At 44.4% G+C, this 117943-nt stretch overlaps 4 protein-coding genes and 1 long non-coding RNA gene across 40 annotated transcripts; 3 read left to right on the top strand and 2 right to left on the bottom strand.

The window, feature by feature from the left end:
- Positions 1–5099: 5099 nt before the first annotated feature.
- On the top strand, positions 5100–8321 carry IL25 (interleukin 25). Its single transcript, XM_072623923.1, has 3 exons — positions 5100–5108; positions 5554–5813; positions 7420–8321. Exons 1-3 carry the CDS (start codon positions 5100–5102, stop codon positions 7679–7681), a joined length of 531 nt encoding a protein of 176 aa, XP_072480024.1. The 3' UTR covers positions 7682–8321.
- Positions 8322–8961: 640 nt separating this feature from the next.
- CMTM5 (CKLF like MARVEL transmembrane domain containing 5) lies at positions 8962–14906 on the top strand. 4 transcript variants are annotated; one of them, XM_072624134.1, is made up of 5 exons: positions 8962–9706; positions 12805–12957; positions 13874–13966; positions 14360–14396; positions 14541–14906. In XM_072624134.1, the coding sequence occupies exons 1-5, from the start codon at positions 9590–9592 to the stop codon at positions 14552–14554; spliced, it is 414 nt and encodes a 137-aa protein (XP_072480235.1). In that variant the 5' UTR covers positions 8962–9589; the 3' UTR covers positions 14555–14906. The 4 variants fall into 4 exon arrangements, with proteins under 4 accessions (XP_072480235.1, XP_072480234.1, XP_072480237.1 ...); XM_072624133.1 differs by having other exon boundaries at positions 14312–14396; XM_072624136.1 differs by lacking the exon at positions 13874–13966 and having other exon boundaries at positions 14312–14396.
- A 3874-nt stretch (positions 14907–18780) lies between these two features.
- Positions 18781–65088, bottom strand: LOC140514109 (myosin-6). Its single transcript, XM_072624132.1, has 39 exons — positions 65025–65088; positions 64170–64208; positions 63399–63611; positions 62590–62733; positions 61545–61701; positions 61422–61449; positions 61038–61149; positions 60587–60679; positions 58376–58439; positions 57603–57701; positions 57137–57240; positions 56884–57022; positions 54354–54622; positions 52809–52979; positions 51091–51400; positions 48657–48724; positions 48292–48379; positions 48068–48185; positions 47783–47906; positions 47218–47354; positions 45929–46184; positions 44772–45014; positions 44344–44520; positions 43678–43823; positions 43263–43353; positions 36790–37179; positions 34734–34860; positions 34464–34582; positions 33332–33528; positions 32304–32487; positions 31275–31440; positions 31039–31163; positions 29850–30158; positions 28386–28589; positions 25748–25873; positions 24868–25143; positions 22067–22162; positions 21050–21184; positions 18781–18896 (listed from the first exon to the last, which is right to left on the bottom strand). The coding sequence occupies exons 3-39, from the start codon at positions 63597–63599 to the stop codon at positions 18876–18878; spliced, it is 5814 nt and encodes a 1937-aa protein (XP_072480233.1). The 5' UTR covers positions 63600–63611; positions 64170–64208; positions 65025–65088; the 3' UTR covers positions 18781–18875.
- A 2106-nt stretch (positions 65089–67194) lies between these two features.
- Positions 67195–105118, top strand: LOC140514249 (uncharacterized). 28 transcript variants are annotated; one of them, XR_011970502.1, is made up of 17 exons: positions 75761–75845; positions 76673–76822; positions 85339–85514; positions 87967–88050; positions 88555–88658; positions 89553–89842; positions 93283–93391; positions 93625–93845; positions 95853–95986; positions 96426–96506; positions 96700–97776; positions 97917–98470; positions 99045–99104; positions 100453–100647; positions 101976–102087; positions 102558–102612; positions 104780–105118. It is a non-coding gene; the product is annotated as an uncharacterized lncRNA (long non-coding RNA). The 28 variants fall into 28 exon arrangements; XR_011970490.1 differs by having other exon boundaries at positions 87862–88050; positions 89240–89842; positions 93283–93836; XR_011970499.1 differs by lacking the exon at positions 75761–75845 and having other exon boundaries at positions 76737–76822; positions 87862–88050; positions 89240–89842; positions 93625–93836.
- Positions 70281–103617, bottom strand: LOC140514248 (myosin-7). Of its 6 annotated transcripts, none has more exons than XM_072624395.1 (40): positions 103557–103617; positions 100849–100901; positions 100191–100399; positions 99654–99797; positions 97837–97993; positions 97579–97606; positions 97045–97153; positions 96863–96955; positions 96698–96761; positions 96398–96496; positions 96095–96198; positions 94822–94960; positions 93962–94080; positions 93655–93804; positions 93190–93360; positions 91843–92152; positions 91480–91547; positions 90952–91039; positions 90602–90719; positions 90295–90418; positions 89695–89831; positions 89201–89456; positions 87820–88062; positions 86025–86201; positions 85298–85443; positions 83952–84042; positions 81449–81838; positions 80734–80860; positions 80331–80449; positions 79094–79290; positions 78117–78300; positions 77000–77165; positions 76658–76782; positions 75509–75817; positions 74299–74502; positions 73128–73253; positions 72750–73025; positions 71439–71534; positions 71107–71241; positions 70281–70420 (listed from the first exon to the last, which is right to left on the bottom strand). In XM_072624395.1, the coding sequence occupies exons 3-40, from the start codon at positions 100389–100391 to the stop codon at positions 70400–70402; spliced, it is 5811 nt and encodes a 1936-aa protein (XP_072480496.1). In that variant the 5' UTR covers positions 100392–100399; positions 100849–100901; positions 103557–103617; the 3' UTR covers positions 70281–70399. The 6 variants fall into 6 exon arrangements, with proteins under 6 accessions (XP_072480496.1, XP_072480497.1, XP_072480500.1 ...); XM_072624396.1 differs by having other exon boundaries at positions 100849–100898; positions 103557–103614; XM_072624399.1 differs by lacking the exon at positions 103557–103617 and having other exon boundaries at positions 70281–70525; positions 100849–101505.
- Positions 105119–117943: the final 12825 nt, after the last annotated feature.

Raw genomic sequence — 117943 nt, 5'->3', positions numbered from 1 at the left:
AAAGGTGGCTTGGAGTAAGACAGTGGATAGCTTTGAAAGTGTGGTATGATGTAAAGAAGAACTGGATTGGAGCCTTGGATCTGATCCTTACTAGTTGTGGGACTTTGGACAAGACATCCATATTTCTGAACCTCAGTTTCTCTATCTGTAAAATGGAGAAAATCCTTATGTGAACCTTATCCTGGGTTTGCTTCAAGTGGAATACTTTGTAAGCTGTGAAATACTGTTTAAACATGAACTATTATATTATGTGACCGTGGTCAAGTCTTGAAGTCTTAGTTTCCTCATCTGAAAAATTAAGGTCTTAGACTAGGTCAGCAGTTCTCAGAGTGTGGTTTGAAGATGCCTGGGGGTCCTGGAGACCCTTTCCCAGGGGTCTGTGAGGTCAAAACAATTTTCATAATAATAATAGTAAGGCATTATTTGCCTCATAAGATATTCTGTCTTTTCCAACTATCTATCTGTATGAAGCCAGATTTTTTTCATATACTTCAACCAAAATGTTCAACAGATTGAATACAGAAACAGGTATGAGAATTCAGGTGTCTTTTATTAAGCCAGACATTAAAGAGCTTTGTAAGAATATATAAAATGGTGCCACTTTTCTCACTATTTTTTTTGGAAAATAGTTATTTCCATAAAAACGAATTAACATTCAATAGGTTTATTATTACTTTTAGTGAATTAAAAATATTTTAAAAGTTAGTTTTAATTTTCAATGTGGTGGATAATGATAGATTTAACTCACATAAACAAAAGCCCTTTGGCACCCTCAAAAGATTTTATGAATGTAAAGCCGTCTCAGGACCAAAAAGCTGGAGAACCACTGGATTAAATCATCTCAAAGGTGCCTATCAGCCCTGACATTCTGTGATTAGGCAGCTGGGAGGTGCAGGGGATAAAGGAAAGGACATGGAGTCAGGAAGACCTGAGTTCAAATGCACTTGCTATATGACCCTGGCCAAGTCATTTAATCTCTGTCTCTCTGTTTCCTCCACAGTAAACTAAAGATAGCACTTACCTCAGAGGGTTGCTGTGGCGATCAAATGAAATAATATTGATAATGTGCTTCGTATAATGCCTTGCACATAGTAGGTGCTCAATAAATGCTTAAGCCCTTCCCTTTCATCTGGAGACACTCTAATTGGACCCTGGTGGTCAGCAACATATCCACAAACTTCTGGAATCAGATTAAAATGGAATTGGAAAATATTTAACACAATAGATAAAAATACAATCGAGCTTAAACAATGCTAATGTGTGGTTTTCTAAGTCAATATTTTGCCTACAGGCATCATTGTATATGGTTTAATGACCCCCTTTCTATGTGTAGTGTAAAGTCAAGTCTCTTCCCCAAGTGCTGGTTCAGGTTGAAGACAGGTTTTCTGTTGCCTGGAAAGAGAACAGGTATTAGGGTGTTCAAGTGTCCGCCCCCTCAGGTGTTGCTCTGTATGCACCTCACCCACCCACACTCTAGGGTTCCCTGGAAGTTGGAATGACTCAGGGATTCCAAGGTAGGCCAACCTCATAGGAAAACCCTTTGGAAAATGTTTCTCATGGCAGGCAGGGTGCCGACCAGGGAGTCCCTGTCGAGATAAAGGAAGAGGACAAAGATAGAGCAAGAGCCTCAGGTTCCCCCATAGAAAGATGGAGACCCCTGCTTTAGCCATAGTGTGTGTGTGTGTGTGTGTGTGTGTGTGTGTGTGTGTAGGTGCTCCTTCAAATAGGTCATGGATTACTGGGCACTCCCATGGTCTTCAGAATGATTTTTTTTTTCAGGAAGAGGCCTGGACAGACGCCTCCAAAGTATAATGGCATACTGGAAAATATTGTCAGATCTGAGGTCAGAGAATCTGGATTCAGATCCAAGCCCTGTGAAGTTTCCTACCTGTATGATTTTGGAAGCTAGGTGGCAAAGTAGGTAGAGTACTGGGTCTGGAGTCAGGAACTCCAAAAGTGCTTTGAGAAAAATGAGACTAGGAGAAGTCAAATGATTCGCTAGAGATAACAAGAGTTAAAACAGGATTTGAACTCAGATCTTCCTGATTCCAAGTCAGGGATGATGTCCACTGTGATGTCTTGCTGCACCATGTGGCTACTTCTAGGATCTTGGGGACCTGCTAAGATAGAGGAAGAGGCAGATAGATGTTTTACTGAGGACAGTGGTAATAGTTCACATTCGATCCTTATAACATTCCAGTGAGGTAAGTGTTATTATCCCCATTTTACAGATAGAAAAACTGAGGCTCGGAGCAGTTGTGTGTGTGTGTGTGTGTGTGTGTGTGTGTGTGTGTGTGTGTGTGTGTAGAGGGGATGATAATTTTATCAACCACACCGAATTCTTCCCAAGTCCTATTCTCTCAGCCTCCCCTCCCCATTTTGATTCCCACCCCATAATCCCTGTGTCCCCTACATCTCACTCCTCCATAGCATCCTGCTAAGCAGCTGCAGCTGCTTTTCCTTTGTCTCAGAACCACTGTTTTCCTAGCCTGTCCTTCTGCTTGATGGTCACTCTGCCCACAGTTTGGGGGAAACACTGTTGCCCCAGACCAACCCACTCAGCAATTTGGGGTAACTTTCTGAGCCAAATGTTTATTTTCCAAGATCCATGGTAACACACTTAAAGTAAAATGGAACACATGCAAATCTATCCCCGAAGAGGCTAAGCCACAAGATTATAAACACTTTCCTGGTCACTATGAGTACGCAGTTTTTTCTTTTTTTTAAATTTCAGGAAGAGAGGGTACAAGGGCAGGAAAGGACTCAGAGACCCCTCATTCTCTGTCCTACTCCTAATAGGACCTTTCTTAGGTGGTCCTGGATGACTGACCTCCCAGGATCAGGTAGAGTCCTGAGTTCCCACTTATTATAAAGCTCCTTGCTGCAAAGTAGTATCAGGGGGTGGAGTGAAGGTGTTTACATGGAAGGGAGAAGAATGAGAAAGCAACAGGGGATAGACCAGACCTACCCCAGGCAGGGACTCCCAAGGTTTTCCACTGGTGAGTCATGGAACCCTTATCACCAGGGTTTTCTCTTTCCTATCCCTACACCCACAGACTCTCCACTCCCAAAAGTGGAAGTGGAGGTGGTGGGGGAGACAGGCAAATCCCAGGTGGCTGGTATCCATCTTTCTCTTCCTCAGGGTGGGGCTACGCAGCCAGGAATCCAGGGTTCCATGACCTATCTCTTACCCCATTTCAATTTCCTTACTTGTGCAATGGGAAAAGTCACCCACAGGTGCATTAGATTAGGGGCTGTGTGATAGAAATGGTGAATAGGGGAAGAGGGTCAGAGAGGGCAGAGGATGATGGAGGTGAGAACTTTGGACACTGAATGGGGAGAGGAGGTAGCATGATTTCCCAAAGACTGGAGATAAGAAACCTCCAATCAGAGAATCTGAGAGTTGGAAGAGATTTCAGCAGCATCTGGTCTGCCCTAAACACTAAAGGCTATATATCATATCCCTGCTATATATCATATCTGACAAGGTGGACTAAGGGATTACAGAATTATCTAACAGGATGCTTCTCTTAAAAGAGACCTTTCCCAGAATAGACACCAGGACTTCAGAGGAAGATCTTTACTGCGGTGGGAGATCATGGTTCAGGCTTTTCTGAGGCCATGGAGGTTAGGGAGATGGAGATGGGAGACAAAAGTCCCCTCCCCTCCCCCCACTGCTACTAGTGCCCTCTCTCCCCAAACTCTCTTGTATACACTTTCTCTAATTTATGGATATACTAATGTTCATGTCACCTCCCCCATGAGAATGCTTGTTTCTTAAGGAGTGAGTTCCCCTAAGGGAAGACCAGGGTCCTGGGCTAGAGTTTCCAGAAGGTGACTTGCCAGGTAGAGGAAATCCCCAGATGACCCCACTCTAAAGGTCATTTCCAGGGTTGCTCCCTCCTCCCTCTTGGAAAAGTTAAAAAAAGTGACTACTTAAGCCCCAGAGCAGCCAATGAGCAGAGACTTACTCCTCCCTTTGCCACCTTGGCCAAAGCTTTCACATGTATGTTCTCATTTGTTGCATGCAATACCCCTGAAGATAAGAAAGGTATGGAATCATCGAAGGGCCCTCGGATGGTATCTGGTCCAACAGGTACTGGAACAGGAATTCTCTGGGCCAAAAGTTCTTAACCTTTTTGGTGTCATGAACTGCTTTGGCTGTCTGCCCATGGGCCCCGTCTTAAAATAATGTTCCTAAATGCACAAAATAAGATACATGGGATTATGAAGGAAACCAATCATATTGAAATACAATTATCAAAATTTTAATAAAAACAATCAATCCAAGTTCAGAGCCCCCAGGTTAAGGACCCCTGCTGGCAAATTATTTCATCCCTGACAAGCAGTCATCCGGTATCTGTTATTGGGGAACACATTCCCCACCAGCCCCCTACAAGGCAGCCCACTGCACTTTGGGATTGTTTTAATTGTTAGGAGGTTTTTCATTATATTGAACTTAAATTTACCTCTTTTTAACTTCTACTCACTATTCTTTATCCTGCTCTCTGAGGCCAAATAGAATGGTTACTGCTATGAGACAAGGGTCCGCTCTAAGTCCTGCTGCGTAAATATGAGCTCTTTTAGTTATTAATGTTGTGAATATTCGAAGACAGAAATTAAATGCACCATAAATCTTCTCCAGGCTATACATGTTACATTTCCTTTAACCACTCCTAATGTGACATTGTTTCAGATCTTTCTACTTTCCTGGAGACTCTCCACTTCCTATTTTACAGATAAGGAAACTGAGGCATAGATAAATTCACTCATGTCTTCATTCAGAAGCATTGCTTTTGTTTTACGTAATATATTTGCAGCTTCATGGGCAATCATTTAAAAAAATTATACTATGTTATGGAAATGCTTGTTTTACCCCATAAATCAAAGGCTAATAAAGAAAAAGAAAAAAAGCAGACTCTAGAAGAGATGAAAAATAATTTAAGGCCTTCAGCAACTTAATGAGCATTACCACTCCCTGGAAATATCGTATTTGCATGTCAAATGAAGGAGAGGTTAATAAAACCAGGAGTCCCTGGGTAGCAGCTTCATTCTGATCAACTCTTCCCGACATCTCTGTCCAGTACCTTGTATCCAGCATGCACTGGGTGAGTAAGTGGGATAGTAAGAAGAGGGTAAGGCCTCCCATTTGAGGTCAGGAGGCTTAGGAAGATAGAGGGAGGCTGGGGTGGAGCTGATAAGGTCCAGGATGGGTTGCATTGAAGAGTTCTCAGCTGTGGGAAGAGCATGGTTTAGTGGAAAGAATTCTGGAGCTGGAGTCAGGAATCTGGGTCTGACAACTCGACTGTAACCTTTCTGAGTCTTAAGGACCTTATTTATAAAAGAAGGGGATTGGATTAGATGATCTCCAAAGTCCCTTCCAACTTTAATATTCTAGGATTCTAGACTGGGGAAGTGGTCTTGGGGGCCCTGGAGGAGTTAGAGGTCAGACTCTAAAAAGGAGGGCCTCTTGGGGGATTGAGAACTAGAGTGGAGGAATGGTCCTGGGGTCCCCTCCTCTCACTTATCCTTCCTCTTTTTTAATTTCTGCAGTTGATTGGAATTCTGGTAATGGCCACAGGGACCCAGGTTCTGAGCTTGAGGTTTCGGAGGGACTCTAATCATCACCACAGGTGCTGTTGTGGTAAGGATCGGGACCTTTCTGAGGAGCTGCTGAACTGGAATAGTATGCCTTCGGTACCCTTCGAAGTCTCCAGAAACTTGGAGCTCCCAAAAGCCCCTGCATCCTCCCAGTGCCGGGCTAGCCGGGATGGGCCCCTCAATTCAAGGGCCATCTCTCCCTGGAGCTATGAGTAAGTCCACTGACTTTCCTTGTCCTCCTCTCTGCCCTCCTTTCCCCCATGGGTCCCTGCTGAACCCCACTCTCTGTTTCACACACATACACATATGTATGTTCGTGTTCATGCGGGTCCATGTTTATATGTAGGTTGTAGTGGAGGCACTATCTGAGGCAGCCTCCGCTTGCCTTTTTTTGTAATTGTAAAGAACTGTATATATCTGAGGTATTATTTTGCCTCCACTAAAGTCCTGGAGCTATGCTAGTGGCTTGTCCACTCTGGTAGATAGATCTAACTAAGCAATAAATCTTTCAAATGCTTGATCTCTTACCTGAAGACCAGTTTAGCTATTTGAAAAGTCTTATTACCAAAGATGGTCACAGGGTGACAAATTTTCACACCCAGAGACTCTCAATGACCATCTGGTAAGTTGTGATCTGCATTGGCGGTAGTGACACATTGGATGAAATCATGAGTCTTTGAAATACTAGTATTATTTCTCCCTATATCTTTATTGACATATAATATTATATCCATGCTATTGATATGTTTGTCTCATTCTTTCACTAAACCAGGGGTGCTTAACCAAGGGTTATGAATTTGATTTTAAAAAACATTTTGGTAATGTTTTCAACGTAATTGATTTCCTTTATAATTCTATGCATTTTTTTGCATTTGCATCTCACTTTATACATTTGAACAAGAAGGGGTTCATTGGCTTCATCAGACTGCTAAAGGGTTAAGAACCCCAGTACTAGATTGTTAAACGTCATAGTGGGCATCTCCCACCCCTATATGGTAAAAGTTTGTTGTATGGATAGATGAATGAATGAATGAATCTCTTCCTATTCTCCATGCCAATTCCTCAAACTCCAGAGGGAGCTCTGACTTAGCCCTAAAGGTTTGGGGAAAGTAAAAAAGGAGCATGAAACTAAGAGCTGGGTCAAAATCACCCATGGGTCCCTCAATCATTCACATTTTTATAAAATAATAAGTCTAATTTCCATAGCACTTTGTGATTTATATTGCCTTACACCAACCTTGTGAAGTAGGTAATACAGACATTATCCTTCCCTTTCTACAGATGAGGAAAATAAGGTTCAGTGACATGCCCTAGACACATAGTTATGACCGAGTTAGGACTCAACACTAGGTCTTCTGACTCTAAGTCCAGAGTTCTTTAAGTCACAACATGCTGCCTGTCCATTATTGTTACAAAACTATTTTGAGAGCTCATTTAATACAAAATTCCAAACCCTGCATAAGATAAGCCATGAAGTGGAGGCCCCTTAGTAGGCTAAATTTGGGGCCCTTTTTAGGGGATGCCTGGTAGGGTAGACCCAACTGGAAGCCAGAGCCCTCTGTAGCAGGGCTGAAAGTCAGGGTGACAGCTAGGGTCTCTCCTTTCACTACCTTATAACCGCCTTTCTGTGGTATCCAGAATACCTTGAATCTCCTCATAATAGAGAATAGCCTAGGGTCCAACTAGAGCATTATGGAGTTGTTTTGTTCTCCTCCATCACCCTCTCATCCTTTATGTCCCTCCCTCCATCTCTATCTTCTAAATGTGAATTCCTGGGCCTCTTTCCACCTGGGTTCATGGAACCAACTATCCCAACAGGTTGGACCGGGATGAAAACCGGCTTCCCCAGGACTTGTATCATGCCCGCTGCCTGTGCCCTCATTGCGTCAGCCTGAATTCAGGCTACAACATGGACCCCCGTGGGAACTCTGAGCTACTCTGGCACAACCAGACTGTCTTTTACCGGCGCCGGTGTCATGGTCATGGCGAGCGTGCAGGAAGTGACTGTTATTACCTAGAGCGGAAGGTCTACCCCGTCTCCTTTGCCTGTGTCTGCGTCTTGCCTCGGATCAGGGCCTAGCCCAAGATTTGGGTGCCTGGAGACCCAGCTCCATACCTGGGGAAGTGCTGGATGAGCACCAGTTTCTGGGTGTCAGGGTTTTCACCTGGAAACTTGGAGCACAGGCAAAGATGATTGTGGTCATTGGCACAATCACCTTGTTCGAGGGCTAGAAGCCTGGTACTTCTGCACCTTTCCTTTGCCAAATCCACCTACTCACTAAACTCTGGCAGGAAGGTAACAGAAAAAAACTCAGTTGAGGTACTGAGCATTTGGCTTGGAAGGAGGGTGGGAGCACTCTGGGCTAATCTCCATTTTTCTGGGTGGGTCGCTGTGTAGATGTTTTCTGCAGCCCCAGTCATGGAAACCCTGCCCAGTGATCTGACAGACATCCTGGAGATGGAGCTACCAGCTTGGGGGGGTGGGGTGGGGTTGGCCTGTGGGAGACAAGCTCCACCCATTTTCATCTTTGTTCCCCTACCTCTACAAACTCCCTTCCCTTTCCACCTCTCCCTACCATCCCAAAGTATCCTGGTCCCTTCTCCAAATCAATAAGCATCCATTAAGTGCTTAACCATTGTACTAAGCAATTTGACAGCTGACTTGTTATACTATAGAGTAATGAATCTGCTGATTTCTGGAGACAAAGTTCTGGTAGAACATTTGGGGTCTCGTTGAAATAAATATTTTTGGAAATGAAAGTAGCATGTGTTGTTGTTGGCTTTTCCCAGTAGCCCTATCCCCATCCTCTGCTCCCCAGCCAAGCTTAGGTCTCTCCCCCCATCCTCACCCCACATCCCACATCCCACAGTACAGTTTCCCTTTTCTGTTCCCAATTTTCTCTCCAGTCTTGTTTTCTCTTTCCCCTTGTACTCCATCTCCATTTCTGGGACCTGCAGAATTCCCCCTCCTAAGATTCCTCCTTTTCCTTTTGTCTTTCCCCCCCTCCCCGGCCTCCCGCTCCCCACATACCCAGGGTGGGGGTCAGGCTGGCCTCGGCCAGGCAGGGAGAAGAGACAGAGGCGCATTGAGGCCGCCAGCCCTGAACACAGCTGGCTCCTTGTTCCCCAGTGCGGCTCCCCTACTCCCCAACAATCTCTCTTTGTGCTCGGGTCCCACCGGCAGGCCACAACCCGGGCCTGGGGGATAGCCTGGGCTGGGGTCCAGCTTCCTTCCCCCATGGAGGGGAAGGAGAGAGATGGAGGAGAGGAAGAGTGAAGGGGTTAGGGGAGGAGAAGGAGAGGAGATGGGGGTGATGGGTGGAGGAGCAGGAAAGTCTTCCGATTCATCAATGACATAAAAGTCTTCAGGGTTCAGAGCCTTTGGAGCGCTCCAACCCTTTCCTCTGATTCCACTTGCCTGTCTCTGTTTCCCTGCCTGTCTCTATGCTTCTTTCTTTGAGTCTGACTTTTCTTTGGGGCGGGGGTTGGCTGAGGGAAAGGGGAAGGCTTAAGCTTTTCTCTCCACCCCAATCTTTAACCACCTGGCCCTCCTCCTTCTCCCATCTCCCTGGCACTGTTGGGGACATCTTCCCGGCACAGTCCAGGGGACAGAGAGCAGCACTGTGGCCTGGAACAATTTTTTTCCTTACCCACCCAGAACGTCTCTACTTGGCCCACCATTCCCATTCAGGCCCCCTCCCTGTGCTACTCTTCCTGGCCAATCCTGCACACCCCCTTCTCTTTCCAGGACCTCTGCCCCTCCTCAGCTTTTCTCTTTCTCCCATTTTTTTTGTGATCTTTTCCCCTCAGTTTTTCCTTTTCCCTTTTCTCTCTCCCTCCTCCCCTCACCCTCTCACTCTTTTCTTTCCCCTCCCCATTCCAGATTTCCGGTTCCCTTCTTGGGGCCAGGAGGGAAGACTCTTCGCCCTTTCCATCTGCTGTCCCGAGTCTATCACTCTTCTGCCTAGCCCCCAGCCCCTCTGCAGAGATGCTGAGTGCCAGGGACAAGCCTCCAGAAGAGAGGGGAGCTTTGGGACTTCGGGGCTTCGCCATCGACAAGAGCTTTCTCACCAACCCCAAGGGCATCCTTCTGGAAGTTGAGCTGGTAACCCTCAGCCCCACCCTGTCCCATCCCTCTCCCCCTTTCTTCACTTTGCTTCCCTCACTACCCCTGTGCCCTCTTCCCTGGGTTCTGCTTACTTTCCCTAGGGGGCTTTTTCTTCCAGTTGTACCTCTTCTCTCCCCTTCCTGAACTCACTCAAACTCCACTTAACTCCTTTCTCTCTGCCTCCTGCCCCCACCTTGTGTATCCCTCACCTTGGTCTCTCAAGTTCCTTCTCAGCCAGGGGCCCCTTATCAGTCAACTTCTCTCTCTCTCCCCCCACCCCCTTTCCTTCTCTCTCTTTTCCTCTCTCCTTTCCTTCTCTCTCTCTCTCTCTCTCTCTCTCTCTCTCTCTCTCTCTCTCTCTCTCTCCCTCCTTCTCCTCTCTGTCTCTCTCGTCTTGTCTCTGTCTCTCTCTGGGTTTTATCTGCAGCAAGAAGGATTGAAGTTAGACATAAGTTTTTTTGTTTTGTTTTGTTTTGTTTTTTTAATACAAGGAGAGAATGGGAGAAACTGAGAGTAAGGTAGGGGATCTAATTCCAGGCAAAGCTGTGAAGCAAGGAACGGCTTTGATCCTGCCAGCCTTCTTTCCTTTGACTTCCCCCCTTTTCTTCAGATATTTGTCATCCTCACACTTTCTTTCCTCACCCTAATCAAAGTCTACTTACAGACTCACAGCTCTTTTCATTTTAGTAAAACATCAATCCCCCTTTAAAGGTCATTTGCACCTGAAATTTTATTGATTGTTGTGAGTTTAGAGACTTTATTTGCCATCTGGTGAAGGGAGAACTTCTAACCAGATTTTTTTTTTTTATGCAACAAAACACACCCAGGTGCCCTTAAGTTAAATGTGTGTGTATGTGTGGAGAGAATAACAACTGTGGAAACCTGGGACACCTTGAAGCTGTTGTTGGGGGCGAGGTTGGGGGATGGGGAGGATGGAAAGAGTGGAAAGGAAGGAAAAGGAACTTATCTGAAGTCTAGCTGGTGGGAAGAGAAAATTGACATCTGGTAGCTTTCAATTTTATAGAATTTTTCTCAACTTGGTGCAAAATTCACGGCTGTTGTGTTTGTTTTTGCTGATACTGAATAACTAAAAGTGATGCTGCAATCTCTTTCAATGTTGGCACCCCGTGTAAGATTTTTAGCATCAACAACCTAGTTGTGGATCTGGATAAAAGAATATCTATAGATATCATAGCTTACAGAAAAGTCCCTTCGGTCGAAGGCTCCGCTGGTAGAAGCCAAATTTTGACCCACTGGTAGACTGTATCTTGGTCATCTGAGGGCCAAGTTAGCTCATCTTCTTACCAGAAGGTTGGTTGTCAGGTGATGACTTTTTTTTTTTTTTTTTTGCCACACCAACCTCATGGAATTATCTACAAACACATAGAGAGTTTTGATCTGATTTGGTGGAGATGATAATCAGAAATTTTTGAAGTGTAGATTAGGCATTAGTGAGTAGGCACAACAGTTGTTTTAGGGCAGGGAAAGGCAGTAGTTCATAGATTTAAAGCTCTAAGGGACGTTTGGGGTGATTTAGTTCTGGCAGAATCAGGATTTGATCCCATGTCCTGACTTCAAGTTCAAGGCTCTTTTTGTTTATATCATATGAGTGTCTCTCCCCAAACCCTTGGAATCATCCTTAGAAACATCAGCCTTACCCAGTCTGACCTGGCTCACCTGTCTGGTTTGTGTACCCACTGTTCACCGGAGGCACCAGAATGTCTCAGTGGGAGGGGTAGAAGGGGAAGACAAAGATTTTTTATATCACTTGGTTTCTGTTTCACCTTCTTGGAATTGGTGGATAGTGACAGAGAGAGGAGAGACATCCTCATTACAAAAAAAAAAGTTTTATTGATGTGTTTTGTGTTCACATTATTATTTGTTCACCACAAATGGTCATTTACGGATATACTCCCCGCAGCCCCCCATTAACCTTCTTGAAAATTTTTTTTATTATTGTAAGTTTGACAAACACCAACAAAGACTATTTTCCAATGCAAAGAACAGAAGAGGACTGTATATGGCACTTTAAATTTCTCTTATGTGTAGCTTAAAAAAAAGTTTGTATTGAATTTGACATGGTAGTTCCAGCACCATCCTGACTGTTTATATATTTTTCTGAAGAGCCTTCTTTTGTAACAAAGAGAAATAAACAAACAAAATTAATAGAATAATCGTATCTGGCTGTGTATGCAACATTCTGTATTCACAGTACCCTTTTTTCTCCAAGGAAAGCAAAAAGGAGCATTTTTTTGTCTTTTCTCAGGGCCAACATCAGTCATTATAATTACACAGAATTTGGCTTTTTTTTTTTTTTTAAATCAAACCTTTAATTTTATTCGATCTGTCATTAACATTTCCTTAACTACTAAGATCTTTTTTATATAACTGTTTTTTTTTCAGTTTTCAACAATCACTTCCATAAGTCTTACATTTTCTCCCCCTCCCTCCTCAAGATGGCATGCAACCTTACATGGGTTCTATACATACGTTCTTATTAAACACATTTTCACATTAGTTCTATCTCATAGAAGAATTAAAATGAATGGGAAAAACCATGAGAAAATCCAAAACAAACCAAAACATAACAAAAGAGAAAATAGTCTGTTTCATTCTGCATTCTAACTCTACAGTTCTTCCTCTGGATGTGGATGGCATTTGCATCATGAGGCCTTTGGAAATGTTTTAAATTCTTGCATTGCTGTGAAGGGCTAAGTCTATCAAAAACAGTCCTTGCACACTGTGGCTCTTACAGTCTTTCCTGGTTCTGCTCCTTTCACTCCGCATCAGCTCATATAAATCTTTCCAGGTTTTTCTGAAGTCTGCCTGTTCGTCATTTCTTACAGTACAACAGTATTCCGTTACAGTCATATACCACAACTTGTTCAGCTATTGCCCCAATTGATGGGCAACTCCTCGATTTTTTTTAAACTATCCTTTTCACCTGTATCATTGGACTGACAATTCTTGCCAAGCTGAGTCTTTCCCCTGGGATGGAGAAAGCCAGGCTGAAGCCTAGTTTGGGATGGCTGTGAGGATGGGTGGTAGGAGATTCTGGATGCTTGCAAGGCACTCAGGATGGTTCTGCCCTACAGGCTCTGACCTTCATCATGACCATATGCTTTGCTGCCTCCATCTCAGCCTACATGGCAGCCCCACTGCTTGAGTTCCTCATCACGTTGGCCTTCATCTTCCTCTATGCTACCCAGTCCTACCAGCGTTTCGAGCGCCTCAACTGGCCCTGTTTGGTGAGAAGGCAGTTCTTTCCAGCCCTCTGGTCCCCATCCCTTTTTCCTTCTACTCCTCTGAACCATCTTCCCTTGGTATTCCTGCCCAGGTCAGTCTCTGCTGTAGCCACCCTCCCTATCTCGGCACCCAGACTCAGCCTCCCTTCTTTAACTTCCCAATTTGGGGTCGTGTGGATGCCATCTTTCTTGTAAAAGAAAGAAAAAGTGCTCAGACAGTTGACTCAAAAATAACAGAGTTCATTTACATATGATATCACAGCGAATATGCATGTGAGGCATTCGATCAAAGAATCTTAGTACTTAAAGGAACTATAGGTTTTATAGATAAGGAAACAGACCGAGAGGGGAAAGTGATCCGTTCAAGGCAACATAGCAAAGTAGTGGGCAGATTTGGAAGGCAATCTGAGGTTAGAAGTCCTTAAAACTCTACTTCTCCTTCTCCCAATGTTCCCATCCTTTGGCTTTGTTTTTTCACCATCCCCACCCCCCACCCCAGGTGCTCACTTCCTGAAGACAGACTCATGGAGGTAGAGTTCAGGAAGGAGTCTGAGGTTCAGTAACATAGGGTCTAAAGCTTAATTTGGAGTAGAATTACCCCTGCCTCCCTTCTTGCTCCATCCTGCCAACTGAGGGATCAGCTGTGTAAGGTAACTCTGTGTTTCTTTTCAGTAATCAAGCCCTATTGCAAACCAGGGCAGCCCAGGAGACCATGAGCTGGGGGAAAGGAGATGCAATAGGTCTCTTCCATCAGCATCTTCACCCTCCCCTCCAACCCTAGTTAGGGCGAGTTGGTTCATTGATGCAACAGCAGATTGGGTGCTACCTCAGGGTCCCCAGCTTCCTCAGCGTTGACCCTGCCATTGTCCCCCATCTTGGACCTTTTGTCTTCTCTGTTTGTATTCTTCTCCACTCTCAGGACTTCCTTCGATGTGTCAGTGCTGTTGTCATCCTCCTTGTGGTGTCTTTTGCTGCTGTGGTCTCTCGGGAGGGACCTGCCATTGCTGCTTTTGTGAGTGACCTTTCGCTTCATAGACCCCCTAGTCCACCTGCTCTTCTCCTGCTCCTCTTTTCTACCAAGCACTGTTTGCCATTGTCCCCCAAAGAGTGCCCCCTGGTTGAGACCCCAAACCTTGCTTGTCCCTGGGGGAAGGAAGCTGGGTAAAGTTTGGGTAAGGTGCCCCAGTGTCTTCTGGATCTTCTTCCTCTTCCCCCTAGAGGCATACTGCCTCTTACCCTGTTACAAGGCCTCTTTCCACCCTACCCCTCTCCCTACACTATCCTCTTCCATTTTCTAGTCTTACAACTTCTACTGTTTTACCCCCAAATCTCCATACCTTCCTCCCCCTTACCCTAGGTTTTCGGTATTATAGTTGTCTTTGTCTTTGTCTATGATGCCTTCAAGATCTACCAGGCAGAGATGGCACCCAACCCCACCCAGGGTGAGTAGGCATACTCTCCTACAGCCCATGACCAATGCATTCTCCTCTACCCCTCTACTGGCCCCTTTCAACAGAGGAGAGGTAATGTGAGGGGAGAGCTTTAGTCTGTATCCTCATGTCCTCTCTCTGGTTATATTTCTCCAGGGGACCAACAGTGAGTGAATCCCAGAAGTTCTGGTTTCTATTATGAATCCTGTAGTTCCTAAAAGCCTCAGAAACCTGATGAATCTTCAGGGATCCACCCAGCCTGAGGAGAAATGAGCAGGGGAACAACTCTCCTGCTCCTTGAGGCTCCCCCCAAGGCCAGGAAGCACACGGAATCTCGAATGTGTATGCAGTCAGCTCTCCAGCAGCAAGACCCAGGCTGCCACTGGACCAAAGAGACAGATTGATACTGGAGGTTGGGTGGGAAGGGAAGGAAGAGAGCAGACAAGTTGCGGAAGGCGTTTTGGGTCTGGCTAAGCCCTTAGGTCCCAAACACTGTTCACAAATTAAAGGTGTTAAATCCTGGGTCTGAGTCTGTCTCTTTCCCAGTAAGTTAGGTAAGTTCTGAATGTACAGGTGGCTTTTTTTCTTTGAAGAAAAAATGTGTGTGTGTGTGTGTGTGTGTGTGTGTGTATGTGTGTGTATGATGGTAAAAGTGGAGAGGGGATTGTTAACAAGGACCAGGGAGAATATACTTGTCTAAAGATATGCAGATTTGATCAAGAGAGAAAAAATTATTTATACAGATGTGTAATGCTAGATACTACAGAGAGAAGCAGATATGGAAAGAAGAACCAATTGCATGGGGGTGTCTAGGAGACAGAGAAAGAGACAGACAGACAGTAAGAGGACAGACACAGAGAGAAGGCTTTGTTCACTTTGGATAGCGAATTGCAAGTTGAGAAAATGTTTCAGAGAAAACAATTTGGGTTTCTGGACCAATAAAATATGAGAATAAAGGGCTCTTCTCCCAAAATGCAGTGTTTCTAACAAGGGATGGTAAAAATGTAGATAGATGGTATACTCAATATATCTCATGAAAAGCACACTCCTTTTCTTTCTTGTATGTGGAAAATATGTGAATTTTCTAGAAAAAAATGTGATTCATTTCCCCTGAGTCCTTATCGCACCATATCTCTTTTTTCTAGCACTCATGACAATTAGGAATAATGAGTTGACATCCCTTTGCTGACAAAGCTCATGTCTTTAGGTTTTACTGTTAAATGAGAGGGCTATCCTGAGGAAGGGGTGTGTGTGTGTGTGTGTGTGTGTGTGTGTGTGTGTGTGTGTGTGTGTGTGTGTGTGTGTGTGTGTAGAAACAAAGGGAGAGAGAGGTTACATACGGACATGAACTAGGTTCTTTGGAGAATGGCTGGCACAACCAAGTAGTCTAGTCCTTTTATGGACCCAACATGTTCATAGTACGAACAATGGTACCAGATTGAGACACAGAAAAAACTGACTGGAGTTCTGGAGAGGGGAGGGAGTATTCTTCTGAAGGATAAGTCAGAGAGAAAAAGAACTTTCAGCAGACGGAGATATGAAAGGAGAGAAGGAGCTGACAAAGTACTGGATCAACCTAGATGTATTTCTTCACTGGTACTGAGCCATGAGGACTGTACTGGTCTCAGGGAAAAGCAAGATCCAGCAAAAGAGGGGATTTCTGGACTTCCTAGTAGCTCCAAGTTCCTCTTGTTGAGAGCATCACAGCTGCTCTCTCTCCCAGGTTAGCACTATAAGGACTGTACACCTTCGGAGAGAGGTGGAGGTTCACAAAAAGGAAGGGTTGCTGGATTCTCCAAGTGCTAGAAAACAATAAGTACTTTCAAAACCCTTAGGGTGGGAACAAGGCATCAAAGAGTACCGAAGTTTAAAGTACTGTGTAGGTCCTCAGGAAAGATGTCTTCCCATTGGAGGGGAAGGGAAGTTGTACTGACTATTTAAATGCTTCGGTATGAGTGCTTTGTGTTCTGTCAATTTAAATAAAATTCATCTTATATTCAATGTCTGGTTACCCTGAGTTCTTGTATGAGAGACCTGAAGGGATTTGGAGCAAGAGTTATTAACCTTTTTCTTTTTTTTTTCATGGACCTCTCTGGCAGTTTGGTGAAACTGATGGACCTCTCCTAAGAATAATTTTTTTAGATGTATAAGATAAAGGAAGTCATTCCTATTAAAATACAGTTATCAATACATATATATACGCACATACATATGTATATATACACATATGCATATAGAATATATACACACACATATACACATACATACATACATATACATATACATATACATATATAAAACAAGTTCATAGATGGCAGACTAAGAACCATTAGCCTTAGACAAAAACCAAATCCCAGTGTTCACAGGGGAATCCTGAATGGGCAGAAAATTGAGTCAAATTATGATGTTCCCAGGAAAAACTTGGTTAGGAATGTGAGCCACAGATTTAGATGCTGAGAGCTCTAAGAATTGAACTGGGTTCATGAGAACTGGACCTCACGTGAACCCAGAGATTCAGTAAAGGGTCATAAATTACAAGCCTAAAGGTCGTAAATTTCAACTTTGAACCTGAAAAGGAAGGAAGAAGGATAAAAATGGCAGGTATATTCTCCAAGTTAAGCCACGAAAGAGTGCCTACAAGAGTAGGAAACAGAATAGCCCTAAAGATGTCTAGAAATTCTCAGGAGACAAAGATTCAAGAAAGGAACTAGTGATGATATGACTGACAAGAAAGGCAACCCAGAAATCTCAAGGCAAAGAAACTCATCTGACCCCAGAGGGTGGGATCCATAACTGGATATAGCTTTAGAAATCAGATACCTTATTTAAAAGGAACACACTAAGCAAAAGCATGGGGAAGCATGTGTGGGAAGGATGTGAGGGAGAACATGTGGGTAGGAAGAAATGTGAAGAATTCAGGGAATTCAATGAAGGTAGAAATAGAAATAATAGTCATTTCCCCCAAACTCCCCCCCCTTCCAAACTTTCTTATTTCTTTGGAAGGCACCACCAATCTTCCAGTGTCCGAGGTTCATAAGCCCAGTGTTATCTTTGTCTCCTCACTCTCCCTCACCCATATCTATATGACTAGTTGGTAGTCCTGTTCTACCTCCCCAACGTCTCTTGAACCTTACCTGTTCTCTCTACTGATACATTCACTCTCTTAGCCCTGGCCCTCATCATCTCTCACCCAGATTATCACAATGCCCTCTGTAGGAAAAATGATTTATTATATTGTTTGGAAAAATCATTATATTGCTTAAATCCAACCCTATTCAATTAAAGGCTGTTAACATTCATAACATCGCCTGGCCCCAGTAACTCTAGGAATACTGGAAATGGCTACAAAGCATTTTGCATTCTCCCCAGTCCTGGATCCACCCAAAGCATTCTTGTTTGGACTTACAACACCCAGGACTTATGATGGATTCACCCAAGCTTGTGTTTTAGGTTCACCTAAATTTCATTGAAAAGTTACTTACTCATATCTATTTCAGTCTCCCTTGCTTTCAGGTTGTCTTCTCAGAAACTTTGCTTAACCATGTGTATGTGGTTCATGTACCCTTTTGTCTAGATTCTATATAACATAACCATTCCAGAGCCTGGATGAGAGGGACCCACATCTTTCTGGTTTGGTCTCCTTTACTGAATGACCTAATAAATATCTTTGTAAAACTATTTCAGATTTTGGGGGCTGTCCTCACAAATAATACCTCTTAATTTAGTCTCCTTGCCTCCAATCTCTTTCCTCTCTAGTTCATCTTCCACACAGCTGTCAAAGTGATTTTCTTTAAGTCCAGATCTGACCATGTCTTTCCCAATCTGAATAAACTTCAGTGACTCCTAATGACCTCTTAGATAAGGTATAAAGTCCTCAGTTTAGCTTTTCCAGTCTGTTACCACCTGGCCCTAACCTCTTCCCATCCTTCCAGTATATGATTTCCCCTCCTTCACTCTATGATCAAGCCAAACTGGATTTGTCTTTTTTCTTCACATAGAACAATCCATTTTCCACTTCTGAGCCTTGGTACTATCTATTTTCCATGCCTGGATCACATTCCTTCCTCCTCTCAAACTCAAAGAATCCCCCTCTTCCTTCAAGATGTAGTCCAAGTACCATCTTCTACATGAAGCCCTTCCTGAGTGTTCTCTGAACCAGACTAAAATGGAATTGGGACATATTTAACAAAATCAATAAAATGCCATAAAATATAGATAACATGACATTTAAAACTAAGTCAATATGCAGCCTTATGTATGGTTTAGTGGCCCACATTTCTATGAGAGTTTGATCCCACTGCCCCAGTGGATGGGTCTTCCCCACCTGCAGGATGGGGCACCCTTGGTTTCTTGTAATAGGAGAGAAGGCAGAGAGTAGGCAGAAAGGACAAAGGCATTGGATCTAAAGTATAGATTTATTGTGTGTGGGTCATTCTGGACCCCTGGGATGGAGGAGAACAAAGGGTCTTGCTTGAGCTGAAGGGAGGAGGTCTATTCCTCATCATGCATCTTCTGCAGAAGAGAATAGGAGAAGTCAGAGAGATATTACAGCAGAAAGGAGAATAACAACCCAAGGCTGGAGGATGGGCTTAGGGATGTGGTGTATCAGAATTCAGTAAGTATCAAGGTGACTAGGTGGTGCAGTTCAAAGTATGCTGAGCTTGGAGTCAGGCAGGCCTTGGGTCTGAATCCTGCCTCCGTGGGACCCTTGGCAAGTCATTTAATCTCTTTCATTTTCCTCATCCATTAAATGGGGAGGATAACAGCCCCTAAATCACAGGACTGATGTAAGGATCAAATAAGATAACACTTGTAAAATGCTTTGCAAACCCCAAGTGCTAAATAAATGCTTTGTTTTGCTGTTTAGTTGTTTTTCAGTGGATTCTTCGTGGCCCCTTTGGCGGTTTTCTTGGCAAAGACATTAGAGAAAGACATTTGCTCTTTCCCTCTCCGGCTCATTTTACAGATGAAGAAACTGAGGCAAACAGGGTTAAGTGACTTGCTCAGGGTCACACAGCTAATAAGGATCTGAAGCTAGATTTGAACTCAGGAAGATGAGTCTTCCTGACTTCAGGCCTGGCCTCTAACACTGTGCTGCCTAGCGGCTCTTATTAATTATTAATTTGGAGAGTGTGCGACTCACCAGGTTTGTGAGGGGTCTGTGTGTGTGTGTGTGTGTGTGTGTGTGTGTGTGTGTGTGCCTGTGTGTGTGGTGGGGGCTTCACTCTCCCAGTGAGAGGTGACAGCTTTGTTGGCTTGTGTGTGTAAGGAAGTCTCTGTGGGAGTGGTCAAGGAACCTTTTGTTCTTTTTTCTTCCTTCCTTCCTTCCTCCCTCTTTTTTTTTCTTTTTTTCTTTCTTTCTCTCTTTCTCTCTCTCTCTTTCTTTTTTCCTCTCTTTCTCTCTTTCTTTCTTTCTTGTTTTGTGGGAGGAGGAGAAGCTCCCTGGGAGAGTCCAGGATCTCCTGGGATGTCCCTAAGAGAAGTCACAGGGTGTTAGGGATTTAAAGGATTCTCTCTGGAAGTAAAAGGTCAGGGCCCCAAGTTTACAAGTTCTATATTTTGGTGGGGATCACTCTACTATCAGTTTTAAATATCTTGTGCCTGTAGCTTCATAAATCTGCATGAGTTACCCTGTTATGAGCATTAGTCACTTGGGCACGACTATGCTAATATGAGGCTGCGACTTCAGAATTAACATGGATTTTGAGGACAGGAGGTGAAGACTATGCATGGGCCACTGGAAAAGATCTGGGGGCGTGGGGTGGATGGGAAGCTAGTGGGGGCAGATATGCATGAGGCTACGGACAGAGCCTGTTCCCCAGAGTGGGGGAGGCCTGGAGTAATTTAGTCTAGAAATCACAGATTTGGTCAATTCCTCCAGTTTGCTAAAGAATGGGGACCTGGAGAAGACTGTGGTTGTGAATGTGCTGGTTTAAAATTCCGAAGCATAGGGTCAAAGATGTGGAGCTGAAAGGGACCTTAGAGGTCATCTAGTTGACCCCCTTCATTATGCAGATGAGGAAACTGACTCTGAGAGGTTAAGTCACTTGACCAAGTCATGCAGCTGGCAAGTAGTAGAGCAAAGGATTGAACGCAGTTCCTCTAATTCTAAATCCTGTGCTTTATCATGGCTACTATTTGTGAAGTTGAGTATATGCTCTTGTCATTAATCACACCTTGGCTAAAGAACAATGATAGGTACTGAAGAATGGAAAAAGAGGAGAAAAAAGGTGCCAGTAGACAGAAGGGCATGTATAGTGGCTGTGGGCATTTTGGAATATATAACCCTGGTTTAACAGTTCCCCAGTGAAGCTGGTTCCTTGGCTGGCAAGATGGTATAATTAGAAATGTAGGAGAGATAGTCTATGATGGATGGGAATTGTATGTAACTTCTGAGACCAACTCTGTTGGGTAGTTGTCATGGTCCCCATGTTTCTTCATAGGATGAGTTGAGAAGAACTCAGGGAATATATCTTGGGGAATCACAAATTGGGGTCTCATAGCCTAAGCTTAAGGCTTCTAAGAGTCAAACTTTAAGCACCTTGGGCTTCTGATTCATGAATGGGGGTTGGGATACTGCTTAGGGTGGGAGGAAAGAAGCACTTGTTACATTATTTCATGAAGTATGAGGGTGTTTGACAGGGCTGTCCATGAAGTCAGCTTACCTTGGCACCGATGTCACGGCTCTTGGCCCGAAGCTTGTTGACTTGGGACTCAGCAATGTCAGCCCGCTCCTCGGCCTCATCCAGCTCATGTTGTACCTTCCGGAACTTGGACAGGTTGCTATTGGCCTGTTCCTCCTGTGACGGATGAGAGAAGATAATAGGAGTGGGGAGAAAGATCAGAGAGGAGCTGAAACCATCTCCATCTTCCCATTCTGAAGACTTGGGTCCGTTGCCCAGACTGAAGGCCTCTAACCCTAGTCTAGACATCTTTAATCACATTATTTTCATGCATCAAATGTTCAGTAGTCCCCTTTTACCCATAAAATAAAGTTCAAACTCCTTAATCTTGCCTGTCAACCTCACCTCCTACCTTTTATGTGCACAACTAGTCTCTTGACAATCCCCTGGATACAACATTTCCTCTCTTGCTCTATTACTGATGACGCTTTCATTTGGGATGCCAACCCTAATCCTTTCAGTCTGAATTCTATCCCATCCTTTGATGCTCAGTTTAGATTTTTCCTCCTCAGCTTAGAAGCCTTCCCTGATCAGCCACCCACATGCTGATCTCTCTCTGCCTACGCTACCCACAATGCTTACACATTTTTGTCATTCAATCATATGCTGCCTTGTATTATCCTGGGGTTGCTTTGCATGTTCAAATCCCAGTTCCTCCACTTTTTGTCATATATACTTTATGTCATACCTGTACTTAGAGAGGAACAGCATTGACTTGGTCTCTGGAGACCTGGGTTTAAACCCTGGTTCTGCCTCTAACTAGTGGTGTGACCTTCGGCAAGTCACTTAAATAGTCTGAGCCTTAGAGTTTGATAAATGGTACCTGTACTGCTTTCTTAACAAGGCAGCTGCAAAGAGTGTTTTATAAATTGTAAACCCTGTAGAATCTGAGCTATTGTTACTCCTTTTGTTCAACACAGCAGACGTTTGGTAAATGTGTGAGTTGGATTGAATTGAACCTGTTGTGTCCAAGTCCCGTCGTGGGCAGCCCTTGCTTACCGCCTCCTCAGCCTGCCTCTTGTAGGCCTTGACCTTCAGCTGCAGTTTGTCCACCAGGTCCTGGAGGCGGAGCAAGTTCTTCCTGTCTTCCTCTGTCTGCAGAGGGAAAAAGAAGCCGCTCAGGGGATGGGGAGTGTGTGCATGACTGAAGGGGTGAGGACAGAGATTCATGGCAGAGAATGAAGGGAGGGGGCTTTGAAGGGAAGGAAATAAACATTTCCATAGCACCTACTATGTGCTAGGCATGGGCCAGCTAGGTTTCGTACAGGATAAAGTGCCAGGCCTGGAGTAAGGAAGACTCTTCTTCCTGAGTTCAAATCTGGCTTCAGACACTTACTAGCTGTGTGACCCTGGGCAAGTCACTTAACTCTGTTTGCCTCAGTTTCCTCATCTGTAAAATGAGTTGGAGAAGGGAAATAGCAATCCACTCCAGTATCCTTGCCAAGAAAACTCCAAAAGGGATCAGGAAGAGTTGGACACGACTGGAAAATGACTCAGCAGCAACAACAAAGGTGCCAGGCATTGTGTGAAGTGCTTTACAGATATTATCACATGAAAATTCCCTTTCATCTATACTTCCATCCCCTCTCCCAGGCACCAAGCATATGAATAGGTTCTAAGCTGGGGTGGAGAATCTTTGGCCTCGAGGTCCTCTAGGTCGTCAAGTGTGGTCCTTTGACTGAATCCAAACTTCACAGAACAGATCCCCTTAATATAAAAGGATTTGTTCTGTAAAGCTTGCACTCAGACAAAAGGCTGCACCCAAGGACCTAGAAGGCCATAGGTTCCCCACCCCTGTAAGCAGTAGCAAAAAGTACCACAGTAATGTCCTTTAATTCTAGAGCGGAATTGTCTCAAGGAAGGCAACTAGGTCTGGTTCTAGAACCAATGCAAAAGAGTTCAACAATATGAGGTTATTAGCTTACTCCAAATCGGGAGATGAAAGCACCAACTTAAATACTGTTGGGGTGTAGGAGGAAGTTGGGAAGAGTTTCCAGGTAATTCTAGGTTCTAGGACAACTAGAATAGTTTTGATGTGAGCAGACTTGAGGTTAGGGTTAGAATTGCTAATTTTTTTAAATGGGTATTTCTGGAAAAAAATTTTTGAACAGAAAATATGGTGAGGAGATTAATAAAAATAATGTAGAGCAGGGGTTCTTAAACTCTTTTGTATCTGATCCCTTTGGCAGTTTGGTAAAGCTTATGGATTACTTTCTTGGAATAATGTTGCAAAATGCATAACAAAATAGGATCATAGAAGAAACGTTGAAATACTGACCTCAATATATTAAAAAAAATAAATTCATATGCCTCCTCCCTTTGCAAATCTGTCCATGGACCTTTTGAGGGTCTATGGACCCCTGGTTAAAAACCCGTGGTCTAGAGTCTAACGGAGGTAACACAATTTCCAAGTATCTCCTTTTTCTAGACAGATGATCTGTCTTCTGTAGCCCCTAAGAACCACAATGGACACTATCATAATGTATTTTGCTTTTGGCTGATCAGAAGAATCTCAAGCTATTTCCCTCCCTCTGCTTTTTCTGTTTTGTTGTCCCCTTCCATCCCCCAATCTACTGCCTCTTCACAGCAGGATCTGAAGATTTGAGCTGAGATTGTGGAGACTGTATTTTCCTTGATCTGCATATCTGTCCTTGGGCAAGTACCATTTCTTTTCCGTGCTTTCTAATCAAGTGGGATAATAAGCCTTGTCTTTGCCTCCAGGGCATGAGGTGAGACTACGTGAGACAAAGGTGAGGGTCTTTGAATTTCACAGAAAAAGGCCTAGAGAGAGTCTAGATCTTATTTCTCTAAGCTCTTCCTCTGACAAAATAACTTTTTGGGTTGTCTCAGAATTTTCTGTAACTGCTGTCTTTCATTGAATTATTGTTCAACCTGGCAAAGCCCCTCCCTTCCCCCTGAGAAGCAAGTGCAAAGTGGGATGTGTTACTCAACCAGATGTGGCATTAAGGCATTCGTGGTAACCATGAGAATCATGCATAAACCTGGTGTGATACTAATTAATAGGACTCTCAGGAAAATAGGTCTAGGAAAGAGAAATACATGTAGTAAAACATTTGTGGAATTCTAGGCTTTAGAGTACTTCCAGAACATCTCTGGCCAGGTACGTTGTGCTTGACCGCTTGTGTCATCATCTGCAAACTGGTCATCCTCCCTACATGTGAAAGGGATTCTACCACTGGAGTCACCCTGGGTTTTGAGAAGCCAATGTTGGTCTTATCTTTCTCAGTTCTGGGTCTCTATCACACTTCTAAGACATATCATGTCTTCTCCACCTCCAGCTTTCTAGCTACCTATTTCTCTTTTGAGTGTTTGTCTTCTGGTATTAGAATATGAACTCCTTAAGAGCAGGGATTATATGGCTTTCTTTTGTTTGTACTCCTAGAGCTTAGTACTGTGCCTGGGACATAGTAAGTACTTAATAAATGCTCTATCCCTCCATCCATCTATCTATCCATGCATCTACACATCCACCCATGCACCATGCACCCATCCATCCATCCATCCATCCATTCATCCTCCATCTATCCATCCATCCATCCGTGCATCTGTCTATCTATTGTAATTATATATGTAGCTTCTCTATGAAGGAGTAGATTCTAGAGACAGTGAAGGTGAGTGACATTCCTGAAAGACTAGCTCTAGCTTTAGCCTCTTGGGTCATAGTGACCTGTATGTGGCTCTAACTGGGTGTTAACTGGGTCTTGTGTTCTATAGGGAGATGCTCTGATGGGTTTCTACAGTTGCCATCTTGAGAATTAGAGCTCCCTGTGTGTTCTCACCTGGTAGGTGAGCTCCTTGATGCGCCTCTCACATTTCCTCATGCCCTTGACCGATTCCACATTTCTCTTCTGCTCTGACTCGAGCTCATTTTCCAGCTCCCGCACTCGGGCCTCAAGCTTCTGCACCTGCTTCTTGCCCCCCTTGAGGGCGATCTGCTCGGCCTCATCCAGCCGGTGCTGCAGGTCCTTGATAGTCTGCTCCATGTTCTTCTTCATCCTCTCCAGGTGGGCACTGGTGTCCTGTTCCTTCTTCAGCTCCTCTGCCATCATGGCAGCCTAATATGTGGGAAGAGCAAAATGATTGACTAAGACCCTCCCTCAAGGATCACCAACATTTCATGTTCTATCCTCTGCCTCCCCAAAACATTTGGTCTCACCCTGGAGTTAAGGTAGAGGCCTGGACCTATTGGATGACAGAGCTATCATTTGGCAGTGGGGTTAGACTTGCTTTTGCATGACCCTACTGGAAAAAACTGTTTAACAGTGGGTGAAAGTTTTAGAAAGTCAGATGTCAGCTTAGCTTAAGGGAAAATTTCCCAACAACTAAGAGATATGTCCAAAAATGAAATATAGGTTGACACTGGAGATATGGTGGTTACTTCAAGGTCATGAAGTAGAGAATGGATGACTACTTCTTGGGGAGATAGCACAAAACATCCCAACTTAATAAAAGGTAGAACTAGGTGACCTCTGAGGTCTTTCCAAACTATGAGATCCTTGATCCATAATTATTTGACTGACCTGGATTCCGCTCTCCTCAGTCCCTCTAGTCATTTGAATTAGGGTTATGGTAATTTGGGTTCAGTCTTGCCATTTTTGCCTCTTTACCCCAGAACCAGGAGGAAATATAGGAGGCAAGAGGACAAAGCTGGTAACTCACATCTGTGATGGCTTTCTTGGCCTTTTCCTCAGCATTCCTGCACTCTTGCAATGATTCCTCCACTTCTGATTGAAGTTGAGACAGGTCTGTTTCCATCTTCTTTTTCTGGTTGATTAGGCTGGTGTTCTAGAACAGGGGAGGCAAAAAGAAGGAAGAGGATTTAAAGCTTTCTGACCAAGTCATGGTTTCAGGCCGTTTTTTTTTTCTGTGTATAGGTGTCTTTCTTCATTTCTCCTGTGAAAAGTCTTTGAGGACATTTGAATGTTTTCTAGGTCAGAATTATTGAACTGGAGAGTGTGGCTTAACTCAGCACTACTGAGTGCACCTAAGTGAAATTAAAATGTAATTAGGGAATACTTAACAAAATAAATTAAAGTACTTTAAAACATAGATAATGTTAATATGTGGTTTTCCAAGTCAACATGTGGCCTTCAGGGATCCATTTTCATGGTTTGGTGGTCCCATTTCTGTTTGAGTTTGGCACCACGATTCTAGATTGCTCTTTCAGTTGACTCATCACTGGAGAAAGACCTTACATAGAAGAGAGCCTGGAGTTTTAAATTCTAGTTTCGATATGAACATGTTGATACTGTTAGAGGGATAGACAGGAATGAACAGTAAAGTTTGAAGGGAGATGGGCTAGTCTTCAGTTGCATGGAAGCAACTTTATGGAAATGTCCTGTGTTACAGGGACAGAAAGAATAAATGAATGAGTAGTGGATGCTTTGGTACTAAGAGGAAGGACTGTCTTTACTAGTAGTTAGAAAGGGACTAAGCCATTGATTAAACGGTATTATTTTTCAGATTATTAGACTGGTGAACTCCTCATGACAACAGGATTTCAAAGTTTACAAAGTACTTTCCTAACAACAAACCTTCGAGGTAGAGATTGTGAGCACTCTTATCCTTCTTTTGTAGGTGAGGAAATTAAGATTCAGAGACATTAGTTGACTTTTTCATTGTCATAAAGCAGTGGTAAGGGGTGGTGTTAGAATAGGAAGTCAGGTCCCTTGGGTCCAACTCCAACGCTCTTTCCACTATATCGTATTGTTTTCTAGGACCCAAGTCTAAGATGATCATCTTAAGTGGAATGCTACATTATTGTCAAATCATAGATGTATTTGATTTAAATGAATCCAACTCCATTGGCTTGTGGCCCTGCTGCTCCCTCCTGATCTCTTTCCCTAGGGTCTCCTATACTTAGCCCAGCCAAACCAAGTGGTCATGGTGCAGTTCATATCACAGCTAGGCTGTGAAAGTTCCTGGGGCTTTCTAAACCTTGCCTCCCTTAACAGCCTTGCTTTAATCAACCACCTTCTCCCCTAATTGTGCTGTCTAGGGAGTGTGTAAATCCCAGGTCACACCCAGGCCTGAGAAGAGACTTGCAGCACAAGCACTTGGCAGGTACCTCCTATTATCTGGGAGCCTGAGGATGTGGGAAATGCTCTCAGGGAGTCCAGATTATCCTTGTGGGGAAAGAACTAGCCTGGAGTAGAGGATGGAATGCTGGAATTGGAATCAAAAAAACCTGGATTCACGTGTCATCTCAAATACTAACTGTGGCCCTGGCCAAGTCCCTCACCTTCAAAGATACAGAGGTACTGAGGTATCTCAGTTTCCTTATCTATAACATTAGGGTATTGGATTCAATGGCCTCTAACTTTCCTTCTAAATCTATGATCCTCTGGAACTGGTAGAGGAAAGTGCTGCTGCTGTTTGTTTAGAACTGTTACACTGGAAAAAAAGCATCTTTCCTATAGTTTAACCCCTTTCACATAGTAAATACATTCCTGATGCCAGGTGGATTGTGGTCATTGGGTTTTGTGGGAGGTATTCCCCTATTAAGTTAGGTTCTATCTGAATAAGAAAGTTAAAACAGTTCTGGCTAATTGAAAGGGCATGAGGGAAGACTGAAAAGGCATTCAATGCTTACCTGGAAGATCCAAACAGTAAATATGTACCTCTGCATGACAATGTTTTGTGAGATAGCCCTTGCTCAAATCTTAGCTCTAGCTCCCCCCTCTTGCCAAAGCTGTATAGCCTTCTGATAAGGTAAAATTCAGAATCAGCTAATTGAAGGGAGCTCTGTTTTCTTTATATATAATTTTCATCTTACATGTTGACTTTTAGATCTTAAATTCTGCACAAGATGCTATTCCGCTGTATATTATGAAAACAAAAACATTAGGCCTGAAGTCAAGTGGTTTGGGTTTGAATCTCAGTTCAAAGCATGAGCTCCCCCATCTATAAAATGGGGATAATGATTCTGGTTCGGATACCACCTACTTCACAAAATGATTGTGAAGGAAGTGCTTTGTAAACCAAAAAGAACTATGAGTTCTAACTTTTAGATGATGACATTATAAAAACTGGACCAAAAGAACTATCCTAGAGTACATCTCTAAATTAGACGCTTTCCCTAAAAGAGCAGCACCATGACATTCGCTTTACCTGGACTCTGGTTTGGCAGGAGGTATAACAACACTTTAAACTTCCATCTTTCCATAGCAGGTAACCTGCTGGGTACTAGATAAATGTTCAGTAAAAAAAAAAAAACCCGCAAAAAACCAAAACTGTGTCGTGGTTGCTCTGGGTGCAGATACCCAGCAGGTTTTCACCTGCATAGTGAGCCTCTGACCTGGGAGTGGAGCAGCTGCACCCGCTCACTGGTCTCAATGAGCTCCTGCTCAGCCAGCTTCCGGGCCCTCTCCGTCTGCTCCACTACCTCTCGAAGTTCCTCCAGCTCTGCCTGCAGCAGGGTGTTTCTTCGATCCACGATGGCAATGTTCTCCTTCAGGTCATCGTTGGCCCGGATGGAGTCATCCAGCTGGATCTGGGTGTCCTGTAGGGGAGAGGGCACTTAAATCCAATTCACACAGAAGTTATTATCCGTGACATCATTGGTCCTCTTTGGAAAATGAAGGATGAATGAACCACAATGGAGCAGGCTGTCCCAAACCTCTCTCTGTTACTGACCACTCCCACCACTCTCTTCTGCTGTGAGAGAGAAGCCTGTGGCTTGATAATGGAAAACAATATTTCCTGGAGAGATAGGAATCATGGTTCATCAGAAAGGATGTTGGATTTTGAGGCAGAGATCCAGGCTCTATTACTTACTACTTCTGTGACCATGGGTAAGACACTTAACCTCTCTAGGCCTCGGTTTAATATCTGTGAAGAGGTGTTTGGCTCAAATAACCTCTAGGACATACATGCATTTGTGAACATTTGTTTTGCTTGATCATTTTTATTTCTTACAAGAGCTTTCCCCCTCCCCCCATGGGGGTAGGGAGGTAGGAGGAAGAGAAAAGAAATACTTATTAATTAATTAATTCATTCATTGAAATTCTAAATGACTTCTAAGTTTTCCTCCAAATCTAAATCTTGCCCCTCTCTAAGTGCTGGCCCTCCTGTCATACATTCCCATCTTTGCTGAGCTGATTCTATAACGCAGCGTGGTCAGTTCATATCCCTTCATCTGTCAGTGAGCCTGAAGACCAATTAGTCAGCCTGCAAAATGGATAGAACCAGAATATATTCCGAATGGACCTGAGACATTGTCATCCAACTCTTTCATATTATAGATGAGAAAACAGATGCCCAGAGACCCAGGATTCAAGCCTGGATCCCTTTTTTCCCCTAGCTCTCTACTGACGTTGTCTAGATCCAATTTGGATAGTATCCAGTCACCTATATGTTAATCTTGTTAGCCTTTATTTCTCTTTTCCCTTCTGCTGTCTTCCTCAATCTGCTATCCTACTGTGTAGGTAACAAATGCAGTCAGATGGTAAAGGGGAAAGAATATTGGTCTTAGAGTAGAGGAGACCCCAGTTTGAAGTCCGCCTCCACCAATTACGATTCTAAATGTGATTCTATCTGTGAGACATCAGTAAATTATGTAACCTCCTGGCCTCAATTTCCTCATTTGTAAAATGGGGATACTAATAGCGCCTACCTCCCTTGGTTATAGTGATAATCAGATGAGATAATACACTTAAAGTACTTTGAAAACCCTAAAGCACTCAGTAATACCAGCTATTATCATTCCTCACTCGCCCAGAGGCCTCAGTTTCATTTTCTGCTAAGCCTTTCATTCAGTTACCTTTAGATGCCCCTGGGTTATCTTTAAGTGCTTCTGGGCCTCAGAGGACATCCGGTTGGCCTGGCTGAGCTGGATCTCCATCTCGTTGAGGTCTCCCTCCATCTTCTTCTTCACCCGGAGGGCCTCATTCCGGCTGCGGGTCTCAGCATCCAGGGAGGTCTGCAGGGACTCCACCACCCGGAGGTGGTTGCGCTTGGCCTGTTCCATTTCCTCATCCTTCTCTGTCAACTTCCGTTCAATCTCTGCCTTGATCTGGTTGAACTCCAGCTGTGCCCGGAGGATCTTCCCCTCCTCATGCTCCAAGGAGGCCTGGGAGGATGGAGAGGAGAAAGGAGCTAAAAACCCCCCTTTTGATGTGAAAGGGGCATGTTAAGAGAGAGAGGGATAGACAGCAATGGTACACATAAGGAATTACAGGTTGATGGAAACAGCAAGAGGGACATAAAGAGGTAAGGAGATGTGGATTGTAGAGCAGAGGAATATGCTGCCTAGAAAAAGCGATGTGGTAGAAGCAGCCCTCGTAGAGAAGGAACCCCGGATTCTAGTGCCATTTCTTCCATTAACTTTACGAGCCTCACTTTTCACATTTGTAAAGCAAGGATTAAAAAAAACCCAGCCCAATTTACTTCCCAGAGGATGTCACGATTGTCAAATGAGAATATGGCTGTGCAGTGTGTTGTAACCACTCATCGTTATATAAAGTGCACTACTCTTCATTGCCTCTGATAGAATTTGTTTTAAAAATCATCCCCTGGACCCAGCTCACGGTGTTTTCCTTAGTGCAAGTCTCTATCACCTTTTCCTTAGAGGCAACCATGTAGAATATGGGACCTCGACATAGCTGTTCTGGGGCATCCCTGAGGAAGGTGAGACATGGGAGAAACATGCAGGGAGATGCTTTTTCTTAAAGTATAAGGAAGTGGAATCTGAGAGGAAGGGAGAGAACATTACCATGATGGGGCCAAAGGAGGAGACAGATCTTAACAAATGGATCGAGCAGTTAGCCTGAAATGGTTTCCCTTCCATCCTGCGGGTGGGGGTGAGGTGAGATAGAGAGGTTGTGTTTGCCCTGTGTTCTCGAAGAGGACCATGACATCAAGATGATGACATGACTTTGATTTGAGTGAGGGAGGGCTGAATAGAGAGATAGGAGAAAGGGAGAGAAAGCAGAAATCATCCCCTCTCTCACCTCTGCTTCCTCCAGAGCTGACTGAAGCTCCAATTTCTCAACTTCCAGTTGCTTCCGGATCTTCTCCAGCTCATGAATGTTCTTTCCCGCTTCTCCCAGTTGTTCTGTTAGGTCTGAGATTTCCTCTGAGGGAGGGGAGAAATGGGAGAGCCTCAGGGACTGTGATCTCACTTTCACACGGTTGCTGCCCTTTTCCAACACTTTCCCCAGCTACTGCTACCTCCTCCTTGACTCACCTTGGAGGTTCTTGTTTTCTCTCTTGAAGGTCTCCAGATGCTCTAGGGATTCCTCATAGGCATTCTTTAACTTGAAGAGCTCTGTGCTGAGGGAACGAGCCTCCTTCTGGGATGATTCTAGCTCTGACTGAGACTCCTCATATTTCTGCTTCCACTCGGCAAGGATCTAGACAAAGATGGACCAGGTCACTCGACAGGTTCCCAGGGCTGGCTCCTGCTGTTCTGTCAGCTCCACCCCAAGGGTTCTGGGCTGGAGGCTCCATGATCTGTCTCCTTCATCCCCAGGAGAGTCTGGCCCTTTTACTACAAATGGCTCTCTTCCATTTGCCCCTCTAATGCTATCTTTCTTTCTTTCTCACCTTCTTCCTGTACCATGTCCCTTCTCCTTCTTGCCTTTTCCTCTTTCTTCCTCTCCCTCATCTCTCTACTTGGATTCCCCCATCTTAATCTTCCTCCTCATCTTTCTCTCCTAGTCCCCTTTCCCCCTCCTTTTCTTCCACACCTTGTCCAAGTTTCTCTGAATCTTATCAAGGGCCAAGGATGGGGAATAAGTCACTCAACAAGTTCTCTAGGTTCCACTCCCCTCAGCCCTATTTCTGGGGCCTCCTTCTATATCCACTCCCTGACCCATTTCTCTTCTACATCCTCACCTTCCTTGCCTTCATCTTCCTGGCATTCCTAGCCTCCCATCTCCCCATCCCCTTGGCTTCCTCTCCCCAAATCTCTCTCTTTGCCTCCTCCATGCTTTTGCCTCTGGGAATCACTCAGCTTCTCTATGGTCTTCTTTGGCCCTTCTGACTCTTATCTAGCTTTCTCTTCCTTTTCTACACCAGCCTCTTGTTCTAGCACCTGGAACTGAACCTGGGTTTGCAACCTGCTACCTGCATGACGCTGGGCAAGTTAATTTCTTCCTTTGTAAGATGAAGAAGTTGTTATAAATGTCCTTCAACTTCCCTTCAGGCTCTAAGGCTTGTACTGGATGAGTCCTCTGACCCTCTGGCAATCCTTCCTCATTCTGCCTGTCCTCACCTTGTCAAAGTTCCTCTGTTTCTTGTCCAGAGCAGCAGCAGCAGCATTGGACCGTTCCACATCCACCATCAGGTCCTCAATTTCATTCTGCAATCGGTGCTTGGTCTTCTCCAGGGATGAGCACTTGGCATTCACAGCCTCCACAGCCTCCTCTGCATCCTGCAGCCTCTGGGCCAGCTTCTTCCTGGGGGAGGCAGAGGGGAAAAGAGTGGAAATAAATCTATGAAGGAGCAGTGTGAGCCCCTGATGAAAAGACTAGGGCTACAAGGCCATCTAAAGGAACTAAGCCAGTTTTCTACAATAACCTAGAACACACAACAGAGATATGGAGAACTAGTATTCCAGAATCAAAGTTACCGAGATTTCCATTCTAGAGGGATCCAGTGCCTAGGACCAATACTAGGACTGGAGGTACCTTGATTCCAGCCCCTCCCCCAGGGTACTTACCTAGGCCGAAGAAGGGTCCTCCGACCAACAAGCTTTTTGCTCGTCTTATACACGTGCATCAGGTATAATCCGGGCCAAAAGCTCGCCTGTCACAGGAAGTGGGCTAGGGCCAGCCAAAAGGGAGGGGCAGGTGGTTGGGGATACGTTGCCTGATTGGGATGGTTCCAGAGGACCTCCCTTTCCCTTCTTTGGAGGATTCCATTATTGTTTCCCCTTACTTCGTCTTCTCCTTCATCCTGTAATCACCCTCCTATCTTGTACCCTTTCTTCCCAGTCAGACACTCTCCCTATTGTTTTAAATTGAGATGTTTGTGCCTTTTCTGGCAGGTGAGTTCTCCTGGAGGACTGGGAGGGACTTAGTCTATGAGCCATGGCAGAACCACAAGTGACACATCCAGCTTGGAGTCGGGACCTCCCAGCCTTGACCTCCTGTCTCTTCCCAGAATCCCCCATCTGTAGTTTTCCTTCTTCCTCCACATCACTCACTGCATTTCCATTTGCTAGGAATCCTAGGCTCGATCCAGAGCTGAGAGGAATTTGGTGACCAGTGTGGTGGCGTTAGGAGAGACTAAAGAACTCACTTGGCCTCCTCCAGCTCCTCAGTCCTCTGGATGGCATCCGTCTCATACTTGGTCCTCCACTGTGCCACCTCCGAGTTGGCCTTGGACAGGACACGTTGGAGCTCAGCCTTGGCCTCGGTCTCCTCCTCATACTGCTCCCTCAAGAGGTCACAGTCATGCCGGGAGGATTGCAGGGCATGTGCCAGGGCATTCTTTGCCTATGGGAAAGCAGAGGTGGGGAGAAATGTACCAAAGTGTACTAAGAATACCTTTTCTAGTGGGGAGGTACATGCAAATCCTCCAAGTTCTGTCCCAATTTGTAATCTCTACTCCTGACCTGAAACTCAGAGAACCAGAGAATTTTAGAACTGGCAGAGACATTGAAAGTCGTTATTCTAACTCCTACATTTTATATATAAGGAAACAGAGGTTAAATGATTTATTCAAGATGATACGGTGGTGAGGCAGCTAGGTGGATGGAGCACTGGCTCTGGAAGTCAGAAGAACTCCAGTTCAAATTCAGGCTCAGACACTTACTCAGCCATTGTGACTCTGGGCACTTAACCCGACTGCCTCCAAAAAAACAAATTTAGTGAAGGCCATACAGTTGGTAAGTAGAAGAGCAGGGAATAAACCCAGGGCTTTTAACCCCAAGTTAGGTACTTTTCTATTACATCATCTTCCTACCTAGAGTGTAAAGAGACTTGGGTTCTAATCCTGGTTCTGGGGATTATTGGCTGTCTAATTCTGAATAAGTCACTTTACCCCTCTCAGCCTTCATTGCCTCATCTGTCAGCTGTGGATAACTCATTACCTGTGTCTCAGACTTTTGGTGAGGGTTAAATGAGACAAAGTATATGAAAGTGCTTCATGAGCTGTAACAGCCTTACATACATAAGGCATTATTATTGTAGATGGGGAAACTGGGGTGAGAGAGGTCCAATTTGCCCAAGGTCACACAGCTAACAGCCACTAGGTCTGGAACTAGAATACAAGGTCTCCTGACCTTGTGTGTTTGTAGTTTTTCTTGTTATTTTTAACCACTTAGTGTATTCTTGTAGCCTCAAGAGTCTACCCCTAATCTTCTAGGGTCAGTCTCTCTTGGCTAACACCAGTTATGCGTCTCCAAATCCTCTTCCCACCCTGGACTTACCTTGGCCTCCTCTTCTAGCTGTCTCTTTAGGTCCTCCATCTGCTGGGTATAGGAGAGTTTTCCCCTGGTTAGCTGAGAGATCAGTGCTTCTTTCTCCTCCAGCTGACGAATCAGCTCACCTAGAGCAGAAGGAGCGAAGATTCTTGTATGTGAGGTAAGGAGTAAGCCTTAGCCAATAACCATAGCACAGGGAAGGCTAGGGTCAGAGAGCGGTACGAAATAATCTGAAAAGAGTGGCAGCAGAGAAGGACCTAAGGGAAGGACACTCACCATTCTCTGTCTGTAATTTGGCTCTCTGCGTGGTAAAGTCATTGAGGGAACGCTGTGCCTCTTCCAGTTTTGTCCGGTACTCACTCACTTGGTCCTCCAGAGTCCGAGACACTTTCTCCAGGTTCGTCTGTGAGTAATAGGGAGAAATGAAGGCTCCATGAACATATGTGACAGGGATTAAGGATGTGGGGAACCAAGTAGAGTAATCTAGCTACTGAGAAAGAACTGAAAGAAGAGAGAGAATGAGTTATAGTTAAAAATGAGAGAAGTGGGGAAATAAGTTCAGTTGAATTCATTTCATCCGTCATTTAATAAGTACCTACTAGGTAGGTACAAGAGGAGAGGTCCCAGGGCATCGTGAATACAGTACAGTCCTTGGAGTTAGGAAGACTTGGGTTTAAGTCCCACCCCATCTACATAGGATGAGTGATCCAGGGCAAGCTATTTAACCTCTCAATGCTTCAGGGCAACTCTGTAAATTGAAGAACAACTGACAATCTGCTTTGGTCGAGGGAGGTCCTAAAATGGATTAAAATCTCAGGTCTGGGCCAAAAAAATTGGACAAGATACTATGATAAGTGCTGAAGTTAGAAAGCCAAAAAACAAACAAAAATAAAATTGTCCCTGCTATCTGAGGGTTCCCATTCTCCTAGGATAAAATAATGTTAGCACCTCCTTTGAGCCGGAATCAAACCATCAACCTAAGGATGCTCCACAGAATCAGGGTGTATAGTTACTCTACCAGCTGAGCTGTTCCAGAGAAAAAAAGGGAAATGAAAATGGATTCATTCTGTAAATAGCTGGAAAGAAAGGAATGGCAGGAGAGATTGAGGGAAATATATACAGAAGGAAAAGGATGAGATGTCCTCGCAGAAAGAGGTATTAAGGGAAAAAAAGAGAAGGATGTATGTAAAAAAGGAAGCAGAGAGAAAGGGAGATGCAGGAAGGAGACTGAAAGGGCTTTTAGAAGTGATTCAACTTCCTCATTTTGCAGATGAACAAACACAGTAGATGATGTGCCCAAGGTCACACAGGTAGTAAGACTTCAGACCGAGTCCAACTCTGACTCCCAAGCTAGTAATTTTTGTGGCATCACTCTTCACTAACGCCAGGTGCCAAGGAAGGGACCTTGGGGATCATTTAGTCTGACTCCCACATTAGTAGGCCAATGCTAAAAGACAACGAGGGACAAGGTAATCTCTCATAGAATTCTCTTACAACATTTTGTCTAGATCACATTCTACTTTTTAGGATACTTATTAGAGCTACGCCTATCCCTTCTGTAAGATTATAAGCTCCTTGAGGGCAGGAAGTACTTTTTAAAAAATCTTTGTTTCCTCAGCAACTAGCTACTGTGCCTCATAGGCACTTACGAAACGTTTATTGCATTGTTGAAAGACTGACAAAAGAAAAGAGAGGACAAGAGAAGAAAACAACCAGAGGTGATGAAACAGAGAAACCAAACCAGAAACCGGCTCCTTCCCCCTCTCTCTTCCTTCATTCATCTCTCTCTCTCTCTTTCTGTCTGTCTCTCCGTCTCTATCTCTCTCTTTTGCTTTCTCTGTCTGCCTCTCTTTTTCTCTCTCTGTTTGTCTCTGTCTCCTTCTCTCTGTCTGTCTCTGCCTGTCTGCCTCTGTCTGTCTATCTCTTTGTCGCTCTCTCTCTTTTTGTCTGTCTTTCTCTGCTCTTTCTTTCTCTGTCTGTCTGTCTCTGTCTTTCTCTGTCTCTCTCACTGTCTCTCAGTCTGTCTGTCTCTCTGTCTGTTTCTCTCTGTCTCTCCTCTGGCTCTCTCGGTCTGTCTGTCTCAGTCTATCTATCTCTCTCTGTCTGTCTCTATCTCTGTCTTTCTCTCTCTGTCTCTGTGTCTGTTTATCTCTCTGTCTTCCTCTCCTTGTCTCTCCTTCTCTGTCTCTGTCTCTGTCTCTCTCTCTTTCTCTCTCTCTCTCTCTCTCTCAGTCTGCCTCTTTTCTCTCTGTCTGTGTCTCTTTTCTCTCTCAGACAGCCTGTCTCTGTCTCTCAGTCTGTCTGTCTGTCTGTCTCTTCTTCCTCCTCTTACCTTGGCCTTGATGATCTGATCCATGTTGGAGGTGACATCGTCCAGCTCCAGCTTGAACTCACTCTTCTCCTTCTCCAGCTTCTGCTTGACCCTTTGCAGGTTGTCAATCTGCTCTCCCAGCTCAGCCACGCTGTCAGCGTGCTTCTTGCGCAGGGCGGCTGCCGTGGCCTCGTGCTGCAGTGTTGCCTCTTCCAGGTCCCTCCGTATCTTCTGGAACTCAGCCTCCCTCTTCTTGTTCATCTCAATCTGGACAGAAGTGGCCCCTCCAGCCTCTTCCAGCCTCTCACTGATTTCCTCCAGTTCCCTGGATAAGTCTGAGCGCAGCTTCTCCACCTTGGCCCGGGCTGTCCTCTCTGCTTCCAGTTCTTCTTCTAGCTCCTCAATTCGAGCCTGGGGACAGAGAGAAGAGAATTTGAATAAAGAAGACCTGGGTTGTGTCTTCAAAAGGAGATGTCTGGAATCGAGCTGAGAAGAGAGGAAAGGGGATGACTTTGGTCAAAAGGCAACTCAAGGACCTCAAGGCTCACTGACTTAGGAGGGGGCCAGAAAAAAGTGGACCTGTCATATTGGAAAAGAGGGTCCTGGAAAAAACAAAACCAAAAAGAAAAGAAAAGAAAAAAAGGCTGAAAGAAATCCGGACACATGATTGTTACCAACCATGACACTAACTCTAGAACAGAAGGGACACAATGAAGCCCGATCTCATCTAGATAACATTGGCAATCCTCTATCAATGCTAGAACCTGGAAAAACCAAACACACATACACACACACACACGCACACGCATTTATATAGCACTTTTGGGTTTACAAAGTTTTTTTTTTTTTTTTTCCCTCTCCCAACCATACTGGGAAGTAGATGGTACAGGCAGGATTGTTCCCATTTTATAGATAATAAAACTGAGGCTCATAGAGGTAAAGTGGCTTGCCCATGGTTGCACAGCATCAGAGCTGACCTATGAATCCAAGACTCCTGAGAGATGAACTTTTTGCTCCACCATGACCTAGAATCTAAATCATTGGATGATGGCATCCCTTCTATCTGGAATTCAGATTACTTTGGTGGCTCTCATTTTAACGCCCAATATCAATGATTGATTCTCCCCTCTTTGCCCTCCATTTTTAGGGGAAGTGCTCAAACAATGACAAAAATAGCAAAGACTTGGTTAAAAATAAAGTAATACTTTCAGGCTGCGCCCTTGGCTTAGGACAGCTTCAGTCAGTTTCTTGGACCTTCTACAACTATAGTACAGGATGATGAGAATTTGTGTTTAGAGAGATGAGTCTAAGGTACTGTAATATCTGGGTCACCAGAGAAAATTTCCATGAGGTTCATTATGCTTTGCTTCCTAGGGTAAGACAATGGATATTCTACACAGATTTGCATGGAAAAGACCTGAAAAAAAAAAGTGTCTTCTGTTTATTCTCAGGTAACCAGAAAATTCAATTAGCCATTGATTCTCCACCCCCATCCCCACTCTGTAATTCCTTGATCTGATTAATTTGGGGGGTTTTATTGTATTTGTTTCCTAATGCTGAATCCCAGGAGCATCGTCAATTTTATGGGTATTTTAGTGGGGCACCGTCTTCACCTGCATCTCTTATTTGCCTATCCACCATCCGTGTATCTGATGGAAAGGCTGCTTCACTCTCACTTTGAGGTTCACAAAGCACTTTCCCCAAAGCAATTCCACGAGGCAGAGAGTACTAATATCGTTAGTATTGTCCGTTTTACAGATGAAGAAGTTTATAACTTGCCTAAGGTCATGAAACTAGTAAGTTCTAGAACCTGGACTCAAATTCAGGTCTTCTGACTCTAAAAACTGTGTTTTTTGTTCTACTTAGGACTTCTTGCTCCTCTCGCTACTTTAGTCTTGGGCTGCAGCAGGGGCCAGGCAGAGGGTGGGATGGGATCCTTTCCTTTAGGACAGTGTCTGAACTCTAGGACCCTTTGTGTCAGCAAGGTGTAGGTTTCCAGTGGGTACGTACTTATTTATTTTCAGTGCTGTGGAAACCAGGAGCAGGAGAGGAGAGCCATTTTTCTTACTTCCCAGCAGAGGGGAGCATCTCAATTGAAATGAGAAGACAATGCTTTTGTTCTGTAGCACCGGCAAATAACGGAAACTATTTCTTCGAAGGGGAGATGCAAAGCAAAACAGAAAAACTGTTAATGGCTTTTGAAGATAGATGATGATCTGGGATCAAGTTCAGGCTCTTATACTCACTTGGTTTTGTGAGTCTGGGCAAGTCACTTAAGTTCTCTGAGCTGTCATTTTTTTCATCTATACAAAGGGGATAATGACAACAATACTTGACCAAACGACCTCAGAGTTGTGAGGACAGGGTTTTGTAAACTTAAAAGCGCTAAAGACATTCAAGCTGTTATAACAAAGGGAGGAGACATAAACAAAGCTCTTTCTCCTGTTCCAAAAAAAAAAAAAAAAATCCAGCCCATGAATCACAGTGAATCCACACCTGGAGGATGCAAAGGAGACAGGGGCCCAAAGACCTCGATTTAAGTACTAGTTTTACTATTTAGGGCCATATGACTGGGTCAGTCATTTCCCTTGTCAGTTTTCTCATCTGTAATATGGGATGGTGGTAGAAGGAGGAGATTGGATTAGATAGATGATTAATAGAATGAAGCTTCTTAATGGCTTGTTTCATTTTTGTATTTATATCCTCAGCACTTAGCATCATGCCTGGCACATTAATACATTAAAAAAATAAACTTTTTAATAAAACATAAAAATTTATATAAGTTTTAAATTTAAATTTTAAATAAAAAAAAATCAGGTACCTAGGTAGCACAGTGGATCAAGTGCTGGGACTGGAGTGGGTAAGAACTGAGTTAAAATCTTGCCTCAGATACTTCTTAGCTGGGTGACCCTGAGCAAGTCACTTAACCTATGTCTGTCTCAGTTTACAAATGGGGATAATATTGGCGCCTATCTTAGGATTGTTGTGAGATTAAAAAAATGAGATTATATTTGTAAAGTGCTTTGCAAACCTTAAAAGTACCATATAAATGTTAGCTATTCTTATTTTTGTTTAATGGAATGGATCTCTAAGGTCCCTTCCAGCTTTATGTCCTATGATCTTATGTCATTTAAAATAGAACTAGATTTCCCAGGAGAGAGATCTCTGAACTTGATCAAATGCCTGAGACATTTGTTTTTACTGCACTGGCACTCAGTGGAAATGCTAGTACTTAGTCCTGAAGGATTGTTGGCAGTATACCCTCCTTGGTAGCCAGTTGTGGTAGTGCAGTGGATAGAGTCCTTGTTCTTGAGTCAGTAAGACCTGAATTCAGGTTCCAAGTCTGACACTTACTGGTTTTTCACCATGGGCAAGTCACTTTACCTCAGTTTCCCCAACCATAAAATATGGATACTAAGCACTTAATTCTCAGGGTTGTTCTGAGAATCAAATAAGATAAGATTTGTAAAGCACTTAGGTGCCTGACACATAGTAGGTATTATATTAATGCTTCTTTCCTTCTTCCTTGGGTAAAAGAGGAGAACAGACTCTCTATGTCCCCTTTCAAAATCTCCCTTCAGCTTACACCATCATCATTCAACACTACTCCAAAAAATCTGGAGTTTCATTTGTGTCCTGATTTTCTTCCTAGATGCAGATCAGAAGCCCCTTCAACCTCCTGTCCCCAAACATGCTTCAGTAAATGAGCTACGGTTGCTATGGTCAGAAGCAACCAGGACAGGCCAATCTGCTGATGATGGATGAGTCTGTCTGTCTGTCTGTCTCTCTCTCTCTCAGCTTAGCTATCCTGGTCCTTGAATGACAGATACAGCTTGCTGCTGAGCCAAGACTCAAAGCCTCTCTTGCTTGACTGGATGGACCCACTGGAGCCCGTGTTCTGCTGGCGTAGTCTCCCCGTACCTTAAGGTCACCTCCGTACTGTGATGGGGTGTCCCATAGGACTTGAGTGAAAGATAATAATAGCTGACCTTTATACGCTATTGTCTGGCTACTAACTGTTTTGCTCACATTATCCCACTGAATAAATTAACAGCCTACGAGGGTGGTAGGACGAACACAGCATCCAAAAAGTCTTAGTGAAGTTTAAAGTTGTTTTTAAAAACCCAGCAACAACTAAACACGAAACTATACTAAATCCTTTGGGACACCTCATGTTAACACGCATATATTACAGAAATTAGAGTTCAGGAAGGTTATATAACTTGCCCAAGGATATCTAGTCAGTAAATGACAGCTGGGGCTGGAGGCAACTAGGTGCTAGAGTGGATAACATGACCTTGGGTAAGTAACTTCCCCTTTCTCAGCCTCAGTTTCCTGATCTAAAAAAATGGGAATAATAAAAACATCTACCTTAGAGGCTTGTTGTGAGGACCAGATGAGACCAGATGAGATAATGTTTGGTGGCTCAATGGATAGAGCCTTGGGCCTGATGTCAGCAAGCCCTGAGTTCAAATCTAGCCTCAGATATTTACTAGCTGTGTGGCCCTGGACAAGTCACTTAACTTCTGTCTGCCTCAGTTTCCTCAACTGTACAATGGAAATAATAATAGAATAGAATAATAGAAATAGAATAATAATAGAATAAAGGGGCAAATGAGGAAATAATTGTAAAACAACTTAGGACAGTGCCTGGCACCTAGTAAGCACCATATAAATGTTAGCTATTATTATTGTATATTTTGCAAATATTTGGTACTATACAAATATTTAAATATAGAAATACATATATAAAATTTATATGTACATTTATGTATAAATATATAATATAATATATAATATAAATTTTTATATAAGGATATAAATGCATATATAAAATTTTATATATAAATATATTTCTATAGCAATATATACTATATAAAAATGTACAATATAATGAATATAAATATATTTATATGTAAACATATAAATGCAAAGATGATTATTACTGTTATTGCTTAATCTGTTTTGCCTTAGTGCTCTAATTGCCAGCCCTTTCCCCACTATCCCAGGCTACCTCCTGCCAGATTTGTACTCAAGTAAGGCTAAGATGAGCTTCTCACCACAAGGAATCAATGTACTTGCTAGCAGGTGACTGTCATTTTGTCCACATCTGGCACATATTTAGCCCTACTATGAGTAGGGTATGCCCTACATGATGATATGCACACAGTAGGTGCTTAGTGAATATTTGCCAAACTGAATTGAATCCTGGTCCAATGAACAGAGTCCACAACAGGTGGATGGCAGAGAGTGTCTTTGGAAAAATGAGTGCTCTGGAGGGAGGATTCAACTCATGGAGGAGGGAAAATTGTGCATGAGATGTCAGTAGTAGTCGTCAGATATATTCCTTATACAAAGCTAATGCTGCACATAAAGAAATATGGAAAGACAAAATGAAGCAATGTTACAACACCTGAACTGCAAATACATTGGCTACAGCTATACATATTTTTAAAAAGAGAAGAAAACAAAGCCAGAGGAAACAAGATTTTAGGTAGACCTGGAAAGGGACACAATGAACATATGTTTATTTTTTCATGTTTGTCAATACCTTTGGTTCTACTTTGTTAAATACTAAGATTTTACTTGTAAGATTTTATTGATTGTTTTGACTCTTTGTTCTTGTTAAAGGTTATGACGTCTTTTTTTTAAAGAGGGATCCCAAGGCTTCCCACCTGTCTTTGTGATCGTCTGCTCCTTTGTATAGGAGGAAAGAGGAGAGATGGGGAGGAGGCTTTTCCCATCGTTTGCTTTAGAATGAAGGGACCAGGAAAAAGAAAGCAGCTCAACTTTTTATCCCAGAGAAAAGTGGCTGTTAAGAGATATCCTCCCATCCCTGCTTCCAGAATAGCCCAATTTGAGGCTGTTCTGGAGTGAAAGTGAATTATTCTCTTCTGAGAAATAATTAGCATTCTAGAGAGTCACTAGATTCTCAGGGGAAAGTGATTGAGTCTCATTGTTAATTAACTTTGAGGTTGCTCGAGGAGAGGAGGCCCTGTGGTATCATAGAAGGAGTCCTAGAACCTGACTTTAAATCCTCCCTCTGACGCTTACTACCTGTATGACCTTGGTTAAGTCACTTAAACTCCATGGGTTTCATCTGTAACACTGAACTGCCCTCTGAGGGCTTTCTGTCTTTAGATGAGAAGTTTTATCATACTTCTGACCCCCATTTGGGGTTTTCTTGGCAAAGATGCCATTTCCTTCTCCAACTCATTTTACAGAAAAGGAAACTGAGGTAAACAGAGTTAAGTGACTTGCCCAGGGTCACACAGATAGTAAATGTCCCAGGCTGGATTTGAACTCAGATCTTCTTGCCTCTAGGCTCAGACCTCTATCCACTGAGCTACCCAGCTGCCCTGTTATATGATATATGATATGATATGATACTACTACATGATTCTATATTCTAGAATGTCCCAGGTGTCTTCTCTGAGGTATCCAAACCCTTCAGTTCCCTCCAGGGGCCTCTACCTAGTTGTCTGGGCAATTACCTGGTTTTCCTTTAGTTTCTTCTGTAGCTGGAGAGCCACTGCCTGCTCATCCTCGATTTTGCTGTTCAGCTGACTGATGTCAAACTCCTTCCTGAAATGGAGGTAGTTGGTGGATGTTGGGCATTCCCCCTCCTTCATTTCTACTTTTTCTCTTCCCCTTTTCTAGGCCACTCAGAGTATTCAGTTTACCCCCAGAGACAAATGGTCAATGTTGACTTTTCCAGGGAGTATGAATGGGGAGAAGGGCAACGATTGGGATAAATCTGACCTGTGGAAGGGGCTACATTAGTCATTCCCTGAAACCCCTAAGAGACTAGCAGTACAATGGAGGTTGGGTGGTCTGTCTGTCTGATGTGCCCTCTGACTCATGCACAGATCTCATATGCCCTGTCTCCTCCCCACCATGGGCTCATACTTCTTGAGTTTCTCCTCTAGCTGCAGCTTGTCATTCTCTAGGTCCATGATACTCTCCTGGGTCAGCTTGAGGTCTCCTTCCAGCTTCCTCTTTGCCCGCTCCAGGTCCATCCGGACCTTTTTCTCCTGTTCCAGGGATCCTTCCAGCTGATAGAGAGATAGAGAGACAGAGACAGAAAGAAAGACAAAGGGATAGAGACATTTGCATAGTCAGAGAGATACTATTCCAGGCAAGACCAAGAATCTACTATACAGAATCCTCTCTGCTCAACCTTAACCCTAGACCTAAAGTTCATGGGGCTCCTGTCCTTAAGTACATGGGACCTGAGGTCAAGTTGCCAAAGGAAACAAGGATAAAGTCTGAAGAAGGATCTCAGATAATATAGAAGTTCCAGTGGACTCAGGAATAAGACCAGTGGATTTTATTTAATCCAGTTCAACTAACGCTTACTAGGATTCTGCTACGTGCATCTTAGCGTACAAGGTGTTGGAGATCATAGGATCCTGTAGATCTCAAAGTGGAAGGGAGTTTAAGGACCAAGGAGATTGGATGACATAACCCAAGGTCATATAGAGAGTGAAAGAGGTCCCCTGCCCTTTTAGATCACTGGAGTCTCCTGGAAGAGCTAGTTCATCGAAATAAGGGGAAGGGGTCAAAGCTACTCACATCATCCACTTGCTGTTCCAGCTTGACCTTGGATTTGGTCAGTGTGTTGACCTTGTCTTCCTCAACCTGTAGGTCATCTAGTGCTTGCTGATGGGCCTCTTGCAGGGCTTTCTTCTCTTTAGTCAGCTTGGCAATGATTTCATCCAGCCCAGCCATCTCCTCTGTCAGGTTTTTCACCTGTGGGATAAGAACCCCATTTCCCATCCACCATTGTGGTCAAAAGTTGGCAGGCCCAAACCAGTTAACTTATCCATAAGAGGCATTGCCAGGAGAGATATCAGGGCTTAAGTTAACCTCATAGACCACTGGGGGTAAGGCAGATTTGGTTATGGGTGTTACTAGTGACCTGACCCTATGGCAGAAGCTGGTATGACCTGGGAGTCCCATGGAGGTCTGGAGATGGAGAGGGAAGGGATCCCTTTGCTCACCTTGTTCTCCGTTGCATGTTTCTCCTTCTCCACCTTGGCCAGGGTCAGCTCCAGATCATCAATGTCCTTCTTCAGCTCTGAGCACTCATCCTCCAGCTTTCGCTTCTTGGCTGTGAGCTCAGCATTCATCTCCTCCTCATCCTCCAGGCGCTCTGTCTGCTCCTTGACCTTGGCCTCCAGCTGGATCTTGTTTTTGATGAGCTGGTCACAGCGCTCTTCTGCATCCGCCAGGTTGTCTTGTTCCTGAGAGCAAAGCATGGAGAAAATGAGAGATGGAAGAGAGATTCTACCAATTAAGCAACGGCCAAACAAATTAAGGCATGTGAATGTAACGAAATGTTACAGTGCCATGAGAAAAGCCAACCCGGACAGCTTCAGAAAAGCCTGGAAAGGCCCGACTGAACTGATGCACAGTGAAGTGACCAGAGCCAGGAGAACAATTTGTGCAACAATCACGAGATTATAAAGAACAAGACTTGAAAACTCTGATCAACTCTATGACCAGCTGGGATTCCAGAGGACTGATGGTGAAGGACGTTACATGCTTAACATGGATTCAAGGTATAAAATAAGGCAAACTTTTTTAGATATAGCCAAAGTGGGAATTTCTTTTGCTTGACTATACATGTTTGCTTCAAGGGCTTTTTTTTCTTTTTTCTTTTTTTCCAATGTAAGAGGGTAGTAAGAGGACAAGGCAGAAAAGAAAAGGATAGGGATAAGGTTAGCAAAAAAAAAAAAAATGAAATGAAAGAAAAGAGGATTAACAAAGCATCTTTTTTTTTTAAATGAAGCAAACAGAAAAAAAGTAAAAAAGAAGCACAAATAAACAAAGCAGCTTTGAAAAAAACATGTTGAAACTATATGCTTTAAAAGATAAGCAAACTATACATAACATATACCTGCCATTTCATGAGTAATTTTATTTTTGTTTTTTAGCACATATAGAAAAATATCTATTTTATTGGGTGCTTGGTAAGTTCAGAACAAAAATAAATAAAACAAGAGATTGGAAGGAGAAGAAAGCAGGAGAATTAGAAAAAGACTTTGGACTCAGAGACTGCTCTAGGGGGTTTCCTGGGGTAGGAAGATGGGTTGTTTCCTAAGAAAGGGCAGGGTAAGGAGTGTGGGGAAGACTTAGGAAGAGCAAGTGGTCTTACTGCTTGAACTTGGAGCTGCAGGTCATTCTTCTCCTGAAGCAAGGACACCATCTTTTCCTCCAATTCCTTCCGTCGAGCATCTGACTTCTCCAGGGCATCTTTGATGCGCCCAAATTCTTCCTTCATGTTGGCCATTTCCTTCTCTGTCTCTGCACTCTTCAGCAGAGGCTTAATCTTGAAGTAGAGCTTCATCCAGGGCCAATTCTTGACCCCCATGAAGGCCCGGATGTTCCATTGAATCACCAGGAGGGCATCCCTGAGACGGAAAAGTCAATGTAAGGAGAACAGGTGCCATGAACCCATTTATTTTGTCCTTTCATCCCATGAACCAGGCTCCACCTTCCACTAAGACTCCTTAGTTTCAAGAGACTTCCTACCACTGAGAGGGGAGGACTTAAGATTATAAATTCCCCAGGGGCTGGAGCACATTCTCTCCCTCCCCTTGTATCCCATAGAGGACCCAGAATCGTGCTATGCTCGAAGAAGTTGCTTAATACACGTTATCTGTCGATAATAACTGACATTTACATAGAGCTACAAATTAGCAAATTACTTTCCATATGCTTTCTCATTTGATCCTCACAACACCTCTATAAAGCAGGTATCTCAGGTGTCATTATCCTCATCTTAGAGAGAAGGAAACTGAGTCTCAGAGAGGGTAAGTGATTCACCCTGGGTCACAGAGCTAATAAATGTTAGTGATGAGATTTGAAGGCAGCTTTCTCCTGACTCAAAGTCTAGCACTTTCCCCACAATAGTGTACCTCCTCTCAGCTCGACAGGCTATCACTACCTCCTTGCCCTGCAGATTTTGTACTGAAATGTCTCATATCTCAGTAGCAGTTTGCCTCCTGGATAACTGCTCTGACAGAGAGGGGCATCAGGATGGGACCATAAAAGGGCCAGGTGTTTATCACTTCCTAATAACTATGATTCCCAATGTCCTTGGTAGTTCTAGGGTCCATGACTAACCCATAGTATCCCAAGACTATCCAGTAATAATGGCCAGCATTTATATGGTGCATTAATACTTATGAAGCATTTTATGTTATCTCATTAAGAACCCTAGAGGTAGATGCTGGCATTAGCCCCATTTTACAGATAAAAACACTAAGTTGTGAGAGGACTACTGAATATCTGAGGCATATTAGATCCCAGTTCTTCCTGATTCTAAGTCTAGCACTCTATGCGTTGCACTGTCTAGCATTTGTAATAACTTCAGTTCTATTTAGACAACTTATTAGGTCCCTGGTTCAGTGGTTCCCCAGTGCCTCCCTCTCAACCCCTCACCTTCGTTCCACAATTTTCTTGAACTCGATCCTCATCAGCAGGCCCCGGGCCTGAGCCTGAATCCGGGTGAGGATGCGGGACAGTCTCTCATCTCTCATCTCTTCCAGCAGCCCCAGCAGCCCAGCCTTGAAGAATACCTGGAGAGAAGATTCACATGTTGTGGATGAGGAAGGGAGAGAAAGGGTTATCCTCACGGGAAGTTATTGCAGTCCTCCCAGGAGAGAATTGTGGAAGGATAATAAGTGGCACTGAGAGATTTCATTACAGAGATTCCAGAATCATGGGATGGAACCTAAATCTCCCCTTTCCTAGGATTCCCCTGTTGATCCCTAACAATAAAGCATGGACTAGGAGCCATCCTCCCAGAGAGGGAGGACTCGGACTGGGGATGAAGAAAAGAGAGAAAAAGAAGTTGGGGATGAAACTAGTGGTGGTTGTTATAGGACAAGATGCATCTCTCTCTCCCTCTGCCCTTCTCCCAGCTGTGACCTCAGACCGCCTCCCCTTGGGGAAGTCCCTACACATTCCCAGTGAGTCCTCTCCTCTGTGGCCCTGCCTCCCTCACCTTGGTGTGGCCAAACTTGTACTGGTTGTGGTCAATGTCCAGGGAGCCAAGCAGCTTCTCTGCCCCCTTCCTGCTGTCGATGAACTGGCCCTCAGGGATGGCTGCTGGGTTCAGAATCCTATACCTGATGAGAGAGGTGGAGATGGTCATCTCACTCTCCATGTGATTCTCGATTAAATGGAGAATGATTCGACTTGAGAACAAGATCTTCTACCGCCAGCCTTCCCCACCTCTGACCTCCCCTGCCCTCAGATCCAAATGTCTTCCCTGGGGACCCTCACCCACCTCTGTCTGAAATCCCCATAGAGGATTCGGTTGGGGAATCCCTTCCTGCAGATTCGGATCCCCTCAAGCACTCCATTACAGCGTAGTTGGTGCATTACCAGAGGGTTGTCCATCACCCCTGCGGGCATTAAAGGACCAGATAAAAGATAAGTTTCTGAGTAAATATTGGCAGAGCATTCCCTACCTCCCACCTTTTTTAACTGCCTTCCCTGCCCACTACTCACCAGGAGCTTTCCTCTCATTGGGAATGATACATCGAACAAAGTGGGGATGGGTGGTCTTTAGATTGGCCATTAGCTTGTTGAGGTTCTCCTGGGGATGGATGGCAGTGGTCAAGGAGGATTCAAGTTGACAGGAGCCATCTTTTCAGCACCACCTTTTCAGCCTAGCCTAAGCAACACTGAAACTCTAACAGTGTTGACTCAAGTCTAAAAGCCCTGACTTTGCATATGACCTGTGCAGAATTTGCATGTCTAAGGTAATACATCCCTCTGGCCCCTTTCCTCTCAGTTCCATCCCACCCTGCTCTGCTAGGCCAAGTTTGCCCTCAGGACTCCCATTTCTACCCACAGTGGCTAGCCCTTCTTACCCGGTGGAGAGCTGACACTGTCTGGAAGGAAGACCCTTTTTTCTTGCCTCCTTTGCTTTTGGTATCAGCTATTGGAGAGAGGAAAGAATCAGTCAGGGAGGGAAGGCATACTTTCTTCCTCTACCCCCTACAGTCCCCTCACTCCCTATATTTCTTTTCTTATTACCTTTCCCCCTCAAGCTTTCCCTTCTTTCTAACTTCTCTTAGTCTTAAGGATACCCCCCATCTTCTGTCACTCTCTCTCTGACTCTCTCTTAACCCCCATACCTTCTAAACATCTCTCCTATATGCTCGCTTCTCTCCTCTGACACTATAATCACCTTGCTACAGCTCCTCATTACCTTACACTTGGGCAAGTACAAAATAGCCTGCTGCTTGGTGTCTATCTCATGTCTCCCCACTCCAATCCATCCTCCTCTCAGTTGCCAAATAAGTCTTCCTAAAGTGCAAGTCTGACCCTATCACCTCCTCTACTCAATAAACTCCTCTTTGCCTCCAGGATCAGATATAAAATCCTCTGTTTGACTCTCAAAGCCCTTTGTAACCTGGTTGTTTCCTATTTTTCAGTCTTCTTACACCTCGTTCCCTCCATGTTATCTTTAATCCAGTAACATTCCTTACTGCTCCTCTCACACATCGTATTTTTTAAAAAAAAATAATTTCCCTCTCAATTACATGTTAAAACAATTAAGAACCTTTTTTAAAAAAGTTTTGACTGCCCAATTCTAGCCTTCCCTCCTTCCCTGCTCTGCCCTCACCACCCTCCCTCCCCCAGAAGGCAATCTCATGTACTTTATTTGTGTCCCACATCTCTTGATCTTCCAGTTCTGAGCTGTCTCCAGTGACTGGAATGCTCTCCCTCCTCCTCTCTGCCTCCTGCTTCCCTGGCTTCCTTTAAGTCTCAGTTAAAACCCCGCCTTCTACAAAATTTCCTTCCCAATCATCCTTAAAGTTTGTGTCTTTCCTCTGAGACTCTGCCCAGTTGATCCTGTGTAGATCTTAATTGTTTTGCAGAAGACCATGCTGTCACAGAAATGATGACATGACTTGCACTGGACTTTGTTTTGAGTGAGGGAGGGCTGTGCAGGTCACCAGCCTCACTTCTCCTCCTGAGCCATCTGTATCCAGTGACCAGATATTCATCAGGATGACTGGAGATGGCCCAGGATGCACTGGGAGACCTTGGCCCCTTTAGGGCAAGGTCTGTGCAGGTACTCACTTAGGATGAGGCAACGCCCATTCATTGAATAGGCCTGTTTAAGAAGTAGCCAGGGCATGGCCCCTTTAATGAGGTCAAGAAAATGAAAGACAATCAGGCTAGAAGGAAAACAGCAACAGTTACTATGGACAATCACTCTCAAGGCAGGAGGGTCCAGAGGAGCCCTTAGACAGGGCCCCAGTGGAGTCCCAGTTGCAGAGGGCAATAGGTTTAAGGTTTTGGGACAGGACGGGAGAGAAGAGAGGAGAGGAAGGGAAATAAGAAAGGAACCAGTAAAACCCAAGTCTACTGGGCATCTTTTGGCCATCCAAGTTTACTTTCCTTTGGAGAGGAGAAGGAAGAGGAGGGGGAGGCAGCTTGCCTGCTACGAGCTCCTGGAAGGCAGGGGCTGGGTGGTTTGTTTGTTTGGGTTTTTTTGCCTTTCTTTCTATCTCCAGTACTTAGAGTGGTGCCTGGCACAGAGTAGGTGCTTAATAAATCCTAGTTGATTGCTTGATTGATAGGGCTCAGAGACCACCCTTTGCCCTGAGCTTCACGTTGCCGCTGGTGGCCATTGGGAAAGTTAGAAGGTAAGACTAGCCTCACTTGGCCAGCCAGCCATAAAACATGAATATGCTCATAATAAACTGAGTAGTACAAATTGTATTGAACTCTGTGGGGAACTAGGACTCTCTGTTCTCCCAGTTTGGAACTCCTCCACCCAAATCCCAGATCATGTCTCTTCACTTGCTTTCCATACATACTCTCTAGATCTCTGGCACTGCCCTAATACTTTTAACCTGGACCCTAACCTTTGCCTTGGGCACCTTGGGAAAGGCACCATTCATCTCTATTAACTCACTCCAGTCAATGCCCAAATAGCATGACACTCCTGACCCTTTCCTAAGTAGGAATCTTCAGGTAGTGACCTTCCCAGTTACCTGGCATAAGAGGCATTAGTCTGTATCATGAGAGATCTTTAGCTCTAGTCTATGGCTGGAGTTCCCAACCCAAGTACATTCACCACCCTCTTCCCATATCTTTCCCTCCCTAATTTATTTTATCTTTTTTCCCTTCCCTCTTTGGAGTTAGAGGCTTCTTTTCTATAGCTCATCATCACCCCCCAAGCAATAGGTTCCCTCTGATCTGGGAACTCTTCATTTCCTGGCAGCCAGATGCTGAATTCCACAAGGTTTCCTAAGGTGCCATTAACAGATCTCAGAGTTAGGTACTCACCACTATCAGCAGAAGCGTAGGAAGCAAAGAGGGTTGCCATCAGTTTGAGGGAGGACTTCTGATAGAGGCCCACCACAGTCTCATTGAGTGGATCCTTGTTCTTCTCCAGCCAGCCTATGATATTATAATCCACGGTGCCTGCATAGTGTATCAGGGAGAAGTGGGCCTCTGGCTTCCCCTTGATATTTCGGGGCTTTTGGAAGTTGTTGGATTTGCCCAGGTGGTTGTCGTAGAGTTTGGCCTTGAAGGTCATATCAGTGGCTTTGGGGAACATGCATTCCTCCTCCAGAATGGACATTATGCCCATGGGCTGTGGGGAAGGAAAGAGGGAATGTAGCTGAATTTCCTCCCAAGGGTTCACAGAGCCATAGACTCCCCAGACAGGAAGGAACCTCTAGAAGTTAACTTGTTCATGCCTGTATTTGAGTACCTGATCTATTACTGACCCACAGGAGCTTTTCATAGTCTCTTTCAGTCACCTGTGCCACTAGCTCATGAGCTGAGGGTGAGGTAGCAAATAAAGTGGGAGTGAATGGTCATTAGGTCAATGAGGTCGAATTCAGGAAGTGATTTCTAACATCTAACCTAAATATAAATAATTTCAGGTCAAATCTATTTCATGACACAATGGAGAGAATGTTAGATTTAGAAATTAAAGGATCTGGGTGCAAATCCTAGTTACTGCCTGTGTGATGTTGGGAAGGGAAAGAAAGCCAGGCTCTGTGCTAAGTGCTTTATGAATATTATTTCATTTGGTTGATGTTGGGCTGTGACTTCTCTGGGCCTCAGTGTTCTCATCATTTAAATGAAGGGGGTTCGACTTGATGATCTCTAAGATCTCTTCCACCTCTAAATCCATGATCCTGTGAGATCCATTCCATACTCTAGTGTTAGAGAAAAGTAATTTTCCTTCTATAGCCCTGTGCTTCCTTGAAGATTTTCCTTCCTTCCTTCCTTCCTTCCTTCCTTCCTTCCTTCCTTCCTTCCTTCCTTCCACACTCTTCCTTCATGAAAGGTACATATGGTAGGCAAAGTTCCTATCTAAGAAGTCCCTGAACATTCTGAGGGGTCTAAAGGCAGAAAGAGCCTCAAGAACTCGACTCAACCATCATAAACTAGTGTATTTGGTGGTAGGCTCCTACCCATCTGAAAGTTTCATTAATTCAGCAAGGGACAGAGTGTTCTAGAGACTTCTAAGTCTGTATAGAATACACGTATACGTTACAAATGAGTATACTCCATCTGCTCAATCATCTAATCAATCTCAACGTTTAGGGAAGTAACTCACATTGTTGAGGATTGGTTACAAAGTGGTAGTGATTATTCAGTAGGTGACTCTGGTCTACATGGGGAAATTACAAAAGGCAGTAAAGTGTCCCAAAGAATCAGAGCAGGCAGAGAATACCTGCTAGCTTCCTTATCTTCCTTTCTCTCTCAGAGTGATCCCCACCTAGGTGTCTATGTCTAAAGATGAACTTAGTTTTCATTTATCAAGTAGTAAAGAATTTCCCTTTAGACAGTACATTTTGGTTTGGGAGAAGGAGGACATAGTATTTCAAGTTACAGATACTGACTCTTTCTAGGATTTGTTCCTTTTTCTGGGCAGGGGACATAATTCTTTGATTCTAACTTCTTGTCCTTAGGCTACATGTCTTGGCATGGACATGATGTTGTACCTCTATCTGGGGGCCTGGGTCAAAGAGGTGGGTTTGGAGTACCTTCTCAATGAGGTCAATGCAGGCCTGCAGGTCCATGCCAAAGTCAATGAACTCCCACTCAATACCCTCTTTCTTGTATTCCTCCTGCTCCAGCACGAACATGTGGTGATTGAAAAACTGTTGCAGTTTCTCGTTGGTGAAGTTGATGCAGAGCTGTTCAAAGCTGTTGAACTAGAAGTAACATAAAGGGGAGATTGGCCAGGTCACTCACTCAGTCAATCAGTGAATGTGGTGTCTATGTGGGACAGGGAAGACGTTGGCTTTTCAGCAGAGTGGAGAGGTGGTGTTTATTAAATTGAATCAATGTGTTGAGGAGTTGGATGAGATGAGGTTGGATAGCTAGGTTAGTGGAGCCAGATTAGAGAGGACACACTGCATTAGAGAGAGGAATCATTTGGAGTATTCAGAGACCTGGATTCCAGTTCTAGCTCTGTCACTAATTAGCTGTGTGAGTTTGGGAAAATTTTCCTCTCTGGGCCTCACTATAAGAGGAATGTTTTAGACTACTTGCTGTCTAATATCTCTTTTCCAGGTCTGGCAGTCTCAGTTTTTAAGCATGTATGGGGAGCCTATTTGTGGCTCATTGTAGTGAAGAACATCTAAGGGATTAAAAGTCAAGGCCCCTGTCCTAGGAGACTTTACAATTCAATTAGGAATCAAAGAAAGAGGAAAAGTTACTGTATGTAGAAAAATATTCATATTTATTATTATATATATTCATATATTGTTAAAGATATTTATAGCAACTTTTTTTGTAGTAGCAAAACACTAGAAACTAGAGGCTGACAAATTATAATGATTATGATTATATATAGAATATATAAAATTATATATATTCTATATAATATATATGTAATTATAATACTATTGTGTTGTGAGAAGTGAAAAAGAGATGGTTTCAGAGAAACCTGGGAAGACTTCTAAGAACTGATGCACAGTGAAGTGAGCAGAACCAGGGGAACAATTTACATAATAACATCAATATTAGAAAGATCAATGATTTTCAAAGATTTAAAAACCCCGATAAATACAATGACAACCCTGATTCCTGAGGAATGATGATGAGGAATGCCTTGCACCTCCTGACCTCGGGGGATGGAGAAATATGCAAAATAAGACATGCATTTTTGACATAGGAATATAGACATTTGTTCTATTTGATTATATATATATATATTTGCTACAAGGTTTTTTTCTCCCAGTGGGGAGGGAGAAAAAGAAATGTTTGATAACTGAAAAAATATATAATAAAAGCCAACTAAAACATATGAAACAATTGAGAGGGCCAAACAAAGCAGTCAGGTTCAATCAAGGCTAAGCAGTGTAGGGTAGACTGTTGGTATATTAGGAATTCAGAGAAGAAGGCAATCAGTGTGAGCTGAAGCACTTGGCAAAGTCTCCTTGGAAGAAATAGGACTTGAATTAGAGCTTACACAAGGTGTGTCTTGCCTAGGTGAGGAATGGTGTTTCCCACTCTCAGCTCGGCAATACTGCTGGGCTCACCTCTAAACCAGAATTCCTCTCCACCCTAGACCCCCAACTCACATCAAAGATTTCAAAGCCAGCGATGTCAAGGACACCAATGAAGTACTGGCGTGGCTGTTTGGTCTCCAGAGTAGCATTGATCCGAACCACCATCCAGTTGAACATCTTCTCATAGACAGCTTTGGCCAGGGCCCCAACGGAGTAGTTCACCTGCTGGACATTCTGACCTTTGGTGACATACTCATTGCCCACCTTCACCCGAGGGTGGCACAGTCCTTTCAGCAGGTCAGCCGAGTTCAGTCCCATGAGGTAGGCTGACTTGTCAGCATCTGATGGAAAGAGTTGAGCATGTTCTCCCTTGCTTCCCCAAGCCCTCTCCCAACTCTCCTCATCGTGATCTCATCTCATTTGCTGGGTACTACTGAGCCAAGCCCATGTAGAACCAGTTAAACAGACATATTCCCCTTTGCTCCCAAGTTCTAAGTAAATTGACTTGGTTGCTTGCATTCCATTTTCTACCTTACCTTTATACAGACTATCCCCCATGCTTAGGATGTTCTTCTTCCTGTCTTCACAATTATTGGTATATAGTAGACGTTTAATAAATGCTGAATGATTGCTTGGTTGGAATCCCTATCACTTGCCATTCTCCATCCCTCCATAATGTAAGTTCCTTGAGGGCAGGGTCTGTTTCATTTTTGTCTCTCTTTCCTCAGAACCTAGCATAGTACCTGGTACACAGTAGCCATTTAAATAAATGTTTGTTGAACTGAATTGAATATTTCCTGTGTTAGTGTTCTCTAAGAGCACCTACCTCCCATGAAACTAGACCTCATGAGTTAACAGTTGCTCACAAGCAAGACGGTGCTAGTACATGTTTAACAACCAGCTTTCTAGGAAAATGGATGCACAACACACTTTCAAGTTTAATCTGCATTATTAACATTTTGTCCATCATTATCTTATGTTTAGACGATCAACATAAATGTCAAATAGTTCTTTGGAAGAGTCAAGTGGGTAGGTAGAAGAATCTAACCACAGTTTGGTGCCATTTATTAGCACCCTCTTGCTTGTGAGCAACATTAACTCATGAGGTCTAGTTTCATGAATACTCAGTTAAACAAGTAACTGTATAACGGATGGGGCAGCTGAGAAAACGTAGGTTAGGACTATCTTATAGATTATGCTAAATAGCTAAATAGCACAGTGGATAGAATGTTGACTTGGAGTCAGGAAGACCTGAGTTTGAATCTTGCCTTGGAATTTTGTAGTTGTGTCACCTTGGACAAGTCACCACTTCCCTCAGCCTCAGTTTCCTCATGTGTAAAATGGGGATAATAATAGCTCCTACCTCATACACTTATGAGACTCAAATGAGATAATGTATGTAATGCGCTTTGTAAACCTGAAAGTACTATGTAAAGACGTAATTATTATTCTATGAGCCAAGAACTAGAATTATGCAGTGGTTGGGGAGCCAGACTTAAAAAGAAGCAGGACCTGAGATCAGGTTCTGTCACTGACGTTTATTGGCTGTGTGAATCTTGAAAAGTTGCTTAACCTAAGTCTTCAAGTTGTAGAAAATGTGCCAGTCTGCTTTGCTAGAGGGAATTTCCTCATTAAGATTTACTTCTCAGTCTGATTAGAAAGAAGCTAGAAAGAGTTTGTTCAATACTTACTATCCTTGTGGAGAGCCTGTTGGGAGCTGAAAGTCAGTGAGCTAGAGAAGAGAAGACTCTCGTTTTTCTCTGAGGGTTATAGGAGGTCTCTCTATCTCCCCTTGAGAGACATTGTGGTATTGTGGAAAGACTGGTGGATTTAGAGTCAAAGGACCTGAGTTTCTGGGTTCTAATACACGGTCTACCACTCGATGACTTTGGAATTGGGGTGAGTCACTTTAGATCTCTTAGTTCCTCATTTGTAAAAGGAGAGGGTTGAACTAAAAGGCCTCTGAGGTCCCTTCCACCTCTTACCTATAGTTCTCTCTGTGCCTCCATCTCTACTAAGATTTCCTGGTTCTTCATCTCACATCTTCTGTGCTTGGAATGCACCACCCAGTCTGCCCTGCACCATGGCTAGGGCCAGAGCTGGGCAACTTAGGTAGAGCTCCACCATTTTTTAAGTTGGATGAGCTTACTTGTGCTATTAAAGCATGGGAATTATTAAAGGCTAGGAATTATCACAGCTGGAGTGTAACAGATGTTGAAAATGATGTATAAACCTGTAATTCTCATTTTTTGACCCAAGGCCTCAAGCATGCACTCTCCTTCTCTCTCTCTCTCTCTGTTTTCTTTCTCTCCTTCCTTCCTTCTTTCCTCCCCCTCTCTTCTCTCTCTCCGATTCTCCCTTCCTTCTTCCCTCCCTCTTTCTCCTCTCTTTTCTCTCCCACTCTGTCTTCCTCTGTCTCTCCTCTCTCTGTCTCTGTTTCTTTCTCTCCTCTATCCCCCCTCTTGCCCTCCCTCCATCCCTCTCTCTTCCCCCTCTTTTTTCTTCCCACCCTCTCTCAATATCTCTCTCCCCCTTCCTCCATCCTTCCCTCTGTCCCCCCGCCAAGCCCCCAATCCTGTGCTCTCCCATTGATCTCTCACACCTTCTGTGCCATCTGGCTCTGCCTGCTCCTCCCTCTGCTTCTGCTTGAACTTCATGTTCCCATAATGCATGATGGCCCCTGTCAGCTTGTAGATCCCAGCTTTCTCCTCTGCTGTAAAGCCCAGGACATCAAAGGCATTCTGGGTGGTGGGGGTTGGGGAGAGAGAGAAGGACAATTTAGTCTAAAGCAAAGCTGGGGAACATCTCAACATCTCGTTATATCCCTTTCCCCACCCTAGCTCCCATTCACTCACATCAGTGGCCAAGAGCTCCTCGGAGTCATCGATGGAGGCCACAGACACTTCCCCCTGGGACACGAAGGCGTAGTCATAGGGGTTGTTGGTGACCAACAACATGTCTGTTCCAGGCACATGTCAGAATGAAGATGAAAGAGAGAGAGAGAGGGAGAGGGAGGGGGGGGGAGAGAGAGAGAGAGGGAGAGAGAGTGAGGGAGTGAGAGAGAGAGGAAGAGAGAGAGAAGGAGAGAGAGAGAAAAGAGAAGAAAAAGCAAGAGAACAAGGAAAGCAAGAGGTAAGGGGGAAACAAAATGAAGAGGAAGAGAGAGAAAAACCTCTGAGTGAGCAAGTTAGAGTCTAGGTATTTAGACCCCTTTCCTCAGAGGTAGTTTCAACTCTCCCTTCCCTTGCACTGAATGTATGTGTGGGGTGTATATGTGTGTGTACTGTGATTAAGGGAGAAAACTCAGGGTTTGAGCCTTACCCAGAAGCTCTGGTTTCTTATTGGATAGGATCTGATAGAAGATATGGTAGTTTCTTTCAGCTTTTAGCTGGAAGATAACTCGGGACTTCTCCAGGAGATCTGAGAGGGGACAAAAAGGATAAGGAAGCTGAATGAGACATGGCAAAGAAAGGAAAGTAGAGAGAGAGAGAGACAGACAAACGGGGGAGATTGAACCTCAATGATGGAGAGACAGAGAGAAGGTGGGAGGACAGAGTGACCAAGTAATACAAAGAGAGAGAAAAAGAGAGAGAGAGAGAGAGAGAGAGAGAGAGAGAGAGAGAGAGAGAGAGAGAGAGAGAGAGAGAGAGACTAAGACAGAGAGAGACTAAGACAGAGAGAGACCCAGACAGACACAGGGAGAGACAGAGAGACAGACAACCAGGGAGATTGAAACTCAATGATGGAGAGACAGAGAGAAGGTGGGAGGACAGAGTGACAAAGTAATACAGGTAGAGAGACAGAGACAGAGCGAATTTGGGAAATACAGAGATAAGGAGGCTGGGAGATAATAACATGTAGAGGGAAATAAAGAAGCAGTGGTAGAAGCACCAAGAGATACTTGTAAAATGATACAGAATCAGAGCTACATAGATTGGGAGAGATGAAACTCAGGCACCGAATCAGGCGGGTTTAGAGTATATGACTCAAAGGACAGAGAACCTGAGAATTAGAGAGAGAGAGACCTAGGAAAGCTACAAGGTTGATGGAGACAAAGACGGGCAGAAGAATTTGGAGGGAATTTTGTCACTCACAGGTCTCTATGTCAGCTGATGCCAACTTTCCTGTGGCTCCAAAATGGATCCGGATGAATTTTCCCTGAATGATGGAGGAGGAGGAAGAGGCAGAAGGAAAGTGAAATCATCAGGAGGGGCTAGTTATAACTTTTCTCTCCTTCCTCCTCTGATTGTACTCCTCATTCATATACTATTTGACCTTGAGCAAGTAAAAATAACAAAACAAAACAAAACAATTCCCGGACCCACCTCCCAACTAGGGAACAGTGTGATAATTGATGTGGGAGAGTTTTGGAAGCAAAGTCATTACAGAGTTGTAGATACTCTGACCCAGAATCATCTCCACTTCAAGGTGTCTATCTCAAGGAGGTGATAGGCGGAAAAAGGCACCAACACATTTGCAGTAACACTTTTTTGTGGTAACAGAGAAAGAAATATAAAGTTGATGCCCATTGAAGGGATGGGGTGGGGACCGCTAACCAAATTATCATCCATAATAGAGTATTATTGTGCTATAAGAAGCTAGGAATATGACATATTCAGAAAAGCATCAGAGCTGATGCAAAGCAAAGTAAGGAAAATCAGGAAAAGCCTATCCATAGGAACAATACTGTGAATGGAAGGAATGAGAAAAGTGAAATTGAATGCTGGGTGATTATAAGGACCAAACTTAATGGCAGAGAGGAGCTGAGAAAAAATACACCTTTCTCCTTTCTTTGCAGAATTGGGGGACTATGGGTGTGGAAGGGTGCATATCCTAGCAGAGAAATGGATGAGGCCACCATGGTAGGTCGATAAGAGCCCTCATTTTGTAACCCAGGTTCAAGTCCTGACTTTAGCCAGGTCATTAACCTCTCTGATCTCAGTCTCCTTATCTGTAAATTGAAGAGATTGAACCAAGAAGACCTCTCCCAGCCTTAAATCTATGAACCTAGGGACAACTAGGTGTCATAGTGGATAGAGCACTGGACCTGGAGTCAGGAGCACCTGAGTTCTAATGTGGTGTTAGACACTTACTAGCTGTGTGATCCTGGGCAAGTCATTTAACCCTAATTGCCTTAAAAAACAAAATAAAATAAATTGGTGATCCTGTTGACAGGTTTTCCTGAATTGCTTTTTTATTCTTCCTTTTAAAAATCTTTGTTACAAGGAATGGCTTGCTAGAGACAGGAGGAAGGGGAATATGTTTAGAAATGAAAATGATATAAAAAAACAAAAGGAAAACTAAGATAGAAGAAAGAAATAAAGTCACCAGAGAATTTTTTAATTTAATGCTTTTATAATCAACTCCCAGTTTTCTGCATGTACATTATCCACTTTTCAGCTGTGACCTCGAGCCTTCCCTTTCTCTATTTTCACCTACATCCTACACTAGCCCGGCTGAGTTGGGAAGGGTATGGGGCCTGGCACATCAGGGGTGAGTGTTTATAGATTTCTGATCGTAGCCCCAACCAATACATTACAAAATAGAATTTATATGTTGTGGGATAGGGCTTGAATTTGTGTTTTCATTAGTATAAGGAACTCTCAGGTGAGTAAACTCCCCTTACTAATTCAGGTTGCCATCTTTTCTGCAACTTATAGTCTTGGCTTCCTAGAACACTAGGAAGCTAAATGACTTATCCAGGATCACACAGCCAGTGATATAGACTTAAATCCAGGTCTGCCTGGATCCAAAGGCAGTCTGATATCTACTATAGTGGGCTACCTTCCCAATGCTTATAGGGTGCTTTATTTTTAAAAAATAAATTTATTTTTTCAGTTTTCAACATTCACTTCCACAAAATTTTGAATTTCAAATTTTCTCCCTATCTCCCCCCTACTCCCACCCCAGGACAGCATGTATTCTGATTGCCCTTTCTTCCAATCTGTCCTCCCTTCTGTCACCCTCCTCCCCATCCCCTTCCCTTCTATTTTCCTGTAGGATAAGATAGATTTCTATACCCCTACAGTGCTTTAAAGTTTGCAAAATGTTTGCCTAATAACCACCCTGAGAGGTCAATAAGTGCACATTATTGTTAAACCAATTTATAGATGAGGAAATTGAAGTTCCCAGAAATTAAGTGATCTGTCTGAGTTCTTGAAGCCAGAAAGTGTCTGATGACATATTTCAGCCCAGGTGCCCTGACTCTTAAATTTAGGTCTGGGCTGAATAACCGCTGCTTTGTGACGTTGGTCTCTTTATTACATGTGGTTATGAGAGTTTACCATTTGGTCAATATTACTTACAAATCGGGAAGAGTTGTCGTTCCTCACAGTCTTAGCATTGCCAAAGGCCTCCAGGGCGGGGTTGGCCTGAATGATTTGATCCTCCAGGGTGCCCTGTAGAGGGAGAAGACACCTCCAGCAAAAGTTCATACTCCAAATTTTGGCTAGGTCTGCATGCAGATGGTGGAGTTCAAGAGCCTAATCTGGCTTGGCTAGGAGGTGATGACCTGGTGAACATCTAGGCTGGGTGATCATGGGCTGAGGATGGGCAGACAGGGCTCTAACTCTAAATGCACTCTCTTTGCCTTCTCAGTACCTCTTGCAAGGAAAGGGGAGTCCATTGTATAGTAGGTGGAGGTATAACCCCAATAGTTTGCTTTTGAATGAAAGGACTGCCTATCCTGAGTGGTTCCCTCTGGGTAGTGGAGTCCCAGGGTCTTGGGCCATTCTGAACCTGCGTCCCCATGGGTACCTTGCTGGCATTGGCGCTGTCCTTCTTGCCACGATCCCCTATGGCTGCAATGCAGGCAAAGTACTGGATGACACGTTTTGTGTTCACAGTCTTCCCTGCCCCAGACTCTCCGCTGGAGGCAACAGCAGCAGATTAGAACTGAGCAATACTACACTTTTCTCTTTGAAGCCTGCCTGTTCCCTTCCTATCTTATCCCAGCATCCCATTATCTATCCATTCCATAATCTTGACTTGCCTGAAAATCTTTATATCATCACTTAGCTCCCTCCATACTGTCTTAGAGATACCCTCTTTCCTCCCAGTGCTCTGGTCTTCTCCCAGAAACCCACCCACCCACAAGAGGAAAATGGGTGTGCTTGGGCTGGGGGGATGATGGAGACTCACGTAATAAGGATGGATTGATTTTCCCGGTCTGAAGAAAAGAAGGAGTAGGCATAGGGTTAGGATGTTGAAATAAGAGAGGAACTGGAGGGAATAGAGAGGGTTCCTTCCCGAGGGGTCTCTCACCTGTCAGCATGTACTGATAGGCGTTATCAGAAATGGAGAAGATGTGGGGTGGAGCTTCACTCCTCTTTTTTCCCCTGTAGGCAGCGACCACCTCTGCATTGTACACTGGCAGCCACTTGTAAGGGTTGACGGTGACGCAGAAGAGCCCAGAGTAGGTCTGCAGCCAAGAGAGAGGGACAGAAAGAGGGGAGAGTCAGCAACAGCATAGACGTGTGTGAGGGAAGGGCAAGCAAGGAAGATTCACAGTCAGAAATGAGGAAGACAACAGGCAGAATGTGGCTATTGCTGTGTTTTTCTGGTGTGTGTGTGTTTGTGTGTGTGTGTGAAGGCTAAGAGGGGTGTGTGTGTATGTGTGTGTGTGTGTGTGAAGGCTAAGAGGGGTGTGTGTGTATGTGTGTGTGTGTGTGTGTGTGTGTGTGTGAAGGCTAAACAGGATATGTATGTGTGTGTGAGAGAGTAGATGTGTGTATGTGTATGAAGGCTAAGCAGGGTGTGTGTGTGTGTGTGTGTGAGAGAGAGAGAGAATGTGTGTGTGTGTGAAGGCTAAGCAGGGTGTGTGTGTGTGTGTGTGTGTGTGTGTGTGTATGTGTGTGTGTGTGTGTGTGAAGGCTAAGCAGGATATGTGTGTGTGAGAGTGAGAGTATGTGTGTGTATGTGTGTGAAGGCTAAACAGGGTATGTGTGTGTGTGTGTGTGTGTGTGTGTGTGTGTGTGTGTGTGTGTGTGTGTGTAGTGGGGGTATTGAAGGAGTGATTGATGGAGGCTCCCAGGAATCCTGAACTTAGGGATGGAGACTGGATTTCCCCCTGGATTGTTTTTCTAACACTCTATAAGTTGGGAGCTGATGCCCTGCCACATGTCTTGGACACCTCCTCAGCTGTCCAGAGCTTAATTTGGGACATATTGAAAGACAGGAAACAGGGATCATGTCCCATTTTGGTTCTCCTTTGGGATGATTTAACCTTTTCACTTGAGATGATATGCTTGTTGCTGTAACACAATGCCCTGGTCTGGGTCCTATAACCCCCATAGCTGTGGGCACTCACATAGATCATCCAGGCTGCATAGCGCTCCTTGAGGTTGAAAAGCACGGCCGGCTCATGCAGGAAGGTCAGCATGGCCATATCCTCAATCTTGTCGAATTTGGGTGGGTTCTGCTGCATGATCAGGTCTTCTTTCACCGTCACCGTCTGGCAGGGAAGAGGAGCCCAAATGAGACACTGATAATGCCTCTGTCTGCCCTCCCCAACTTCACTTGCAGGCTCTGCTCTAATAGTTCATAGGCACTGCAGCTGGGAGTGTTCTTGACTAAGGGTCTTCCATCCTAGGTTCTTCCCTTAGCTTGATACTTCAGGCCCCATCTCTCTCACAGAGTCATCCTGTCTCCTCCCTATCTGCCATCCCACAGCTCTCTCCCACCTCTCTTGCCTCCTATCCCTTTTCATAATCTTCCTAGGTCCTTAGCTCTTCTTCTCCTTGCCCAGCTCTGGAATACAGACCCCAAGTCTTCTGATTCTGATCCAGCACCTTCCTGATTAACCACTGTTTTTGTGGGCTAACTCTGTTGGTCAGAGATCATGTCTCTAACACTGTCTAACTAACTCATAAGTACCTGCCCTTGATTATCAGGGGGATAGAGTTGAAAGTTTGAAAGGCTGGATGCAGATCCATTCTTTAATCTCATAGCACCAGCCTTAGAAGGTTGGTCAGTGGGATCCTCTGCTTTGTTCTTATAACAGACCCCAGGTTTCTTAGAGGTTTTCTCCCCCTACCCTAACTCTGCACCTCCCCACAAACAATTCCAGGAGCCTCTCTTTCCCTCTTTGTTCTTCGTTCTCCTGCTCCTCGTTTTTACCTTGCCATTCTCAGTCTCGGCGGTGACCTTGCCCCCCTCTCGGGACAAAATTTTGGCCTTGACGAACTCCTCCTTGTCATCAGGCACAAAGCACTCTGTTCTGATGTCGAAGGGCCGGGTTTGTGCCTCTAGCCTCTCTTTGTCAGACTTGCGTAGGTATTGGGCAGCAGCCCCAAAGTCAGCCAAATTGGTATCACCCATGTTCACAGCAAGCTAGAGGACAGGGCGAGGGACACAACTGGAAGAGTTTTCAGCAACAGGAAAGGGGGAGTGGGAAGGTTGGTGGTTCTCCAGTACCCTTACAGCTGTGACCCAAATGTCATTCGAAGGACAAAGGACTCAGTGGCCTGAAGGAACCAGGTGGCACTGAGCCCAAGGGGCAATGAACTCAAACACACATAGGGGCCCAAAAAACTTCAGTTGTAGGATAGTCAAGGGATAACATTGAATGGAGAGACTTCACCAGGGATGCCTGATCTCCATCTCCCTTCCAGCTCATCCATGACGCCATATTTAGCTCTGGCTTCCTACCTCCATGTATTATCTCTTCTTCCTTCAAAGATCTACTACTTTACCCTTTTCTTTAAAGTCTGAGCTTGAAGCTAAAGGAGGGGCATCTACGAACATGAGACTAGGCAATGAGATAGGATTGAATTCTTCTTCATAGAAGTCAGGGCAACTCAGAGAGCAGATCCCCCGACTTCCCTCCACCTGGCTCCCACCATGTAGCTATCTGTGGCTTTAGGGGAAAGAGAAAAGTCTTGTTCTTACCTGGTTAGATTTTTAGAGAATTAAGAAGAATCCTGGACACTGGGGATGGAAGGTTATGATTAGGGACAGAGAAAGAAAATGCAGACACAGGCACATGAAGAGATTGGAGGAGGGGATAGAGACAGAGACAGAGACATGGAAAGATGAGAGACAGAAGGACAGAGAAGATACAGAAAAGAAGACAGAGAGAAGAAGATCGAGATAATTAATACGCACGAGGCAGAGATAAGCAAAAAAGGCGATCAGGGAAGGAAAAAACGGTGAAACGGAGAATGAACAGAGAAAGTCAAATAAGAATAGACAGATGGAGACATAAGGATCCCAAGGTCGAGGGTGGAGGGGAGACAGAGTGAGAGAGAGAGAGAGAGAGAGAGAGAGAGAGAGAGAGAGAGAGAGAGAGAGAGAGAGAGAGGAGAGACAGAGACAGACAGAGAGACAGAGACAGACAGAGACAGAGACAGTGAAGACAGAGACAGAGAGACACAGAGACACAGAGAGAAAGAGACAGAGAGAGAGACAGAGAGAGAGAGAAGGAATTAATTTTTTTTTACTTTTTCAATAACATTTCTCTCTTAAAATAAAACCCTTCCAAGGGCTGCTGTTTTCTGATGTAGTGCCCTGATCACCCTCCTCCCCATAACCAGAAATTTTATAAAGATAGAAAGTTTCCAATGGAGTTCTCCAGGTGGGTGAGTGGGTATGAGGAATCCAAAGGAGTGAGGGTACCTTCTCTTCTGATCCCACTCCCTCCCACTACCAACACCCCAATTCCAAGGAGGTCAGCGCTCCCCACCTCCCCTCAAGGTGGAGGGAGGGAATCTAGGGAACATCCCTCAGCAGCCACCCCCCTCTTACCTAAGCCAACAGCAGACTGTGCAGCGTCTGTGTCCTCAGAGTTCCTATCTCTTTTATATTCCACCCCCCACTCCCTCTCTCCAAATTAGGACCCATTGTGAGGGACCCTCCCCCTCCCTTTCTCCTCCTAGTTCCTCCCTTGATCCCTTTGACCTCGAGGTGACAGCAGGACAACCAGGCCCCCAGATTTGCCCATGAAAGGTACTTTGCCCCAGCCCCCTGGCTCTGGGACCTTTTTTTAGTCCTTGGGTGCATTCCTCACCTCAGAGGGGCTGATGGGCTGATAATGGTAAGACAGCAGCCTTCTTTCAACACTGTCCTCTCTCCCCACCATACTCCTTACCTCGGTTATTTTTAACCCAAAGGGGGGGTGTGGTAAACTAAACTCATTGTGGGTCACCTTCTCCCCTGTTTGCTTAGTTGCTTGCCCCCTCCACTCTGCCACCATTGAACCCTGTCTCCCCCTGACCCCAACTGGCAAGAAAACTTTGGGCTGATGCCAGGATGACAGAATGAAGTAGGGGAGATTCCCCCCTGGCCTTTCTCTCTGACTCAGTTTCCCCCTCTGGGATGGATAACAAATGCCTCCTACTTTTCAGAGAAATCCTATATGTCTCCCTGGCACCGATGGGGTGCCTTGGTTCTGGGGGACATTTGAGAGCTCTGGAGCTGAAGGAAATAGCTATCTCATACCCTTTCTTCCACCCTTTCAAATTTCTTTGGATAGTGATTATTACTATCTAATATTTCCAGTATATTAATATATAATCAGTACACTCTTCTCCCTCATATACTATCTGTGCATATTTTTACCTGTGCATGTTTTCATACATATACTCAGTCACACACTTAAATTTGCTTTGTCACACACATGCATACAATTATACAGGTACCGTCATCTCTTTGTCCCTGGAGTTGGTGGGAGGAGGCATGGGCAAGGAAAGCCTGGAGGTGTTAATCCTAGGGTCTAAAGGATGGGGTGGTGATGAGGGGCTCCCTTTCATTTGGAGCAGTTGGGGGTGGGATGGGGAACACAGGTGCCAGTGGGGATGGCTGAGAAGCCTGTCATGCTCTGAGATTAACACCCAGGCTTTGAGTTTGGCATCCCTGGCAGTGGTGGAACCTTTATGTCTGCTCCCTCCCTCCCACCAAGAAGACACCTTTTTGGTCCCCCCTCTACTTTCCTCAGGGGTGTTTGCCTTTGCATCTCTTCTGGGGGGATGCTATCGTCAATGGTCCCCCGACTCCTTTTGAACACCCTTGTCTATGCCCTTGGGATGGGCTGCCTCATTGAGGCCGTGTGTGTCAGCCCATAGCAGACCATGCCTGTTGTGACTAAGTGGACACTGTGTCCAGGGAACTAAGCCAGAATTCTACCCCCTCCCAACTCATGCCAGGACACTCTCCCTAGACTCCCCCCTCCTCTCATCCTCTATCCCCTGCCACCTCTCAATATAGCTCTAGGGGTGTGAAAGAGGGAGGGAGGGAAGCCGAGGTCAGCACCCCAGAATGATGGAATTTTCCATTGTAGTCACTGTCCCATGCTATTCCCAGGTCTCCAGGACCCCTTTCCTTACCTAGTATTATGTACCCCCTTCTCCCAAAAAGCTATGTACATAAAATACATAAGGGGTATGCCCCCCAGAATATCTCTTTGTACCTTCACAACATCCCTCCACCAACCAACATGAGCCCCAGATCCCTCCACTATCAGGAGATGTGCACCTCAGATCCCTCTTTACCCCTCCCCCCTCAGGTACCAAATGCCCTATTTCTCTAGACACAGGGTCATTCTATGTCACAGTCGGAACTCTTTACCCCAGAGCCCTATATGTCACTACTTGTCCTTATCCTCCATCAGCCTGGGTACATGATAAAGGGGCTGAGAGTGCCAGGTTAGATGAGGTCAGGTCAGGACAGTGAGAGTAGAGTGTATCCTCAAGGAACCCTGTGTCCTAGGCAAGTTGGTGGGCTAGATGAGGGTATTAGAGTAGGGGAGTAGGGAGTGGTGGTTGAATGGGTGATGTACAGGATCTTGGCGCCTGACAAGAGAGAGAAAGGACAGGGAGGGGTTAAACTGGTTCAGAGACTCTGCTCTTCCAGTCCTGGCCTCTGCACCCCCTTCTCCTTTCCTTTCATCAAGGCTTCCTCCTCCTCCTCCTCCTCCTCCTCCTCCTCCTCTTCCTCCTCCTTCTCCTCCTCTTCCTCCTCCTCCTCCTCGTCCCTGTCTTCCCAAACCCACTCCCCTGCTCGGCTCAGTCACTAGTAGGATGAGAGCTACATCCAGAGAGCAGCGCTTTGAAGGGCCAGGTAAGGGGGGAATGGGGAGCTGCTTCTCTGCAGCTAAAGCAGGCTTTCAGTCTCTGCACCCAGGGGACTCCGCTGACCGCCCTTTGTTTCTAGCTTCCCGTCTGTCTTTTCTTACTCATCCTGACTGTCTTTGCCTCTGCATTCCATGTCTCTGTCTGGGACCTGGCTTTGCTCTAAAGCAGGAGGTTTCCCTCTAATATCTCCCAGGACGACACACTTGCCTTTCCCATCTCCCCCCAACCTTCCAAACCTCTCGGGTCGCCCTCCACATATCTCCATTCACCTCTCCATCTCTTCTTCTCCCCTTCTCTCCTTTCTTGTACCTCTTCTGTCTCTGCATTCTGCTTTCATCCTTTGATTTTGTTCTCTAGACTTTATTATTAAAATGCTGCTTTTGAACAAAAATAGCTTTTCCTCTCTCTCTCTCTCTCTCTCTCTCTCTCTCTCTCTCTCTCTCTCTCCCTCTCCCTCTCCTACTTTCACTAGTCTCATTCCCACTTTCTAGCCTCTTCATTGTAGAGAGGGAAGAGACAAAGAGACCAGGAGAGAATCAGAGACAGAGTGGGGGGAAAATCCTAGGAAAGAGGGAGAGGGGATAAGTAGGAGACTAAGAGAAAAAAGAAAATAGAAAAAGAGGAAAAGAATGGAGAGAGAGAGTGCTTGGAACATGGAAATGCCTCCCTCAGCCTAACCTCCTTTCCATGGGCATTCTGCCCATGTTTCTCTTTTTTCCTCTTTGTCTCTCCTCCTTGGTCATTCTCTGTATCACTTGTCTCCCTAGTTTTCTCCTCTTTCCTTCCACTCATGTCCCCTTCCTCTAGCCCAGGGATTTTTAACCTTTTTGTGTCATGGTGCTCTTGAGCAGTCTGGCGAAGCCTATGGACCCTATGTTTTAGTAAGGGCAAAGGAAGGAAAGATGAATTCATTAGGTACCTACTGTGTGCCAGGCATTGTGCTAAGAGCTTTTTACAAATATTATCTCATTTCATCCTCACAACAGCCTTGGGAGGTAAGTTCTATTATTATCTACATTTCATAGCTGAGGAAACTGAAGCAGACAGAAGTTATGTGACTTGCCCAGGATCACACAGTATATATCCGAGGCTGGATTCAAGCACAGGTCTTCCTGACTCCAGGTCCGCTGCTTTATCTACCATGCTACCTGTTTCTTACATTCATAATGAAAGAAAATACTAAATTTCAGCTACAGGTTGTTCCCATGGAAAACAAAGATGGAATTTTTTTCCTGTCCAAGTTCCCCATAAAATCTATCCATGGATCTCTTGGGTTAAGAATGCCTTCTCCAGCCTCATTCAATGAAGCCCCCACCCCAATGAAGTATTCTTCCTTAGGCGGAATTCTGTAAGCTGTACTGACTCTATCCTAGGGTTGTCTGGGGGGAGTGAGGACTTAAGCTACATAGCTAAGGCTGGGAGTTGGAGGGTAGTAGTAGAAGGGGGTTTCTTTAGGTTTCCCCTTCACCTTCTTTCCATCCTGTCCTATGGGTCTGGAATCAGACACACTTCCATCCAAGGCCTATTGGTGTCCTCTTTTAGCTTGTGCTCTCAGACTTTTCAGTAATGGTGTGTCCAACTTTCCTTCCTCCTGACGTCTCTTCCCACCATCCCTCTATTCTATGACATCCCTGTTCTGCCTCTCTCAGGAGGTGTTGGCCCTCAGGGATCAAGACAACATCCCTCTACCTTGAAAGGGGCAAGAGTGGAGATAGCAGAGGTATAGAAGGAGAGTGAAGGTGTAAAAAAGGAATGTAAGGTCTTAGAGCAATGGGGTCAAATTCGAATAGAAATGGGGGCCTGCAGGTCATGTATTGACTTAGTTTTAAAATGCAATAGTATTTAGAATTTAGTGTATTTTTATTTATTTTTTGTTAAATATTTCTCAATTACATTTTAAATCTGGTTCAGGCTGCACACAGGAATGGTGTGGGCCACATCTGGCCCATGGACTGTGTATTTGACTCCTCTATTCTAGTGGGGGGTAAGCAGACTTCCCTATACCCCAAGGAAAACACTGGGTGAGAAGAAGGGGAAGGAGGCCTCTAAACAGGTACTTGGAGGGGGTGGGATAGGGTAGTGACTATCTCATTAAGTAACATAGAATGCCATGATAGGTGAGGGGCCAATATGACTGCCCATCACATCTGGGTTTAAGTCCTTGTTGACCTTTACAGTGACCTTCCCTGGGACTTAGAAGGTTATTCCCTCATTCAGAAAAACTAGTTTACAAGGCTCACAGCTTTTCCAATATCCCTCAGCAGATGGCTGTTTTCTCTAGATCATCTTTCATCATGGGGTGTGTGCATAGGTCATTATGGCTGGCCCAGATTCAGAGCAAGAGCTTCATAGTCCCATGCCATGATGGAGGTAAGATGACCTTTCACCAAACGTTCTCTAGAGTTTGACCAAACTTCTAAGCAGTCCTATTCTCTTCAGACTCTAGAATGGGTCCTATCTTCTGTCCAGGCCTCCAGTCAGAAGGGAACATCAGGAGGACTCTTTGGTCTGTTTATAAGATCATAGACCATGAGCTAAAAAAGACTTGGAAGCTGGATTTTATTTTTTAATAAATGAGGAAACAGAGGCCCAGAAAAGTTAAGTGACTGTTCAAGGTCATACAGGTTTTAGGTATTAGAGGTAGGAGTTGAACCCGGGTCCTGTGAATCCAGAGTCAGTGCTCATTCCACTGTTTCATGATATATCTTATTCCATGTTATTCTCCATTGGAATATAGGGTAGAATTGGAGCCCTGGCCATCTTGCTGATCCCAAAGTTTAGGGAGAATGGTGCTACTTAAGTATGGATAGCCATACATGGGTGCCCCCTAACTTATTCCCCTGAAGCTTCTCCTTCCCAGTAATTCATCCCATCTTCCCAGGTTCTCTACATCAGGGCACGTGGCGCAGAAGAAAAGGCAGGAGCCAGTGTCTCAACTTCTAGGAGAATTTTTTTATTCTATTTCCTAGGCAGGGTCTATTGTACAGAGACCATGGAGTTGAGAGGACCCATATTTGCATCTCCAGGTCAGTGCAGGACATTGTGGCCTGGCTACTCCTCATTCAAGCCCTTCTGAAAGGAAACAAAGTCCGAGTCAGTTCTGAGGCAATGGAGTCAGGGATCAGGATTATGGGAGAAGGGTCTGCTTCTGGGCTTTGATGGAATTTATGGCGCATTCTGTGGAAAGGACAGATATGGAACTCATTGACAGGTAGAGATTGTGTGGAAGTCTCTTGGGAATAGTGTAAAAGTTCTCCAGAGTTTGGATCACTAGGGGTGTATTGTAAGGGTCAAAGTGGCAGAGGTCAAGAATCTTAGAGGGTTCCGTTTCAGGGATGGTTATGAGCCTGGGTATGATATTCACAGAATCATAGAATTTTAAAGCTAGAAGGGACTTAAAAAAAGTCTTCTCATCAAATCTTCTTGATTTAGAGAAATGGAAATTGAGGCTCAGTCACTGAGAAATGACTTACTGAAGGTGATACAGCTAGTTAGTGGTGATTAGATTTAGAAAAGAGTCTTGGTCTGTTGGGGTATGAAGCCCAATGCTTGAGAAAGCCAGAGGATGAGAAACCTAATGTTTAAGAAACCATGTGGGGAGAGCTGTGTACAGGGTGCCTGATGTACAGGATGATCCTGGAGGGAGGAGTCATTTCTGAGAAAGTGATGGTATCCAGGATGGATGTGTTTGCTGTGGCGAGTATGGGGCACTGGAGATACAATGTCTGGCAATTGGGAGTACCCTACAAGGGGCTCACCTTGGCACTGATGTCACGGCTCTTGGCTCGAAGCTTGTTGACCTGGGACTCAGCAATGTCAGCTCGTTCCTCGGCCTCATCAAGCTCATGTTGGACCTTCCGGAACTTGGACAGGTTGGTATTGGCCTGTTCCTCCTGTGGTGGGGGCAGTGAAAAGATCAGGAAGAAATGACTGGGGGTGGAGTAAGGATAGAAGGGGTTCCTTAAGTTTCTTTGGCTTGGGGAACCAACTCCTTTTCCATTTTGAGCTTCGATTAGATTACTCTGGTTCAAACTCCTGTCTCCAGTGTCCGCTCCCCAGGTTTCCCAACTCCTAGGAAGTGGACGCTTACCGCTTCCTCGGCCTGTCGCTTATAGGCCTTGACTTTCAGTTGTAACTTGTCCACCAGATCCTGCAGCCGAAGCAGGTTCTTTCTGTCTTCCTCTGTCTGCCAGGGAACAGGGATGAAGAAGAAGTCACTGGAGAGCCAACTGACCTTATTTTTTCCTTTTTAATTTTTTAACTATTTATCACTAAATCCTCCACCAGGAACTGTCATTTTCTGCTTTTCACTCACTATCACGGTAATCTCCTTATTCTCATGGAAAAGGAACCAAGGGCAGTGGGAGGCATGAGTTGAGAGTTGACTGGTGAAAAAAAATGAGGTTCTGGGCTTTGGTTCTAGAGATGGCGTTCTCAACTTTTTTAATGTCATGGATGCTTTTTGCAGTTTTATGAAGCCTATGAACTCCTTCTCAGAGTCGTGTTTTAAATGCATGAAATACATGAGATACAAAGAAAAAAAATCATTTTGACATGGAATTATCAAAATATTTTTAAAAATAAGTTCATAGATTCCAGTTAAGAAACCGTACTCTAGAGTAAAAGCTGGGTTTGGTTCTAGAACCTCAGATATTATCTTGAATTGCCAAATGGCAAGTGGTATTTTCCAGGTCTTTGGACAAGTGGCACCACTAGTCATTGTTCCAGAGGCACTGTGGCATTTTAATATTAGGTAGAAAGAACTTTCTCCAGAAACTGATTCTAGAGAACAAAAGCTTAGAGCTGGAGCTAAAAGGGCTATCATCTCTTTTGGTTCTAGTCTAGAGGATTTAAAATATTTCAGGTGTTTTATTCAGGTCTTGAGACCTCTAGAGCACTCTAGGGGATGATTATTTTTATGAACTGTTCTAAAATGTAGTTCTTGAGTTATGCTGGATGATCTTTATTCAGAATACGAGGCATAGTCCTATGATGCTACACTACAAGGTTGAGTTTATCGGGTTGGTCTTTCTAGGGCCTGATGATGTGGAATACGACTAGAAGTTGGGGCATTAGCTGCTGCTTTCTCTATCCCAGGAAAGAGGTAGCTATGCTGAAGGCCAAGGAGAAAAGGCTTACTTTATCTTAGGGGACCTGGTTCTCAAATAGAGCTATCAAACATCTTAGGGTACATGCAGCTTGCAACACTCTTGAATCAGATTAAGATGCAATTGATAGAACATAGAGGATGTTAATATATAGTTTTCTCAGTCAATATGCAGCTTGCAGGGAGCATTCTGTATGGTTTAGCGGCCCCCATTTCTGCTTGAGTTTGATACCATTGGTCAGAGCAAAGGAGCCCAGAACACTCAAAGTGTTCTGAAGTCATAGTTTGGCTCACCTGGTAGGTGAGCTCCTTGATGCGCCTCTCACATTTCCTCATGCCCTTGACTGACTCAGCATTCCGCTTCTGCTCTGACTCAAGCTCGTTTTCCAGCTCCCGCACTCGGGCCTCGAGCTTCTGCAGCTGCTTCTTGCCCCCCTTGAGGGCGATCTGCTCGGCCTCATCCAGCCTGTGCTGCAGGTCCTTGATGGTCTGCTCCATGTTCTTCTTCATCCTCTCCAGGTGGGCACTGGTGTCCTGCTCCTTCTTCAGCTCCTCTGCCATCATGGCAGCCTGGGGTGTGTGGAGAGAGGGAGAGAGCCTCCTTTAGGTCTAGGCACACCCCTGGCCATGAAGCAGCATTGGTCAGGAGTAGATGGTGGGTTCTCTACTCACGTCAGTGATGGCCTTCTTGGCTTTCTCCTCAGCATTCCTGCACTCCTGTACTGCCTCTTCCACTTCTGTCTGGAGCTGAGACAGGTCTGCATCCATCTTCTTCTTCTGGTTAATTAGGCTGGTGTTCTAAATTGGGGGGTGGGGAGAGAAACAAAGAAAATTCATGACTCACTGGATTGGCCATATCCCAGGGTGCTTTACCCCCAACCATAAACTGAGCCAAGTCTAGTTCCTTTATCTAAAAGCACATAAATAATGGCAGCTTTTACAGTTGTCTTTGGGTATATTTATATGCTATATACTATTATATTTTGTACTTAAAGGTTTCCAAAACACTGTGGGCTCAAGGACTGTTATCTCCATTTTACAAAGGAGTAAATTGAGATCTCAGAAGTTAAGTGACTTGCCCATGGTCACACAGCTATTGAATTTCTGAGGTGAGATTCGAATCTGGTTCTCTCAATTCTAAGTTTTAGTCCTCTTTCCACTGCTTCCACACTACCTTTATAAATAAATATCCTACTTGAATAATCCTGGCATAAACAGATATATAATCAAAGGATCACAGGGTCTAGTCCTGGAAGGGATTTATTCCAGTGCCTTCATTTTACAGATGAGGAAACTGAGGCTGGAGGTGTCAAAGAGACATATTTAAGCTTGATGCCAGAAAAATTATCTATCTAACACAGAGCAATCCATTAAGTCCATTCAAAGCTCTTTCTCATTGATGGTCTTTAAGCATAGGCTGGATGACCATTTGTTGGGGCTGGTATGGTGAAAATTCTTTTTTGGAGGAGTTCTAATCAGACTAGATGCCTGCTGGGTCCTTTCCAATTCTAAAATTCTGTAATTTTGTGTTATGTGCTATACTCAGAGATGATACCCAACAAGTGGTTTTGTTCTAGACCACTTTCTCTGGTGGTATTGTTAAAAATCACAAAATACGCTAGAGCCAGCTCAGGCTGGAGAGCCAGTTGTTAAATTAAGCGTGAACACTTACACCTCAAAATCAGCAAACTACAAACAGGGCTTCATGTGTTACTTTATTGATTTGCACACTTAAGAAAGTGATGCAGATTAAATATAAAAGTATGGCACTCTTCAGAGAGCTGGTTGTTAAATATTTACCAGCACACCTTTTGTACACTGACCAGTGGAGTTCCCTTCTCACCTGGGAGTGGAGCAGCTGCACCCTTTCACTGGTCTCAATGAGTTCCTGCTCAGCCAGCTTCCGGGCCCTTTCTGTCTGTTCTACCACAGCCCGTAGCTCCTCAAGTTCTGCCTGTAGCAGATTGTTACGGCGTTCCACAATGGCGATGTTCTCCTTTAGGTCATCATTGACCCGAACCGCATCGTCCAGTTGGATTTGGGTGTCCTGAGAATGAGATAAATGGGCATTAGATAGGATAATGGCAGCAGTATCAACTGATGGTGGATGAGAGTGCCCCCCTCAGGGCTGAGCTGAGCAGCTGTGAGATCCACAAAGGGCTCAAAAGCTTGGAGTTCCCATTCCTTCAAACGGTGACTGATATCCCTGACATGACCTTTGGGTGGCTGCTCCAGGCACCAGAGTTCTAGAGCCTGTACCAGAACTTGCTCCTAATATAGGATCATAGATTTAGACCTAATAGAGATCTTGGAAGCCATCTAGGACCTCCTTTGTCCTCTAGGATAAAGACCTGGGCCTGGAGTTAGGGAGACCTGAGTTCTAATCTGGTCTCAGACACTTACTAGTTGTGTGACCTTGGGCAAGTTACTTAATCTCTCTTTGCCTCAGTTTCCTCAACTGTAAAATGGGGATAATAATAGTATTTATCTTCCACGGTTGGATCAAGTGAGATAACATTTGTAAAGTGCTTAGCACAGGGCCTGGTACATAGTAGGCATTATATAAACGTTAGCTATTATTATTGTTGGGCAGCTAGATGGTGTAGCGAACAGAGTGTTGGATGTGAAGTCAGGAAGATCTGAGTTCAAATCTAATCTCAGACACTTACTAGCTGTTATCCTGAGCAAGTTACTTAACCTTTTTTGCCTTAGCTCCTCATCTGTAAAATGAGCTAGAGAAGGAAACTGCAGAACCACTTCAGTATCTTTGCCAAGAAAACCCCAGGTGGGATCAGGAAGAGCTAGAAATGACTGAACAAATGAACAAAATTATTATTATCATTATCTAGTCTAACCCCCTCATTTTACATATGGGGAAACTGAGGCCTGGAGAGGCCAAGTGACTTGCCCTAGGTAGTGGAGGCAGGATTTAAATCTGGGTCCACATCTCCAAATTCATTGCCCTTTTTATGGAACACTAAACAGTTGTCAAAACACCACCATGGTGGTGGGTGATGGTGGGAATGCCTCTGGTTCTGAGAAAACGGACATACCTTGAGCAAACCCTGCAGGGTCTTGACTTGCTTCTGGGCCTCTGCTGCTATGCGATTTGCATGGCTGAGCTGGATCTCCATCTCATTGAGGTCTCCCTCCATTTTCTTCTTCACCCGGAGGGCCTCATTCCGGCTTCGGGTCTCAGCATCCAGGGAGGTCTGCAGAGAGTCCACTACCCGGAGGTGGTTGCGCTTGGCCTGTTCCATTTCCTCATCCTTCTCTGCCAACTTCCGTTCAATCTCTGCCTTGATCTGGTTGAATTCCAGCTGTGCCCGGAGGATCTTTCCCTCTTCATGCTCCAAGGAGGCCTGGGGGGATGAAGGAGAAGAACTAAGAGTGAGTGGCTTTTAGGACCATGCAAACACAAGGAGGGACAGATAGGTGTGGCAAGTTATAGAGGCTGAGTGAGGTTGAGCATAAGGGAAGGAGGAGAGGCAGGGTGGCATAGTGGATCCTGAGATGGACTGAGACAGGGCAACCTTGGCTCCAACATCACCTCTACACACTGACTGAGTGAGCCTGAGTAAGTCACTTGACCCCTCATTGCCCCAGGCAACTAATTTTCTAAGAGTATATCTTGCCAAATTTGCACTGATTACTCTCTGAGGAGCTCCCTATTTCAACAAAATTACAGGTTGAGTCAAAAAAAGAATAATGGGATGGGAGATGGAAGTGATACAGAAGAAAAAGAAGGTTGGACACCTAAGGGCAGGGGTTTCACAGACAGAGGAGAGGTAATAGAAAAACAACAGAGCAGAAAGAAAGAAGGGGGCTCCCATGAGATGAAACAGAGAAGACAGGTACAACGTGATTCAAGGAGAAGAAAGAGTTCTTGCTTTGAATCTCAGCTTTGCCACCTACTACCTCGATGACCTGGGGAGAGTTATTTAGGCGATTCAGTTTCCTCATGTTTCAAAGGACAGAGTCAGACCACATGACCTTTAAGGCCTTTTCAAGGTCAAAATCTATAAGCCTACGATCTGGGAGATACTGAAAAGATGGAAGTGGAGATGGATAAGTGGATGGAATTTGAAAGACAGGACAGACATAGAGAAATAGAGATAAGAGAGAATGGGAATAAGTCGCTGGGGAAGGAAGGCAAGAGACAAAGAGGAGAAGGGCAATATGGGATACCAGGCCTCTCTCACCTCTGCTTCCTCTAGGGCTGACTGCAGTTCCAGCTTCTCTGCCTCCAGCTGTTTCCGGATTTTCTCCAGCTCATGGATACTCTTCCCACTGGAGCCCAACTGTTCCGTCAGGTCTGAGATCTCCTCTGTGGGTCAAAGACAGAAGACCTGGTTATGGGGTCCTAGGTATGATCCTGCAGGGGAGGGAGCCTTTAACTGCCAGATCATCAGGATTCCCCAGGAGGGCCATGGCTGACATACTGTCATTTCCTTCCTGAACCATCAATTAAACAAGAAGGTGGGAGATAACGGTGACAGGGCCAACTCATCACTGTGTCTGCTTCTGCCTCCTCCCTGACTCACCTTGGAGGTTCTTGTTTTCTCTCTTGAAGGTCTCCAGATGCTCTAGGGATTCCTCATAGGCATTCTTTAACTTGAAGAGCTCTGTGCTGAGGGAACGAGCCTCCTTCTGGGATGATTCTAGCTCTGACTGAGACTCCTCATATTTCTGCTTCCACTCGGCAAGGATCTAGACAAAGATGGACTAGGTCACTCGACAGGTTCCTGACTCCTGCTGTTCTGTCAGCTCCACCCCAAGGGTTCTGGGCTGGAGGCTCCATGATCTGTCTCCTTCATCCCCAGGAGAGTCTGGCCCTTTTACTACAAATGGCTCTCTTCCATTTGCCCCTCTAGTGCTATCTTTCTTTCTTTCTCACCTTCTTCCTGTATCATGTCTCTTCTCCTTCTTGCCTTTTCCTCTTTCTTCCTCTCCCTCATCTCTCTACTTGGATTCCCCCATCTTAATCTTCCTCCTCATCTTTCTCTCCTAGTCCCCTTTCCCCCTCCTTTTCTTCCACACCTTGTCCAAGTTTCTCTGAATCTTATCAAGGGCCAAGGATGGGGAATAAGTCACTCAACAAGTTCTCCAGGCTCCACTCCCCTCAGCCCTATTCCTGGGGCCTCCTTCCATATCCACTCCCTGACCTATTTCTCTTCTACATCCTCACCTTCCTTGCCTTCATCTTCTTGGCATTCCTAGCCTCCCATCTTCCCATCCCCTTGGCTTCCTCTCCCCAAATCTCTCTCTTTGCCTCCTCCATGCTCTTGCCTTTGGGCATCACTCAGCTTCTCTTGGTCTTTTTTGGCCCCTCTGACTCTTATCTAGCTTTCTCTTTCTTCTGTTCACCTGCCTCTTGTCCTAGCCCCATTGTGGGGATTCTACCCCCTTTATCTTTTCTTCCTTCTTCATTTGTAGCATGGCCCATCCAGGCAGAAGGATTTTATTTGGCATCATGGTACCTGGAATTTAATCCTGGGTTTGCCCCCTGATACCTTCATGACACTGGGCAAGTTAATTTCTTGCTTTGTAAGATGAAGGCATTGTCATAATTGTCCTTTAACTTCCCTTCAAGCTCTAAGTCTTGTACCGGATGAGTCCTCTGACCCTCTGGCAGTCACTCCCCATCCTGCCTGTCCTCACCTTGTCAAAGTTCCTCTGTTTCTTGTCCAGAGCAGCAGCAGCAGCATTGGACCGTTCCACATCCACCATCAGGTCCTCAATTTCATTCTGCAGTCGGTGCTTGGTCTTCTCCAGGGATGAGCACTTGGCATTCACAGCCTCCACAGCCTCCTCTGCATCCTGCAGCCTCTGGGCCAGCTTCTTCCTGCCCAGGGTGGAGGTGGGAGGCAAAGGGAAGCAGCATGAACCTTCTGGGCATACCTACGGCCTGCAAGGCCACTAGATTAATCTAGAACCTTGTTAGAGAAACCTAGAGCAGCCTGAGGCTAGGTACCAGACTGAGCTAGGCAACACACAGACAGTAGTGACTCAAGACCAGTGGCTATTGGGAGTCTTAGAATCCTTCTTAGAGAAACCTAGAACAGTCTTCAGCCAGGCATCAGAGTGATCTAGAGAACATGCAAATAGATTAGTGACTGGGAGAGGAGCTGAGAGCATGGAAATGGGTGATCCAGAACCCATGCTAGAGAAACCTAGGACAGACAATCTAAGAACAGGTAGCAGCACAATCTAAAGCACACAACATTGACACAGAGTCCCCATGACATTCACTTAAGACAAGGAATACCAACACCATACTGAAAAAGGAGATGTCTTTATAACTTAGTGTAAAGTTCTAGATCAAAAGAATGATGGAAAACTACAATTCCTACATTGAGATCATATACCCGGCCACGCAGCCCTTCCCAGGGCATCAAAGCCCTGCCACATGTCGTAACTCTCTGCACACAGACAAACCTTTTGTTCGTCTTATATTCAAATCCAAAACATAACGCGAGCAAAAAGCTTCCCTGAGAGGAGAAGATGCAGGAGTAGGGGAAAGGGTTTGCTTCCCACCCCCAAAGAGCTTCTTGAAGAGAGGTCGGGCCCTGGAGCCCTGAGCCTGGCTTATGCTCTATATAGTGACAGGGAGGACTGGGGAGACCCCAGGGACTCACTTGGCCTCTTCTAGCTCCTCAGTCCTCTGGATGGCGTCCGTCTCATACTTGGTCCTCCACTGTGCCACCTCTGAGTTGGCCTTGGATAGGACACGCTGCAGCTCAGCCTTGGCCTCAGTCTCCTCCTCATACTGCTCCCTCAGAAGGTCACAGTCATGCCGGGAGGATTGCAGGGCATGTGCCAGGGCATTCTTTGCCTAGGAGTAGAGTGGGTGGAAGAGGAAGACAATATATGGACCATTTGTGGGTACAGTAGTGAGAAATCCCATGTTCCATCCTCCATGATGGTTTTCTCCCATCAGTTTCCTGGCTATTAACTTTTTCTCAGAGTCCACCCTTAGTCTTTATCCCTAGTCAATACATTAAATAAATATATAAGTATTCTCTGAGAACTTATTCGATGTCATAGGATCATGGGTTGAAAGCTAGAAGGGACCTTAAAGGCTATAGGGTCTAACCCCCTCACTTTACAGATGAGGAAAATGAGGCATAGAGAGATTAAGAAGCTTGCCAGGGTCAAACATCTGGGCTGTATCTGAGGTGCATTTTGAGCCTGGGTCTTCCTGACTCCAAGGTCAGTACTCTATCCACGATTCCATGCTATGTCTACGATTCAAAGCTGGTAGACTCTACAAGATCCTCATTTTGCAGATCAGAAAGCTGAGGCCTAGAGACATTATAGAACTTGGCCAAGGTCACAAAGTAAGTGTCTGAGCCAGGGTTCAAAGCTGTTTCTTTTGACTCCAGAGCCAGTGTCGCATCATCATGTTCTACCAAGGGTGTTCATTCATCCCATTCTTGCCATCTCTCCATTTCCTCTCATGCTCCTCTATCTACCTATTAGCTCTCTTTCTTTTCCTAGATCAGAGGTGGGGAACCTGTGATCTCAAAGCCACATGTAGCCCTCTAGGTCCTCAAGTGTAGATTCCATCAAAGGGTCACACTTGAGGACCTAGAAGGCCACATGTGGCCTCCAGGCTGCATGTTCTCCACCCCTGCTTTAGGTCATCTCTAAGTCCTTCATACTCAGTAGGAACAGAGGCCTCTGTAGAGCTCAAGTTGGTGAAAGAGACAAAGAGAAGGGGCCAAGCATCCCTTGGAATACATTCCTTTTGAAGGTCTGGGAGGTCTCACTTTGGGGTGTGTGAGAAGGAAATGAGGGAGCTGGGGTAGTTGCTAATTTCTCCACCAGAAGAGTGTTTAGGGGACTGAAAGTGGATGAGAAGTGTAGCCTCACCTTGACCTCCTCTTCCAGCTGCCTCTTGAGATCTTCCATTTGCTGGGTGTAGGTGAGCTTGCCTCGGGTAAGCTGGGAGATCAGAGCCTCCTTCTCATCCAGCTGGCGGGACAGCTCACCTGGGGAAGCAGAGAGTACTTGTTTAGTTCCTGAAGGTCAGTCATCCCCTTTCCTATCCAAAAATCCTGTTCTGATCCTTAGTCTCAGATTTTTGGAATGATTCATAGCAGAGACTTTTAGTGTGTGTATGTGTGGGGGGTGCTGGTACTGGTGGTAGTGATCTTGTGGGCCTACCTAGCAATGTGATTGATTTAGGGAGTGAGGTGGCCCAGGCCCATTCCTATTGTAGGGGAGGATGTTGACCTTTCATGGAGCCCCCCAGTTCAGTTTAGACCATCCTCACCATTTTCTGTCTGCAGCTTGGCCCTTTGGCTGGTGAGGTCATTGACAGAACGCTGTGTCTCCTCTGCCTTGCTGCGATGCTCATTCATTTGGTCTTCCAGGGTTCGGCACATCTTCTCCAAGTTAGCCTGAGGATAAAGAGAGGAATGAAAAATGAAGGATAGGGATACGATATAAAGATCTGGAGTCTGAGAGTGAGGCAGTAAAGGAGAGTGGAAGGTGGAGAAAACAGAGCCAAAGACACTGAGGGAAGGAGTCCATGAACAAAAGAAACTGCTGAGTGAAGAAAGGGAAGAAAATGAAAGAAGAGACTAGCAGCACATTTATATAAGGCTTTCTGATTTACAAAGCACCTTACAAAGGTTAACCTGTTTGATCCTCACAATTACCTATGTGGTAGGTGCTATTATTATCTTCATTTTACAGATGAGGAAACAGAGGCAGACAGAGGTTAAAAGTCACACAGCTAGTAAGCATCTGACGCTAGATTTGAACTCAAGCCTTTCTGAGTCCAAGTCCCATGCTCTATCTACTATCTGCTTATGATAGGAAAGAAGAAATGGTCGAAGAAGGATGAGAAGAAACACAAGGGAGATAATAAAGTGGATGTCAAGATTGGTAAAGGAATAAAGAGGAGATGGTGAGTAGATGGAATGAGGGAGAGGACATGGAGGGTGAGAGACCCAGCCACCATGCCTCCTCTGTAGAGCTCTTACTTTGGCCTTGATGATCTGCTCCATGTTGGAGGTGACATCATCCAGCTCCAGCTTGAACTCACTCTTCTCCTTCTCCAGCTTCTGCTTGACCCTCTGCAGGTTGTCAATCTGCTCTCCCAGCTCAGCCACGCTGTCTGCGTGCTTCTTGCGCAGGGCGGCTGCCGTGGCCTCATGCTGCAGCGTCGCCTCTTCCAGGTCCCTCCGCATCTTCTGGAACTCAGCCTCCCTCTTCTTGTTCATCTCAATCTGGACAGAAGTGGCTCCTCCAGCCTCTTCCAGCCTCTCACTGATTTCCTCCAGTTCCCTGGATAAGTCTGAGCGCAGCTTCTCCACTTTGGCCCGGGCTGTCCTCTCTGCTTCCAACTCCTCTTCTAGCTCCTCAACTCGAGCCTGGGGACAGAGAGAAGAGATGTCACTTACTCAGAGATTCAGAGTCGTCTGTCCATTGTGGAACTCCCAAGTCAACATCTGAGCTCTAATATGCCATGTTCTAAAAGTTATAGGATCATAAATTTAGAGCTAGAAGGGATTTATGAGCAACTTGAACCCAACCCTCATTTTACATATGAGAAAACTAAGGCTCAGAGATATTAAGTGACTTCCACAGCTTCCAAAGCAGTAGAGGATGGATTTGAATCTAAGTCCTTCTGATTTAATGTCCTCAGCTCTCTATCTACTCTGCCAAATTGCCTCTCTGACTATAGCATCCCATAGGCCTAAATTCTATAGGATCTAAACAGTTCTGAAAAATCACCTTGAAATGAATCCCCATTTGTTTTTAAAGACTTTGGAGGATAACATGCTGCTTACAGAATGAAAGGTATTGAAACTAGCTCTTAAAGTGGATTGAAGTCCCTTGTTCAAAGATCTGTGATTGCCATTTACAATATTTTTGTAGTGACTCAAATGAAGAGGGGGAGTTGTTTGTCTCTTGCTTAAGACCAGAAGGACCAACAATATGACCTAGAACTTTGAAAAAGTCAAAGAATCAGGTTGAAGCATCAACCTTTGGAGACATGGGAAGGCCAGATTCTGGATTAGTAAGTCTTTGTTCAGTGAATGAGTTCAAACCTTCTATATTCCAGAGGGAGGTTCATGACTATTGATTGTCATGGGCTATCTCAAAAAAATGTCAAATCTCAGCATATTTTTGGCTTAAAGTCCTTTAAAACTGAGGCTTATCAGGTGAAAATGCAGATCAACCCCTTCTTGAGAAGGTTTTCTTTTTCCTGTGTTCAAAACCATCATCATTTTCAACATTAACTCCTGAAAATCAAGAAAAATCAAGAAAGTAGGTCTAATTTTATCCTTTCAGTAGCCAAATGCTATTGTGGAGAAGACCATTAGAATAGGCAATGTCCAATGTTGAGTTTTTGTAGACATTTTTGGAAGAAGGAGAAAATGAGAGGGAGGAAGAAGGTAAGAGAGGATTTGAAGCCATCCTCTACCACATATTACCTGTGTAACCTTGGGCAGGTCATTGAACCTCTTTAGACTTTAATTTCCTCATCTATAAAATGAGGAAGCTGGACTAGAAGGTTCTAAATCTCTGATCCCATTCAAGGTGATAAAGGTCAAGTGAGAGAAGAGTGAAAAATGAAAGATAAGTAGTGGTAAGGTAAGACTGGATTCAATGATTGCTAAGGGCCTTCCAGTTTGAGAATTCTGAATCTGTCATGATGAGAACAGAAAGGAAAGGAGAGAACTATATGACTATAATTCTGGGAAATATAAGCCAGTGGCTTGTTTCACCCAAGGAATCGAAGATTGAGGAAGGAGGAGGTGACAGGCTACAAGTGTAAGAATGACTATTATGAGCAAGAGTTGTAATTCATCCCAGTAACATAGCAGAATAAGTAGACTTCATTGTCTTCCCTAAGGAGGTTCTAGGAATATTAGGCAATAACACTTGCCTTGGGAGGAAAGGAGCATGTAACATGGCCTTCTAGTGGAAAGCACCTCTGGATTGGTAGTTGGCAAATCCAGGTTCAAATCTTGAACATGCTACTTACTACCTGAATGATCTTTGGAAATCACTTAACTTTCCTGAACCTTAGTTTTCGCAGTTGTAAAAATAAGAGACTTGGGTTATATGATCTCTAACTTCCTTTCTAGTTCTATCATCCTTTGAATTCCCACAATGTTGGACTTGAAAGCAAGTTAGAGCACTGTCTGATGGACTGGGTGTCCATTTTGTGATGACTTGCTCCCCATACCCACAACCTGACTCAGCGTAGTGGTGGTGCCTGTTGATGCTAAATAGAATAGCAAGTTCCTGCTTTTCAGCCAAGAAAGGGCTGGATAATCCTTCATGAGATTGTAGGTGTATCCCCATTTTCTTCTTGACTCATTCTTGATGGAGTTCTAGGCCTCAACCCTATCCAACAAGGTCTAATCACATAAGCAGGGGGAGCCATGGAAGGAGTGGTTGGGAAAGCCAAGAACTAGACAAAGGATTTCTGTGCCTCATGACTTGTGTACCCATCTCATTTCCAGGCCTTACCTGTAGCTCTTTGAGTTTCTTCTGCAGTTGGCTGCCCAGAGCTTGCTCATCTTCAATTCTTGCATTGAGAGCATTCAATTCAAAGTCCTTCCTGTGGAAGAGCGGGGTATGAGGGTGAGAGAGAGACAACAGGCAAGTCTTGAAAGGACCTCCCTATTTATGCTAGGTGGCATAGTGAATAGAGTGCCAGTCTGAAGTCAGGAAAACCCATCTTCCTGAGTTCACATCTAGCCTCAGATACTTGTTAGCTGTGTGATCCTGGGCAAGTCTCTTAACCCTGTTTGCCTTGGTTTCCTCATCTGTAAAATGATCTGGAGAAGGAAATGGCAAACCACTCCAGTATCTTTCCCAAGAAACTCCAAATGGGGTCATGAAGAGTTGGACACAACTGAAATGATTGAACTTATGGAGAGGTGACAGATACCTTTAGGATATACTGGAGTCACTACAGGGGCAGCCTAATCACCAATATCTTTTATGCCTATAGTTCCTATACTTTGAAAACTGGACTTTATCATAGAGGAAAGACCTTTTGACTGAGAGTCAATAGACCTGGATTCTAGTCAACGTTCTGTCGTTAACTAGCTGTGTAATCTGGAGCAAGTCACTTGAACTCTTTGGGAATTTCAGCTATGCCTCATCATCTGTATAATGAGGAATTGGACTAAATGATGTCTAAGTTCCTTGTAAAAAAATCATTGGAAATAATCTAGATGACCTGTACTCTTCTAACTCTATAATTCTACGGCTCTACGATTTTGTGATCTTGGATCAAACTTAACCCTTTTTTTTCTGAGCTTCCTAATCTGTAAAATAAGTACAATATTTGTCCTACATACTTTATTGCTCATTTTAGAATCCAGTAAGATTATTAATTCATTCACTGATTCATAGTTATGAACAACAATTTTAATAATAATAGTGATTGTACTTTATAGTGCTACATAATTTTGAGGTATTGTTTTTATGAATGAACCCTAGTGAAATTAGGTAGTTGGGAATCTCAGAATACCACAATCTCTAAAAAATGGAAATTAAAGGCAAGAGAGAGACATATGGTGGGTAGTTGTAGTATATGATCTAGGCCAAGTATGAAATGACATAAAAAGATAAAATCAAAGAAAAAGATGTATGGCTGGTCATATCAGAAGAGCAAAGGATAATAAAAAGACAGCCCTTGGCTTCACTGATTCCCTGCCCTCTCTCTTCCCCCCTCCCAACCCCCCCCTCCCACACACACTTAAGAAGGCAGAAAGCAGAAGCTTGGGCCTATCTGTGTGATTCCATAACCAAAATAATTTTTCCTAGCTAAGTAAGGAATGGGAAGATGGTGGGTGACACTGTACTTTTTCAGCCGCTCATCCAACTGCTGCTTATCATTCTCCAGGTCCATGATGCTCTCCTGAGTCAGCTTCAAGTCACCTTCTAGCTTTCGCTTCGCTCGCTCTAGGTCCATCCGAATCTTCTTCTCCTGTTCCAGGGATCCTTCCAGCTGGCATGGAGAAAGAAAATAGGCCAACAACTCAGGGTGAGATGGAGATCCTGCCCTGGTAAACTTGTGAGGTCAGTCACTCCAGGAATTGAGAAATCACGAGGGATGGACAAATTGGACTTGGGAGAAGTCAAGTTCTAGAAAGATTTTGGCCAAGAGTCTACTGGACAGACATCACCAGAAATCTATAGATGAACCCCAAAATTTATATGGAATGATCACTGAAGATTAGATTTCATATAAAACCTTAGGATTCCTAACAATCCCTTTTTGAAACAAAACTCACACAATTGTTAAGGAATTCAATCCCTTCTCAGTAGATCAAATCTCCCAAACTTCCTGTACAAGGCAGGAAAAATGGGGTTGAACCTGGGTGACAATGGAGATCTCTCACCCATCTCTGATAACAGTGATGAGATTAGTTTAATGACTAGCATCTAGAAACCATTCTCTGTCTTTTGTCCTATTTTCTCTTCTGAGAATATATCATGAGAAAGATTCTTCTCCCCTTGTCCTACCTACCATCTTGCAAAAACCAGACTAATCTGGTATTCCAGTCCCACAACTGACCATCTACTTACATCATCCACTTGCTGTTCCAGCTTGACCTTGGCCTTAGTAAGGGTGTTGACTTTGTCCTCCTCAGCCTGTAGGTCATCCAGTGCTTGCTGATGGGCTTCCTGCAGGGCCTTCTTTTCCTTGGTCAGCTTGGCAATGATCTCGTCTAGCCCGGCCATTTCCTCTGTTAAGTTCTTGACCTAGCATCCAAGAAGCCCCAACCCCTTTGAGGTCACTGGTGATATACGACTTGTGTATAAATATATAAATGAAACAAAGTTTTATTCAAAGGAAATTCCCAGGATTCAATGCCAGGGACCATGTTTCCCCAAACACCACAGGGATCAGAGGGGCAACCTAGTTAATTATGACAGCTCCTTATATTTGGGAAATCCCAGTGTACCATGCTAAGTGCTAGGTCCGTAAGCCTGGAGTTATTAAAGAAATTGGACAATGAGCAGAAAGAAAACAGCTTTGCTTCACTCTCCTAAATTTTTTCTCCAGATTTTCATAGAGAATTTGATGGGGATGGGGCAGGAATATGAATGTGTTTCCTGTAAGATGATGATAATTTCAACGACCTAGTCTAGTGGCCTGAGGGGCAAGAGGAGGAAGGAGGGACTAGGAAGGGGAAGGCGTCAGTAACTGTGAACATGGTCAATGTACATTTAGGAAGAGTAGACATTATGGTGAATAGAGTAGACCTAGTGGACAGTCAATGCCATGAACTATTGTGAAAGAAGTAGAATAATATTGAATTTTGCTACAAAGAATATGGTTTGAAAAACTGAGAAGTTTTTCCTCAATAGTGGCCAATATTTTTTGGTATATTGACCAGTTTTGGACTCTGTTTTAAGAAGGATGCAGAAAAACTGAAGAACTCAGAAGACAGAAATGGAAGCAATGTTATGGAGATAGCAAATGTAAAAGGAATTTGAAAAGATTTTCAAATGACTTATTAGGCTGAAAAATGGTACTCCTAAGGAAAAGATAATTAAATTGATTTTTTTAAATTTTTATTTAGTTATTTTCTGTCATGTCTGACTCTTTATGACCCCATTTGGGATTTTCTTGACAAAGATGATAGAGTGGTTTGTCATTTCCTTCTCCAGCTCATTTTACAGATGAGGAAACTGAGGCAAACAGAGTTAAATAACTTGCCCAGGGTCACCCAGCTAGTGAGTGTCTGAGGTCAGATTTTAATTCATAAAGATGAGTCTTTCTGACTCCAGACCTGATACTCTATCTACTGCAACACCTCGTTGTTGTGTTGTCATTGATTTCTAATGTCAGGTTGGAAAAGAGAAGATCAAAAGGGAATATATAATAACTATTTTCAGCTCTGTGGAACTAAATATAGAAAGGAGCTATTCTCCAACTTCACTGATAACTGATATCAGGGGAGAATTTTTTTAGCCATAAGGAAGACCCTTTTGGTAGATAATGAAGAGTTCAAGTTCTGGGTTGAGGGATGCAGGAAAGCTGTGGAAGATTTATCCTTCCAGGTCTCTAAGAAGAGGATGTGGTTCCATTGGTCAAGTCTGAGTTAGGTGCATTGTTGTGATGGTTACTCTCTGAATGACCAAGGGCAAGTCATTTTATTTTCCTGTGCCTCTGTTTCACCATCTATAAAAGGAGGGGTTGGACTACATGGCTGCTGAGGACACTTCCAGCCCCAGATCTATGAATCTATGATTCTATGAATGGGTCATGCATTCATGAAGAGATCTTTGAGTTGGAGAATTTAAAATCCGGTGAACTTATATACCACTAGCAGTCATGTTGGCTGGAGACACCTAGGTGGGAACCCCTGCTCACCTTGTTCTCCGTTGCATGCTTCTCCTTCTCCACCTTGGCCAGGGTCAGCTCCAGGTCATCTATGTCCCTCTTGAGCTCTGAGCATTCATCCTCCAGCTTTCGCTTCTTGGCTGTGAGCTCAGCATTCATCTCCTCCTCATCCTCCAGGCGCTCTGTCTGCTCCTTGACCTTGGCCTCCAGCTGGATCTTGTTTTTGATGAGTTGGTCACAGCGCTCTTCTGCATCTGCCAGGTTGTCTTGTTCCTAAGGGCGAGGGCAAGGGTTTGGCAAGCCATTAGCTGGGACTGTGTCCTCACTCCAATGAGGAAGGGGTGAGAGAAGGAAAAAGAGGCCCAGTCCTTAAAGGGAATGTGCTGGATGGGATTGGCAGGAACTCCCTATCTTTAGATCCCAAAGCTTCCTGGGACTTCCCAGTCTATATCAACTTTCAGAGAAGGCAGAAAGAGAAAGGAATTGGGGCCCTTGGGCTTAGAAGGAGAAAGCATTAGAGAGGGAATGGGAAATGAATAAAGAACTGACCCAGCCCAGGGTCAAACCCTGCTTCTTACACGTGCTGGCTGTGTGCCCCTGGGCAAATCACTTATCTTCTGGATGTCCTAGACAATTCTCTAAGATTATTGCTAGAAGAGAAGGTGCTGACTTGCACTGGTAGAGGGAGTTTCCTCTGTTAATGAAAATACAGGTCTAATCCCTATCCCTATCTTTTTTTCTGACCTTTTTCTTTCAACTTGGTAGGATGAAGGAGAGAATGAGAAATGAATGAGCCCAAGGAAAAGAAAGAAAAGAACCTCAAGATTCTGCTTCAATATTTTATTGGATCTGGGATTTCATCTGCATGGGTAAGTTCCCTTACAGAGCAGACTACAACTACTCTAAAGAGACAGTTATGTGACTGGTGAAAGGAGAATCTGATGAGGCATGAAGAGATCTAGGTTCTGGTCCCTTCTCTGCCTCTTGGAAACTCTCTTTTCCCATCTGGAAAGTGGGGCTAGTAATGCCTCTCCTTACAGGGTGTGGTGAAGATCAAATAAGAAATTAGACATTAAGGTGCTTTGGACCACATTCAGCATAATAAAAATGTGATTATCAGATACATAAACCTTTCAGAAGAGTACAGTCCCATTGAGATCTAAGCGAGGGAGACATGGAGGGTTAGGAATTTGGGAGTCAGGACATTTGCTCACTGCTTAGTGAGAAGCCTCTGCTAATGCTCCTTGTGTGTGTTGCTTCTGGAAACCTTTTCTTGGAGGGAGAAGGAACCAAGATGGGGATTCAGTGGCATTGGGCATGTTCTTGCTGTGGGTGTGGGGGAAACTTTCTTGAGAGGGAAATTAAGGAAGGAGAGTGAGAAAGAGAAATCTGGAGGGACCCTAGGTCTTACCGCCTGGACTTGTAACTGTAGGTCATTCTTCTCCTGCAGCAAAGACACCATCTTCTCTTCCAGTTCCTTACGTCTTGCCTCTGACTTCTCCAAGGCTTCCTTGAGCTTCGCAAACTCTTCCTTCATGGTGGCCATTTCCTTCTCTGTCTCTGCGCTCTTTAGCAATGGCTTGATCTTGAAGAAAAGCTTCATCCAGGGCCAATTCTTGACACTCATGAAAGCTCGAATATTCCACTGAATTATTAACAGGGAATCTCTGTGGAAACCAGGAGAGAGGAGTCAATGGGCCATCCCCTCACCTTTACTTCCATTTTTGTCAGGCCCCTGAAAAATCTTCTCTCTACACCTACAGATGTGACTTGCCTACCCCTGCCACCAGCCCTATGAATGCTGCCCCTGTGTTGCTTCTTTTTTGAAGACCAGGGGTAATATGTTCTCTGACGTGGCCCAGCATTGAAATGGAGGCTGAGGAACCTTTCCCAGAACATTCTCACCTTCTCTCCACGAGCTTCTTGAATTCCATACGAGAGAGAACACCTCTAGATTGGGCCTGGATCCGGGTGATGATGCGGGAAAGTCTCTCATCTCTCATCTCCTCCAGAAGGCCCAGCAGCCCAGCCTTGAAGAACACCTGAGAAGGAGGTATGCATGTAATAGAGAGGGGCAGTGAAGGTTATCTGGATGGGAGAAGTTGTGATAATATTCCCAGGCAAAGGTTAGGAGAGGAGGGGTAAAGGACCAGGGGAGCTGAGGATGTGTATCTACTGTGAAATATACATGAGATTCCAAAGTGGAATGTGCTGGATGGGATGGATAGGGACCCCCTATCTTTAGATGGATTGGTGGAGATTTAATTTCCTTTTTTCCTAGTATGTTCCCCCAAACACCAGAGGAGCACTGGGGTATAGGGAGGTAAAAGAAGAAATAAGATAGTACTGGTAGAATAAGTGAGGCATGGTGAGTAGTAAAACACTAGCGGGATCTCTTTCCCTCCCTCTGCTCTTCTCCTAGCTGTGACCTCAGACCTACTGCCCTTGGGGAATTCCCTGCACATTCCCAGTGAGTCCTCTTCTCTGTGGCCCTGCCTCCCTCACCTTGGTGTGGCCAAACTTGTACTGGTTGTGGTCAATGTCCAGGGAGCCAAGCAGCTTCTCTGCCCCCTTCCTGCTGTCGATGAACTGGCCCTCAGGGATGGCTGCTGGGTTCAGAATCCTGTACCTGATGGGAGAGGTGGAGATGGTCATCTTATTGTCTGTGAAGTCTTTGTCTGAAAAGAGAATTCCTCCTCCCTAGATCTCAACCCAGAGGGGCAGAAGCTAGAGTTTCTAACCACATCCCTCCCCACCTCTGACCTCCCCCACCCTCCAGATCTGAATGTCTACCCTGGAAGCCCTCACTCACCTCTGTCTGAAATCCCCATAAAGGATTCGGTTAGGGAATCCTTTCCTGCAGATTCGGATCCCCTCAAGCACCCCATTACAGCGTAGCTGGTGCATAACCAGGGGGTTGTTTATCACACCTGTGAACAGGAGAGGAAGAAGAAAGGAAAGATGAGTGAAGGGCTAGAGAAATTGAGAGGTTATAGAAAACCTATGGGAATGGAAAGAATGATTTGGGGAAAAATAATGGTAGAAAACAGAGTTCCCTTTTTCTAGGATGTCCCTCTAGGATAATATTTTGGGAATTGTCTCAGCAAGGAATTGTCCTTGGGCAGTGCATGCCCAGTAATGGGACTGAGGTTCTGGTCTCACCTGGAGACTTGGTCTCATTAGGAATGATGCAACGCACAAAATGGGGATGAGTAGAACGGAGGTTGGTCATGAGTTTGTTCAAGTTCTCCTGAAGTCAGAAAAGAAAAGGGAAGAGGGGGAAAAATGAGAAAGAAAAGAAGAAAAGAGAGGAAAGGAAAAGATGAAAAGAGAAGAGGACTGGAGGCAAGAAAAAGAGAAGCCAAAGGAAAATAATGGAAGCAAGTGATGAGATAGAAAAAAGAGAAAGGAGAAATAGAAAAAAGGGAAAAGAAAGTGGAAAAGGAAAAAAGGAAGGAGAATGAAAGTGAGGAAAAGGTGAGATTGCAGATGAGATGGAGAAAGGCAATGGAAAGAGAAATAAAAAGCAGGAAAAGAGAGGAGAAAATAGTGATAGACAAAGAAGACAAGTATGGAGGAAAATGAGAGGAAGAAGGGGGAAAAAGAAGAAACGGGATAGGAGAGAAGGACCCAGGTGTCAGGGAAGTGTGAGGGCCATAGATCTGATATGAACTGGAACGGGGCACTCACCCTGTGCAGGGCAGACACAGTCTGGAAAGAAGAGCCCTTCTTGGCTTTGCCTTTGCCCTTCTCAACAGCTGAAGAGAAAGAAGACAGTCAAGAAGGAAGACAGTTAGTCTTATCATGAAGGCAAGGGTAGGGAATGAGGAATATTGACTATTTCTTTGTAGTTCCATCAGCCAGGTGGCCTGTCAGGTTGGCTACTCCCTCCCTCTAAAGGTCAAATGCCTTCTTATCTTTCCCACTGGATATGTGGATCTTGCAGTGTAACTTAACAGCAGCATTTCTATAACAACCCACTATTTCTTATGGAAGAATCTCCTCAGGATCCACCACCTAGCCCTCTGGACATCTGTTTCCCACTGCTCTTACGTGAATCAAACCCTAGGTAGTTGGCAAACAGGTTGCTGAGCAACTTGAGGGAAGACTTCTGATAGAGGGCCACCACTGTCTCATTGAGAGGGTCCTTGTTCTTCTGCAGCCAGCCCAGGATGTTATAGTCCACGGTGCCAGCATAGTGGATCAGGGCGAAGTGGGCTTCCGGTCTCCCCTTGATGTTGCGGGGTTTTTGGAAGTTGTTGGACTTGCCCAAGTGGTTGTCAAAGAGTTTGGCCTTGAAGGTCATGTCAGTGGCCTTGGGGAACATACACTCCTCCTCTAGGATGGACATTATGCCCATAGGCTATAATGAGGCAGGGAAGAAGGAAAAGAAATAAGGGATGATGAGATGTAGAATTCTGATTCTAAAAGTGAATATCGTACTGATACAGATATTCTAGAAAGACGAGGACTTAGTCTCTAGGAATAGTGTGTAGTTGAGCAATGAAACTGGAGTAGTACACTAAGGTTAGAATCCTGGACCTGCTCTTTATTACCTATGTGACTTTGAACGATCCACCTAACTTCTCTGAATCTCAGTTTCCTCATCTGTAAAAAGAAGTTTGGACTATGATGACCTTTAACATCTCTTCCTGTTCAAAATCCTATGATATTTATGTGAAAGTTTGAGAATGTGACAGTGGGTTATCATCATCATCATCCCCCCTATTTTTTCCATCACCATATTCTCCAACTTCTTGAGTTGTTGGAGGTGTGTGTGTTCATCCTTCGTTGCCGAAGAAGACCATGCCATCAGAGAAATAATGACATGACGTGCACTTGGCTTTGCTTTGAGTGAGGGAGGGCTGTGCAGGTCACCAGCCTCACTTCTCCTCCAGAGCCATCTGAATCCAGTGACCAGATATTCATCAGGATGACTAGAGATGACCCAGGGTGAGGCAATTGGGGTTAAGTGACTTGCCCAAAGTCACACATCTAATGAGTGTCAAGTGACTGAGGCAAGATTTGAACTCAGGTCCTCCTGTACTCCTGTACTTTTGTGCTCTATCCACTGCACCACCTAGCTGCCCCCTAGTAAACTAGTAAACAAGTGTGAGCCACCCTCCCTGCCCCTTGCTTCACTCCCAAATTTCCTGTTTTGATGATAACTTGGAAGTCAGACCAGCTGAATACACTGGATCAGTAGTGTGGGAGAAAGGGTACCCTGATGGAGAGGAAGGGGTTCTCTTGGTCGTAGTAATTCCAGAAGGGACAAAAAGAAAAGGAGTGAGAAGAAAGGGTCAGGATGCTATGACTCTAACTTCTTGTCCTTGGATTACGTCTTGACATGAACATAATGCTGTCCCTCTGTTTTGGGGCCTTGGCTTGGGGACTGGGTACCTTCTCAATGAGGTCAATACAGGCCTGCAGGTCCATGCCAAAGTCGATGAACTCCCACTCAATACCCTCTTTCTTGTATTCTTCCTGCTCCAGCACGAACATGTGGTGATTGAAAAACTGTTGCAGTTTCTCGTTGGTGAAGTTGATGCAGAGCTGTTCGAAGCTGTTGAACTGGAGGGCACAGAAGGGGAAGAGTGAACAGGTCATTTAGTCACTCAGTCAATCAGTAAACATGGCATATATGTGGGATGTGTGCCTACAGCAGAATGGAAGGGTGGTGTTTATTGAGCTGAACTAATTTGTTGGGGAGTAGTGAGGGTTGAAATTGTTAGAGTCAGATGATGGAGGACTCTGTATTAGGAAAAGCTGTTCTTTCCAACCCCTCCTACCTTTCTTGTTACCTGATGATAAATACTATTGCCCATTTTCCCACAGCCACTGTCATTCCAGGTTCCCCTCACTCACATCAAAGATCTCGAAGCCAGCAATATCCAGGACACCAATGAAGTACTGGCGTGGCTGCTTGGTTTCCAGTGTGGAATTGATCCTTGTTACCATCCAGTTGAACATCCTCTCATAGACGGCCTTGGCAAGGGCACCAGTGGCATATGCCACCTAGAGGGAAGAGAAGGACACCAGTGATCAGGGTAAAGAGAGTAGGTAGAATTCACCATCAAAACTTAGGGAAATGAAGTCCATTAGCCTAGGAATGGACCACCCCAGGCTATCTCACTAGTATACATGATTTCATTGCCCTTAGGAGAAGACTCACCTGCTGGACATTCTGCCCCTTGGTGACATATTCATTGCCCACCTTCACCCTTGGGTGGCACAGCCCCTTCAGGAGGTCAGCTGAGTTCAGACCCATGAGGTAGGCTGATTTGTCAGCCTCTGAAAAGAAAGTCATTGGAGACAGATGGTGATAGATACCAGTAAAAGAACTGACTCACTTTAAGATCAACTCTATTGTTTCTTCATTAAGCAGTCAATTAATGAATCAAAAATCATTTATTAAATTCCTACTATGTGCCAGGGATTATAATATTAATAATACCTAATATGATAATTGGCATTTATATAACTTTAAAATTTGGAAAAAAATTGCTTTACAAATAGTATTTTATATGATCCTCACAACAACCCTGCAGGGCAGGTGCTATTATTACCCCCATTTTACAGATGAGGAAACCAAGGCTCCACAGCTGTGGAGATTAGGAAAGGCTTTATGTGGAAGTGACTCTTAGGTTGAATCTTGAAGGAAATTAAGGAGTCTAAGGTTAGGGAGGGTTTTCCAGGCATAGGGGATAGCCTGGGTAGTGGAAAAAAATATAGTCTCATGTGTGAGGGACAGTAAGAAAGCCAGTCAGGCCAGGTTGTAGAGGAGAGCGAAGAGAAATAATGAGCAATCAGTCTGAAGAGATAGTTTGCCAGCCTGGAAGGTCCTTAAATGCCAAACAAAGGGGTTCGCATTTGATCCTAGAAGTAACGGGAACAATTGGAATTTGTTGAGTAGGAGGTAACGTAGCCAAACTGATAGTTTAGGAAAATCATTTTGGCAGCAGCAAAGAGGCCAGACTGGAGAGTGGGGAGATTGGAGGCCACTGCCATAGTCCAGGCTGCCCATGTTCTCACCTTCGGTGCCATCAGGTTCAGCCTGCTCCTCTCTCTGCTTCAGCTTAAATTTCATGTTTCCAAAGTGCATAATGGCCCCTGTTAGCTTGTAGATGGAATTCTTCTCTTCAGGAGTGAAACCCAGCACATCAAAGGCATTCTGTAAACAAGCACAAGATTTGACACCCCTCAAAAATAGATTGGGCAAATTTCTGTGAGGCCAGGATGTTGATAAGTGCATGTTCACCAGGCCTGTGAGATAGGCCTGACCTCTCTGTCCCTGTTCCATCCAAGAACAGGATTCCCCAGTAGGCCTCTGACTTCCTCCTGGATGGAATCACTACCTGCTGGGCTAGGTGTTCCTTAACTAGCAGTTGTGAGGAAGCAGAGATAAAACTGCTTCTCTGTCTCTCCTGTAGAATCAGCACTCACAGACCTTTTCACTAATGCTGTTACACTGGCTTTGCTGACCTGGAATCTCTTCTGTCCCTGCCTCTCCTGCCTAGACCTAAATTTTAGGCCAGCCTGGTCTCCTGGTTTCTGTAATCTGCCTGCTGGCCAGACCTCCCTTGCCTTACCTGAGTTCTTGTTCTTCATCCTGCTTGTCTAGACCAGCAACAGACTCCTTTGGCTTAGCTAGGGATGGGGAGCAGGGGGTCTAGTCTTGGTCCTACCTGACTAGCCTCCCATGCCTTGGTGTGACAAGGCAGTCAGATACAGTGGAAAGAGCCCTGGGTTTAGAGTCAGAGTATTTGGGTTTAAACACCAAACTCTGCTCCTTCCTACCTGATTGACTTTAGGAAAGTCACTTAAACTCTCTGGGCCTCAGTTTCCTTATTTTATAACAATAGCATCTTGGGCTACTTTCCTACTTGAAGTCAAAGATCTTATTATCTTAAGACCACAGGGCAAATCTGATCTACCTGATGATAATCATGACAATTTTTTAACAAACGTAGTACTCTAAAGTTTGCAAAGTGCTTTTTATATGTTAACACATTTGACCCTTATAACAACCCTGAGAGGTATATGTAATTATCTCCATTTTACAGAGGATGAAACTTAAGGAGGCAGACGCTATGTGATTTATTCAGGGTCAGACAAAAGAAAATATCTGAGGCTGGACTTGAACTCAAGGGCTTCCTGATTCTAAGGCCAGCACATTATTCACTGCACCAACTAAATGGTAACTGAATAGCACCCTGTACATAGTACATAGAGCTAGTATTTCAGTCCTGACCCTACTGTGATCCGAGGGAACTACAGGAACCACCTTCCTCCACCCCTCACTCACGTCAGTGGCCATGAGCTCTTCAGAGTCATCTATGGAAGGCACAGTGGTCTCTCCCTGAGAGATGAATGCATAGTCATAAGGGTTGTTGGTAATCAGCAGCATGTCTAGAGAGAAAGATAAATGAGTTAGGAGACCATACAAGCCTCTGCTTCTCTCACAATAGCCCTGTCCAGATCAGCACAGTAGAGAAGGTGAATGAGGCACCGCTAGACCTGGGGAATAGACACAGAATCCCAGCACAAATGGAGGGGACCAGGCACTGCCTCAGAAGAGGCTGTATCTTGTTCAAGAACCTTGACTCACCCAACAGCTCTGGCTTCTTGTTGGACAGGATCTGATAGAAGATGTGATAATCTCTCTCTGCTTTGAGCTGGAAGATAACCCGGGACTTCTCCAGGAGGTCTGAGAGAGGGTAAGGGAGAGAAAGGTTGATAATGGAAGGAGAGAGACAGGAAGAAGTTGGAGGAGGAGGGGAAAGGAGACAAATAGAGCAACAGAGAGGCAGGGAGAGGCAGACCCAGGGAAATAGGAAGAGCAATAGTCACAGATGGAGCAGGCTGAGAGAGAACTTGGGGTCAACTCTGACAAATTCATGTCACTCACAGGTCTCGATGTCAGCTGATGCCAGCTTTCCTGTTGCCCCAAAGTGGATTCGAATGAATTTGCCCTGTGGAGTTGAGGGGAGAAGTATGAGAGAATGAAGAGGAAGGCTCAGATTAAAAGGCATCTGACAGTCATATCCCAAAATGGAGGATGAGCACTACTCACAAAGCGGGAAGAATTATCATTCCTCACAGTCTTAGCATTGCCAAAAGCTTCTAAGGCAGGGTTGGCTTGGATGATCTGGTCCTCCAAGGTACCCTAGAGAGAATGAGAGAGAGGAGCTAGAGGTGAGGGATGCTCACCTTCCTTATCTGAATTGTAGCTCCCTGGAAGACTGACAAACCAACCTTTCCTGGAGTCTGTTCCTTCTTGCTTCGGTCCCCAATGGCCGCAATGACTGCAAAATACTGGATGACTCTCTTAGTGTTAACAGTCTTTCCAGCCCCGGATTCTCCACTGTGGGGACAATCAGTTGGTTAAATGACCGGTCAGAAAAGGATTATTATATGCCAACTGTGTGCAAGGGACCAGATATTGCAAAATGAAGAGGGGGCAGGGAAGGTTTCTTGTAGGATAAGAAGATAAAAGATGAGCCAGAGAGAGGAGAAAGAAAAGGAACTAGGAAAAGAAAAAAGAGAGAATGAGAACAGGGAGGAAAGATAAGGGGAAGACAAGAAGAGGGAGAACAGGAAGGGAGAAATAAATCAGAGAAGATAGAAGAGAAGGGAAATAATATAGGAGAGAGAAGGATGAGATAGATTTGGGGGAAGAGGGAAAAAGAGGGTTTAATGGTTCAAGGTTAGATCTGGGATCCTGGATTTGGGGGGTTGATGGGAGGCATGGGTGCTAGAGAGGACTAGGATCAGAGGAGCTTTACTCACGTGATGAGGATAGACTGATTTTCTCTATCTGTCATAAGAAAAAGGGAAGGAGAGAGTCAGGGAGTGCAGAAATAATTCCCATTTCCTCATCCTCTCTGGCATTCTTTCTGTCCTTAACCCACCAATCCCAACCAGATACTGTCCTTGCCTTTGATTCAATTATCTCCCAATTTTCTATTCTTTGTGAAGAGGAAGAAGGTGAGTATGGGAATGTCCTCCTTCGGGCCATGCTCAGGAAATCATGGGGTGTTTTCTCACCTGTCAGCATGTACTGATAGGCGTTATCAGAAATGGAGAAGATGTGGGGTGGAGCTTCACTCCTCTTTTTTCCCCTGTAGGCAGCGACCACCTCTGCATCGTACACTGGCAGCCACTTGTAAGGATTGACGGTGACGCAGAAGAGCCCAGAGTAGGTCTGCAGCCAAGAGAGAGAGACAGAGAGAAAGGTCAGAGATTGTGGGGTCAGGGAGGGGAAAAGAAGACTCAGATTCAGAAATGGGAAACGCGCACACAGAGTCTCTTTTTTGTTTCTATCTCTTTATGTCTCTGTGCCTTTTTCTGTATCTCTGTACTTCTCTGTCCCTGTCCCTCTGTGTTTGTTTCCCTGTCTGTCTCTGTTTCTGTGTGTCTCTCTCAGCTCTGTCTTCTCTCTTTGGGTCTCTTTTTCCATGTCTCTGTCTCTCTGTCTCCCTGTTTCTCAGTCTTCTTTCTGTCTGTCTGTGACTGTATCTCTTTATCTGTCCTTGTCCTTATGTGTCTCCTCTATCTCTCTCTTCAAACAAGAGTGCCACACGTATATAAAAGGATTCAAAGACAGGAAAAGGAGCAAAATGCTGAGTTCACTGAAAAAGGGAAAATGATGCCTGCCAAGAGGATAGAATTCAACCAAAAGGTAATGATATGTAATCTAAACAAGTGATAGCATCTGGACATAGAGCACAGAAACATCTGGGTCTCAAAGGGTAAAAAGAGTATAGATCAGAATGAAAATTTCTGAATTCAGCATGTTCAGCAAGCAGTTATGGGGTGTTGACAATGTGCAAGTCACTACATTAGATGCTGAGGGAGACAGATAAAAGGATGAATGGGTTTTTGCCTTCAAAGAATTCACAACCCAGTAGGGGAAAAAGATATATGCAAATAACTATAATACACAATTGGACATAATAAGTTCATGAGAGATTTACAAAGTGTTAAAAGATTTTATTTTTAGGAAAGAGAACTTCTAGCTAGGAGAACAGGGCAAGTTTTATGGAGGAGATGACATTTGAACTGAGATTTGAAGAGTGGGTAGGATTTCAACAGATGGAGGTGGGATGGAGGCATATAGGGAATGGTATAAACAAAGGCATGGAAACTGGAAATGATAATTAATAATGACAACTAACATTTCTCTAGTGATTTAAGGCTTGAAAATATTTCTATATGTTATCTTATTTGATTTTGGTAATGATCTTTTGAAATAGAATCTATTTTATAGGTGGAAAATCCAGGCTGCAAAGGACTTGCCCATGGTCACACAGCTAGTAAGTGTTTGAGATAGAATTTGAACTCCAATCACCTTGATCCCAAGTTCAACACTTTTTACTCCTAGAAAGTATGAGATGTGTTTGTAAATACATGAATAACTTAGTTTGGCTGGAGTATGGGATACAGCTGGAAAAATTAGACTTGTGGCCAGATTGTATAAAGCCTTAAATGCCAGGCCAAGAAGCTTGAGTTGGATTTATCGGGCAATGTGGAGCTACTGAAGCTTTTGGAATGCAGGAGAGATATGGTCAGAGTTGTCCTTTAGGAGGATTAATTTGACAGTGATGTGCTGAAAGGGAGTGATATCAGAGCAGGGAGGCTAATAAAGAGACTATTATAACAGTTCAGGCAAGAGACAATCAGATCCTGAATTAGGGTGGTGGTGACAGTGGGATAGAAGGAAGGGACAGGTGGGAGAGTCTGCAGATAGAATTAATAATGATAGTGCCAAGGATGATGCCACTTTCCATTGTGGAGAGGGGTTGGTATGCAGAAAATAACTCTAGAGGGAACCATGAGGGCTAGTTCTGGAATGGGGCACTCACATAGATCATCCAGGAGGCATATCGGTCCTTGAGGTTGTACAGCACTGCGGGCTCATGCAGGAAGGTCAGCATAGCCATATCCTCAATCTTGTCAAACTTGGGTGGGTTCTGCTGCATGACCTGGTCTTCTTTCACTGTCACTGTCTACAAGAGATCCCACCCCAGTTTTGCCATCATGAGATTACACTTTCCTGATTCATCCTTTCCATACTCTTGGAAAAATATTAGGAGTTAAAGTTAATTGGGGAAAGGATGGATAAGGATTGCTGAGAGGACTGGAGATGGTTGGAAGAGGGGGTCAGATCTTTTGAAGGGAGGTGGAGGACAAGGTAGTTGGAGGGAGGGAAAACCAAGATCTCCAAGGGAGAAGGGATGTTTGAGGTTAGGGATTATTCCAGTGAAAGTGGGGTAGTATAGATCCCTGAGACAAGGGAATAATGGGGGACCTTTGGGTTCATGGGGTGTGACCTTGGTTATATTCAACACAGCCTACCCATGTTTGGACCTCTGACCATCCCTACCCACTCTGTGACCCACCTTGCCATGCTCTGTCTCAGCGGTGATTTTGCCCCCTTCCCGAGACAGAATCTTGGCTTTGACAAACTCTTCCTTGTCATCAGGCACAAAGACATCCTTCTTGAGGTCAAAGGGCCTGGTTTGTGCTTCTAGCCGCTCCTTCTCCGACTTGCGAAGGAACGGGGCGGCTGCCCCAAATGCGGACATCTCAGCATCACCCATGGCTATGCCTGAGTGGGGAAAAAACAGAGTGATCTCCCTATCTCCTCCTTCTCCTTTTCAGTCTCTGCAACCAGATTAAACCCCATGGAACAACTCCTATTTCCTCAATCTACCTTTCCTGTAGAGGGGCAACCAAGCAACTCTAGCAGCAAAGGAAAATGAAGTAGAGGATATTTGTTCAGACTGGAGACACCCCCATTAGGGAGATCTGCTGGTGCTTTGGGTCTGAATTGTGTGGATTGGAGGGTTTCTCTAGGTATGTCCCTTTCCCCTTCCCTCATTTTATCCTTCATTGGTGCACTCTCTATGGTTTCCAAGTCACTGTCTGGAGATCCCCTGTAGAAGCAGGGAGAAGTAAAAACTCCCTAACTTCCCAAGCTTGGGGCTGCTGAACTCAACCTCTCCCTCTCTTTCTCTCATATCTTATCATTTCAATAGCTCTCTTTCAACCATTTACCTTGGCTTCTCCTCAGAGGAGTCTACAGGAGAGGAGGGAAGAACACACGCCTGCTGGAAAGCAGAAAGGAAATGTCAGGGGATGGGAACAAGAAGACCCTCACCCCACAACCTGGCAATCCCATCATCTTTGCCTTTCTCTGGCCCTAGCAGTCACTTTCTTTCAGTCTGGTTATGCTCAGGAGCCTGTGTGATCCCTTCTTTTCTTCTCTTCCCCCAGACATCATACCCTTGAGATCAAAGCTTTAGTCACAAAAGTAGTAAATTGGTTTCCTGAAGGTGGTTATGCCTGGAGTCTTAATCTCCTTTACTTCCTCGGACACCAATTTGGGAGATAATCTCCCTCTTGCCCAAAGGGCTTTTCCATGCATTTGTTCACAGTTTATAGAAAGTGGGACTAGTAATGAATAACTCTAATTTTCATAAACTACTGGAATTATCAGTCTCACTCAGCTAGAAAAACACCTAGGACATGTGAAAGTGATTGATCTTTGGATGCATCCATCTGGTCAGGGGATACACCACACACCATGTATCCCCAGCCGGATACACCCATCATACCTACCCATCACACACACACCTCCTTACAGGGGCTGTCTCTCTCTCTCTCTCTCTCTCTCTCTCTCTCTCTCTCTCTCTCTCTCTCTCTCTCTCTCTCTCTCTCTCTCTCTCTTCCTCTCTCTCTCTCTCACACACACACGCACGCACACACACACGCACGCACACATACACACATACCCATTTCAAACACATACACACACTTTCTAATAAATACCTGTACCTCCAAAATGTACAGCAAAGGCAGTGTGGTATAGAGATAGCTAGGTGCTCAGTCGATAGTGCTCAGAACTTGAGGTCAGGAAGACCTGAGTCCAACTCCTACCTTAGACACTTACTAGCTATGGGACCCTGGACAAATTAACCTCTCTGTACCTCAGTTTCCTCATTTATAAAATGGGAAAATAGTAGCACCTACTTTACAGGATTATTATGAAGATCAAAGAAGTTAACATACATAAAACACTTTGCAAACTTTACAGTATTATAGAAATAATAGCTATTATTATATGTGGCCAGCCCTGGAGCAAGCAAGACCTGAATTCAAGTGCTACCTTTGATTCATTCTAGCTGTGTGAACCTGAGCGGATCCTCAACCTCTTAGTGCTCTAGGGAAGGCTCTAGCTGCTCTTGCTGATCTCCATCAGTGAAAGGAGTTCCTCCCACACCAAGGAAATCACAGGTCTGGACTCTATCCCTTCCAAACATGCTCACAAAGGACAGTGCTGGATTTGTAGCAAGGAAAAGAGTTCAAATACCAATCAGTTGTGTCATCTTGGGCAAGTCACTTAGTTACCTTGTCTCTCAGTTCCCTCATCTGTTAAAAGGGAGCAAAAATATTTGTGATGACTAATTCCCGAGGATGCTGTGGGGAAAGTTCTTTACCTATCATCGTCATCATCATCATGACAGCTCCTGTATTTATATTGCTTTAAGATTTACAAAGCACTTCACCCACAACACTGGGAGCCAGCGAATACATGAATTATTATCCTTTTTTAAAAAAAAAATACAGAAAATGAGGCACAGAGAAATTAAATGACTTATTCAGGGTTGTATAGCTCATAAATGTTACGCAAGTCATAAGGTCATGGGATTTAGAGCTGGAAAGGACCTTAAAGATCATCTCATCTAAGCTTCTCCTTTTTTCAGATAAGGAAACTGAGGCCTAAAGAAGCTTGGTGACTTTACCAACAGCACGTAAGCAGTAAGTAGCAGAAATGAGGGTCAAACCCAAATATTCTGACTCCAAATCTAGGGTCTTTCCTTTGATCCAGGCTTTCTGACTCCAAGACCAGTATTCCATTTACGTACATGTTCATATATATGTATGTATATATACACACACATACACACAAATACGTCTATATGTGAATTCCACTTGCACGCGTATGCGGATGTCATCAGGTGTACATATGTGCTCAGGGATGTAGATCTATGTCTGAATCTATGTATATATCTCAATATAGATCTACATTCCTGAGTGCATGTCATCCATTCATACATGCATGTGGAATTCATTCTTAGGTTTACACATAATACTCAGGCTCACAGATGTACATTATACATACCCGGACACGTTTTTATGCGTCCCATACTTTCAGGTGCTCAACAAGTGGTATAAATTATATAAAATCTCATTCTCCACGCTATCCTGACTTCCACTAAATGGGCGTGGGTGGGTGGATTACGCCTATAGAGACACGTGTTCATAAATACCCTTCTCTAATATGATTTATCATGACATGGACCCACAAATTTATAGAAATGCAATTTCCTGTGCCATGTTCACTCACATTACATATCTGATACGTACCATGCAGGTTACCAGGAGCATAACTTTCTCAGAAACCTCTTTCCACAAGCTCACAATCCCCTCAAAAACACACACACATACACATACACACACATGCACACACACAGCCCTCTTCATCACAACTAAGGCCCCATATAACCAATATGTAATAAATATATCCCCCTATACATTTGCCTTCACCTTTCAGGTACACCTGCACAGGTGCACAGACCCATAGAGATAACTAGACCTATCCCTCCCTAAGCCAATCATTTCCCTGCGAGCACCGTCTGCCCCCTCCCAATCCATGCTGTCCCAGGCACAGCAGAGGGAGGTCATAGGCTCACCACTCCTACCTGAGATTAGCAAGTCAGAGAGAGGGAGAGAGAGAGAGAGACAAGGAGAGAAGAATGTGGAAGCAGCACTGGTCTCAGGGCCCTTATATATGGAACTGAAGGGTGCTCCCACCCCCACCCGCACCCCGTCCCCAGCCGGATTTAGAAAGAGTTGTTGTCACCAGAAGCATTTCCCCCAGTCCCCTTCCCCCCCCCCCTTTCTAAGCAACTCCCTCCTCTCCCCCCCATGGAGGCATAGGAAACAATTGGAAGTGGTCGTCATTGTTATGGCACGGAGATCTCGCAGGGTCTGAGTTCCAGAGGGCGGGGGTGCTCCAAATGGAGCAAAAAATATCTCCCTGGACAAGCCTCACATTCCACAGCTGGCAGGAGTATGGAGCCCACCAAAAGGGAGAGAGAAAAAGCAGACCCTCCCAAACCCTCCCCTGGGGGCTCCAGGCCCGGGACCTCCTGCCATTCCTAGCCCATCGAGCCCCCAGCTCCGTCGCTACCCCCCTTGGTTCCCACTGCAGCCTTCCTGATCCACATTCCTGGGCCCTTCTTCCAACTTCATGGCTTGGGCATGGGGCACTGAGTGTCAGAAGCCAGTCGAGACTGCTGGTAGAGCTCTGAAGTGGTCCAGCCTTTCTGGACAAAAATTTCCAAGTATATTAGAAAGATGTTCAAGTGCACATACTCTGTGACCCACCCATACCACTGTTAGGCATTTCCCAGGGGGAGGGAAAGCCCATGTATACATGAAAATTTATAGTAATTCTTTTTGTGGAGTTGGAAGCAAAATGGGTGCCCACTGGTTGGCAAATAGCTGAACAAAGTGTGGCATATGAATGTAACAGAATAGTGGTATACAATAAAGGAAAGAGGAATACGCATTTATATAGCACCTACTAGTTTAAACACATTATCTCACTTGAATCTGGGGAGAAGGAAATTGAGCATGGAATGAATGAGAAGGAAATCAGGCACCTACTAAGTGCTAAGTACTGTGCTAACTGCTTTTCAAATATCATCTCATCTGGCCCTCCTGTGAGGTGGGTGCTATTATTACCCTCATTTTCCAGTTGAATAAACTAAGGCACACAGAAGCTAAATGACTTGGCCAGGATCACATGTCTGAAGCTGAATTTGAACTCAGGTATTCCTGACTTCAGGCACACCTCTCCATCCACTGTACCAAGCTTGTTGGCCCTATGGGTTTTTTCTCTTTTTGTTTTTTTATACAGAAAAAAACCCACATTGAAAGTGAAATCGGAGGAAATTTGGGAAGACTTATACTGACCGAGAGTGAAAAACGCAGAACCAGAGAAGAATTTATGCGGTGACTTCAACGTAAAAAGAAACAACATCAAAAGACATCTTTTTTTTACACAATCCCTTTTCTTGCCCTTTTGTATGTGATATATTTCTTTTTGTTAATTTTGTGAACTTTTGTTAATTTTGTTAATTTAAATTAATAATTTTGTTAATTAACAAATTTGTTAATTTGTTAATAAGTTCACAACATTTTTAAAAATTAGATGAAATAAATGGGGAAAAAATAAAATGTAAGAAATTTGAATGCAGTGACTAGTCCTGACTTTAGAGTGTTAATTATACTTCCAGCCACCTGACAATGATGGGGATTGAGATGCAGAATAAGGTACAGCTTGCCCGACATGGCCAGCACATAGATTTACTTTGTTTAACTACGCTTTTTGTTAGGAGGGTGAACTCTGTTGGGGAAGAGAAAGGGAAGAGAATGAGCATTTAGGAAGTGCCCACTATGTGTGTTTTACAGATAATGGGAAGTGATGATGTAAAACAATTTTTAGAAATTTAAATGATTGAGGAGTCGAGGCAGGAGCAGAAGAGGGCTGGAGGGGGAAAAGAAGGGGAAAGAGATGGCAAAGGATAAAGTCTAGAAGGTGACATCTAGAAAGTGTGAAGTTCTAGAAAGGATGTTACATCGGAAATATAGACAAGGGAACTGTCTCTGCCCCTGACTTCTTTAAACTATTGAGTTACTTTATAGAGGCTTGTAGAATTTCAGAGCTGCAAAGGACTTTAGCTAGCAGATCTTTCCATAGTCCTTTTATGGCTCACAAAATGCTTTACCCGCTTCACTCTGATTTTCACAAGACCTGTGCTTGTAGTGCTACCTTCATTTTACAGATGAAGGAACCAAGGTCTAGGAAGGATAAATGATTCAATGAAGTTTACATCTGAGCTCATTAGTGGTGGCAATGGGACTAGAATCCAGGTTTCTGGGCTCCTCGTCTGGATACCTGTCCCCACTACAACTAACCTCTCCAAATCTCAGTTTCTCCTTTTGTTATCCAAGAAGCCTCCAGTTCCCCAACTATGACACCTTAGGGTTGTACAGGTGAGTTTTAGCAGATCTCTCCATCAAAGTTTCTGCTGCTCATCCTGCTTCTTAACAAGGATATTGACTCTTAAGTCAAAAAGAAGGCTGGTGATGCAAAGACCAATGCTCCCCTCTCCAAAGGATAGCAGCCAGTTTGTGTTTGTGGATGAGGGTTAGGAAGGCAGCCAGCCCATCTGTACAGAGCTGGGCAGAAACTTAACACTTTAGTTCTAGCCTTGACTATGTTGTTAATTAGCTGTATGATCTTGGGCAAATGACAGTCACATTGGGCTTTAGTTTCATCACATGAAGTCCAACTGGATTGGACTTCATGGTTCCATGTCGCCATGATTCTACATCATGATCTTCCATAGAGTTGGGATTGTAAGGGCAAGGTGACTCTGTGTCAAGAGGACTTCTGAGGTCCCTTTCAGCACTCTATCTATGGTCCAATATTTCGGATGGCTAATTTGAAAGCCTTCTTCCCTGAACACATCTTTCCATCTGGTGTGGATTGTCATTTGAATAACTTGATATCCCTCTGGATATCAGAGAGAACTAATCTAGAGAAGAGGTAGCATTCAGTTTCCTCATCATCTTCCATCATTCCATAAAATGGAAACCATATTACTTGCACTATTAGCTTCACAGTATTGTTGGGTGAATCTAGTTTGCTCTGCCAGTGACATATACACTAGGAAAGATTCCAGTAGTCCTGAACTGAGCCCTGCAAAGACTGTTTGCAGAAAAGTCAAATACATTAGAGAAGATACCCAGGGATTCCAAAGGCAGGACTGAACGCACAGTTTTCCTTCTGTCCCTTTCAGTCTCCAAATACAGGTGACCTCCCTCCTTGATGTCTCCAAGCCTGAGGTACAGGTCACTGAGATGTCCAAGAGACGATGCTCAGATGATAGTATATTCATTTCATTTTATTTTTTAGATTTAAGGTTTATTTCCTTATAATCACAAGTGATAGTTTAGAAGGTTGGAGACAAAATAGAAAATCCTATAAAGAGAGCTATATAAACCTATGAACCTATATGCTAGAAACCCACCTGAAACACCACCACTCTGCACCCATCAGGGGCCGATCTTGTCTTCAAGTATGCTGGTCACTGGAGCAAGAGTCAAGAACCTGAAACTGACTAATGTGTTCATTTTAAACCCAATGTCCTAATTTTGGGCATCATTATTTACAGTTTATTCAACAGAGCTCCATCAAACTTTATTTGTTCAACCTAGATTTGTAGTTTTAATTCTTTGTTTTGGAGCTACAAGTTTGCTGGGGCAGGCAGGAAAAGAAAAGGGCTTCTCACTTGTGCTTCCTGATTAATCTCAGTGCCCTGGGGACTGATCACATTGGGGATAGCAGGGACTTTCTAGGAGTCATTAAATCTAGATTTCACCTACACCATCCCAGACAGCTGGAAGTCTCTGCTGTCCTTAAAGACCCCCACAAGACCCCTCACACACCTGCTCTGATGTTTCACACCCCTGCTTGTCAGGGAAATCTTCCCTTTTTTCAGTAGCTGTCCAGGCTGAATAATTTTACAAATCTTTTGGAGAACCTAAACTCTGGGGATAAACCTAGAGCTACTGGCTACAAGCCATACCAGGGTATTTAGGAACCACTTTCCAGGCAAGAATAGGCTTGCAGATATGGGGTAAAGAGAAAGAGGGCTTGCGTGGGCAGGGGGGAAGGGGAAGAGTCGTGGATAAGAACAAAAGAGAGAATATGGCTACAAATGGCTATAAATAAAAAGGAGCAGAAGGGAGGGTCACCCAGCTGAGGAAAGCCAAATAAGGCTTGGAGTAGAAGGAAGGTGAATCTGGGCATCCTCACCCCTCCTCCCTGAATTGTGCCTGCTTTGTCTGGGCTCTGTGTCACCAACCCAGAGATCAAATGTCAGGCCCCAAACAGGGATTGTTTGCTGGAGTTGTGGGGAAAGCAGCTAAAATTATCCCTAAGGTAGAAGAGGGAGATAGGACAATTAGAGGAGATGGAAAAGGAGGACAAGGGGTAAGGGAGCAAAGAGCCAAAGGGAAGTGAGAGAAGGGAAAGGCACCATGAGGGGAGAGACATATAGAATTCTAAGAGAGAAATGGAAGGAGGGAGAGGGAGAGGGGGAGAGAGAGAGAGAGACAGAGAGAAAGACAGAGACAGAGAGACAGACAGAGAGACAGAGATAGAGACAGAGAGAGAGAGAGGGATGGAGGGAGAGAGATAGAGACAGACAGAGACAGAGATTCACAGACAGAGAGGCAGAGACAGAGAGACACACAGACAGAGAGACAGAGATGGACAGAGAGACAGAGACACAGACAGACAGAGAGATAGAAGCAGAAAGAGAGAGAGACAGAGAGAGATATGAAGGCATAGAAGAAAGGAAACTTGAGCCTTCCAGTCTTGGGACAATGGGTAATTTGGGGTCCAGTGCACCCTGTAGAATCTTTGGTGATGGAGGGCCAACCCCCCCCTTCTGGGCTGCACACGAGCCAGGGATTAGAGGACTGAGCTCAAAGGCTATCTCAGGTTTCCTTTTCCAAACAGCTGCTCTTTCCTCTCCCTCTTTGTCTTCTAGCTGCTCCCAACTCTTTTGTATTTTCTGCTTGCTCCCCTGCCCCCCAGTCTCTGCCTTCAGATAGACAGCCAGCAACTGGAGACTGGGGGAGGGCAGAGTTTTTGGCTAACAGAGTTGTTCTGGGGACAAGACATGGCTTTGAGACTTGTTTTGGTTAGTCATAGTGGTAGAGATGTTCCCCTCCACATTGGGGTAGAGGGGGACAAGTAGCTATAATCACAGGAAAGTTATTGCCGTGGAGATGTCCTGGGTCCTGGGTCAGGCCAGACACACCCTCACTCCTCCACACCCCAAGTCTTTTGGGTGGTGAAGCAAGACACGGTTTCCCTAGATGCTTGATTTTATGCGTTTCTTCCACATCTAATGGGCAGTGTATGTTGAGGCACTATCATTTTATTTTTTTAATTAGCAAGCAGATTTAAACTAATCTGTCCCTCCCTTTGCACTCCTTTATTGAGCAATTTTTAATGATCTCTGTATTTTTAATTGATTAATTTTTAGTTTTCAACATTCACTTCTATATGTTTTAAATTTTCTCTGCATCCTTCCCCTCCCCAAGAAGGTGTGCAATCTGATATAGGCTCTGCATATAAATTCTTATTAAACATATTTTCACATTATTGTTGTATAAAAGAATTAGAATGAATGGGAGGAACCATGAGAAAGAAAAAAACAAAACAAAAAAACAAAAACAAAACAAAATAGCATTCAGACCCCATAGTTCTTTCTCTGCATGTGGACAGCATTTTCCATCATGAGTCTTTTGGAGTTTTCTTAGGTCCTCACATTGCTGAGAAGAGCTAAGTCTATCAAAGTCAGTCATAGCACAATGTGGCTGTTGCGTGTATAATGTCCTCCAAGTTCTGAATTGAGCAAATTAAAAAAAAAAAAAGCCCTCAATCCATAACTGCATAGTCCAACAAAACAAATTTTCATGTTAACTATGTCTAAAAATATATATATCTTTCTACATTTTAAGTTCATTTCCTCTCTGTCTTGAGATGAGTGGTGTGATTCATCTACAATCTTTTGGATTCAAGGTGGACTTTTGGACATACAGCTCATTAGCTGACTTTGAAGAAATGCTTATGATCAAGTATGCAAGTGTGACTATCCCTGACTTCTTCACTCAAAAGAGTTGGGGTGTGGCCTGAATTTGGTCTGGAGGAGCGCTGTGTGTCTGGCCTGGCTCAGGGCCCTAGTTTGGCAATGCCCTGGCCATTACTTTCCTGTGACTACCTCCACTTGTCCCCTCTATCCACTATCACTATCACCACACTTGCATTGCATTCATCAGAGTTCTAAAGTCTTTCAAAGTTGTTTTTCTTTATAATTTTCATCATGTACATTGTCCTCCTATCTCTGCTCATTTTGCTCTCCATATTCATAAAGCCTTCTTACTTTCCTCTGAAATTGTCCCTTTCATCATTTCTTACAGCATTCCATTCACACACCAAAATTTGTTTAACCATTCCTCAGTAGGATACCCTGTTAGTTTCCAAGCGACTATTATGAAGAAAGCTGCTATAAATATTTTTTGCACAGATAGATTCTTATCTACTTCATTTGACTGCTTTAATGTCAAGGCCCAGTAGTGGTGGAGCTAGGTCAAAAGGTGAGGCTACTTTGGCACGGTCATTTTCATAGGCCAGATCAGTCCCTAACTTACCATATGGTGACTGGGAGGGAACTGTTTGGTTCACCAAGTTCAAGGACATTCTTGTTTCTGCTGAAATCTCTGACTTGAAAAGCTCAGGAAGCTTGACTTAGTTTGGAGATCCTCTGTGGGCTTTGGATCACTGAATGGGGAGGCTAGATGGTCCTAGGAGGGTAAGGAAGACCAAAATAAATCCCAGTGGTTGCCTAACAAGGGCTTGAACCCTCAAGAGAAGATCTGGACCAGCTCATCAGTTGACTGAAGAGATCTCCCAGGATAGAAAGGTCAGATGAAAGTTGTGTAGCTTGTGTGTGTGTGTGTGTGTGTGTGTGTGTGTGTGTGTGTGTGTGTGTAATAGATCCAGATTGTCTTGGGACGTCATGGCACACAGGACCTATTGGATGATGTGATGATCTCTGTTTGATGCAGTAGTGTTTAGAAGGCTCTGGAAGAAAATTGGAAAGAGTTAGGTATTCTGTCATGAAGCAATTATACCAACTATACATAAAAATAGTCTATTAGAATCAACACTATGAGAAGTTTTGCTAAAAGTTCTGAAGGCTTTCTATCTCTACTCATCCTTGAGAGATGTTGTCTCCTCTTCCAAATCTGGATCCAGTTGGGATCCAACTCTACATCCCTGCATTGTCATCTTGGAAGCCTTGCACCATCCTCCTGCTTCTGTGACTGAGGCTGCTCTTGGGGTGGTGCCGATGGGCACTTCCCTTAGGGTTGCCAAGCCTGGAACAAACCTGGGCATGGGGATCATGCAGAGACCATGAGATTTATTGGGACCTGAGGGGAATGTGCTTGATGAGGGGGCCAAGAGACTGGGGAGCTAGTTGTTGGCTGTGTACCCCTTCCAGGGGGAGAAGGGATTTCCTGTCTGCCCCACTGACCCACTCTCCTCACCCAGAGGCAGCCCCAGTTCCCTAAGCAGAGCTCCCTGGGATATCCTTCCTCTATCCTACACTCGCTATCATTAAGCTGAGCCCATGATATAGGCCTCTGCCATTGTCCAGAAGGAAAGTAATAGGGTCAGCAATGGAGCTAGAAGAATTTTTTAGAGTAAGCACTTTCTCTGAGCTCCTATTCCAGTTCTCTGTGGGCGCCCATATTCTCCATTCTCCACCCTTTAACAGTATACCCACCAATCAGTGAATCTAAAAGAATGTTACTGATCCCTTACTACATACCTATTACTACAAGGTACACCAATATGTGTAAGACATAAGTCCTTGTGCTCAAACTTCCAATCTACTTGGGGAAACAAATCTAAATTATATAGGATAGAAAATAACAACACCTGACATTTATACATCAGTTTAAAATATATGCATTATCTCATTTGAACTTCACACTGTAAAATTATATAGGCAGGTATCATTATCCCTGCTTTACAGATAAGGAAACTGAGGGTCAGAAAGGTTAAGTGATTTACTCATGGTCACATAACTGGTTTCAGAGGTGGGATCTGAACCCTTGTCTTCCTGACTTCAAGTCCAACACTCTATCCATTCTACCATAATGATGTGACAAGGGAAGTTAGGGTAGTTTGGTAGAAAGATTTGGATTTGGAGTCTGCTCTCTGGAGCAGACAAATCCATAGTGAGACACTAATGCTAAAGGATAGAAGAATTCAGGGAAAGGAGAGATCACTGTGAGCCAGAGGACTGAGGAAAGGTTTCACGGAGGAAGTGGGGCTTAAACTGGTCCTTGAAGGGATGGGTAGGATTAAGATAAACCGTAGATTGGAGATAAGGGGAATTCCAGATGGTGGAAACTTTAGCATGAGCAAAGACAAGGAAGCTGGAGTGAGTTTGGTGTATCTGATTGAGACAATGAGGATACTTGCTTCACTAGGGCTGTACACGATGGTGTACAGTGTACAGAAGAGCACTGTGGTGGTGTATCTGATGGAGACAATGGGGCTACTTGCTTCACTAGGGCTGTACACGATGGTGTACGGTGTACAGAAGAGCAGTGTGGTAGTATGCAGAAAGTGCCCTGGATTGGGAAACAGGCCCTAGGTTCAAATTGGAGTTCTGCTCTTTAGGTTCCAAATTCCACGATCCTATAAAGTTGGATGGAGAAGGTGAGATCAGAATGTGGAGGGCTTTGTATTGCATGCTCAAGGGTTTTGATAGTAATAAGGAGACTGTATAGTACAGTTGATCACAATTAGAGCAGTTTTCAACGGCATTAATATTTTGGGGGCACCCTGTATAGATACTTGAGCAGATGAGTGCCATCACCCTGATGTAATGAGGGGAAATTAGTATGGCATAGCGGCGATAAAGCACAGCATTTAGAGTCAGAGGGATGGGATTGAATTTAGACTGTCTTATTTACTAGTCATGTGACTGAGCAAGTCTCTGTGTCTTGATTTTCTTATCAATACAATGAGGTGATTCATCTGTTCCTTAACTCAAAGACTTGTTGAAAAGATAGCAAGTTTTGGAGCCAGGACTAGAATTTAGGTCTCCTGATTCCAAGTCTAGTGAGTCTCTTTCTATTACTCTACCCTGTCTCACCATCACTAATCGAGCTGTTCCCTTCTCGCTTTTGGTTTCTAGATGTGCACACTGGGGAACGTGCAGCAAAGTTGTTTCAAAGAGTGGCTCCCATCTCTCAATCTCTTGACTCTCTAGTCTTGGGCAGAGTTCCACTCCCTCAACTCCAGAGTACAATGTCAACTTGGTCATTCTGTCTAAGATGGCTGAGATAGGACTGGTGAACTGGGAGGGACCCTAGTGGTCTGGAAACCTGAGTAACTCCCACATGATTCAGCTTCTACTTGCTTATCCCCCTTTGTTTACTACCCAGAAAGGCAGCATTCTCCATCTGCAAGGCATGGTTTGTCACTTCTCTCTTGCTGCCCCCACCCTGTGGTCTGGCACCCAGAAAACTTCCTAACCTTTTAGAGGAAACCACCTGGCAATATACCAACGGACCAGCAAAATACTGGCTGCTGGTCTGATTTTCCTGGTCTTTGGTAACATTGCAGTTTCTTTGGTGCTGAGTATGTGCATGTATTTTTAGCACTGTATTTTTATTTTAACCATGGAGGTTTATAAGAAAATATGGACAAACACTGCACCTGCTGAGAAGGATTGGGAGGGTTGTAATATTCCTTAGTGGAGGGAGCTCCCTCACTGATGATATCACAAATCTATTAAAGTACAAAAGTATTTTGTTACATGTATGCCCCCCATTCTATTTCAACAAATTTTGGAAACCCAAGTGTAAGTATGCTAACATAAATGATTCAGGTCTTACAAAAGAGGATTAAGGGAAGAGAATATATGACAGTATTTTCCCTGGCTTTTAGGTTCATGAAGGTCAGATATGAAGCAGAGAAGGATGAGAAACCAAGTATCATCAGCCAGTCAATGGTATCTCATGCTCAGATGGATTTGGGGTTTTTGCCAGTGCTGAGAAACTGCAAGTGGGAAAAACGGCTCCTAGAAAGCCAACCTATATCTCTGTGCTTTGAATTCACTGGATAAAAATTGCTAGAGAGAAGTTCTGAGTACAAAGAAAGGGATGGACATAGGAAGTAGTTGGTTGGGAGGAAAAGCTGGCTGAGGGCAGGGGGACTTCAGTGAGAGTCAGAGACAATAGGGAGATAAGAAATCAGGGGGAAAGAAAGGGAGAATGGCAGGGGATCTGATGGGATTGGAAGAACAATGGTTCTTTGGGGGAAGGGAAGGCAGAGGGCAGATTGGAAAGGCCAGGGACAACAGGAAAATTGTAGCTATAAAGGAGAATGGTATATGTGAGGTTAGTGACCTTGTCCAGTCAAACCCAAGGGCAGAGTCTCATGGCCCTCAGCAGGCAGGGGAAGGGGCACATGTTGTCTGGCTCAGCCCCGTTGGCCTCTCTGCCCCTGAGATTATAACCTAGGCTGCCAAGGACGGCTCCGTGGGGGTGGGGAGAGCCACAATGAGGCCCTTTTGTGGTTATGTGATCCTAAGAATAGCTGTGGCTGAGCTGGGGGAGGTGTCTTTTATTGCTAGCATGTTTTGTGTCTTGTTTCTAGAGGTGTCCTGTGTCTGGTTTCCAGAAGTGATGATGCCTAATTGTCAGCAGGAGGAGGGGCCTCTTGCTAGCCCCTACTCTCTTGTAACCATTGCTTGCCTGTAGCACTGGCTCTGAATTGGGGAAATTTCGGGGAGAAGACCAGTGGGGGAACTGATTTTGTCAATGGAGATAATTAAAGGGATATTGGGAGATGGATGAAAATGGTTAGAAAATGTAGGGGGAGGACAAATATACATGTGTTAAAACTTGAGATCTGGAGGCAAAATTCTGGAGAGTAGGATCAAACAGAAAAAAAGACTGAATGGAGGGCAAAGAGAGGTTAGAAATGGAAAAAATGAGGTGGAGGAGTGGTGAAAGAAGGCAGGTGAGAGGGAAAGGTGTAGAGAAAGCAGATAAAGTGTTATAATGGACAGAAGGCAAAGAAGCAAAAGAAGGAAATGGAATAAAAAGAGAGGGGAAACAGGGAGGGGAAGGAAAAAGAATGAGAGGTTAATAGAAATATAACAGAAAATATATATGATAAATATAATATGTAATATAATACATAAAACACATATAACATTAAAATATAAAATATAGGGTTGACATTGGAAAGGAAATGAAATGAGAGAGAAGAGGAGAAAGGGTTAGTGATAGATGGAGAGGGACAGAGGAGGAGGAGTGGAGTTAATGGAAAAGCTATGAGAAACGCTCTCCAGCTCCATTCCTTTGAGATAACAATGCAGTCCAAATCTCTCCCTAATCTCCCTCCTCCTATTAATAGCTCCGTGTCCTGTCAGAGCGGAGGCCACAGGTCCCCGGGCTCTGCTCTTAACCTCTATGCCCTTGGTCAGAAAGGGACAGCTAGAGCTGTGTAATCATCATGTAGCTCTGGTATCTTTGGTCTCACAGTCCCTGACTGCAGGGAGGAGACGGGCCTTCGGAAACTAGAAGAGTGAATTAGGTGGTTAATTTATAAGGGCTTATTGCCTGCCTGCTCAGTTGGAAGAATAGTGTTGATCACTGAGGGTTTTGTGTAAGTTGCAAAAGAATAACGTTGAGGAGTTTATAGTCTAAGCACACAAAAAGTGACTTGAAACAATTATATACATATGTATATATACATATGTATATAATATAATTGTGTCGAGAATAAAAAACTAGCTGATAGAAACTAAAATCACAGACTCTTGGGCTGGGGTGGGGGTAGGGACCTCAGAAGTAATCCACTTTAGCTTGTCCAGCTCTAAAACTTGATTCCTCTCCACATTTCTGGCATATAGCTATATATAGTGTCCCAAAAATCTTAGTGTACTTTTAAGCTTTGGGGATACCCTCTACAATCTGTACTTGATTGCGTTCATTTATGGCAAACTTACTACCTATTAAGGAAGGCCATTTTTCTTTCTACAAAGTCAAAATTTGCCTCCCTATAGCCCTCTACCCCATTCCACAAAGTTCTACCCTTGTACGAGATAGTTTTAATCCCTCTTTTCTGTGACAACCTTTCAAATTTTGGAAGACAATGGTAAGATCTCTTCAGGTCTTCTCTTTTCTGTGCTGAATATCCCCTCTTACTTCAACTAGTTTTGCAAAGGTGTGTTTTGAGTCACCTCCCATTCTGACTGCCATCTTCTGGGTATATGGGTTAAACTTCCTTTTCTAAAATAGCAGTGCACCTCAATCTGGACCTAGTTCTTCAGATGTGGTTTCATCAGGACAGAGTACAGTGGAACAAGCATTTCGTAAGTCATTGTGGACATTATACTGTTATTAACCAAGCACAATTCAAACCACAAACTTTTATCAAATGCCCACTGTATGCGAGGCACTGTCCTAGGTGCTAGAACAAAGATGAAACAACACAGTTTCCTGGCTCTTGAGGAATTTTGTAATGGGAAGGGGGAGCGGAAGAAAAATATACAAATAACCATGATAGACATGCAGAACCCCCTCTGTGAATCTCACTTGTGCTTGCAGGTTGGAATGTGGATGGGTGGAGGGTTAGGGAGAGAAGGGGGTAGAGTTGACTGTTCCCTTTTCATGATATGCTGTGTTATTCAGTTGACTAATAAAGTTAAACATACTGGTGGGTGCTTACAATGTAGTAGAGAATTGCACACTCAAAGCAAAGTAAAAACGGTAACTATAAAACAGCAAGCCCCCACTCACCCTGGAGATCGCTCTTTCATCAATACACAAGCATCACTGAGTAGGCATTATGGGCTCACTAGTAGAGAGGTTTCCATGTAGGGAACACATGTTGCCTAGACAACCACACTTTTGACACAGCAGGGCCCTGGGTTCCTTTTCCTTCTCCTGGTGGGCAGGTCACTCAGCTTTGTTCCCTGGGCCTCCTCTTCTCTGGAGCTCAGTTCTTAACTGCCAGGGTTAACTATGTCATGAGAAGGAGTCTGACAATGGACTTTAGGGTCAGGAACACCTGGGCTCCAATGTCACCTCAGATACTTACTAGCTGTGGCTTTCTGGGCTAAACATCTCTGTATCTCAATCTGCAAAATGAGAAAACTAGACTCAAAGGACTTCTCCAGGTCTCAATCTGTGGTCCTATGACTGTGCAGCTGAATGTTCTGGGACTTCCATTTGCTAACAATGGTAGCTCCTACTAGGTAAGCAGTGCTGCTATGGGACACTCTGGGTAACAGTAGATGGAGAGGAGAGAGAAATCTTTTCCTTCCATCCCTCCAGAGGCAATTCCCTTTCAAGATCTGTGTTCTTCCATAGCTGCCTTTATTTTGACTGCCATTCCTTACACATCTCAGAGAGTGTGTGTCTTGCTTTTAAAATACTACCAGGGTTCTTAACCAGTTAGTGCTTAGCAGTCACCTAATTCCATTATTTGACTTGTCAAGACTTCTTATTACCTTAGGAATGGGTAACTAAGTGTGAATGTGTCTTTGTACTTTAAGACTTGCCTCTTACCTAGAGGCAGCTAGATGGCTCAGTGGATACAGCACTGGGCCTGGAGTCAGGAAGACCTAAGTTCAGATCAAATCTGATCTCAGATACTTACCAGCTGAGTGAGCCTGGGAAAGTCATTTAACCTCTGGTTTGTTTTAATCTGCTGGAGAAGGAAATGGTGAACCATTTCAGTATCTTTGTCAAGAAAATCCCCTGGAGTGTGCTATGGTCCATGGAATCACAAAGAGTCAGACGTGACTGAATAACAATCCTGATGAACTTTCCCTTCACCACACAAATATATGGTAAGTACATACAGGAGTCAGAATGGTGTGTGAGATTTGAAAAAGAAAATAATTATTTATGGATATATCTGAAGATATTTCATGGTGATACCCAAGCTAGATCCGAAGGAAAAGGAAGATTTTAACAGATGGATATGATAGGAGGGTATTCTACGTATCGCATAGGAAAAGGCATAAAGTTGAGACAAGATCAGGGAACCTGTTCCCTGCCGTATATGACAGTCAAGTCATTTGGGCTTAGGCATAAAACATATGTAGGAGAATATTAACTGTTATATAATACAGGTTGGAGCCAGAGCTTAGCTAAGCTAAGGAGCTTGTATTGTATTTAGTCAGAAATAAGGAGTCACTAAAGCAGAAGAATGGTCTGGTCAGACCTATGCCTTAGGAAAATTGGTGACAATATAAGGAATAGTATGGGAAATGAAGGGGCTGGCACTGGTTAGGAGGCATTATAATTGTTTTGGCAAGAGGCTGTAAGGTTTTGAAGCGCAGTACTAGCAGGGTGAGTAAAAAGGAGGGAACACATGTAAAACATAATGAGGAGCTAG

The sequence above is a fragment of the Notamacropus eugenii genome, chromosome 7, assembly GCF_028372415.1.
Source record: "Notamacropus eugenii isolate mMacEug1 chromosome 7, mMacEug1.pri_v2, whole genome shotgun sequence".
In the NCBI taxonomy this organism is placed as follows: domain Eukaryota; kingdom Metazoa; phylum Chordata; class Mammalia; order Diprotodontia; family Macropodidae; genus Notamacropus; species Notamacropus eugenii.
The sequence above is the reverse complement of the archived record's forward strand: the minus strand, read 5'-3'. Positions and strand labels throughout refer to the sequence as shown.

Coding starts and splice junctions, on each gene's coding strand:
- IL25 (XM_072623923.1), top strand. Junction 5,814..7,419: donor ATCTCTCCCTGGAGCTATGA/GTAAGTCCACTG, acceptor CTATCCCAACAG/GTTGGACCGGGATGAAAACC.
- LOC140514109 (XM_072624132.1), bottom strand. CDS start 63,599: ATGGGTGATACCAATTTGGCTGACTTTGGGGCTGCTGCCCAATACCTA. Junction 54,623..56,883: donor AGAGCCAGATGGCACAGAAG/GTGTGAGAGATC, acceptor TCTTTCCATCAG/ATGCTGACAAGTCAGCCTAC. Junction 48,380..48,656: donor CAGTGTCAGCTCTCCACCGG/GTAAGAAGGGCT, acceptor ATCCATCCCCAG/GAGAACCTCAACAAGCTAAT.
- CMTM5 (XM_072624133.1), top strand. CDS start 9,590: ATGCTGAGTGCCAGGGACAAGCCTCCAGAAGAGAGGGGAGCTTTGGGA. Junction 9,707..12,804: donor TCCTTCTGGAAGTTGAGCTG/GTAACCCTCAGC, acceptor TCTGCCCTACAG/GCTCTGACCTTCATCATGAC. Junction 12,958..13,873: donor GCCTCAACTGGCCCTGTTTG/GTGAGAAGGCAG, acceptor CTCCACTCTCAG/GACTTCCTTCGATGTGTCAG.
- LOC140514248 (XM_072624395.1), bottom strand. CDS start 100,391: ATGGGTGATGCTGAGATGTCCGCATTTGGGGCAGCCGCCCCGTTCCTT. Junction 89,832..90,294: donor ACAAGTTTGGCCACACCAAG/GTGAGGGAGGCA, acceptor CCTCCTTCTCAG/GTGTTCTTCAAGGCTGGGCT. Junction 80,450..80,733: donor CAAGCTGCAGACAGAAAATG/GTGAGGATGGTC, acceptor CTGCTTCCCCAG/GTGAGCTGTCCCGCCAGCTG.